The sequence below is a fragment of the Neopsephotus bourkii genome, unplaced genomic scaffold (assembly GCF_033783945.1).
Source record: "Neopsephotus bourkii isolate Nb327-2 ecotype Australia unplaced genomic scaffold, CSIRO-AGI_Nbou_v1 NB_274, whole genome shotgun sequence".
Taxonomy (NCBI): domain Eukaryota; kingdom Metazoa; phylum Chordata; class Aves; order Psittaciformes; family Psittacidae; genus Neopsephotus; species Neopsephotus bourkii.
Window position 1 is genome coordinate 1,005,001 of NW_026900783.1, and position 105,000 is coordinate 1,110,000.

At 41.2% G+C, this 105,000-nt stretch overlaps 2 long non-coding RNA genes across 2 annotated transcripts; both read left to right on the forward strand.

The window, feature by feature from the left end:
- Nucleotides 1-6,579: 6,579 nt before the first annotated feature.
- Nucleotides 6,580-63,923, forward strand: LOC133208685 (uncharacterized). The gene is made up of 3 exons (XR_009724476.1): nt 6,580-6,734; nt 50,329-50,425; nt 63,532-63,923. It is a non-coding gene; the product is annotated as an uncharacterized LOC133208685 (long non-coding RNA).
- A 51-nt stretch (nt 63,924-63,974) lies between these two features.
- LOC133208684 (uncharacterized) lies at nt 63,975-69,973 on the forward strand. The gene is made up of 2 exons (XR_009724475.1): nt 63,975-65,373; nt 67,338-69,973. It is a non-coding gene; the product is annotated as an uncharacterized LOC133208684 (long non-coding RNA).
- Nucleotides 69,974-105,000: the final 35,027 nt, after the last annotated feature.

Consider the following 105,000-nt stretch of genomic DNA (forward strand, 5'->3'; position numbering starts at 1 on the left):
TTACCAGCTTGTTCTCATGTAAATAAATCACTTTTTCTCTTCTCAATATCCTTCTCCTTCCAGCGGGCTCATTACACTCCTTTTATATGGGAAATCTGTTGATCCTTTGACTACTTTGGATAGATTCAAAAGTTTTTTGCAGTCGATACGTTGGACAGTGTGCCCCTACTATTGTAGGGTAGGGAAAGAGCCTTCGGCTCCCATAGTTCCCACCCCCAGCGGGGTACCCCTACCTTGCAGGGCTCATAAGAGTTTTTCCCCCTCTTTATTAAAGATCAGCCTGAATTAATTTGTCTTCATTACCATTTGTAAGTGGTGGTCTTTAAAAAAAAAAAGTTGCCTTTTATTCTATTTTTCCCCTTGAATTAAATGCTCTCTGGATGATTTAATGTTATTATGACTATTTTCAAGGGTCAGCTACATCTATTTCCAGAACTAACTCAAGTGTGTTTTCCTAGAGCAAGGACCACATACTAATTTTAATGAGCTCACCTCACACGCAAAGGTGTCTCCTCGTGTTGCTCTGGACCTGTGCATGGCCCAAAGCCAATCCCTACCAGAAAGAAAGGAAAAATCCCTGTATTTCTCCACGGTTCTGCATATGCAAAAGACACCGTGCCTCAAACGTGCATGTAAAGGTTGTGGTCCAAGATCCTGCTTTTCAACTGCTTTGTCTAAAACCGAGTTTTACTGCATGTTGCCTGATCCGCTAACCTGCGCCTGATGCTGCCAGAGAACAAGCAAGTCACAGGCACTCAAGCTGAAGGGAAAATAATTCAAAAGTTTAAGGATTATTCTTTATTCATACTGTGATCTCTCAGCAAAAATGTCTCAGGGATGTGTGTTTATCTTGGTCTGGGCCCACTTTAGCAGTTTTTACCCTTTGGCTTCACCTCAAGCAAAACAATATCAAGTGAGCCAAAAGTGATGATAAACACACACACACAGAGCTCTGAAGTTTCTCCTTCCCAAGCAGGGAAAAGGCTCCACCAGCAACGTGCTGGAGTTGCTCTCGTTCCCAGCACTGCCGAGTGACAGCTTTATTGTTAAATAAAACAAATTAATTGCTCCAACTGTCTTAACTAGTTGCTAAAAATGAAATTCTTCACTTGCTTAGCTGCCAAAAATAATGACAGAAATACAAACATGTTACAAAAAAAGAGGGTTTCTCAGGAAAGCTAAATATAATGGGCCTAATTTTGCCCTGGGCAGATTCACTGGGGCACTTCCCAGTGAATTCTGAGGGACTTTCATGCGTGTTTTTAAAGGAAAGTGTATCCCCTACGCTTGACATATAAAGTGCACATCCCTCTCTAGTCTTTGCTTTTACTCTTTCTGTACCTTTGTGCATTTCTCATTGCACAAATACTGTTCGTAACCATTTTGCACTGTACTTGTGTGCTCTTTACAATGATTTTCCCTCCGTGAAAGGATTTCCTGTACACCTTAGAAGGAGAAAAATTGTTTTAAGTATGACTGGTAGAGGTGAATGTTTAGAAAAGCTTGGCTGAATTCCTATCATTCAGAAGAATCGGATGGCCCTGCCCTCAGACAGGGTAATGCACACGTTTCCTGGTAAGTGGACAGAATTTGGGAGCCTCTGGAGTTACACAAAAAGGTGCAGGAACATCCTGATGAAGTAAAAGGAGGAGTAATTTAATTGTCTAACTCGTGTGCTTGAGAATATCAGACAGATGGGGAGGATAAAACAAGGAGCTCAATAATTAATTTTCATGTTCCTCACTAGTGGGACCTCTTTAATCCCTGTTCCTGTGATTATAGAGAAAGGTTGGATTCTGAAGTTTCACTCATTAGCTACGTGTTGTATGAAAATACCTGTATTTTCAAAAGGAATAGTGACAAGAATGAAATATTTCCGCTATTAAAAATATCTTGGTGTCAGGGACTTCTGTGAAAGAACAAAAACTCTCAGATTCCCTCAGATAAATAATGAAACAGATGGTTGTTGGGAGGTTAAAGGTCAAACCTTCCCCGTTGACTAAAACACAAGGTTGACTTAAAAGATTTTCCCAAGTTATTCAAGATGCAGTGCACCAGCCTGTGCCTCCCGCCTCTTAATGAAATGTAGTGGACTTCCTTAAAAACACTGGTGGGGGCATGTATGTTCAGAAGGCTGACACCCATTCTAACACTAAACTGTGCTTCTTCAAACTGCATCTATAATAGAGGATACCAGTGAATAATTAAGTGAACTTGTCCAGGGGTATGAGTTATCCGAAATGCTAAATATTAAGATTTAATCCACTTCCTAAATTGACTGCTCACTTCCTACCTGAAACAGTAGTTGATAAAGTCATCATGGAAATTGGGGGTTGAACAACATGACCTTAAGGTCATCTCCAATGCAAACCACTCTATGATTCTAAATCTGTGAAGTCCTGAGAAAATTATCAATAATGCAATTTGGACAAAATGGAAGGAAAACAAGCAAACAATGTCTGCAGGGTTAAGCTCCTGCATTCATTAGCAGACTCCTATTAAAGGAGAAGAGGGCATTTTTAGAACAGCGCACAGACTAACTAAAGAGGCAGATGCTCTAACTCATATGATCCAACATCATTTTAGCGCAAATTGTGCAATCACTCAAACACACAAACATTTCAAGGTAATTTTCGTAAATCCCTATTGTGATCTAATTTCTTATTAAGGAGACTAAAGCAGGCTGCTGTTGTAATTCATCAACCCTTTGCATTGCAGAGCAACTGCTGGAGTTCATTTCATGGTTTTTGCTGAAAAAAATAGACTTAAATTTCTGGAATTACAAACAACAACCTTCAAATAAAAATCTATTTTTCTCTCTTCTTTTGTTTTTCAAATAGAATTTAAAGTTAGGCAAAAAAATCATGGCTGAAGTCTGAGAAGGTCATTGAGATCAGAAGTGATCTAAGGACCAAATCCACAAGCACTACAGAGTGGCTGTCAAGATACAACACTGAGCAAAGGACATGTCTGGGCTTTTGCAGAGGGCACCATTGTGGTGCAGAGCATCAGGCTGCCACAGTAAGTGCACCCAGCATTTATTATTTTTGCCTTCTTAAATACATTCAAATATCCCTTCCTTGTCTGGAGTTAGACCTGGCTCCCACAACATTCTCCAGACCACCTTTGCACCTAAATAAGTGCCCAATGGTCTCTCCCCACAAGAGGAAGGTGTGAGTATTTGGAGTGCAGGATCTTGCAGGGTAGTCCAAGAGTCCGGAGAAGAGAGCTTGGAATAAACTCTTTAAATCCTGTGGAAAGTATTATTTCAACAGAAATTTTTTGCCATGTGAAAGTCAGCCTTCGCAAAATGGAAGGAAAAATCAATCTGATTTCCTGGAAAAATCAGTCTGATGGCCAAGAGGTGCTTCAGGGTCAAGCCCATCCTTGAAGGTGGACCCATGCAATTCCCCACCTCCTCCAAGCAGTCCCTGTACAGCAAAACTCCTATTTCCAGTCTGCACATGGAAAGGAAAGACGAAGTTAAGATCAGGGTGGAAAATTCCTTGTGGGAATGTATCCACGTGTGCCCATGAACACGCATGCATGTTTCCATGTGCTTGCACACCCACCACACGGTACTGCCCTCCGCTGCATCCCCACCCAGTGTTCCCATCCTGTTAGAGCCACACACAATGCTATAAATGCTCGTGCTTGCCACAGCAGTCACATGAATGCAATAAGTAAGACAAATAAAAACCTCCTGCTTGGTGATTTACAAATAAAAGTTCAGTTTCCTTTAAAGGAGGAGCACAGCCTTGTGTGTGTGTGTGTGCAAAGAGGGAATTCCGTGACTTCGCCACCAAAGAGGCAAGGGATGTCGCACCATAATTTGACCTAATTTTTTTCCAAATACAAAATGACCTGTTACGGCATCCCAGGGAGAATATGAATTAGCCCAGGTCAATAGGAGGTCAAATAGATAGGGTGCTAAAATCCCTTTACTACTTTGTAGTATCTTATGCTAATTCAGTTCCCTTCTCTGTGATAAACAAAGCCAGTTGAAAGTAGATAGCATCACACAGTGATGGGTCCCAAAGCTACAATTTAATACAAATCTAGTAATTCCATTATACAACATATCCAGTTCATTTAGAGGCAACGAATACTTAAGAAGGTCCAGGACTGAAATACCTTAGCTGATAACTTAAAAATATAAATAATCCAGAAAAATTTCATTTGTCACATAAATCTAATAGATGTGCATGATGGAAATTCTGGCTGTCCTTTAAAATGTTGTTCAAATGAAAATCACAGGTCCTAGGTCCTTCTTACGTCAATACTGCAGGATTTTTAGGCACATAATCGGTAGACACATACATAAAAAAATAAGCCTCATTGTTCTCTCTTTGCAAAAAGTGATATTATATGAGCCTAATGAGAATTACTGATTTAATAAAGCCGAACCTTTCAGAATGTTTTACAAGCAATGCTTTTCACCTTGGAAGGATGCTGCAGCAGTCTGCAGCTGAACCCCACCAAAGGACAGTGACAACTCATAGTGCCTCTGGGGTAGAGGAGAGGAAAGCCGTGTCGGCTGGGATTGTCAGGGCAAAGTGATGCTCTTGGGAAGTGCCTCTGTGTCTTTAATTTTAACAGGGATGCAGATAGTCTGAGCCTGAGGAAGAGCGTACTGACTCACTGCTTTGCAGGTAAATGTGAGCAGCCTAAGAGAAACTGCCCCAGAGTCTCAGGGTCATTAGGAGATACATAAAGTTAGGTGTGAGTGTCATACACTTCTAAAGAGAAAATTAGAAAGACCTAGAAAAAAGATGTTATGATCAGCTGAAGACTCAATGCTACTGGCCTGTGTGCTCTCCAAGAGAGCAGGTTAGGGCAGGAAACCCCCAGACAACATTTATGAATGATTAAAAATTGCTGAATTTCTGTCTGGTGAACAGGGGTGTGATGCTGGTTATTAGGCAGAAAGGGAGAGAAATTGCAGAGTAGCACAGGAAAAGACACATAAGAAAAAGGAAAGAGGAATGGAGGGAAAGGAAGCAAGTAGCAGAGCTTAGATCGTGCCAGCACTGTGATGGGTTATATCACTTACATTCACATAGACCTGTGTGACGTGGAGAAAAGAGGACCAGCCCACACAAATGACTAATGGAATGCAATGGGCCATGTGCCAGCAGAAGAGGAGCAGACCCTCAACCTGACCATTAATAACCAGAGAGATGTACCCATACACTTTGGGGTCAGTAAAGTTGATACTAGCAGTGAGAAGCTGTAGAAAGTCTGTGGGTATAACTGCTTTCCATTACAAATATGCCCAGGATAGCATAGGTGATATTTTGCTCCAGGCAACTGGAATACACAGGAGCGACCAGAGCCTTCAGCTAGATATAACACAGGAAAAAAAATGTAAATTCTTTGTAATGAAATAACATGCTCATAAAGATGGTCAACGAATCACGGAGGGATCGAGGTCATACCCATCCCAGGAGAAACATGGGTACAAATGCTCCATAAAATAGAAACCTCTAACTGCCCAAATCTTAATCTGCATTACTGCCACTCAGGATTTTTGCAGATGTGAATACAATCTCAGTAAACAGCTTGTGATATCTAATGGATGAGGACAGCCACAGTAGCTTCCAACGAGCTAGACACTGCCAATAGCCTGACTGTCACAGCCTAGATAATGTAATAAAACTACTGGAAACTTTTTATTTAGAGCCTACTCTGTTATAAGCTTGTATCCAGTGCTGGATTTTGTTAATATCCACTGTTAGTCACTGGCATTGCAAGGAAGGGAGGAAATTATCCCTTTAAAACTGTGAAAGAGACAGTTGAAACCAGCAGTTATGAAGTGCCAAGACTCAGGAAGGACACTGCTCATTGAGACTGGGCTATGGAAAGCATGTATTTGTCAGGCCCCTTGTCTTTGAGAATTTAGTGAGGTTGCCTCACAAATTAACAAGGATTAACAATGCAAATTGAGGTGGTTATTCAACTTCAGGCATCTAACCCAGGTGCCTAAAGCAGAGGCATGAGCTTCCTATTGTCTGTCAAGGATATTCCCGTGAAGAGAGTCTGTTCTTATCCATTTTCCTGTACTATTGATGCTTTTGTAAGATATAACCTTCCTGGTTGTGGCGTCTATTAATTTTAGCAACTTCTATCCATGGCTAGGTATAAAAGTTCATGTCTCCTAGAGTTCCACTTTAAATTGCAGGTTTCAGTCTGAAGCTCCAGGCAGATATCTTCCAGCTAAAATCGTGACTTTAGGTCTAACTTAAAAATGGCAGGTCTGAGCTTCATTAACAGCGATATGATGGAAACGGAGATTAGAGAGCTGCTAAAATTAACCTGCTTAGGGAACAAGCCACAAGAGAAGCCATCAATTGACTGAAGAGCAACAGAAGTAATATTCTAGCCATCAGAGTAGTGAAACGCAGAGCTTGCTCTAACTCCCTGCTGCAGGAGGCATTATGCACAGCTGGGAGAAGACAACAGCATGAATCCTTCCCTGCTCATTTCTAGGTTTGGGTGACAAACCTGTGGCTCGTTAAGAGGTAGGAGCTAATTGAAAAGCTAATTGAAAAGGAGCTGAGAGTGAAGGCTGAGTTTCTCTTGGCCAGGCTATGAGAAGTTGCAATGTGCTAGTTCCTGTCTAGTTCAAAGCAGGGTGACACCAAGGTTGGGTTAGTGCTGGTGTGGTTTGCTTTAAGTCTAGGGAGGGTGTTTAGCTCTGGGAGCAGGAAGTATTCTGGCTTTCCTTGGGAGAGGTAAATAAAGGCTGGGCATGAATGACACTGCACTGGGAGGATGGGAATCCTGGGAAGAGTTTTGCAGCCAGAAGAAAATGTGTTTCTTCTGAATGGACTTTTTTGCTCTCAACTTGACATCTCCTTTCCAGGTGAGTGCCAGTGACCTTTTCACACGTCCTCTATGAACTGCACGTTCTGTTCACCAGACCTGCTTTGTGAAGCACTGCAGGCTGGAAGAGATGCAGGGAGTCAATAGATCAGTCGTGTCAGAGGCCAGCTTGTCTTTTATTTAATTACAACATCATTTGGGTAAAAGTGTATTTTTTGGAGGGATAATAACACTTTTTTTAATGATTTCAAATCTCTGATATGATTAGTTATTAACTTTTAGAAAGTCTTGCTAAAGCCATGTCAATGAATTTGTTTTTCTTTCATGTTGACTATGAAAACAGATGTAGACTAATGAAGTTCAGTGTGTGTCACTGAAGCTATAAGAAAAATATTCAATCTGTCAGAAGATATATGCTATTCTAGGTGGTAGTGCACACTATGCTTAGAGCACATATCTTGACAATAGAACTGAGTTGTGTTATAAGCTATGTTTCTGATCTTAAGTAAAAAAGTGTGTTGGCTTCAAAAAAAAGCTAATTTGAATTTAGAGATTTCTGAATTGGAGAAGAAAAAACCCTTTCTAATAGACCACAGAGCCTCATTGTTTCTTAATAGTGCTTTGTATGTATAATTCTGCCTTTTCTCTGTAGCCTTATAAATAAATACAGTCCAGTTCCTACAAAAGCTCTGAATGCATGAAAGTGTTAAAGGAAAGTTAAGAAAATTTCTGCATGCATGTTTCCCACTCTTGCTAATTCCTTCATCCAGCCCATGAGAAGGTTATTTTATGGTTTGTCTGCAGTTTTATGGGCTCTTATGAATTACCAGAGGAAACCCATAATGGAAAGATACTCTTATTTCATGGGGTGTGCACTGAGGTATGTAGCTGGTCTGATCCCTTCCAGAAGCAAGAACTGTAATTATGAGACTTCAAACATTTTCTGGTTGTTTTACCCCAAACTGACACAACTGTGAGTAACTTGCATCAGGGCATGCAGTATGCCACAGGTCTTAGCTGTAATATCTGCTGTTTGGCCAGGGAAGGATGTTTATATTCTCTACATTGCTGACTGTGGGTTTCTGTATTGGAGCATTATAAAGATTAATACCTACCACTGAAACCACTGTGGAAGGGTGAATAATACAGCAGCGTTCCCTGGCAATGGCAGTCCTGGGTGACTGTCGATGTACTGGGTGATATTGATAATGGCAGATGGTGTCCTTGGACAGAACATGCACCTACTATTCTTTTAGCTGTGAGATTGTGTCCTCTCCCTTTTGAACAATATTACAGGTACTCAGGATTTGCTGTTACTACATACTTTAAGTTCTTGTAGCTTCACCAGAAGAATCACAGGAGATTCTGGCTGGAATGACGCAGAGGACAAAATGCTTCCCAAGTGAAATAGATATCACTTGAAATCTTGTTTTCTTTCACCTTGCATTTAAAGGTGGTTAAGGCTGTGATGCAGGAACAATCGAATTGTTACAGCTGTATTCAGTGAACAGCTCAACTGGTCTGGACTTTAACTCAATTTTTGTGCTGAGTACAAACTTCAGAGTTCAGTGTTAGAAGTAATACCACCTGAAAGAAATGATGTGAAAATTAGTATTTTTGTAGTCCACTGCTCTTTTGCTGTGCATTGCAGCATGGAAATCTAACATAAGCCTCTATTTTCCTGAGCAACTTCAAATTCTGCTGAACTTGGGCATCTAAATAATGGAAAAAACATGATTTTTCATTTTTTTAATGTTTTTTTTTCTCCAGATTACAACTATAACACATTCTCTATATTCTATTCCTGCATGTCTATGCAAGCATTGCTTATTTCTACAGACTTTTAAAATGCGTGCCTTTTAATGAGACCAAACGAGGTTCTACACCACTCTTACCATTGAAAGCTATGGGAAGAAGAAACCACCTCTTTTCCCTATATGAGTACGACCTTCCATAGCAAGCTGCCTCTTGGAATATAAACCAGCTGGCTAAAACTTCAGTGTCTTGTTCCACCAAGCACTACTTGCAATCTCTAAACTAAACATGTGCTCACACTGAAAAGACAGCAGCCTGTATAGGAAAATAATACAGAGCACATGCTGCTGTAAGACTGCTTTCAGAATTTGCTAGAGCCTTTCCTTAGGCTTAACTTTTCCAGGAGTAATATAACAGCATCTGTGAGTAGGTCAGATGCAGCCTAATATCTGTCCTAATACCATTGAATTCAAGAAGTGCTATAGTGTTATTTCAGCATTTCAAGTGTCTGCATAAGATTTGTTCCTATCCAAAAGTGTCTTTTTCTTACATTTTTTTCTTTCTCTCCTGACAATCTTACTTAGAAAAAAAGCAAGAGGAAAAAATGTAAGAGTTTGCGCAAAGCATTTATTTAAGCTTGAAATGCTGTCTTGGTCTGGAAAAACAAGCCTTTTCTGATTTCCTAGCTTTGTGCATAAGACTTTAACGAGTCACATCTGGTGGTTCTTCATGTCATGTTACATTATGAATCTTTATGGGCAATTAACTGGTTGGGTATGAAAACACCCGCACTAGTAATGGGTCAATGGGCGCATCCAGTCTCAGAATTCAGCTCAAATTGTTAAGTCTGTCTCCAAAGGCAAAGCACACTATTTTCATTCTGACGAATTTGATGAGACAGTGGTAGGACATTGTGTAAACAGAAAACTTTCTCTGATGCATGAATATTGGCTGGTGGAAATGACTGGTGTTCTTCCCTCCTCATCTTGTACTTTAAACAAATGGCAATAGCCAAATAACTTCTATGTAATTACACTTCCTATGGCCATGAAAATAATTATTTGAGATTACATGATAAGTTACTTGAACCATTCTTGGTTTAAAAGTATTATTTAGTGGTTTGAAAAAACTCCCCCAAAAACATATTTCCAGCTCTAGTAGGAGTTGTGCTGCCGAAAAATCTCCTCTGACCTTGAGAAGTATGGCTGGGTGAGAGACATTGCTCAAGGTTGTTTTGATGCATTCTCTTTTGTTTTCCATCTCTTTTCTTTCCTCTCCCAGAGATTTAAGAGAGAATGTGTGTTCCCAATATTTTGCACACTGATTTCTTAACAATGCCGCAGTCTGCTCTGATGCTGAGATGTGCCGGTACCTTCAGCAGTCCTGGAAAGAGCAAGGGAAACCAAGTGTAGTGCTTTCATGGAATCTTAGACTCGTTTGTGTTGAAAGGGACCTTAAAGCTCATCCAGTTCCAGCCCCTTCATTGACACCTTCCACTAGAGCAGCTTCCTCCAAGCCCCTGTGTCCAACTTGGCCTTGAACGCTGCCAGGGATGGGGCAGCCACAGCTGCTCTGGGTAACCAGTTTCCACTGTGAATTCACTTAACTGTGATTAAAGTGGGTACAGTTTCAGCACATGGCCCACAGACATGGTGCTGTTTGTAGCACTGTGATGCTCTGGGGCATCAACCCCAACCTCATGCGACACAAATTGCAACAAGCAGCGGGTTCCTTGACTGTGTTCATGTGATACAGGAATTCCTTCTCCAAAGCTTTTCGTGGTGATGGAGAGGAGGGATTTGCCATGAACTTTGGTGTTGCAGAGTAGAACTTGTTTGTAGCTCATATCAGTATGTTAATAAAATGTAGTTAATTTAAATCCTGATGAATTTGAGGCCTTAATTTAATCAACAAAATAATGTTGCACTGATAAAGTACTGTTAGCAAAGTAATGGGCAGCCCCAGTCAACCATGGTTCAGCTCATCACCTCCTCACCTCCTCCTGCACAGGAACCAGGCAGTGAGAAGTGTTAAACCTGGTATTGTGAAACCAGATCAGGTCGGAACTGTCTGCTTAAAAAGTAACATCTCTAGTTTTTACATGAATTTTTAATTTTAGATGACACTTTGGACTGTAAGTGACAGTGAAGCAGATCATTTGTGTAATTACAGCAACAGTCGCTGAGGAAGGAAAGAATATCTCCAAAGCATATAAAACATGAAATGGATTGGATAGTGTATGAACTCTGTAACTGGAGCTGCAGGAACCTTCTGGCTTTGTGAAGCTATAAACCTGGTAATGTCTTAGCTGAGGCACTAAAAAGTCATGAGAGCAGTCTTTCTCTGTACTTCAGGTGAAGAAAAGTAATTAATCAAGGGGAAAAAGTGAACTTTTAATGAGTCTAAGAAGGTTTAGCCCCTCTGCCAACAGCAGGAATGCTAATGTGGCACTGAACAGAAGCAGATGGGACTAGCTGCAGAAGGGGTGTTTAGCATGTAAAAACAATTCCATGCAGTAGGCTTGAACTGAAATTTGCTATGCATGTGCTAAATTCCATGCAGGAAGATTGCATGCATGATGCACTGAGCACTGCCTCAGTCTTCCTCACTGCCTTGCTTCCAAGTTGCTCCTTTTCCAGAAGTGTCTTCAATATGCCACCACATTTGTTTCATGGAGAAAGCTGTCCTTAAGCTAAGAAACATTATTATACTCATTCTAGTAAGATGCTTTATTCTAGAAAACTTATATACACACTCACACACATATCGGGGTTTTTTTACAACCAAATACAAAGCAATCAACAGAAAAAACATGAAGACAGCAGTAGGTATCTACAAGCCAGGACTGAAACAATATGTTGCTGAGAGGGAAACTCCCTGCAATGGTTACATAAGTTTTTAGGGCATGTTACAAGCAACAAACTCTTCCTAAGTACCCTGTGTGAGGAAAATAATCTTGAGCACAGTTATTTGTACACACTTGAGAACCCGGTAATGATCCTGAAAGTCCTTTTTTGGCTAAATGCGAAATCCTTTTCTGCTATTTAAAAATGTAAAATCAAATGCAGTTTTTTGTTGCCTATATGAAGATCACAGCTAATTAGCCTTAGTTAAGTAAAGCATATCCTTTGAAAATTGGAGACAAGTTCCTTTGCCCTCTGAAGAATTGTCTGTTATTTACACTGTTAATATTAATATCCTGCAGTCTCTAAACTCTCAGTCAGTGTCATTGGAGATGGCCTTGTAACAAACAACTTGCATCTCCAGTAAAAGAAGGACTGTTAGATGTTTTTCTTTTGATTTTCAACAAGTTGAAATAACTACTGATGAGTGGAGCCTAATGCTCTTCAGGTAAAATTCAGATTCAAGCCACGAGCCTCTGGAATCTTAACCTGACCTTCCAATACAGCATATCTTGTATGACTTGAGTATAAGGTACCAGACCAAGTGAAGCTGATTCACTAGTTCTGGTAGTAACTGCAGCAGCTGTAATTTGGGTAAGCAGCTGTGAGTGAGGGCTTTTAAAGGGGTGATGTGCTCACTGGGTGATGCCCCTGGTTTCTCAAGCTAGAAGGGGTGCCTGGGCACAGAGAGCAATGTTGAAGGCAAATGCAGGAGCATGATATTCCCCTACTTGTGTTGGGAGTTGATGGTGAGACCTGCTGTGGTGATGCTCACCTCTGTCATCTCCCTTCTAATCCTACTTCGTCACTCCTCTGCACAAAGTGAGAGGAAAAGCAGAAAAAAATGATTGGAAAAGCTTCATAAAAATATGGCAGAAAGCTCCAGAACAACCAAGTTCTGGAAGCACAGACTTGTACTGAGGATACTGTTGTATCTGATGGAGGGTTGTTTTCTGTTTTGAAGGAATAACCAGCTTCTTAAATCTTTCCCAGCATGAATGATGTGGCAGAGTGGGAACTGTGGGTGTAGGATTTGCTGTGCTCAGGAAGTGAGTTGTATGTCTTGTCCTCTGCCACCTCCAGTTTCTCTGGCTTCATCAGGGATCAAAGCAAATGCTTTGCAGCAAGCTGGTCTTAAGCTCGTGAAGGATGGATGAGTAATAATGAAAAGTCAGCACAGATCAACTGCAAAACTATGGAAAATATTATTGGGGGTGATGCAGAAATGAGTGGAATTCATTACCATAGAGATGAATACTGAAAGAAGGGGGTTAGGATGATGAACCAGCCAACAGTCCTTTGTTAATGTTGCAGAAATGCGGGGCCTGGCATTAAAACTCTTTGTGTTTTGCTTGCACTTGGTGATCCCAGCAAAAAACAAGTGCTTTTTAAAACTAGTGCTGTGTGTGCACACAGGACATGAAAAGTGCCTCTAGGAGCTGAGTGTCTGGTGCTGGAGTCAACACCAAGGAGGGGAGAGAGGCTTCTGGCAGTACTTAACATGCACTTTTGTGTTACCACCCCAGAAACATGGCTGGCGGCTGTGAAATCAAATTCTGTTTTTACATACACTGTAAAAATGGAGGATATTCACCAAAGCTGAGGCTTTCCAGATGTGTCCTGATGGAGGTCAGAGCTGCTAACAGCCTTAAAAAGGGGGGCAAAAGAAATCCCTCACTGGTTGCTTTATTGAATTATCTGAACTGAAAATAAATATTACAAATAAAGAATGAAATACTTTACAAAAATGCATTATCACAAATTGAAGGCCATATACTTCTTATCGGTTATGTACAGTTTTAATAGCTAGCATTCAGGTTACAGTTTCCAAACTGTTTAGGAGGTTTGGAAGCCACTGTCCCATTAGTTGCAATGGGAACTGAACACCCATATCCCTAAGGTGACTTTGAAAACCTCTGCCTAAACATATCTTTCTGCTCAGTGTTCACAAAGTTGGATGGAAGCAAAGCTTCTGAGCAATGATAATTTCATACTAGAATAAATCTTGTACAAGTTAAAATCCCTGGAAACTTCAAGATAGTAGGAGTTGTGTACTTGGGAATCTTTGACAATTTCACTGAAGAGATTACTGGTTCAATAAATGACGTTTTGTTTCTTGGCTCCTTTGAAACAAGGAAGACACCAGGGGACTAGAGAGAAGCAGATGCCTCCAAACTCACCCCATTTCGGCGGTGAGGTGGAGGAAGGAGTAGGAAAGCCAGCCAGGATATAATAGACCAGTGCATGTGACCTTGGTGCTAGGCAAAACTCTAGAAACATTAAAAAAGGATGAGATCACAAAACATCTGGAGAAATAAGCTAGTCAGCATGGTTTCATAAAGGGTAAATCCTGTCTGACAAATCAGTGGAATTCTTTCTGGGAAATAATGTGGAAAGCAGGCATGGGTGACACTGTTGGCCTTAATTCTGTCCTTTCTGGGATCATGGCACTGATTTGAAAGGATTCCTTAGGCAGCTGGGGTGTTGGTTGGAGTTATGCTGGTGTAAGAGGGAGGAATGTGAAGTGTAATAGGAGGCAGTACCAGTCTACAAGTAATGCTGAGGGTTAAACTGTAGCTCTGTGCACGTGTTCTGGAAAAACTTGAGTAAAGGTAGTATCCAGTGAGGTGAATAAAGTGGAGATGATGGATTAAATCTACAGAGAACATCTGTACAAGATTGGGAAAGTGTGGAAGAGAGTGGTCCATCGCTTCCTTTTGAGACAAAGAGGCAATTTTTATATTTGTAGCTCTGAATTTTGAGATGTGCCTAAGAAATATGTTTCACAGAACTCTGAGCAAGGAAGAGTTGTAGTACTAATGTAAAGCAGAAGCTGAAAGCTACATGGAAGCATGAACTGTGAAGGTACAAGAGGTTTTAATCTGGCATATTGTAAAGTACTTACCTAAACCTCTGTAGGTTGTCCTGCCTAAGGTAGGACACTGCGGCCTCAAATGGACATCCTGGGGATTCGAAAGGGCAGAGGACAGCAGGGATGACAGTAGTTGTGAAGTTGCTATGTGCAGAAAGCTTAAGAAACCTGGAAATGTACTCACTTGGGGGGAAAATATGCTGCTTAAAAGCTGATCTGATTTGAAGATTTTAAGATGCTGAGGAAGACTTTGAGAGTAGCTGAACTATGTAGAAACTCTTTAAATTTACTCAGAATCCTGGAATGTATATTTATAAAAATAGGTCTAAAGAAAAAAAAGTAGCTCCATTAATACAGATATGCTTGATTCAAGCAGAGTGACCTGCTGACCCAGGATGAAACAACGAGGAAGCTTTCATTGCCATCTAAGTGTGCTGAAAAATAGGGAGATGCTAATGGAGCTGGCGGTGGGAGGCAGAAATCAGCTCCAACCTCTTCTAACGTAATCAGTGTCTTGACTGGTTGTATAGTTATAGGCCAAATAATTAATCTCAAGACATGCAAGGCAAGGGTGAGTGTGCAGGCAGCACTGGTGGGTCAGATGGTAGGTGCTTGCTTGTCTGGATGAGCTGTCCAAATGATGAGGGAAGGCCAGAGTTGTACCTGAAGCTATCTTGGTTTATGAACTGCATCCTCTGCATATCTGCATCATTCCCAGTGGCTGTTTTCACTTTGTTTCCTGACTGGGATGGGGAAATAAAATCCCACAAATTCATAGTGTCAGGTGGAAAGCAGAATAAAATTGAAAGGGAAACGAAAGCAAACCCCTCCCAGAACCAAAACCACCAAATACCCTTTAATATTTACAAGGGGATTTTCACAATAAAGATTCCCAATACTGAAGAATTCAGTTAGAGATAACAGTAGCATGAAGTCAAACTGCTGCAAGGCAAACACATGCAAGGGTCTGGGTTTACCAGGCTCCTGTAAACAGATGAGGATGAAAAGTGCATCAGTCCTGAAATGCCATTGAGCAAAGGGAATGCATGCCTGCATGATGTGACCTACAAGGAATTATCTAGCAGAGATCTTGCTAATTTCATTGTTGATCCACAAAGACTTGCTGTGTGTGTAACCTGTAAATTAGTCCCCTTGTAAAACTGCATATTAATTTATGAAGAAACAGTACAAGAGAAATGAAGGCAGTACACAATTTTTGTCAGTAATGGGAGCTGTATGCGTGCTCTCGTATCCAATGTGTACTGAACTTTATGTACAAAAATAGCAATACTGCTGTTGCCTCATGCTCAGTGACACTTGATGTGATGTGAGCCAGAACAGGCGAGCACAACAGCCTCCTCTCTGCTCCAAAAAATCACTTTTTCCATCAAATCATACGAGCACAGCATAAAGCTGTTCACATTTTTCTTCGAATTATTCAAATGCATTTACTAAACAGTATTTGTTCAGGGTGGATTTTTTTCCTTATTGCAAACAGTTGGCATATTAATGGGGCTAAAATAAGACTTGGATGGAACCTGTAAACAAAATTCTTACCTAATGGGAAGGAAGCAAATGCTTCTCAAGGCTTAAAACTGTTCGCATCCATTTGTTGGTTTCATTTGTGTATATTTCTGCTCTTCATGGGTTTGATTAGTGATGACCCTAAAATACTATGGGGAAGCCCTCTGGCGAGTTGTTACCTGACCACAAACAGGAAACATTAAGATCTTGTGCAAAACACTGCTCTAATACACCATGTTAACCCTATTTCTGGGGCCAGGATCAAGGGGCAGCATAAGTTGAAGTGTTCCAACTGCTCAGGTGTCTTTCCTTTCTAAACTGCCTGCTTTGATAGTTCTGTCACCTCTTTTTTTTCCCTTTTTGTGAACTTGGACAATATTGTCTAACAGAACTAAATGAAAACTGTTACTTCAGCTACAAGTTAGGTAACTTAAGTTACTTAACGTAACTTAAAATTGAGTAGATATAAGTTGGAATGACTCCAGCATCTTCCCAGAGTGTGAAGCTGTTGTGTCAAGTAATCAGTATTTCTTCTTTAACCTGCTTCTCATTTTTTCTGCATCCTTCCCTGTTGCACTCAGGAATGAGTCATTAATAGCTGCTATTCAGGAAAAAAGTGAGAACTCTTTCAGTCCATAACTCACCCTCACAATTCATGTTGTGAGTCAGTTTTGAACCTTTTTATACTGCATCATTGCACAACCACCAAAACAGATGGAGTACTCTGTTTATAAAGATAACACCGAATTCACTGCAAGGCTGCTCAGATCTCCCTTCAGGTCAATAGGGTTTCATAGCAGACTTCTAAACTGATGGCAGGTGCTTGGAGTTGCTCTACCTGCCTCCTCTACGTGTATTTTTCCCATTTATGAGCTGTGTGTGTGACTGATGCTGTGTGTCTGTGACTCATTCTGCTGCATGGGGTGTTGTGATCCGCCTAATCAAGTGCCATGCGACTCTAACCTGCCAAACGTGATGGAAATCAGTGCGCAATTTAAATCTGCCAGGCCTTTTTATTTTGCTACAGATAAAAGTATGTTGATTTGCTAACCCCAACTGTGAAATGTTCCTGCTGCCTGAACTGTTTTCTGCACAACACTTGTTTTTCTTTGTAAAAGCCTTTTTCTATTGATCTGAATTGACTCGTGCAGAAAAGCCCTGTGAGTTCAATGCAAATTGTTACTGTGCGCTTACTGTGAGCAGCAGAGCAATACAAAAAGATGCTTTTGTGTAGATGTGCAACGTGTGTATTTCAAGCCATGTCTCCCTGTATTGATATTTGGTCTGATCTTGCTTTCAGAGTATAAGCAAGCAGTCAATTAATTCATTTTGAAATGTTTTGAGGAGAAGCTAAATCTAAAATCCGAGGAGAGCACATGTTTGGGTAGAGGAATGCTGAATCTGCGTATTTCCCTGGATTGAACTGAAATTGATCTCAATCTTTCAGCTGAGACAACATCAACTTCTAGACTTTTATCCTAGCTGTATGTTGGAGGGTGGGGGGAGCACCAAAATGCAACCAGAAAGGGGTTTTATTTACCCTGCTTAAATAGCTCTTTTCATGAAGTCTTTGAGCCTGTTGCCAGCTCAGTTACTTTACTGAAGAACTGTGAATAGGTTTGAGGTAGGAAGAAGTCTCAATCCTTGAGTGATTTATCCACAAATAGTTTTGAGATGTGGGTCACTGCTGTGGACACGGGGCTCAATTGCCAAGTTGCTCATGTGCTATAGTGAGGGGGGCAAATTTTGTTTGCTTGAATATCAATACAGCAAGGAACTGATGCTTCATCTGTGTACTTGTGGGTGCAGGTTCAAAAAGGGAGGCTGAAAACTGCAAAAGGAAGTCTTATTGTAGGTAAACTTTTGCCTTCTTGGTAGGGTTAAGCACCCACACAAGATAATCACAGCATTTATGGTGAACCAGTTCCAGAATAAGAGATTTGATGTCAAAAAACCAGACTGCTACACTTTTTGCTCAGAAAATCTCCGCAAGCAAGCAGGTAGAGGAGCAGACACAGCAAACTCTTGCTGCTGTTTACCCAAGCTCTGTCCCATCAACCCTCAGCCAGTGTTTGAGCTTTTCCCAAGCACAAGCTGCAAAACTCAGGTCAGAGCTGTCAGCTACACCACAAATTATGAGATTTATACTTGAGTTAAAATATCTCTGAGGCTGGCCCGCATGGTTTCTTGATGGGTCGATAAACTGCCTGTGGAGCCCAGCTGTAAGCTGTATTTGTGCAGAACCCAAAAGTGTGAATAACTCGCGAGTGTTGCACCAGGCAACCAGAGTTATGTTTCTTTCTCATGTGTGGAGCAGGGACATGCCTCCCTTCCCCTTGTGCTGTGGAGTGGAAGTGCTTGCATCATAAATAACCAGAAGACAAATGAGAACAAAAGTCTTGCTTAGTTCAGCTAATACCTTGCGTGATCCCTTTGTATATGAAGTGAAGAGCAGTGATGGCCAGAATGACCATCATTCATGTGGAACATGCTTTCCATGCTGTGATTTACCTCTGCCAGAGGAAACAAGCACAAAATAGCTTTTAGTGCCTGCATGCAGAAATAATGGCATTACCGGTGGTGCCACCTAGCAAAGGATGGCATCTGGCTTGATGACGGGTGAATGACTGCCACTACTCTACGTTAGAAACAAGAGATTCTCATTAGAGAGAGGGGAAACATGAGCTGCTCATCTTTCTGCTGTTGTTTTGGCTTTGGACATCTGATGTAAGACTTGTGTTGTTATTTAGCTTGAGGTCAAACCCTATCTGTTCATCTGTCCAGGAAAATTGAACACCAATGGGATTTTTTGTGTGCACACAGATTTCGGGGTTTTAGAACAATTGGTTTGCATAGAGGGTCATGAATCCTCTGCTCCTTCCTCTTATGCTCCCATGTGCCAAGGTTGAGCCAACAAACGGATTTGCAAGAGAGAAACTTTCTTAGATGCCTGGCATGGGCTCTCAGTGCCTGCTCAGGAGTTGGAGAGGCCAGTGCCTGCAGGTTATAGGCTGGTAGGAAGTCAAGCCTTAAAGATGCTTTGCAACGACTCAAAAAGCAGAGCCAGATTTCTTTTCCTGGCAATACATATTGCAGCCCAAATCCGTCAAGGCTCCTGCATCCAACTTTAAGTGCAGGAGTGGGCCCCTGAAGGACGATGTGGGGCTGTGGCAAGCCTGTACTTACACAGGCTGTGTTGATTCAGGATTAAGGTGAATAGAGCTGGCTCCTCCAGGGACGTATATATTAGACTTTTTGGAAAAACTTTTGACCTCAATCATGCTCGTTTTGAGTTTTAAGTAATCGTGATGGCTCCCACGATGTCACGCCTCCTGAAGCTCGCGGTTGGCTGCTGGCGTGGTTAAAGAGTGAAGGCTTTGAGATCAGACAAAATGATTCAAGGTAATAAATCACAGTGAATGGAGTGTGACCCGAGCACCTCGTTCCCCCACGGCCTTTGGATCATCCCAAATTATAAGTCTTGTGCAAGAATACGAAAATCCTGGTGACTTTGGATACTTCCATTTGAAGGGGAATATGGAATTTGGAGTGTGATCAAAACTCTGAACTCTTAAATAAGGGAGATTCAGATTAGAAGTAAGGCAGAAGCTGTTCCCTGTGAGGGTGTTGAGCCGCTGGCACAGGGTGCCCAGAGAAGCTGTGGCTGCCCCATCCCTGGCAGTGCTCAAGGCCAGGTTGGACACAGGGGCTTGGAGCAAGCTGCTCCAGTGGAAGGGGTCCCTGCCTGTGGCAGGGGTTGGAGCTGGAGGAGCTTTAAGGTTCCTTCCACCCCAAACCATGCTAGAGTTCTATTATTCTTCTTAACAATGTCACAGGCCCAGCACACAGAAATTGGTTCTTCAGAGGGAAAGTTATTTCTGAAATCCTTGGAATTGTAGTGATTTCAGAAGCAAACTATTCCACTGAAGTATTGTGGCTGAAAAACAAGGGCAAAGGAACATAAAGAGAATACAGAAGTTATAATTTCTTCTGTAATAACTTTTGAATATCTTCAGAATTGCACTGGGCTGAGGAGTGGCAAGAAAATGAAGCAGTTTACACACAAAGTAAAAAACCCTTCTGAGAGAAATTGTGGGGTTTATTTCATTTTTATTAATTAAAATTTAATTTTGAAATTATAAATTTAATTTTTATTTAATTTATTCATGCTGAACCTGATTTTTCTTAAGTTAGAAATAGTGGGCTGAAGTAGGAGCATGATGTGTCAATTGTGGGGCTTATTTCATTTTTATTAATTAAAATTTAATTTTGAAATTATAACTTTAATTTTTACTTAATTTATTCATGTTGAACCTGATTTTTCTTAAGTTAGAAATAGTGGGCTGAAGTAGGAGCATGATGTGTCTGTGCTGACCCTAGTCCCAGCATCGTGTCTGTGAAGGACTGGATTGGGGATGGGTACTGAAAGTATTTATCATAACTCAAGTCCTAAAGAGTTACCATTTTGTGTTTAAAAAAAACCAAAACAAACCAACACCCAAAAAACAACAAAATGAACAATACAGGGAAATGGTGAAAAAAGAAAAAAAGAGCCTTGTCATGTTTTGGAGAAGTGATATTTAGTCAATATGTTTGAAAGCAAGTCAAGCAGTTAGAATCATAGAATTGTTTGGGTTCAAAAAGACCTTTAGGACCATAGAGCCCAACATTTTTCCCAGCACTGCCAATTCTACCACTACACCTTGTCCTGAAGTGTTGCATTTACACCTCTTTTAAATGCTTCCAGAAATGGTGACTCCACCAGTGTCACTAACTGATGATGGTTTCTGTCAATTGGGTGGTTTTTAGTTAAAAATCTCTTTGAATGCTAAATAACAGGTAATGAGGGTTTAGAATGATTTAATTGCTTAACTGACAATTTCAGCTAAGTGTAGGGCTTTTTGAAAGTGTGTGTGTCTGCTGCAAAAGAACAACTCGGCACTCTAGGAGTATAATAATCTAATGAAGAGTTATTATATAGCACTTTTTAGATGGCTCATAACTTCCTAAAACAGAGAAATTTTGGCTTCTAGTCAAACACCAGCTTCCACCTTAACTTCAGAGAACTCTAACTGTGAGGTATGTTACTGGTGTTAAAATTATGCACTATGGGTTGCAAATGCCATAAAATCTGCAAGCAATAGTTTGATGCAGCCAGATTCCTCCTTCTGTGCCCAGATAGAGAACTTTGTGTGTCTCCATGCTCCTCTTCTTGGGAAGCTCACCCTGCTCCTGCCCTTTGCTTTTCCCAGTGTGGAAAAAGCATGTTAGCATCACAATGCATGAGGATGGTGGTGGCTTTGTCATAGGTGGCAAAACACAACAGATGACCTGTGTGGATGTGCGTGATGTGGAATCAAACAGGATAAACAGACTTTGACTGAGAGATCCTCAACAAGAAAGAGAAATCGCAGCCGCACTTCTCTTGCGTTATGGGAGCAGCTACTGAAATACCAATTAAAAGCTATAATGGGAGCTTGGGTTGGATCTGTACAATAAGACACTTCTAGGTCAAGCAGGAGGGTTGCAATAATAATAATACCAAGTGCATTTCCTTATTTAACTTTGTTTTTTATTGTGTTCAGCCTGCAGCTGATTTTTTTTTCTCTACCTTGTAGCATAGTCCCTAATTGAGACACATGAAGCTCATAAGAGGCTTTAGACAAGATTCAGCTAGCCACAAAAGTCATTATCTCATTTTCATTTATTAACATGATATTTCCAATGGATTAACGAGGGTTTCCCTTTTGTTGCCTCTGCTATGGCACTAGCCCTAAAGGGGCTGTTGCGTGTCTCCATCTCAAGTGACTTCTTACTCACATTAGATTACAGTAATGTACGTGTTACAGGGATGACATTTATTATACTTCTTGAATTAAAATTCCCTATTTGAAGTAGCTCTAATTGCTGGGAATAGAATAAAGTGGACTTGAATGTTGGTTTTAACAATGAGCTACTATCAAAATAACTGCTGTTAGAACTGGGCATGCAAAAATGCTTTCCCCTGACTTCAAATATCTAATCAAATATCTACGAATCTGGTATTTCTGGAATCTGCATTATGCTGCAGAACTGGCAATTCCAACTTCCTGAAGAAGCCAGAGGCCTTCTTAAGAAACTACTCCCTGTATTTTACACAGGACCCATAGTTATTTTTCAGGTGTCATGGTCCTACTGTACTATTAGTCTGCAAAGAGCAATGAGTGCAAATTTAGGTTAATGGGGAGGGAAGTGCTGATCAGACACCCCACCATGTGCATCGCAGCAGGCTGCAGTGCTGAACCCTAACACAGGGAGACCTGTTTTCCTAACGTGTTTTCAGCTCTGCTCGCTGCTCCTCAGTTCCTCCTCCTCTTCTCCCAGAAGGCTGCCCGAGCAGCATTACAGCAAGGACCTGCAGAGAGCCTGTCTGCTCCAGGCACTGTCTGATCTTGTCTGACATAATTTAAACCCATGCTTCCTGCTTTAGTTTTACATTTTGCAGGGCCTGAAAGGTTCAGTAAGAAACAAAATTCACCCAAGAAAAATATAGAATAGGCAATTTATATCAGTGCAGTCTATTTCTGCTTCATCCCGTCTGATACAAAGATGCTGAAGGATGCCGGCTATTAGGCTCGATATAAAAATGAAGAGCCTAATTGTTTGTGAGAGTCAGATTTCTGTGGACCAGTCCCTTGAGAGGTCTCTGCCCTAAAGAGGGTGAGTTTAACCCTGGCGAAATTGTGTCTCCCCACTGCAGCTGGATTTAGTGCTATTCCCCACCTGTGTTTTGTCCAGAACTGATGTTGCCTGCCCAGAGGTACACAAGGAAAAGCGTACAGCGTGCTCCTTCCGGATCAGCATTGAATAAGCCTAAGGATATGAAAATCTGGAAAGTAAGCTGTGGAGGTTGGAAGAAGAATTCTTCCTGCCTTGTCTTCTGGGGAAAGAAAGTAGCAGGCATATTTAATCCAGGAAGCTCCATCATACGTCAAGTTTAAAATTGCAACCTACAGTGCTTTATGAAAACTATTATGAGCAGAGTCACTAACAGGTTTCAATATAAATTTGTGAACCAAAGCAGCCTTTGTTGATGTGTTTTGGATTTTCTTCTGCACTCTCAATTCTAGGGGGTGCTTTCTGCTTTATTTATGAAATCGCATGTAGAGGCTGATGTCTTGGGGAATGGGGCTGCTCAGACCTGTGTAGGGAGGCTGGCAGCAACTGCTGCAATCTCGGTGTTGTCAGTGAGCTGTTGAGCTTCCTGAGTGGGACCTTTTCCCTATTTTGGTCTCATAATTGTAGCTATTGCAAAGGAAAACTTCAGACAACCTTTTTAAAGAATGGGAATAAGGTTTTGGAGGGGCAAGGGCAGGGAGGATGCTTTTTAAATAGTATAAAGGGTGCATTTTTCATTCTCCATGAATTTTCTAACATTCTCCTTAATATAATAATGAAACCCATGCAGGGCAAATGGCCTTCACCTGATGGGGGGGGGGTAGGTGTTTGGAAAGACCTGTTAAGAAGCACTCCCCCCTTGAGTGATCCCAAACCACCCTGCCTGGGATTCAAGTGTTGTCACTGAGTGTTCAGCTCTGCCTCTGTCAGCCTCTTCCTGCAGTTAGGATTTCAAGTCAGGGTTCAGAGAGGTGGTCTGTGTTTGCCTGACCAGAAAGGGTGTTCAGAGAGTGCTCTTCTTTAACTTTGTTTTGCTCTTCTTTAACTTACCCCCCCCCCCCCCCCCATAACAAATAGTATGAGGAGTTGGAATAAAACCTGAGTTTTGGGTAAATTCCAGTAATGTGTTTTTCATTGCATGAGATGTGATGCCTGTCAACACTTACTAGTCAGACTTGCCTCCTTTTTACATCTCTTAAACAGCCTCCTCCTCTTTTCTTGTAGCAGAGAGGAGTGTCCTGCATATCATGCTTCCATCTCCATACTGTAATTATTAATACAGGGTAGAGAGAGGTCACCTACGTTTTTTGGCAACAGTTACATTCCCATGTATAAATCATGATAAAGTGCTATTCCTCTGTAAGGTACACTGATGTTTTCAATTTACCCTGTGTAGGATACCATTTCTTTCTTTTTCTCCCTCAGAAAAAAAGAGAAAAAAAGTCTTTTGTTCCTACAATATAGATAAAGTTATAGATTTCACAACCAATAAAAATAATATTAATAAAAATGAGGCATTGTTACAAAGTAGGTCCTAACTATACAGCCTAATGTTTCAGTAAGTCTGTGGTGCGCATCCTTTTATAGCCAATTAAGAGGATGTTTTATTTCTCTCATTAAAAGAGCAGCCCACAGTCACCATGTTGAATCAAATAAGTATGAGTTTGCACATCTTGTGCGCAACCTTTCCTTGAGGCATGGTAACATTTGTCATCTTTATAATAAAGCTTTCCAATTTTTCTGATTAATATTTAAAAGAAATAACATGACCTGAGGAATATATATATAACATTCTTGTTGGAAGGCATTCCGTACTACGCTGTGCTCTTGTTTAAGGCTTATGTGCCATTAGATAGCTTTGTATTCTGCCTCCTTTTAAGACCTATTTCCCCGTGTTTATGTGTAGCAGCAGTCTCTTTGTGCTCTTGTCTTTCTCCCAGGCGACACAGAGCTCTCACCAGTGCACATTTGCATTTTGGTGGTTGCTGTGATGCTCCTTGTCTTCGGTCTTGCCCTGTCACAGGGAGGGTAGGGAATAGTCCTCTAGAGATAGTCTTCTGATCATTTACTGGGTTGTTACGGGTCCATGTGCAAGTGGTTTCTGAATCAAACTCCTTGCAGCTTTCTAGCACAGCAGCTGGGGTAGAGTGCTGTTGAAAGGTGAGGTCCTGCTCCTTCATTCAGGTACTGAAACCTGGACAGTGGTTTGTGACAACAGGCTCATTGGGTCTCACTCTTCTGGTTCATGCGGCAATTTGCTAATGTAACTGTTGTTCATGTCTTTGGTAGAGCTGACCTAGAAAAGTGTGGCTTCATCTTGTAAAGGCAGACCTTTCACTCCACCTGTGTCTCCTGAGGGTCTCCATCTGGTCGAGCTTTGCTGAACTCAAAAAGCTTCATTGTAGTGATAGACCAGAAAAGCAGATACCTGTGTTAGGACCTGAGGCTTCTGCTGGTTGCAGTAAAACTATTTCCTTATATTTCTTATTATTACATTGCAGCACCATCGTCAGATGGTTAAAAAGACAAAACCACACCACAGCGAGCTCTAGTTGACAGTATTACACAGCAAGGAAGGTATTAAACAAGGGGAATGAATGAGCAGGCAGAGATTTGAAAGCAAAGGTGTTAGCAACTCTTTATTCTTATGCAGTCTTTTCAGTACACTAATTTCCTGGTCTCTTCCCTTGTCTCTTCCTCTTTTCCTTTAACTTCTTTTTTGCCCAACAATAATTAGAGTTAAAAAGATGAAAATGAGGGCTGAGGTCAGTTTAAGTATTTTACATTGGCACCCATCGCTAAAGCCCCTTAGGTTCTTCAACCCATTGTAACTAATCGCAGCTAGAATAACAAAATGTAAGCCTTTAAACTTGAAGGCTCAATTATCCAGGGTGCTCTGTAAATTACAGACAAAGCTAGGAAATTTCATATATTAGTCATGGTAAAAAATATTGAATTCCATGATATGTCAAAAATTAATAGGGGGAAAAAAGATTAAAACAGCAACTTGTGTAAGTCCTTTAAACAAATGGTTGTCAGAGATTCTGCATGTTTGGTGAAGAATTAAACAAGTGAATATCAGCAGCTGAAGCTCTTGCAGAGGAGCCAAACCATTTTGGAAAAGCTGAGACTTCTTTTTGAATATGAAAGTGACGTTTCGGTCAATCCTATAAGTGAAAGACACAAAGACACACAAAGAAGAAGAATTTACCATGTAGTGTTGCTTTTGTCTTAATCCACCCTCACTAGTAAGGAACTTGCTGCAGAGGGAAACAAAAGGAACTCTCCTGTGGAGTGAAACATGGAAGATGCAGGGAATAGAAAGATTAATATTGAAGGCTGGAGTGCTTGTTGGAGCAGCTGATAACGCTGTGCACCACCAGCAGTCCTTTCCATTAAGCAGTACCAAGAAATAATTGCAAAGTGTTCTTTACAGTGTTGGGATTTGGGCAAACTGTTCTATGATTATTCTAACTGTTCTAGGATCAAAGGCAATATCTATGATTAAAGGCAAACCACCACTAGAGACAAATGGTCCTTTCACCTGCTCAGGGATGGGGTGAGGACCTGTATTTCATCTGCATGTGAGGCACCGTGCAACCCCTGCTTACAGAATGGAGCCATCCCCATTGCTCTAATTCCTGCCTAAAGAACATTCTCCCAGTTCACCCCTGTTAAGGCAGATAATAGTAATGCACAAAGCATACTCCATGATGGACGTTGCAAGAACAAGATGTAAGTGTGCTCAGCCTGTTTCTGAAAGTTGTTTGTGTGTTTTGTATTATTTCTTAGTGTTTTTTTTTTTCCTGTCTGATGGGGAGACGAGGTAAGTCTGCCTTCCTCCTGATCTCCTGGAGTTAACAGTGTGATACCGAGAACAGAAACTCGCCCTGCCTACCATTTCAGCCAGGTTCAGTATGCTTTTGATATTTTTTTTGACTCTTCACTCCTTTAACCCTTGTTGTTTTGTGAGGGGAAGCAGAAAAGAAATCAAAGCTGTGGTTGATAGACAGGGAGCCAAGTACTTGTGTTCTGAATTTCCCAACTCCTAATTTACCTTTTCTTTCACTCTCTGTTATGGTTCTTCCAATTTAGAGCTGGAGACAGCTCTCTGAGAACACCAGTGTAGTGCCACAAATAGGTTACTACTGCAATTCCCTCTCTTTAAACCTGCCACTTTCTCGTTGGCTCTTTAACACCTGTGGCACAGTGTGCTGCTATGGATGGCTAGAACTGGCTTTTGCAGCCCAGGCCAAACTGAATTTGATGCAGAGATGTCTTCGCCCATTTTCTTAAGCTGGCATTGAGGAATGGGTTCTGCCTTTGTGTGCTGTTGCCCAACCTTGGAACCGCAACAGCTCTGGGAACACTTGCTTTGAAATGAACTCAGGCAGAGCGATCACTCAGGGGTAGCTTGCTCCATCAACATGGTTTTTGGTGTTTTCAGTAAATCTCCATTTCACTCAACATGATTTTTGTAAAGTTCATAGGGAGTGAAACAGCAGTCAGGGAATGGAGAGACATCCAGGCTTCATGCTTTACCTCTTTTAATGTAAAGATTCATAGTTTTCATCATAACTCTCAGGGAAGCTTATCTTGTGTGTGTGTTTGTTCAGCCTAAAATCTGCTGGTGGGCTCGGCATCCTCTCCCTTGTCCATGTCTCTGGGATGACGACACTCCAGAGGCTGTGTCCACCAGCAAAGTTAATTGAACCAGCATTTGGGATCTGCTGTTCCCACAGCATCTTCATCCTGGCTGGAGCCAGGAAGCTCCAGTCATCTCCCATGGGAACTCCTTCCCATGGAAATTTCCCAGCACAGCTTCAGTGAAGGAGGATGAGTCTCTTCTGATATATCTTGGATAAGCATCTGCTTGTGATACTCATCCAAAAACTGGAAATATTAGGCTTTCTCCACGTTGATTCATTTCAGCAGCTGACCCAGCAGCAGTTTATACCAGTACCAATGATTAACTTTGCCTGACTTGAGGTTGTCTTTGACCTAGATTTAGACTCAGGCTTAGATCTTTAGTGGAAGACCCCAGGGTTCACGCTTGACATTACCAAATTGTCATGCAAACAGATCCACAGAAAAACAGATACTGTTAATTTGGCTGCCTGTTTCACAGACATCATCTGCACAAGCTGCAGGATATTCATCTGCCTGGTTCTTAGCCCAGCTTGAGGGCGGATACAGGGACAAACCCTCTTGCCACCCTTTGTGTAGCTATAGAGGTGTTTGCTTTAAACTTCAGGGGTAGCAGGAGGGTCTGGGACCTGAGGGCATGGGAGCTTTTCACAGTGTTTATAGGACCTGGTGCTAATGCAGTTTTGTATCCTGTTTTCCCTCTCCTTCCCATAGGCATCTTTATGCTTTCCTCTTCCTATTTCCCATGCGTGTTGGGTCATTCCTGGGTCCATTCATTTGCTAAGTTTCATTCCTATTTAACACACATTGGGAAGGGAAGAAAAACATGCACTGAGAGATAAACCACTGTCCTTCATCTGAGCATCCCTGTCTGGCTCCATTGTACCCAACTCCTCCCTGCCCTCATTCTCCCCAAACCTGCTGGGTGGCTTCAAACAGTCTCCTTGTATCCATCCCATGTTTAAAGCCTTCTCTGAAAAGAGGTGAACTCCTCTAGCTAGTAACCTGCTGGAGGAGCCTGTCAAGGGCTGGCTGCACGCACTTCAGTCTTCGCAAGAATCAAAGTGAAACGAGGAGAGACTCACAGAAAAGGGTTACAGAGAGTTTCACGTATTTTGCAGCTTTTTCATGGCTTAAATTACGCTTCCCCTTGTTCTAGTTTTAAAAGGCAGAGCAGAAAACTTAATTTTAACACTGAAAAAATGAAGGCTCTTCAATTATTTATAACATTAAAATGTACAAATGTTTGATCAATGAACTTGAAAAAAACATGCAACTACAAAACCCATTTCACAGTGTTCTAAAGTTCATGTGGCAGAGATAGAGAAGTGAAATGATTATTAACAGATGAAGAGCAGCATTTTAATAACATTCGAGCTGTAGTAATGAGGCTGACAAAAGCAAGGGAATTCAAAGCCAAAGCTGATCTGATGCTCCCTCCTTAACACGTAGACTGTGCCTAATTTTGCAGGATGTGAGGTACTGTAAGTAAATTGCTCTCGTGCCGGAGACCCCCTCAGTGTGGTGCCCAGTGGGGTGGCAGCAGGATGAGGCACCTTTTGTTTCAGAACTTTGTTATTTTACAGTGGAGTGTTTTCAGTAAATACACAGCTGTCTCTTCGTCTTTTTTTTTTCTTTCCACAAGCTTTACCATTAACAGTAGTGGAAATACCTTTTTTCCCCTCTTAAAAACACTGAAATATCACATTCCTCATAAAGCAACACCAAGTGAGCCCAGCATGCCAAGTAAGGCTCTATAGAGATGTTATCAATGGTGGCAGCTTCTGGAGCTGCCAAGCTCCTCTGACACCAAACAAGCAGAATGCAACCTATTGGTCAAGTATTAGGATGAGCCTTGCGACACACAAAAGCTAGAGAGCCCCCAGGTCACTGCTGTGCTCCTGCAAAGCATGGTGTAGGAGTAAAGAGAGGTTATAGTGAGCATGAGGCTTGTCCGCAGCTACCCATGTCCCCTTGCAGCTGGCGAATAAATGGGCTCAAAGCTGCTCCATCAGCTCCCAGTGTCTTCAGCCTGGGGTCTGGTCTCCAAGGGCCTGACAGCTGGGAAGGGCTCGTGGTGTCCTTCCTTCATGTTAAAAGCATATTTTTATTGGATAGGTACATGCATTTTCTTACAAAAAGAAGTTTATTTTCCAAATACCAACCCTTTCTAGAAAAACAAACATGATTCAATCAGCCAGCTACAAAATTGCAATAAATCCTGTTTGTTCAGTGCTTTGTGGAGATAAATGGTTATTCTTGTCTAAGAGCTTTGGATGTTAAGATGCCTCTTATGCAACAGCAAGCTGAAAACTAGCTGGGTTTACTGTACTGTAGCAAAACTGCTTTTTTCGGAGTCAGAAAGGGCACTTGGACACTAGATAAAGTGCAAGGCAGGACATAGAGTTTATTATACACAATTTTTATGTCCTTGTGAGGGTGAGAAAATGATATATCAGCAAAGATGGAAAGCATTGTCTTTGCTTTGCAGCACTTAGATGTTAAGTGAGAGCTGCCTTGGCTCTGCCAAGTGTGGAAGGGACCTCTGTGCCTCTTCCTTTCCCCAGCCCTGCTTGGGAGGGAGAGAATGGATATGGGAGAAGTAAGAGGGAACTTCTCTGCTTTAGGGGATGTTTCCCTCACCTTAACAAAGATGACTTAGAGATTGTTGCTCATTGATCCCTTTTCACCCTATTGGCAACCAGGCAGCCAAGTCAAGGCACAGGGCACCCCTTGGTCATCCTTGTGGGGTGGGTAATGGCCCTATCCGTGCAGTGACCACCGAGGGACCAGCTACCATTCCCTGAGCTGCTGCCTGAAAAACAAGAGCCCAACCTTCATGTCTTGGTCCTGCAGCTTCTAATTATGCCCTGTGCAAGGCCTTAGATGTGAAGTCTGCTGCAGAAGCAGGACGGTGACGACGATGAAAGGGAACAACATCAAAAGTGTCAGGAAGAGGAGAAGGCAACGCCATATCAGTGTTGAAGCTACATGCATATTCCAATTTGCTATGTGACTGTGTTACTAATTTGGAAGTGGAAAAAAGTCAGATTATACGCAGAATGGCTTCCCATAAGGTGCCTCAGGAATATGCAACTAAAGAAGAGTTTCTTAACAGGGGAGTTGTTTTCTATTCAATCTAGCCTTAACACACAAATAAAGTATAATTAGGGCTCATTCAGAGGGGAGGTAGGGCTGTGCTGGATCTCAGGTCTGTCTGCAGCTACCCTGGTAGGTGTGAACAGGGACGAAATAAGGCTACAGTACTTACACGCTGGTGGGGAATGAGGAGGAATAAGTGAGCACCATCCTTATCCAATCTGGGAGGATGGATTATATATTTTTTCAGTCTGGTGTTGCAATGTTTTTAAAATTACATAATTGATCTGGGGGGGTGGATACAAAAATTTTATTAATAAAATTTAGTAGATTAATAAGTCTTAGCATTACATATAAAAATTTGGCATTAAATATTTAAAAATTCTATTAATAAAATACTAGATTACTAAAGCTTAATATTAAATATAAAAAATTAATTGGGTGCAGTTCATCGACTTTGTGGCTTGAAAACCGCAGCAATAGGCCTGCCTACCCTTACTTCCATGAAAGCTCATGACTCTGTCCATGAGATGAAGGATGCAAGGGGAGGATGTCCAGAGTGGAGATGAGTGCTAGGGACTGAGCAGAAGTGTGGCCTCATCCAGTATCCCTGAATCATGGTCAGATTTGACCATTGGTCTCTTCAAACCAGGTAAAATAAGCTGTGATGTGATGCATGTGGGGAGCCTGTAGGGTAGCATAATGTGAGCATTTCCTAATTTGTGAGTTTGGGGGTCTACAGGAATCTGTGTATCTTGATAATTTTGAGCTGGGCTTCCACATCTGCAGTGTTAATATGAATACATTTTACCCCTTACTAGCATGGTTAAGCCTGATGTAGCAAGGGGGAGGACCCTTGGTATATCAGCCATCTGGGCACATCACTTCTTGTACTGACAGTGGTGGGATGCAGCACGCTGTAGGATCATGCTTAGGCTGAAATAAGATATGCAATTTATGTGTGAAAAGCATTTAAATACCTAAAGTCCATTTTGCAGAAGACAGGAGGAAGAGGTGTCAAGAAAAACTGCTTTATTGAAAAAGACAAAAATCTTTTCAAGAATGCTTTTTATGCATATAGCATTTCTTCATTGGAGGTGTCAATGCTTTCCTCTTCCAGGAGAATGTAAACTCCCATCACTGATGATATTTACAGAGATTTTTTGCCCAGAGTTACAAAAACCCAGCACTTTTTACTTCCTCTCAGTGTTTACAGCAAATGGTAAAACTGTGTTTAAATTTGGATAAAATATTAAAATTAATATTCATTGACTTTTATGTTTCATTATCATTAGAAATTAAGTTTATTCTTTGGTAAAGAGTTTATAGCAGGTTATAAATGTTTTCTATTGACCTATTAACTGGCTCAATATATTATGAAGTTATTGACAGTTACCATAAAATTTACAAACAGCCATTAAACCTTTTAACATACGAGATACGTCTAAGTCTGTAACATGGAGAAATGATTTTCTTAAGATAATCTTCTACTGATATTAAATTCCTCCAAGATTTTAATATATTGTCAAAGTTTATGGGTCATAAAATAAACCTAGAGCTTACAAAAATTTACACAAGGATATTATTTAAGAAAAAGGACACGTAAGTTTTACAGCAGTAAGAGTGATGATGTAAGCCACCGAAACATATAAAAGTACATACCAAATACTATGTTAAAATAACATTAAATGTCTTGTATAAATCCGCAAGTCAAGGTTTAAGGTTTTTTTACAGCACCTGAATCTCTTATTATTGTGTCTAGATAATGACACCCTCACAGTGCAGCACTTTGAAAAGCTCACTTTTGTTAGATGTAAAGGCATGAAATAATGATAGTTGAAGAAATCTTAATTTTGAATTCCCTGATAATGTAAGGTTAGGGCACATGCTTCTTGGGCCTGATTCAACAAGGTATTACTCCATCCTGAGCCTGATGTAAATCATTTAAAATCAATAAAAGTGGGTCAGCTGGCTGGTGTAAATTGGCCTGCCTTCATTACAGCCCATGGATGGGTGCCAGTTTACACCAGCTGAGAAATTGGCCGGGTGCAGTTATATCTGTGTAAAGCTGTCAGAACTCAGTGATTCATCAGGAACTGCACATTTACGATAGCTTTTCTCTGTTTCCTATATATACACATAGACGCACATATTTAAAAGTTGGGTGGTTCAACACTGCCCTTGAAATAAGAGTGATGTCTCACAACCTAATCTGTGTCCAGTAGAGGCATCACATTTCTCTTATTAGCAGCCATTAGGCACTTGCTGACCAAGTGTGGTGAGCATCTATGGTGCTATGAGAAAGGGAAACAGCAGTGCTAGAGCTGAAGCACCCTCAAGGTTCAGCTGGAGGGATGGCATCCAAAGTAGAGCTGCACCATGAGGATGCCCTTTCCAGAAGCAACAAACAGATAAGATGGCATCCTGATAACCAGAGGAGCAGGACAAACACCTTGGGAAGCAGAATATTAGCTATATTCTTGCAGCGAGGATGCTTTATACTAGGTGTACCTAACAAGGTTAAGCTGGGGAGAGTCTACATCACCCTTGCTGATGGTGCCTGGTTTATGGGGAGGGACCCAGCCCCTGCCATGCAGCCCTGCTGCACACCATGGCTCTTCTGTCTAGTGGTTTCTCCTCCTGATTTTCTGAAGCTGATGAAGTTCTTTGTCATTGCAGGCCCACAACTGAAGAACTCCTGAGGATAGGAAAAAGGGGGGGGTGGGGGCGGGGGCGGGGATTATTTTGTCTCCTACTTGCTTCTTTCAGACCAAATATCCTAAGAAATGAGGCAATACTGGAGAAGTGCAGCAGTCATAGGTACAATCAAGAGCATGGCCATATTTGAAATAGCTCAGACGAGTTGCTATACTATGCTTCCCCTTTGATGTCAGTTTACCTGTGTATTTTCGGTGTCCAGCCTTGAACAAAGGTACCCCAAATCCTACAGCAGACACAGCACATGCTTCACTTTACCTGAGGTCCTTTAGGACCACCACCTAACACTAAGAGTAACAAAACCCACAGGATTTGTTTGGGGTTTATGCATTGTTTGTAGGCTGGGGCTGTGCCTGGTAGGCTTTCCACCCCAAAGCTATGCTCCTCATGTGTCCTGTTCCAGAGGGCTGGAGCCACCCGGGTCCCAGGCGCTTGGTGGGGCTGGAAGCAGAGCTGGCTCGCCTTGTGCTAGCATGCAATATAGCTGACGTGACTTTGTGGTTTCCTATCTCGGCTTTGAAATATAGTAAACTCACAAAAGCTACTGTAGAGTTCAGAACAAACACAGGGGGTATGTTTAGTTATTTGTTTTTGTAGTAAAATAAAATATTTATTATACACAGACACCTACTGTGAACAGAGGGTAAGGCCACTGTGTTTTATCTCTAGGGTGTCATGTTTGACTTCCATTAGGGATGTATTATAGACCTGTGGGTTTTCATGAATTCAGAAAGTCCACTTTGAACACTGATTTCAAAGCCTACAGGGGGTGTGAGGAATGTAAGAACACTGCTTCGTAGGAAGGAACCTGTTGCATCTAACAAACACCTTGTGTTTGATAAGTCAGAGTTGAGGTATGCTAGAAAGGTGTTCTTATCTTTCTTTTTTTTTTTTGCTTAGCATGATTTTAAAGGAAGATTTCCCATTGTTTGCTTTGCAACTTTAGCCCATCTGAAAGCTCAAGGTGAAGACAATGAATGGGATCCTGAAAAATGCACCATTACATCAGCGTACTTTTTATGTTTTACCCTAATTCCCTCCCAATGAATCATATGGGAGGAGAAAATGACTTCAATGATCAGGTGGATACCGATATATCTCCATAAGTGCCTCTCAGATTAATGATGCTGTCCAAAACTCTAAGTAACACTTGAGGGGGATGCATGGAGGGACCATTAGCTGCATGTGGTGCTGCAGGCACAGTGGCTGCCTGACTCCCTAATTCTCCCCACATCACCCCCATGGTGGGCAGGGAAGAGTTGGTCATGAGAATTGGCCCATGGAGCTCAGCACCATGCAGACCACGAACTGCTTTTGGGATAAGCAGGTCCATGTTTGCAGGAGGTGGGAGCAGACCTATGTTCTGCTCAGAGCACAGCCAGTGATGTAGGGACATCATCTTAGCCCAATGAGTAGTTGGAGATAACAGTGGGAAGGTGGAAAGGATGCCAGAGGAATCTGCCATGAAAGCATGAAACCTTCAGATGAGGTTTTCCTTCACCAGGACATTTTTCCCTTCTGTCCACATTCTTTCATGTGGCTGGACTGAGGAGGGAAGCATTTTCTTCTCTTCAGATGCATGCATTTTATCTTGAACCATGCAATGCAGGTGACAGCATATGAAACATGAACACTTCAAGTAGACAAATCAGTACCCCCCTTTGCAGTTGGATGCCACCTGAGGTATTTGTTTTTCTTCATTGCCACCACCAACTTCAGAAAATATAACACCCAGAAGACCTGATTTTGTGAAGCTAATGCAGGAACAGTGCCGCATCACATTTCAGCCATTTTGTTTTATGTCCTCCAGACAATAAGTAAGGGTGTATTTTGAATGTTCTTTCACTTCACCTATGTTCTTCATTCTGTTTATTGCTGGCTGGGGAGTGAATTGTTTCCCTAATGATTTCATGGAGAGTTCAAAACCCACTGTCCAGATAAGTGCAAGATCAGTGGGCTTCTTACATGCATGGAAGAACACTTGGTTCTGCTGACTTTTTGTCTTATGTTGCAAGATGTTAATAATGTCTTAGGCTGAATATAACTAAAGCCTGGTAATAGAAAGTGAGTCTAGAAATAGTCACGTATGTTGCTACTAACAAGTTGACTGCTACTAGCTGTACCTCTAGTTAATGAGCCTGTCTTTTCAGTTCTACTTTACTGGTATTATTTTCATATTGGGTAACATGTTCAAAAGAACTTGATTCTAATTTTTCAGCAGATGAGAGTGTTTTCGTGATAAATCCTGTCCAGCACAGTTTGCAAAATACTCCTAAAGCCAGCCTGTCAGTGCAGACTCTTTCATAACAGTTGTTTGGTGCATTAAGCAGTGGACAAAAGGATTTACCTGTATCCAAATAGAATTTCAGTGGGAATGAGAGGGCAGTTGTACTAGACAGCCTGTAAACATTCACTCTTTTGTTTTGTTCTCTTTTGCTTTTTTCCTGGGGATTCTACATCAAGGATGAAAGCTGCCTTTATTACAGTCAGTAGTAAAAATTCCTGTTGGCTCTGTGGAAACCAAAGGTTCTCCTCATTCCTGCAAACTGCATCACATAGAGTTCTCGGTATGGTAACCTCATCTTTGGAAGCCAATTTGGGTCCTACTACTCATTAATGGAATTCTCACCCGATAGCCTAGGTTGTTCTGAGAATGCAGGGCTCTTCCCAGGTCCTACATGCACTAATAATACCCTGTGAGAGAGGTTAGCAGCAATAGTCATGGACAGTAAGTCCTGACTTGGTTATGTGCTTCCCGTTCCACTTGAATTCAACCATTAAATCTGAACTTCCAGTTCAAATTAAATATGTCATGACCAATGTCAGATATATGGACAACTTCAGAGTGGAATAACCCAAAGCAATCTGCTCTGATCGTATCATGCCTTAAGTCTCAGACTAAATCCAGGGGGAATTTAATAAAATAGCTCAGTCAAGCATTGATCTTTTCCTGATGTGTTTTTTTTTTTCTTTCCAATGGTCGTCTTACACACATTGCCCCCACTCCCCTCTTGCAAAACAACACTGTATCATACACAAATACCCCAGAATATTTCAGTACAGCAGCTATTGTACCTTTTCTATTGACCTTCTCCAGTCCAATCTTGCATCTGATGATAGTGTTCTAGTTTGACAGTATTAAATCATTTTGTTTCTTTCTCTCTCTGCAAGATGCTGCTCTCCTGTTATATTTGTTACCTAAAGTGTGTAAAGGATTGTAAAATAGGGTGACACTGATACAGGAAAACCAGCATGGTGTTGCATTGTGATCCAGAGCATTTGTAGCAGAACCTGGAGATCCTGTTAGAGGATCTGTTTTACAGCTCCATTTGCCCATCCCTTTGCTGTGGTCCAAGCCAAACCCGGCGCAGGCCCATCAGAAAATTCAATGAGTGTTACTTGAGGTGGTGTTGAGGTGTCCCACTGGAGCTGAGGGACTGGGAGTGCATCGCTTGCCAGCTTTTGGGGTTAGCAAACAGGGGTGAGGGAATATCCTTGGGATGAAAGTTCTGTGGGTGCTCAAGGACTTGGCAGCCCTGTCTAAGAATAACAGGATTTAGAACACCTTTAGGGTATAATCATAGAACGTTTTGGGTGGGAAGGGACCTTAAAGATCATCTAGATCCAATGCCCCTCTCATGTGCAGGGACATCTTCCACTAGACCAGGTTGCTCAATAGCAAATACTAATACCTAGTAGGTTATTTTAGGATATAGTATATTGTCCAGTAGAATATAACATATACCAGACTTTATACCCATTGATTTAATTTTACTCATCAAGCTGTAACATTTAATATAGAATCCAATAGTGTAATCAACATTGATAGGGCAAAAATCACAGTCAATTGCATCATCAAAATATCAGGGGAGTATTATCATTGCTGCTTCCTTCCCCATTATTATGTCTTGGAAAAAGTAGTTTCTGTGTGATGCTAAGGAAGCACATCAAAGTGTTGCTACTTCCGGATTAAGCAGGCATTCCCAGTGAGAACAGTGTAGTTGTGAAGCAGGAGAACAGACCTGGTTTTAGGGCTGTGGGATAGTTGGCTGACAGTGAAGGTCTTTACTGGAAACCCACTGTGGAGACAGTGGCAAAAACATGCACTACTGAATTGATGGTTGGCAAGCTTAACATTTACATAAAGTCCAGAAAAGAGAACATTGCATTATACAACTTTGCTTTAAAAAATGAGTCCTTGGGTAAGATCCCTCTGATTTGAAACCCATCCAGGATTTGGAAGAGTTTCAAATAAAATTAAAAGAAAAACAAAGCTCAGACTCCTGAGATTGCTGAGCTCCATACTGAAGAGTGAGTGTCAGGGTATGTTTTGTCTCTAAAGAAAATAGCACAGCCTGTAGCAGTCAAGATAGTTTATAAGCATGAACATAACTTTGAATAGCCCTAGCTCCAGTTTACCATGACCTCTGCAACTCAGCTCTGAATAAAAGCTAAAAAAATATTCCCTTAATACCAGTTATGCACTGGAAAAGATACTTAAACTCAGCAGATTTGAAAATCACAGGCATGTCTTGTTTCTCATGATGATGCTGATTGACCTTTTCATTTTATTTTATTAATTATGAAATAGAAGTCTTTACAAGAATCTAAGAAAATAATTCTCCTTTCCCAAAAGATGCAATGCATGCACACATCAGGAAACACAGGCAGATAGAATATAAGGAACCTTTTATTCAATACCTGAAAGCTTTCCTTTGTTTCTTTTCTCTTGAAGTTTTAACTCTAGCATGTTTCTTCCCTTGCTGTGAAGTGGTTAATGCACAATCTGATTTCTTATTTCCACAAAGGCAAAATGTGACTGCTCTTTCTCTACACACTGGCCCTTTCACACAGCTCTCCTCACCATCTAAAAACAGGTCTTACTGATCAGCCAGCACAAGCTTCCCTTTGTCCTGCCATACTATCAGGTATGGGCAGCACTGTTAGGAAGTGCTACCAACGGAAGGGAATGATCACTTAGGAGTATGTATGGATTGTGCACCACTGGCCATGCCCTGGCTGCCTGCCTGGTCCTGTTCCACCTCTGCTGTCATCACACTTCAGCCATGTGTTTTCTTTTCCCTACACTCATCCCATTGAGTGGGCTTTGTACTCTAAACAGCCCAGCATTGATGCCTTTTTTTTTGCCTGTGCTGAGCCATTTGGTTGTTGCTTTGCTATACTTGCAGCACAGTAGATTAATTTAAAATTTCAAAACCTGAAGATTAATTGTAGTTGAGCATTTCAGTGTGTTCCTCTGCTCTCCTCTCCAAGTACTGACCTGACATCCTCAGGTCCACCTCTGAAATATGCGGGATGACCTGCCAGATGAACCTGTCAACCAACACATGCTGTGGACCAGGACTGTCCTTGGTCCATAAGCTCCTGGAAGGGGTGCCATGAGTCCCCATGCCAATAAAGTTACTCCCAAGGCTGGCCTACTGCAGTGACACTGCTGTGACCCAAGAGAGTATCATTCCAAAGCCTCTCAGCCATCAGCCATGTGCATTAAGCTGGTACTACTGTGAACCATCAGCAAGGTCAGGAAAGTCTCCATGAGGCGAGAGTTCTGTGCATGCAGGAGCTAAGTGTCCAGTGTTCCCTTTGATTCTTTGTGGGATTTTAATGCTTCTGCAAAACAGGGTTCTTCAAATCTCCTTGGAAGCTGTGGGCAGAAACTTAACCCACCTGGCAGAAGGCTCCATGTTGTGGTTATTTCTGTTCTAGCAATAGATAAGGAGATGTTAGGTAAGCCAAGGCCAATTGTACCATGGAGAAATGGAGACACCCACACTCTCTTTACTAGCTCTGTACTATTATATGAAAATGGGGATATTTCTGCAGTGGTACAATGTGTACTCTTATGTACAAGTCTGTATGAGAGTGAAATGTTTTACCATTATTGTGTGTGTTTAAAATGCTGGGGAGATGTAGAAGTCCTCCAGAATTATCTGTTCTACCGAATGATTTTTTCTGGCTGTTGGATGTCTTTCTGTGCTTACTCATGTCCTGCATTAATAATAGCAGCAATCTTCAGAAGCACTGAGAATTAACTAGAGGGAAGATGGAAGGAACTCAATGTTTTCTGTGTTTAAAAACACTGAAGACTCTCAAAACCCATTCCATTAGCTGAGAATGTCGCTCATCAGCGGGTGAACCAGGAAGAGGAAAGGACAGATATTGCCTAACACATTGAGAAAAGGGTCGGTTTACTGAGGACCCCAGTAAAAGTAGCTAAAGCACCTGAGTGTCAAGGAGATTCTGTTCTTTTTGAGTGCCTGAACTTAATGGACTTTTCTGACTGAGCTGTGTAGTACAGAAACCAGCACGGCACTTCCCGTGTTTGCTCCTGCGCTTGTCTGGGACTGTTCATGCCATAAATCATTCACAACTTTACCAAGGTGATTCTTACACAGTCAGTCTATATCTTTAACACAAAGTCAAGGAGGGAGAGAAAATAAAAGTACATATATCCCATTTTCCTGAACCAGCTTTTCTATCTCAATAAGCAAATTGTGATATACAAGCCCATGTCAGAACCAGTTAGAAATACCAGAAGTATATTCAGTTCACATACCAGAAAGTCCAAAGTTTCTTGTTCTTTCCCCAGCATACTATTTTGTTGATTTTTTTGTTTGTTTTGTCCACCAGCTTCCTTCCTCCTTCCCTCTGGTCTCTGTTTTACCAGGTTGGATGGGGTTTTGAGCATCCTGGTCTACTGGAAGGTGCCCTTGCCCATGGCATTGGATTGGAACTGGATGAGCTTTAAGGTCTTTTCCAACCAAAATCATTCTGCGATTCTATAGTTTTATGAACTTCTGTGCTGCTGCTGGTTGGTGGCTCCAGTCTGCCACCCCCAGTATCCTCCCATGGGCACTGCCAAACCCTCACAATGGGTAAACTGATCTTTAGAGCAGCAATTGCCATGTCAGTTATTCTTACTGTTCATACTCTACTGTAACCTGGCAAAAATGTGCAGAATGCCATGTTTGCTATGAGTCTTCCTCAAAATTATCTGCTCAGTTGTGCTGAGTGTACTGTGAACAGTGTTTCTGTTCCCAGATGTGCAATATCTCTATCTATCCATCCATCCATCAGTGGTTTTCTGCTTTCCAAAGATGCTTCTGGGTATTTTTTCACATATATTTATCTGTACGTACACACACACACACACACATTGTTTAAAATTCTCTCTTCTTTCCAAATAAGGTTTTTCTAATGAGTTAAAAAATGCAGTAAATTTAGGACCTCTTCTCTTTTTCAAAAGACTTTGTTCCACTTTACGTGTGCTGTCAACTGATTACAGTTGAAAAGAGTCCTAACATTAACTTCCATAGTCTTTGGATCAAGTGAAATAGCAGTGCACTTTCTGATTAGATATAACACTGGATGATGTGGTGTCCAGTTTGCAAACTGAATTTCAAACAGGATTGAAACATATTAAAATGTATGATGTTCAGTCTGAAGTATAAAAGTACATGATGTACCAACAGCAGTGAATTATTTAAGAAACTAGATTAAGGGTGGCAAGTGGGACATGTGTCACCAAGAAATGAAGGAGAATGGGATATTCTTGGAAAATCATCCAAAAAGAAAACCTAGTAAGAGCTTCCCAAATTTAGTATTTGAAGACAAGCATGTCTTGAGCTGAGTTCACAAAAAGGTCTTAGTTGGAAATGTTTTCAACATTGTTGCATGAAACTGAAATTCAGCCAAACCAGATTCCTCAGATTTGGAAAAAAAAAAAAAAAAAGGTTTCCTTCCAAGCTTGGGAGAAACAGGCCAAGTTTTAACCTGACAGGAATGTTTTTGCCAAAGTTATGAAATCTGAAGTGAAAGTAATGGTGCTGTATCTGGCATTTATAAAGCAGCTTTTTTCCAAAAGTTCCTAAAGCACATTACATAGAGCAGGCTGGATTTCCCAGTCCTTAGTCATACACATTCCCATTATAGCATACAGAATTTGAGAGCTTAAGCTTGAAGGTTCCATACAGGAGCACACAGGTTGGATACCTTTCCATGTCTCTTGTGTAGGAGCTCAATAGCAGTAGACTGGGACCTTGTCTTTGCTGGAAATTCAGCCTATAAGGAGTGCAAATGCCAACCATCAAAATCCAGCTGGAGAGGAGTGCTCCCCATCAGTGAACCAGCTTTGGTCCAGAACTGGGCTGTGTGGTTTGATAGCAAAAGCTCTTCCACTGGGTCATGGATGCCAAAAGAAGGGTTTGCCACCAGCTCCGTAGTTTTTAGTGCTGGCTAATGCCCTGCTAGCACAAGTGAGTAACTCCATCTCTTGTTGACAGAGCTTTTGCTTAGTCCTAAGTTGCCAAGATATTTGTATTACATATTTGTCTTCTGCGTTTTTACCTGAACTCAATGCTTAAAGCTTTCACTATTACATTACTTTTTCCAAGACTTCTCTTAGCTTTAAAATAATTTGGTTTTCTGCATGACTGCCTCCTCTAATTCTATGCATATATATATTTCCCATAGATGGCACTGGAATTTCATGTTTTCTTTGTCATGTTTTTGCCTAGGTTTTCGCTCTTGTGGGGATGGAGGTGGTTTCCCCAACATTTAATTAATAGGTTTTGACTTTTAGTTGGTTTTTGTTTTCAGTTCTCCCCCTCCCCCCCCCCAAGAATCTTGCAGAGATCTCAATGCAAGAAAGATTAAAAAAATAAAGAAAAAAGTGTGTTTTCCTCCTAGTCTCTCACAGATTTACTTATAGCTAACATACTTGGTCCAAGAAATTGCTTTTGCCATTGTATATAAAGAAATGAGTAGACGAGAGGAACATTTTAAAGGTGACTGTCTATCCATGACCACTGTGAAATGCAGAGGGGAGATGTGCACAGTATGCATGGTGCCTGATCTCATCCTCTCTTGCTTTTTTAGGTTCATTCCTTACTATTGACTAAGGGTAGAGCAGGGCAAGGCGATTCCCTGTATCCCCATTAAACTGAGAATATCCACTTAAGTAATAAGATTTTAATTACCCAAGTCAGAATTTCATATTAAACTCTAATCTGATACATTATCGGCCTAAATTAATGTCAAAAGGTGTCTGTATAGAGACTTTCATTCATTTAATGATGGTTAGTTTGGGGCCTAAACAAATTATTTGCAAAAATCTCCAGATCACTGTAGAAATGGTATTTCCAATGTTAATAGACTTTTGATTTCCAATTAGTCCTCTTCTCACTGCAAAGGGTAGAGTTGCTTTGATCAGTCACTGATTTACTGCAAGCTTTTAAACAAAAGGGTGTTGGAATGATGTATCCTTGGAGCATCTTTGTAGTATGTCAACATGAATGTTGACATAGAAAGTAGTTTATTAGCACTGTGGTTAGGGTGGGATACGTAAGACATATGCTTGGCTTTATGCCTTTGTTATGTCCTAAAGAAAACTCCTGAAGAAGCATAAAATGATGTTTTTGTCATACCCATAATGTGCAGCTGCTCTTCTCTCTTCCTGAAACTGTTTTCTTCAGAAATCCACTTTATGTATTCTTATGATTAAAAACACTTATTCATATTTTTTATCTTTATTAATTGTTTTTTCTTTGGTTTTGGTTAGACTCCTCAGTCATGCTAGAGAAACCAAATCAAACACTTTAAATATTATTTTATTAACTAAAATGAACCTTTCAATAGTATAAAACCCCTGAAGTCTCTTAGCACCTTGTAACCACAGGTCAGTACAGAATTAACTACAAAGTCCTGAGAAAGGGTTAATGCTTGCTGGCAGTTTGGCCATATTAGAACAATTACAGTGATTCATTGTCTATGTCTAATGGCATAATCTGATTGTAAAGACAGCAGAGTGGGCGTTGGAAAATATACAGCAGCCCACTATAGTCAGAGTGAGGCATAACAGGAAATGATTGTGGGTGTTAACCATGTCACAAATGGTTGGATTAAATGCTGACTCTACAGCTGAAAAGCCAAATAAAGATATGGGAAAACAGCCGTATATGTTTCAATAGCAATTAGGAGACTATCTAATATTGTTTTTAGCAACAGAAAAGAAAGTTGCAGTGGAAAACCTACCACAGGTGATTCTACTTAAAACTGCATTTACTATCTTTCTAATGTGTTAAAAAATAAGTAAAACTGTTTTGAATAATTTGCTTTGATTGGTTCAGAAAGTAAGGTATTTTATATTGAAATAAATAGGAAATATAACTCCTGATTATGATATTGTCATTAAGGTACTTATTTTCAATTAAGAATTTTTATTAGCTCTCATCAAGTTGAGTAATGAAAGTGCCGTAAAATATACTTCCTTTTCCACCCTGCCTGCTCCCTCCTGGCCCTTCTGTGAAGGCCTCACCTTTCTGCAATGGCAACAGAAGGAAGGGAAGGGAAGAAAAGGAAAGAAGGGAAAAGGAAATAAAAGGAAAGAAGGAAAAAGAAAAGGGTCAATATAAGAAGGTAAATAAAGGCAGAAGAAAAGAAAGTAAATAGAAGAAGAAAAGAAGGTAGAAGGGAAAAGAAAAGGGAGAAGAAGGGAAGAGAGGAAATTAAAAAGAAAAAAAGGGAAAAGAAGGGAGAAAAAAATAATGGGAAGAAGAAAAAGAAAGGAAAAGAAAGGGGAAGAAAAGAGGTGGGGAAGGGGGGGTAGGGGGAAAGATATTTGGTTTTCCAGTGTCTTGAGGTTGTTTTCCTTCTGCTCCATCCATCGGTTGGGTTTCAGCCATGAGGTTTCAGCCTGCTGTGCCAGGTCCTGGGTGAGTGCCTGCCAGGTTCTTTCTTGCTTCTCTTCCCCTTTCCCAAAGGGAAGGGCTGGCCACAGCATTCACATTTTGCTGAGGTCCCCATGCTCAGGCTATGGACCTTCATGGATGGTGCATTGGGGCTGGGGCTGTCTTTCAAACACCCCTGCAGGGGCAGATATCTCACTCCCCGAGGAGCAGAGGGTCTGGGTTTAGACTGGAAATTCCAATAATTTAGGAAAAATGGGCACATTCACTAACTTTTTTAACAGTTTTGGCCTCTTGGAGGAGCTAATGCAAAGCAAACACTTTTTTTTTCTTTTTTCTTTTTTAGGCAAAGGCTTTAAAATCACAGTAAACCCATTTTGATTGTAAATATATTTTCAGCTACGTTTTATCAAATAATCTTACCCCAAAAATCTGGTTTATGAAGTTATGATGATTTAAATTGTTCTTTCTTCCTCTCTCTATCGCTCCCTCTCCTTTTTCACACATATTCTCTGGAGGATGTAAATATAAGCCTCTAGCTATACAAGTCAGTGCTCCAGGTTTATCCCAGAGACTAAGCAGTATTTCACAAAATACCTTTATTATTTTCTGGGGTTCCTCTGCATTGTGTGAAACCTCCAAGGTTATTTGAGATCAGGCGTGTGAGGAAAGTGGACACGTTTGAGGCCAGGTCTGGGAGGAGGAATTTTCAGGAGCTGTTGCTGTATACATTAAAAATGTGAATTTGCATTTTTCTGGGACTTGGGTTTCATTTTCAGTGACTTTTGCATCTCACTAATCTGATAGGTATCACCAATGAAGTGATGAATGTGAAGGCAGCCAGAGCTGCATGGAATTCTGTGTCTTGTCACTTTGCAAACAGCTTTAGTCTCAAAAAACATGAGGTGTTTATATTTCCTATGTAAGGGTTTGATTCTATACTATGGCCTTATTGAAAGGGAGATCAGTGAGTTCAGCTGGAGGAGAGTAACACTCTCAAAAAGAATGTTGATTTAATCTTTTTTTTTGTGAGATAACATAATACCATTGTTAGATATTTATTCCCCCCCCCCCCCCCATGAAATCTGAATATTCACTCCTTAGGGTAAGGTTTAGCTAACGTAACGTAAATGGCTTGTAGTGATGAGATAAAGAAAGGAAGATCAAAAGGCAAGCAGGAAAGGCTGATGGATGCCCCAACATCCCTTGCAGAGCCCTGCATCCTTAAAACGATATTTCACCACTGTCCAAACACAGCTTCCTATGGAGGTCAGCTGCCAGTCTATTAAAAACCAAAGAGAACCCGGCCACGCCAGCTAAAACGTAACTGGATTATCTTTATTGCTTGCAAACATGAATAGTATGTATTTCCTGTGCATCTATCTATGTCAGGACTGAATATCCCAGTGCAAAATAGAGCATGGCTGAGGATATGGATACAAGACACAGCCTGGTGATAACCAGCACAAAGCAGGAGCCTGATGAAGCCACCTCTGTAGTTTTGCAGAATTACTTCTGGCCATGGGACGGTGCTTGTCCCCGGGACGTGACACAGCCCCACACACACTTCCTTGAAGAACTAACACACTTTTATTGCAGGAAGAATAAAACAGGATTTCACAGTCACTTGTCTTTGCAGTAACCAGCTTCTCACTTCCCCCAGCACTCCCCGGGGGTTCATGGCTACTTCAGGTGCACTCCTCTGTTTATGGCCCTGCAGCAGTATCAGTTTTCCCCGAGTCCCCTAATTCAAGCTGCTGGGGTGGGTTTGCTCAGTGGATGGTGACTGAAGATGGCTTTGTGATTAGGCTAATTAGATCATTTGTGTTTTGCCCCACTCCATGCTGCATGTTGGATCAGATTGGGCATGTAGGGCTCAGTAAAGTGTACCCATGGCATGAACCCTGCACTGGGACACAGACATGAGTGTCCTTCACTGCCGAAAGGGGCTTCTTCCTTACTCTGCTTCCCATTGCCACACAAATAAGTGACAAAACAGACAGGGTTTACTGCCTTTTTGTGGTTTGGTTCCTAAAATTCTTTTCTGTATAGAGGTGAGGCCATCAATCAGCAAAATCATTTCTCCCTTCTTAATACAGCAGTAAAAAGACAAAAGGTGCATCACAGCAAGTGACCAAACCCAAAGGGCAGTGTGGTGTTTGACTCTTGTGCACCTTTTCAGGAAAGATCCCCCTGGGATAGGAGTTTGTCATCAAAACTAGCAAGACTGATGCTTTTCCCTTACCTAATACGTAAAATTAAATAGGACCTAATTTAACCTAGATGCTCCAGTTCAGGTTTGCAGCACCCTTGCACAAAAGGTGTATGGAGTTTGATGTTTTATTTAGCCCAAGTGCAACATGGAGGTGGCTGCACAGCAAAGTTTGCTGTGTTCAGAGGATTAACCATTTATAACTGCTTTAAAGTTCCCAGTGGATGTAGGACTATTTTTCAGGTGGAAAGGGCTGACTAGCACAGGTCTAGCTGAGAAAGCCTGAGTGCTTTCTAGAGCTTTTGTGTGGGTTTCTTGCTAGCACTGAGTCTGTGGCTGTGGTCTAACGTAGCTCTGCCATCAGCAATAATGGATCTCTCCCAGAGGTGGGAATCACCTGAGCAGAAAATTGGCAGAAATTGATTTCAGAACTCCACAAAAATATTTTATCATTGAAACCAGTTGTGCAAATTATGCCCAAAGTTTGGGTTTCCTCCGTGGCTCTGTTTATAACAATGTGGGATATTTTTATTGTCTTAAATTGTCCAAATGCCAGCAAACGGCATTAAAAATGGGGCGCGTGCGAGGTGCACCCCTTAATAGTTGCTCATACAATGGAATGAGTCTGTGTTTTGTAAATGAGCGTGCATACCCCTTGTGTGATTTACTATATACCTACAGTAAATTTTCTTGCGGGGGATTTTACAGTGCCTTGCTGAATCGTGAATGTTAACTCAAACCTTCCTACAGCCGAGGCAAATAGAAGCCAGATCTGCAGAGAGAAAATAACAAGGAGTTTTTGTTAATGTGTATTCCTGCTCGTAGTAAGAGAACTTACGTTCTGCCCTAATGAAAATTAAATTTACTACCTTTTGTTTGTAGTTGTACCTTTAAAAAGCCCAAACCCGCACACCCTTGTTAATCACCATGAACAGCTCTCCTCAACCATCAGAATGACAAAAGAGCACTAAAATGCTCTGGCCAGATTCCAGGTGAGGTTTTGTTGGGTTGTTTTTTGAGGACTTTCTGAAGAAAATTCACATAACATGCTTTTTTTTCTATGGGAAGCATGTTTTTCCATGATTCATAAACCCGCTTTTATCCAGTCCATGAAAGGACCTCTCTCCATTATGTAGACCAGAGCTGACACATTTATGTGCAAAATTGCTGGAGCATTTACACCACTATTCATCAAGGCAGTGTCTGTGCTCCAGGAATATTACAATCACCTGGCACAATCAGTTTAACACACATGCACAAATTCTTGGAAGACTGTGTTATTATAACACATAACAAAGCATAACAACCACTGCACTACTGGGCCGCATACATAAAAAGTTGTTGTTTTTTCTTAATCATACACACAAATAAGAATTAACAAATGCCATTATACTATTGATGGAATGTTGAATAATGAGAGATCTGTGTAAAACTGAGACTATCTGCTAGTTCAGGAAATTGCTAATGGGAAATACTTTTTTCATCCCCAAACCAACCAGCTGGAAGTTGCGCCTACCTGACTGCTTGTACGTAGCCCATGCAAGATGAATACTCATTTTTCTCTTTTTGGTTATGAAATATTTAATCACTATCCCCTATTATTACCCTCTCCTGGTCACAGGCGATGCTTTCTGGATAGGCTTCCCAGTCAGTCTGCTCTTCGGCGCCTGGGTTTATGGATGCAGCGTATGTTCCCACCTCATCCTGCAATTCACAGGCAGATTCAAGGCACTGCTCTAACCATGAGAGTGGGAAAAGTGTTGGAGAGCAGAGTCTCCCATCCTTTGCTGCTGTCACACCCCGTCGTGACCTCTGGAAACAGCACACGTGGTCTTCTACTGAGGACAGAAGGTTATTTATTACTCAAGGGGAGCTGAAAGAGCTTGCCAAGACACTGCTGGCCCTCTTCCTAACTCAGAGACAGCGCCTAAACACTTAAAATGTGAGCTGTAGCACATACTAAAGCTCCTTTAGAGGACTGGACTCTCAGTGCAGCTCCCACTGCCTCAATCCCAACTCTGTTTCAGACCCAGATAACTCAGATGTTAGCTCTCATTCAAACCAGTATTTCCTCTGCCCTGAGAGCTGGGATCACCCTATCCCATCACTAGGATGTGGTATACCCAGGCAAGCCAAGAACCACAGGGGTGCTCTCTGGGCTTGCCCAGGTCTGTCCCAGGACATCATGCATCCATCATCCACCCCAGCAGGTGGGGGCAAGGAGATGCATGTCCACACACAGGTTCTCCAGGTGATTGTAAACCAATAAGGATTTATTCAGCAGCCTTGGGACGGCAAACACCCCACTGACAGGTGATGTTACACCCCACAGAATACAGCTTTGGCATCCCCAGGCAGAATGGAGTTGGGTTCTGTAAAGGCAGGGGAAGGAGGTATTTAGTTTTCAACACTGCTGTCAGGTGAGAAAAACATTTGTTTTCATGAGGATTTTCGCTGACTGTACTAGGGAAGAATTTAAAAAATTGCCTAAATAAGTATTTACATGATACTGTAACCCAGAATGGTTTCAAAGGAGCCTTTATGATCTGTCAGGTCAATAATCTGCATTTTTAAAAGTCCCTGAATACATATTTGCATGATCTGTATTTCAAAAGCTCTAGTAAATATGTATTTGCACAATAGACCATAACAATCTCTTTTAAGCCATCGTGGTCTATATATAGTGTTAATCCTCATGTATTCTGAAGGAGTTTTATTTTCCAAAATAGCTTTTATTAATAAGATGTTCAGATGCTGCAGTTCTGAGGGTGATAGGAGGATGTAATCAAAAGGGATGAGGGTGGCTTTTCATGCAATTAAAACCTGATTTAAAAGATGGGCCAACAGTGTAAGCAAGCAATTGGTTTTACCCTCCCTTTTACCCATGGAGTTTTTACATAAACCTTTGCAGATCATATTCCACCTTCTGCCCCATTGCAGGTAGGCCACATCCTCCTGAATAACTCCCTCTGCCAGGCAGTTTTCAATCTTTCCCATGGGAATCTTTCTGTTGTGGTGGGAGAAATGGGGCAGGTAAAAGCTTAGAGCCAGGGATCTAAAGGATGCATCAGAACAATAGGTCTGTGGACCCAAGTGTCTACACCAGGGTCTGGTTGGATCAAGTTCAGGTTGCTGTTTCTGTGTTAGACTGGAAAGAAAGACCCTTTGCCTAAGGTATGGTTAAGTGTGAGATGCTTGTATCTGATGCTTGTATCTGATGGCTGTATTGCTTCAAGATGTCCTCTGCTATGTGCTGGGTCTGACCCTGGGTGGTCTGGTACTTGTGTCCTTGGTTCATGGCCAAATACAATGAGCACATCAGAAAATGAACACATTCTAAAGCATTCAAAGCAGAGGGGAGATTTATATTAGATATAAGGGGAATTTCTCCCCTGTGAGGGTGCTGAGCCTCTGGCACAGGGTGCCCAGAGAAGCTGTGGCTGCCCCATCCCTGGCAGTGCTCAAGGCCAGGTTGGACACAGGGGCTTGGAGCAAGCTGCTCTAGTGGAAGGGGTCCCTGCCTGTGGCCAGGGTTGGAGCTGGATGAGCTTTAAGGTCCCTTCTAACACAAACCAGGCTGGGATTCTATGATTCTGTGTTTATTAGTTGTCCTCAGAAGTTCCAAACACATTTCTTCATCTCCACCATAGCTAGCTTTGCAAGAAGCTATGTGGCATGATGTAGTGCAGTTTTACTCCACTTCTTTTGGCCAGGCATAAATAGCAAGATCACAGTTTTTAGTCACAGCTGGAAATGGGCATCAGAGGTGGAGATGGGACTTGAGATTTTCTGGGAGGAAACTACATAGGTTAAAGTTAGGCATTCTTCACTCCCGTTAACTGCTATTGATGCATAAGAGCATTTTAAACATGGAGCCTTGTTTTGGTTTTGTTTTAAAATTGAATGTTATTAAAATTTAGTATCTTGGCTCGATATAACTACAGAGCGAGTTTTCTATCACTGTGTCAAGGAATCAATTTTCACTTTCAAAACACTGTACATGCTAATTTATGTACAATTATGTTATCAGGCACAGAGCAGAGGCGAACGTTGCTTTATCACTGTAAGAATACTGTTGTGAGATTACCAGTATCCTGACTGTAGCTGTATTTCTTTAAATACCTGATGCTGAATTTAACCTGCCTTCTGATACAATTAGAAATTATTTGATGTATAAAATTACAGCGTGTTTGATGACTTTAGTTCTCTGCTGTGAGCAGGTATTCCATTTCACAAGTACTTGTATTATTTGTGCATCTTTTATACATCTCGCATACAATCAACTTATCTTAGTGGAATAGCTTCAATCTGAGTGCTCCCGTCCCAGCAGTCTGCAGACCACAACTTTTGGTTCAGACGTGGGAGGGCAAAACCTGAATAAATAAACCTAAATAAATCCTCTGTCCTCAGATCTTGGCCACCCTGCCTTTTCCTCAGACATGTACCCCATGCAGTCAAGAGGTTTCACTGCTGCTTCTCCTCCTTCTCTCTTGGGCATATGGTACAGGTAAGAGAAGGAGCCTGCACATATTGTTTCTGTTTGTGGAGGAAGTACACCCTGCACTTTCCTTGGACATAAATTCCAAAATGGTATGTCATTAATCAGGTGCAGAATCTGGAAAAATCATACAGAGACTTTGTGTCTCCTATTAAAAGCAGCAACTTACGGCTGGTTAGTTTGTTTATTGAAAGTGTTTTATTAACACCGCACCTTGCAGCATGTGAAGAGTAGGACAAAATGAGATTATTTCTCCATCCACTTCCAGCTCAGGTTTTCTGCATAAGCAATTTGTATCATGAACTGTAAAAATACATGTGTCGGTGCCACAGCCTACGTGGAGCATAAGTCTCTCAGATCATGGGGAATGGTAAAAGAGAGTATCAGGTATTTCCAGACTTAAAAGGGTTCCTCACATAAATCCGAGTCAAAGATTAAACTCAAGCTTCACAAAGCTCACCTGCCTTTCTCTGTAGTGCTATGAAACAGCACCTTGGCTTCAAAGTATTTGGCTTTGGATCATGTGTGGGTGGTTTGCATCAGAGATGCTGGAGAAAGTCTCACCCAGTCCAGCATCATCCCAGTGCTTCAGAACAAGGCAGCAGCCCCCCAGACACACACACATGCATGTAGGAGCCCTCATTTTTCCTACACTGATAATTGCCTCTTAACATAATGCTAACTGAAACCCCTTTCCTAATGCTAGAGCCCCGGTGCACAAAGATTTTCTTGCTCCATTAAAAAGACAATTTTGCTCAAGCAGTAATGGAAAACGTCAAACTCAAATAGGAAAGTGGGTGCCTCTAAGTATTTCATATTTTACAGGAATATGTTTTAAATGAAATACTGCCTGACAGATAAATTACATTGGCTTTGCGTATGTACCCGGCTGATTTAGTGCTACCAGCAGTGCAGATGGTTGGCGACAACTTTGTAGGTGCTTAAACATCTTAGTACATGAATGCAATTTTTGCACTAATGCAAAACACTTGTGGAATGACCCCTACGATGTAATGTTTTCCATTGAGAGAACTGATCTGGACTTACAGAGAAAAAAAAGTAATATACAAATTACTTCAGGTAACCTGTAGCCTTTAAAAAGAAAAGAAATGCAATTATATCTGCTCTCTGCAACCACAGTTTAATGAAAACAGAAGTCTGAAATGGTCTTTCTAAGTTTCAGAACTTACAACAGGTCCCTACTTATTAACAGAGCAGTTGTACTAGCAATTTGTTTTTGTAATTATGTTCTTTGTGGTCTACACAGTTTTCAAACAGTGATGCAAAAAGGACAGCTGGAAATACTGCTCGTTGCTTACCTAATCCCCAGTGAGAATAAAAATAGATAACAGTAAATGAGACTGTATGTAGGAAGCGAAATTAACAGTCAAAGCTGAGATTTTTTTAAAAGACACAGTATACTTCAATGTATGCATTAAAAGATGGAGATGAAATGTATTAAATATCAGTAGGAATACTCGGCCCTTTGATTACATGAATGAGGAGCAGAGCTCATTCCTTGGCTTAAAACACCCTGGTCTCATAGAAAGCAAATAATGAGCTTGACCACAAAATGCTGATCTTTCCCATGAAAAAGTGAACACGGAGGCAAAATGGTTGCTCCATGGAGTTAACACTGGTTGTCCTTTCTCAGTTTATGTTTATTCTCAAAAGAAACTGCAGAGATTCATGTTTAAATGGTGATTTAAATAGACTTCAAAGCTGGTCACTTGCCTAGTAGCAGCGATTTACCTGGCAGAGAGGAGCTGTGCACACATCCTGGCTTGAGATAGGGAGGCTGAGTCTCACGGGAGGCCTGGAAATATTCAGTGTTGAAGAAACCCAGCCAACTTTAGAAGGTCTGGAAATATATAAGTTCCAGCTTGAGGCTTGCACAGCCGCACGATCAGTATGCACTTGAATATCCTTCCTTTGGTTTTCCGAGCACAATTTCCTTCATTTCATTTTAATTTGTAAGAACTGTGTTGGCGCTTGCCATCAGTATCTAAATCTCTTCAAAGCTTCGGTGTTGAAGGAGAGAGGTCGCCTGTAGCTGCACGCTGTGGCTGCACCTTCCCTCCATGAATCAAGGGCCACCAAGGCTTTGAGATTTTAGATTAACAAGGATTTTACCTGCATTTGCGTAACTAACAAGCCAGCCGGGCTACTGGCGGGTATCAATCAGCATTTCATTATGCCATTTTGCATTAGCTGAGGATGTGACCTGTGCTATTCCCTCCTGCAAAGCAACATCTCGTAGCTGTCATTTTACTGCAGCTATAAAGGTAAATGCATGATGGAGCTGGGAGCAGACATTTGCTCAGGGAAGCTCGCAGGAGCAGCGGGCAGCTCCCAACCCTGTGCCCGCAGCTTCCCTTCTTGCTATGGAGGAAAGGAAACCCTCAGAGAGTGTGAACCTCATTCCCTAACATCCATTTTCTTCCTGAATGTTCCTCCCAGGCCTGGGAGTGAAGAGCTGGGCTGCAGAGAATCCAAATGCATAAAGCACAACCAACAGGAAATTCACACTTTAGCGTGAGCAGGAGCCAAGTGAGATCATTGGGCCACCAGCTCATGCTCTGGCTGCGGCGTGGGTGCAGCGGGGTTGTGCGAGGCAAATCTAGGGTCAAACCAGTCCAAGCGCTGTGTTTAAGATCCTGATCAGGAACAAACTGAAACCAAAGGAAAAGCTCACCTTGCTTTAAAGGAAGACCCCAAAACAGTGCTTTTAAGTGTATTATTTTCTGAATGTGTCCAAAAGACCAGTGCGAGCATCCACGTTAGGAGATGATTCCTTGCACCTCTGCAGTGGTTTTCTCTGTTTTCGCGTACTTTGAGAAGAACGTACAGAACTAACCTGTTAGCTGCAGTTTTATACCCCCAGCTTTCTCTAACCAAATGCATCCATTCCTCTTTATGCTAATAGTTAATGAACAGTCTGCTAAAATAAATAAACCCCCTCAACTTCCCTAGAGGTGGGGAAGAGACTGCTTGCTCCTAGTCTGTAAAATTTGGCTGTGTGGAAAAAGGGTCTTTTGTGGATGGGGTTTTCTTAGTATTGAGGGAGGCAATATAAAGTGCGTTGCATTTTCCTTGAGGACTCAGTTTGCTGTATCTGAGGCCAGGTAAGAAAAGAACAAGAGGAAAGCCACTTGATTTTATGCCTGGAGCAAAGCAAAGTGGTTCAAGGCCAGAGTAAACATGAAGCAAATGAAAATAAAGAGCGGGAGAGAAGAGAGGTGCTGTGATTTAGCAATGAGCAGAGCTTGGAAGAGCCAGAGGCTCAGTTGCCTCCCCCTGGGGATGCCTGGGCTGCTGTACCTGCTGGCGCTGCCCGTCTTCCCAGCTCCAGGCAGAGCTGTATCCTGAGCCAATTTTCATCTATTCCAGGGATGCTCCATCACAGGTCGTTTCCAGCTCTGTCCTGCTGCACCGTGCTGGTAGTAGCTGGGTGTTTCTGATCACCTCCACAGACTTGGTGCTGTTCCACCTCTCGGTCTGGTTCCAGATGGCAGGATGAGGTTTCCTTGGTTTGATCTGTACTGCAGCAGACTTTTAAACAGTGTTTTGTTGTGACTGTTTCCAGCCCTGAGCTGAGCTCTGCTCTCAGAAAGATCACTGCTCAGAAAAGCAACCAACCGCCCCACACCCTGCCCCCAAGCTGTTGAGAATTTAATGTAAATGGCTTAGTGGGGGGGGGGGGGGGTATATTTGGGGTTTGGTTTTATGTCTGCATCTTATGGAGATATGTCTGATACTGAGATACCTGAATCAAATATGCTGGAGATACTCATACTTTCCCTGGATAAGACAAGCTGATCTAGTTAGATCTGTTGAGAGCAGGAGGTGGGACTATACAGCCTCTAGACATCCCCTCCAATAAGATCAGCAAAACCTAAAAATCCAGTTTTGATAGTCTTAAAGTTGACTTGTGAGATATGAACTTTAAGATGCACCTTATCCCATCAGGTATATGCAAAGTTATAGATTTTTCACAGCAACATAAAATCCCCTAAGGGCAAGCTTATTTTGGATATTTAGTCCACCAACCTGAACTACTAGGGACACTTGGGGTAAAAAAAGCCAAAACAACAAATAGCATACCTTTATTTCCTCTGAACTCACATGGCCAGAAAAGAAACAGTCAATAGTCATAGAGGATCATAGCTCCAGAAGAAGGGCAATCTGGATATTCAAAGTGAAAGGGATTTTCAGGATTATTTCTCATTTCCTCTTTTCTTGCAGATCCCCCCAAGAAGGGGAATGGGAAGCAAAGGTGGCTTCTCCCTCACTCTGGAAAAGGAATTGGACAAACTGCAATCACTGCTGAAGTTTCAGCCTACAAAATCTGTGCACAACCCAAATACTGCAGTTGGGCACCAGCATAATTTTCAGGGAAACCCTTTGCTGGCAGGGTTAACCGTATTTCTTGCTTCCCTATTGAGGCCTTTGGACCATGATGCTGCAAGTTTGCTAAACATAATCTGACATCAGAGTCCCATAATGCCGATAGAGCTTGTACTAAAGAGATGGGGACATTCTCAACATTATCAACACTATTGTCGGAACAAAAAGGGATATTATTCTTGGTTTAATAGCACTACTTGGGTGTAAGGAGCCTTGTGGAAATTTAATGGCACACCCACCACGCTGCTCATTCACAGCCAGCTCTCTCTGGTCCTGCTCTGAGCAGGAGGTGGGACTCCATTTGCTTCCCAACCCAAGTCACCCCAGGTTTCCATTCCTCCTGCTGTCTGCCCCCAGCATTTCAGTTGTTTTGGCTTTCATCTTTACATCAGAGGTCCCCAAGGCTGCAGGGCAGGAGTGGTGCAGCGGTTGTGGTGCAGGGCATATGCTCTGCAGACATTTCTAAGCAGAGCTCAGCTGTCTGCCTCCCTGAGACTTTCTTCTCCTTGTGCTTTCCTGCTGTTTCTTCTGTCCATCTTCTCAGCAGTCAGGATATATAGTTTTGACCCTCTGTCACCCCATGTGGGCAGGGAAAAAGCAGGAGAAGTCAGAATGGGAAACACCTCCCCACATTACTCTAAGCCCAAGCTTTGTAGGGAAAGCCAGACTCAAACCCAAGTGTGATCCTCACCCACACGAGGTCATAGTCATAAGCATCTTTAAGGAAACGTTGAGCAGGAATAGTCTGTGCGGCCAAGCTACAGAGGGAGCCCCGTTACACTCTATGGGGGGCTCAGCATTCTCCACCCTTTGCCTGGCTCAGACCCCAGTGTGCTGGTGAGCAGGGAGCAGTGGGTTGTGTTGTGCTCAGCATCTCTCATAATGAATCCCTGCGGTCCTGGCACGACCAGAGCCCTGTGCCTGTGGCAGGCACTGCTACCCCAGCAAAATTAAGGAGATCAGATTTACAAGGAGGATAATAAAGCCGAAGCATCCCCTGAGGCAGCATGCCTGCTGCCACCTTGGAAAGGGCTTGGGGACCACGATGAGCTCTGCAGCTATTCTGTGGGGATGCTGCTAGTGCCCACGGAGGTCTCCCCCCCATTTCCCTATGGAGGAGCAGTGTGCCATCTTCTCCAAAACAGAGCCGAACTGGCAAGTGCGATGAAAGCCACTGTGTGCCAACTCTGCAGGGCTGTGTGTGCCGCTTGTGATCCATCTGCAGAAGGCAGCACGTGCCAATGGCTGTGCACAGCATGGGCTGTGCCCAGGAGTCCAGAGCATGATTGAAAAAATCCCCCAAAACCATCCAATACCCCCATGTTCTTTCTTGCTGCCCTGCTTTTTCCCGCTTCAGGTTAAAATTCCTTATTGGCTTTAATCAAACCCAGGGGAGATTCATGAATTTGGTCAATTTAGGGATTTTTCTGGGGGGGAAAAAGTAAAGCAGGCATTTATCTATTTATTTATTTATTTATTTTAACTAAAATGGGAGGAAAAAAAAAAAGGGGGGGAGGATTTTGCCAAGCAGGTTTTCCCAGATTCTCATAGCGCTCCATTATGTGCCACTGTGTCTGGAGCAGGCTCCAAACCTGACTTCCAAACGACCTGGAAGGGGTCCTAAACCAATGTGGCCTGAGGCAAGTGGGAGCTCAGCTCTGTGGATGGCTGAAGCACTGGAGGAGACAGTCAGGAATCCCGAACTGCAAAAGCTGCTTCACCTCCAAAAGGCAGAAAAACTCATGGACTCTAGGCTGGTCATTTTAAAGGTGCTTAGCACATTGTTTTCCTGGGGATGTCTAAGTAAGACTCAGATTAAAGCCCCTGCTCAAAAGAAAAGAATAAGAGAAGTTATTCTATCATCTTGTTATCTCTCTGAAAGAAAAAAATGAAACAGTGGCAAATACACCACAATTGCTTTTTACCTTCCCATTACTCCAAATATTGAATCTAGCCATGGTTGAGTCCCAGATGGTGAAGCATTTAACTTCATTTTCTAACCTCTTTTGGGGCTCAGTTTAATTTATTAACAGGTTACTCTCAGGACAGATCACGCGACACGTAAGTGTAAATTGAACCAGGTATATCTGTGATTTACTAACTGGGTGACTTGCAAGCTCAGGAATAGTGGTCTTCTTGTACATGCTGCAGCTGGACAGGAGTTGTGTGTGTTGGATGCCTGTGGAGAAGGCAGGGATTGAGTCTGAAATCTTAAGGCTTTCCTTGCCTGCAGTGGTAGTACATCTTACAGCTCTTGTTACCTCTCTTCTGAGCTGTACAAGCAGCAAGCTCAGGTTTCATCTCCATTCACAGCCTTAGCCTTGGCCTGGAAGTGAATTTCTTCAGTAGTCACTGTGATAAACTCCAAGTTCAGAGCAAGCTGTACCTCCACTTCTCCTGTTGCAGTAACGCAGCATGCTGCCTGGTCTTACTGATGCTGCTTGAGCTGAGCGTACGCCAGAACTGGAAAGCCATCCTTATTTTCCCAGTCTTTTAATGCTTCTTTGTTGCAGCATTATTGCCATGTCAGGTTCTCTCTCAACACAGCTTAGTATCAGGATGGGGCACTACATCATTCCCTGCATGCTTCCCCACCACAGGCTCCTCTGCCTGGCTGAGGGTCCTTGAACATCTTTAATCACTGCTTCTCAGGGTCATGATACCAACAGCCACACTTGTGGTCGCCCTCCTAGTCCCAAAAGCCAGAATTTGTCACCTTATCGGGCCCATGCACAACATTCAGTAGGTGCCCATCATGAAATGAGCAGTAAACCCAAGGCAGAGCTGGTATGAAAGCACTGTCTCTCATTCCTGGGTGCAGCGCTTGTGCCTAGAACTCTGAAGTAAAGCCTTTCAAGAGGAGATGGGGAACCTCCTAGCTGTTTTCCCTGACGAAGAAGGAGTGACCAATGACTTCATTGCAAATGAAAGAAGAGGAACACGTGCCAGGGAGAGATGGTGGATGTGATAGAGCTGTTTTCTGCTCAGCTGCTATTTTATTGTAGCTTTTGGAGCTCACCAGCCTTGTGGTTATTAATTTATTATTATGTGAGTTCCAGCTGGTTTACCCATGAGCAGACAAACAGCCACTTGCTGAGGCTGGGAGTCAATGAATTTCACACTTCCTCATGGGAAGACCATCCACCCAAGCTGATGGGCACGGGCTCATGGCACACAGCAGGACTTGATGGTCTTAAGGGTCTTTTCCAACCTGGTTCATCCTATGATTCTATGATGCCTATGGCACGGGGAAAGGCAACTTGCAGTTTGGCAGGGGACCGGCCTGGATTGCCACAGCTGGGGGGAGCTGAAGAGCTGCTGAAAAGGGCTTTGGTTTCAATAAACCTCTTCCTCTAAGGCAGGGGTAGGGTTTTGTGTCAGGGAAGGGGGAGTGCAAAGAAACGGCCACATGGTTTAGGCCAGTCACTATAAATTATACCCACTCTTGCCTCGGTGCTGTGTCAAAGATGAAGTGAGCACGTTTTATTAGTAACAGAGAAAAACTCAGGCTCTCTGCTCCATGGGATGGGGAAGGAGTAGATGGCTAGCGAGGTTTTCCCAGCATCTCCCACAGATAAGCCCAATTCTTCCACCCTCGAGCAGCACCTTGATCTGGTATTTTGCAAGGCAGCAGACCCTGCCCCTTTCGTTTTCCCTGTCCAGCATTCATACTTGATGTTTAAATCAATTACGCAGACATTTAAGTCTCTTTCACATGCCAGCACATGGCCCTTGTAAGCCTTCAGGGTTGGGGGCGAAAAGGGGGGGGGGTGTTGGCTTTTGCGAGCAGTATGTACATTAATTCCAATGTAAAGAGCTGCAGTAAATCACTTAATGCCTGAATCAAGTTAGTTGTTGTTGTTTTGGTGAATTGGGATCATATTCGGGACTATAATAACCTAATAATGGACAGTGCAGGCATAGACCACACTGTAATGTATATTGTAGGGGAATATGGTAATAGTCTGAAATGGCAATTCTCCTAAATAAATAGCACATCAACTTACTTAAACCTAATCATAAATGGGACAAATTGGACCCATGTGCAAACAGAAACCTGAGCAGAACTCAGGAGTTAAAGAAGCCATTGTTTCCCAGCCTGACCCTGGGCAGAGAAAGCCTGTGTCAGGTTACATCTGTTAAAATGATTCTAATGCCAGCCCAGTATTTTAATTATAAATGTATAAAACATTTAATAAGAAGACATTCTGGGCTTACTAAGCCTTTAAAAACTGGATGTGGGTGGAGTGGGTAGAATGGTATTCCATGTGCCCCAGACTGAGTGCCAGCGTATAATGATTGAATGTTTTCCTGTAATAAATTGAAAAAATCTGGTTTGTAAGAATGGATCCAAATCACTTGGCATTAGAAAGGTAATTTGTTACCTAGCTTCCTCTTGGAAACGGGCTGCTTCCAAGTTTGCTGGAACTTAGTTTCTAGGGACTGCGGTGCCCAAAAAGAGAAAGAAAGAGCAACCAGGATGCTCAGGGCTCTGATGTTAAAACACACACACACATGCACGCATGCACACACACTGTTTTCTCTGCCTCTCTGGGTTTCTTTTTCCCTCCCCAGTTTTTCAGTCCTCCCTCTCATGGCTCCAAACCCAGGATTCAGCAGCCAAAAAAAGAGGGGAAAAAAAAAAATAGGTTACTCAGGACAAAAGCCAGATCTATAGCCACCTTCTTTGTACCTTTCCAAATCTCAAGCCTGCTTAATTATGATTAATTGCCACATGGATAATCAGATACAGTTTCAAAAGGTTGGAGATGACAGTCCAAGGACACCAGGGAAGAAGGAAGGTTCGCCTTTGTTACAAGCAAAAAGAAAAAAACCCCGCACAGGTCCCTTCCTCAGCCCATAACCTTTTCTTATTTTAACAATTCCAAACGGAATTAATACCATCAGTATATTGTTCCCGCTCCTGGGAATTGAACTTCAACTGTACAATTTCTGCAGCTGTCAGTTTTTTCAGCCCTCCTGTCAATAACGCAATGTTGGGGTGCCCTTCCTCTTGAATGAAAGCAGTTTCAAGTTTCTGCTTTATGTCTGTGCTTTCTGGGTGGTGTGACATGATGAGAAAGTATAAGAAATAATAACAGCAGTTAAAAAGCTTCCACTCTTGACTTAACTGGATCAAATGTAATAGACTACAGTCTTTTCTCCTGATTTCCTTTGCTTGTTTTAGAAAACACTGTGAAAAGTGCAGGAGATTTTGTCTTGCCAGCTCTTTCCTCCATTTAAAATCCCTTTGGCTAAGTCAAGGATCACAGTATGTCATTTCCAGCCTAACAGAAGTGCTGGGCCTTGTTCAGCTCCTATTACTAGGAGGCAAATCCCTAGGTTGCAGGCGCCAGTGTTTCTGCGTTTGGCTCCTTTCCCAGTATTGTTTCCTTCATTACATTCCAGAGTGCCTCTCAGCCAGTTAATGTTTGCACTGGGAGGTCCAAATATCCAGCAATCAGCACTGAACTTTCCTCTTTTTGTTGAGAATTGCAGGTTTCAAACGCAATCACTGGCTTTAAAGAAAAACTTACAGGTGAACACAACAGCGCTAATTTCCATTTTATTCACAAACAGTTATATTTTCTGCAGTTTCTCCATATGCACTCGTAAAAAGCTTCCAAGGAGATGCCTGGTTTTTCCAAGGCTTGTAGGGGCTGGAGCTGTTTTACGGATCGGGGGGTCAGCGCTGCCCTCTCCCACACACCCCACAGCCCATTAACACAACAACTCCCATGCTCAGGCATTATCCGGCTCCTAATAACACAACTGCATTCTCATTTTCTATTAAAAACATAGGGAGCTGAAAATGGATGCACTCATTTGGATCGGAGAAGGGTCGGAGCGTTCGCCCAGGCTCACGCCTCACTCCCGTGAGTGCAGGGTGGGAGGTTCGGTTTCTAAATGACTTCTGCTGTCGTTTAATTTCTAAGAGTACAGACAAGTTGCAGCCTTTTGTGCTGTTTGCATCTATGGCATGGAGGGGATTCATGCGCTGGGTTTTCTGTGAAGTGATTTTCCCATATGTCTGACTGGGGGTGGCTTTGGGTTGCTCCAGGGGCTCCAGTGAGACACACATAGGATGGATGGGCACCCCTGAGAGCAGCACCCTTGTTCTCTCTCCTGCCACCAGAAACTCCTGTAAAGAGCAAGAAAAGTTTCTGTACATGGACAGAGAATAAAACATTTTATTTTTATTTCTTCTATTTTATAATTGTTACTATTTTATTTTATTTTTAGTTTAATTTTAGCTATCTCATCTTGTTATTTCATTTATTATTTATTTATTTACATTCCCTACATTCTACTATCATATCATTATATTATTAAAATATATTTATTTCTATTTACTTTTATTAATGTTTTTTTGTTTATATAAGAGCCTGTATGGTCAGGACAAGTGGAACTGCTTGAACCTGCCCGAGGGGAGACTGAGATGAGCTCTTAGGCAGAAGCTTTTCCCTGTGAGGGTGCTGAGGCGCTGGCACAGGGTGCCCAGAGAAGCTGTGGCTGCCCCATCCCTGGCAGTGCTCAAGGCCAGGTTGGACACAGGGGCTTGGAGCAAGCTGCTCCAGTGGAAGGTGTCGTAACTTATGACAGGGTTTGGAGCTGGGTGAGCCTTAAGGTCCCTCAACCCAAACTAGGCTGGGATCCTATGGTTTTCAGAAGCTGTGTCAGGCTGTACCTTAGGCAGTTTTAGTTGTAATACAGGAAGACTTTTGATAAGGCAGCCCTGTATAGTTTACTTTCCATGGGTTTACTATTAAGTTTCAAGAACTAGTTGTGGGTCATAAGCTCGATTAAGCAATTAAAAAAAGTCCAGAATATTTCCTTGTGGGGAAAGGAAAACGAAAGGTACAGGTTAGGAAATCCTCAGTGTTTTCCATAAAGCCTCTGGCTATGTTTCCACCCATGATCATATGTCATATGGATGGTGTCATTGCCTCCTAAGGGTGCTAGCTCACAGCGATGATATCGAATTCATGGAAGTGTATATGCTCAGAGAGAATACTAATGTTAACTCAGTCTAAATAACAACACTGCCAAAGGAGGAAAGCAAAAGATGAAATACAGTGGATTTCAGGAGGCAACAAGCTCTCATTTATTAAGATCACAGGCATTTTACAGGTTACAAATCATAAAGCAGAAATAACTTCATAATATACAGGTCAGGAATGTGCCTGGGATATTGAGGAACTATTTCCTTGGCAATAATCTGCCACAGATAGTCAGAAGCGTGCATTTTCTGGCACAACAAATCATTGCTGATTAATTTTGTCTGCCTTTGTCTCAGGGAAGCAACGAGACACTTCGCTGTGTATTTTGCACTTACTCTACTTCCGTGCTATTCTTTCTCAATGCATAATTTTTTTTTTGCAAGATAGGCCAAACACAATACTCTTTGTTTTACCTCTTTGACATCATTTTTTGCCTGAGCACAGCCTGTCTGCATTCAGGGATGTTACATGTGCAAAGCTGAGGTACATCATCTGTGGTAGCCCAACCTGCAGGGTGATACCGGAGGATGTATTCAGTCCCCAGGAGCAGGAGAGAGGAGCATCCCTCCTCTGCCACCGCTGGTATTGTTCCCATCTGTGCCACTGCTGAGGAGGTGTAGAAGGGTGCCTTCGTAATAGACACAATAACAGCAGCAACAAACTGGGATATTTTCTTCTGTGCTGGCACTCAGCAGCAAGTCCCAGGGTGGGTTGTGTAAATCAAAGTAAGAAGAGAAACTGGAGTTCTTGCTTGAGGAGCAGCAAAGCAGGGCTGGATGCAGCTGTGAAGTCGAGGGAAGGGCTGCACGGCACTGTGGCATCTTTCCCCACGCTTTATTTATTGCATCCTAGAGGCAGCAGGGCTGGATGGTGGTCTGCCTCATCGGCCTCATGTAGGAACTTCACAGCATCCCCAGAAGGACAATAGATATGATAAATGCCAAAGGCAATGTCAAACCCCATAACTTTCCTAATATTAACTTAATATTCACAGCTATTAAACATCAACAGATCAGAAATGGAGTATCTCCAAAGCAGGTGTAAACTTCCCTGGGCTCCCTGTGCTGTTGGTGTGAGACAGCAGTGTGTGTTGCTATCCCTGAATATGCTCTTCACTTTCTCAGAGTATTTGTACTTCTGATAGAGATTCTCCATTCCAAATTGGTTATGATGAGTCAGTCTGAAATGGAGAGACTTGTGAGATAGGTGTGGTTTGTCAGGGCTCAGAAGAACACACGCAGGAAAGATTCATTGCTTTGATGGACAAACAAGGAGCAGAAATGTCCAGAGGAGGGAGATTCGGGAGATACAATCATCAGGGGAAGGCATTCCCATGGGAACAGGTGGGGGCAATAGTGCCCTTTCAAAACTGTAATTGTAAGGTAACCAAAAAGCTTTATGTAATGGTTTGTGAGCACTACAAGATTTGGAGAGAAAGATGAATTCTGCTGCTTAAATGCCTTAAACACCCTTCATAGTGCACAGGCTCCTTAGTTCACAGCAAGGGTAAGTCAGAATCAGATTTTGGGGACAAAATATGAGCCCTCCTGCAGAACAAGATCTGGTGATATAAACCACCCACCACCTGCATGATGGATCAGCCCTTTGAGTCCTTTGGTCAATACATTGGTCAATACCTGACCAGAAAGGCTCGTGGGCTTGACTTATCCTCCTTAGCTGAAGCTGGGTTGGTTTTTCTTGTTTCAGGTATGGCAGCATCTCCAGAAGTCTTCCCCCGCCTCCATATCTCCCAAATGAGATAAAACTAATGAACCCCGACCATGGGCGCTGCTGCCTGAGAAGCGCGGATGGGGAAGCCTCTGCTGCTGTCACGGGTGGCTGCAGCAATTCCCAGTGCTCCTTCGTGCTTTGGGAAAGTAGAGGAGATTTTCATGGAAGAGCTTCCTAACTGGGGCTGATAGAAACCTGGAGAGGTGGCTCGTTTCTCTCTTTACCCAGATTATCTTCCATGCGATTGAAGTCATCACAGAAAATAGCTTTGTTGTTACAGCTTCTGTCGTCAATACTCGCCTCCTATTTGCATTCCCAGAGCTCCCACCTTCATCCTCATCACTTCCTCTCTTCAGAATTATAACAAAACCAAAACCAATGTGTTCATTACATTTCCTCCAATTCCAAAAAAAAAAAAAACCTGAAAGAAAACAAACAGCGAGCAGATGCTGATTTCCTCACTTAACTGCACATATTTTATAGTAATTCTCTCTGATTTTCTCCCAAGACACCCACCTGACCTTCGTTTCTCTCCAGTCTCTCCTAGTAGTGGCCAAATGTTGCTAATCGTGTAAGATTCAGCTCATGGAAATAGGTTGCAACTAAGAGAAATTTACCCTTTGACCTTAATGCCTTTGCATGCACAATAGAGACCAAGACAAGTCTTTGCTAAAAGGAATGCATTTTTCTTGGCAAAACCTGATTCTTAGACCAAACCAAATTAATGCTGTGAAGAGAATTCATTTTTGCTGTTTCACAAAAGCAACACAAAAACAATAATTCAGTGATTTGAGAATGAAGAATGGCAAAACACATTTTCCAAGAATTTTCAAGGAACTAAAAATGGATCATAAATATCATCATAAGTATTTTTGCTTCTCTCTACATAACCGAGAGTGATTTCCAAGCATGAATTAATTTAGAATTAATGCACTGTGATGAAGCAGGGATTAGTTAGCCCAGAATTTTTCGGAGTTGTCCGTAGACAATTTAGTTGGGAGAGCATCTCCACAGCGCATCCTTTTCCATTTCTGGTGGGAGCTGAAAAATCTCTATGGTAACTAAAACAATAATCTACAGAGGAAAAAAGAGAAAGTTTGGAAAACTGTTGAAATGAATTTCAGCTGCCTTTGTGATCTGAAAATAAAGAGGAGGCTCCACATCATCCAAGCAGTCAGTTTTTCGTGCATCACCAAGTCCTTTGCAGGGCATCACTCAGCCATGACCGGTTCAGGCACATTTTTAGCTGGACGGGCTGAGATGCAGTGAGCTGAAGTGAAGTGTCTTGCTCACACACCAAATCTGTTGCAAGACCTGGGAACAGAACTTCCTTGCTTTTCCCATCCACAAAGAGCAAAGCTTATATTTTTCAGTCTAGATTACTATTTTCTTTTTTGGATTAAGGAAAACAAATGTGAGAGAGAAAGAAAACTGGTGACTCATTGCAGTTTCTTTGCTGAAACACAGCTGCCCTTGTCACAGGAACATGATTCTTAGAGCCTGCATCCAAAATTTATTGCAAAATAAAACTGGAACTTTTAAAAACAACCAGGCTAAATGATGTTTCTAATTCTCTTTTAATACGTATTTGTGAGTGCAGGTCCAGGCTCCAGCCAGGATCAAGGGTAGGGCTGGAAACTCAAGAGGAACTAAGTTCTTGTGAAATGTTCAGGCAGATTTTGCAAACCCACACAGACTGCATTGGCTGGACAAGCTGCAGAATTAAATATGTGTTTTTTAAAGCTGTGATGCTTCTGGACCTTCTGGGATTCCTTCAGTGACAGGTCAATATAATAGCACCCACACCACCACCCAAAGGTAGTATTGAATCTGTTCTCGGGTATTGTTTTGGTGGTGTGCAGTAGGTCCTGAATCCAATGAACCCAAATCAGGAAACAAAAAGACCACGTACACGTGTAAAACTACTCCTAACTTCAGTGGTGCAATCTCTCCATTCTAGGAAAAACATTTCTTGCTTTGTTAAAGCCTTTCTGCTTTCAGAACACTAAGATCTTATGTCTGACTTGCTTAACGTTGAATTGCCACCTCTCTGATGTTAATAATTAACTCATTAGCTAAGTGCCATACTTACATATATTAGGGGTAAACCTGCCTCATTCAGGAAACCTGCTCAGAAGCAACAATCACTGGTTGGAGGAGTATCTCATAAGCCTAAAGCCTGAGCTTACACTTAAATAAGAGTTACACAGTTTCCCCTGCACAGTGCCTTACAGAGAAGGGAAAAAAAGTATTAAAGGGAATCAAGAAGAGGAATGCTTCTGAAACACCTTTTACTCATCCTGAGTAAAATAGAAGGAAAAATTTGCCATGTGAGTAAGCCAGGTGTGATCAATATTTGCAACCTCCCATTCATTTAATAGGCAAGCTCAGTAAGAAAAATGTGCAGAAGGTATACAGAGAGAGAGTGCAGAGGAATGTGGAAGATGGGAGGGAGAGAAAGATGACCTGGTTTTGCTTCCAAGCTAATTTTACATCACATTAACTATATTTAGTTGCATTTCTCTTTAATAGGGTTGCAACTGTTGGACTGAGATTTTTATTGTTGTTTTCTGAGTAATTTAAATTTCCAAGAGTTGGTGGTTGTTGTTTTTTTTTTTTTTGTTTGTTTGTTTTTTCCCTAAGACTTCATGACCTTCTTCCATGAGTTTATTTTAGATATAGTGGAATGTCCCAGAGAAAATTCCAAATGGTCCTTAATATATGAAATGTTTCCAGAAAGGAGAAATTCTCAGTGGACTATGAAACTATTTTTCAATCATGGTGTATGGCACACAAACCACATCTGAGTTTTTTTTTCAGTAGGAAACTATTGCCCAGTGGGTTAAAAGAAAATAAAGGATAATGGGATTTTTCCGTGAGGCTGGAGCTGTTCACAGGGGTTTCCTCCCCACTAGATGTCACTGGAACTGTTTGAAATGTTTGGAACAAACAACCCCAAATTCCCCAGGTTTTGAGCTTTCTTACAAACACAAGACTTGGACCAGGTTGCTTTCAAGCTCTGCTTTGGCTCATGAGCTTTGTAAGGGAAGCCAGACTGATAGATGTTAATCATGAGAAGTTCATGGTTTGGCATGTATTTGGGGAAAATGCATGTGAAACTCCTGAAATTTGGCATTGTGCGTGGAAGTTTTGCCCTTCATTGGGAAAACCAAATGGAATCCAAGAAAACACCTGGACACGGTTACAGTTTGGTTGGAAGGATTCAAGCAAAAAGCATGGTCCTGCAGAAAACATGTTGCACCTTCTTCAGGGACAACCATATCATGAAGTGCCACTGGGGTTTGAGCCATCATCAAATCCACCATAAAGAAATAACAGATAAATAAAGTCTGACATCTTTTGCCATTCAATTTTCCATGCTGTCCTCCTCAGCAGCGCCAGTGTTCACCCCATGCCGCTAAGGAAAGCTGCACCTTCTCAGATTATTTGGGCTACTATTTAAATTCTCCTTGTAGTTCCAATTGACTACAGGAATCTTCTTCCATTCTTATTCAAAATTCAGTTTAGTGTGATTATGTGGCCATGCATCAAATATGGCAGTATAATATGTCCTTTCATCTACTTGCCATAATACATCCCTTTTAGTGCCACATAAATCCCTGAAAATATTGCTGTCTTCTGCTCTTGAGATTCTTCATGTGCCTCTTTGCCTTACTGCTTTCCTCTTCTATTGTTTCTCCAAGCTGAATTAATTCGCTCTTGGGGGGGGGGCCCCCCCCCCCCCCCCCCGCTGCTGTGCTCTTGCTACTGCTTCTGAGCAGACACCGATGAAACAGCAGCCTTTCCAGAGCCAGAAAGGAGCCAAGAACAGCCCAGCTGTTGGCACGGCAGCATTCCCAGGAGCGCCAGCGCCTTGGCTCTCGGCTCACGGATGTGGCTGCTCCAAATCGCTCCATCTCCTCCTGCACAGGCAGCAGGGAGCAGCTCCTGGCTGGCAGTGCCTGCTGTCAGCAGACGTCCTCGCAGAGCTGAGGAAGCTGTGATTGAGGAATTACAGCAGTCAGCGTGGTGCTCCTGATCCTCCCAGACCAAAGCAGCGCCCCAGAAAGGGTTTCTGCTTTGCTGCAGGACTCGCTGGTGTGCTGCTGCTGGGAGACCCACCGGTACCATGGAGGTTCTGAGCACTGCCCTGGGGTGCTAAAGAGCTGCTGTTACTTCCAGTGGCAATTTAACCCATGCGTATGAGTTACATTACAACAGGATGGATTTATTTTATGTAGGCAGCTACAAGCAGGCACCAAATACCACGAAGCTCCTTCCATCCGCAAAAGTGTAAGCTTTGCATCAAAACACTGACGTCTGCTTCTTCTTCGTTGAAACTCTTCTTTCTCTAAGATTAATACATCTTCATCATGTTGGCTCCTCACCTTGCTTCAGACAGGCAATGGAGGGCACCAGCCTGGCCATGCCTCGTGTTCCCATGTACCTGCCTGGCTACCCTCCTGTGTTTCACAGAGCACACACCAGCTTTGCCTTGTTAATTGATTAGTAACCTAATTGTACCAATTCGGCATAATCCCCGGTAAGCATAATTGACTTATGTGGAGCAAACGCAACAAAAAAAGGGTGTATTTCCATATACTTCTTCTGTATTATGTCGCTGTTACATTAAGCCAGCAAACTTTCAACCTCCTCAATATTCAGTAAATTTAAGAAAATGAATTGAAGATACTTGCTTATTTTAATATGTACTCCTGAAGACATTTTCCAATTCTTTTTATGGTTTAATTAAAGCCTTATGGCAATGGTATGCTTCTTTCTACCTACTATGCCAGTGGTTAAAAATTACAAGGCTTCAAGTACCCTGCATGCCTTTAATTGCTCTGCTGAAGATAAAAGAACAGCAATATTTTTATCACAACCATTACAGCAGGCAAAATTAAAAATGCCCCTTACTCATGTGAGCAGAGCAAGTCCATATCTCCCACACTGCCCCTGCCCCATGCCTGCATCCCACCGCCCCACTGGTGTCCGCACTTTAACTCCATTTCACAGCCTGTTTAGGGGAGCATTTTGTTCTGCTGCATGCCCCAATGAGCAGAAGAACTTCCCCACCCCATTTCTTAACATTAAAGCAGAATAAAGTGTAGAAATCTCTAAATTAAGAAAGTACTTGAAGAGTACATTCAGCACAGGACAATGCAGAGGAAGGTTACAAGTATATTAGGATGAGGGCACCACAATTATATGAAGAAGTCTGGAGAGAAAAGATTACATTGTTCTGACAACAACATTTTTCAAACATTTAGACCTTTAATATCATTAATTTAAAGTACAAGATTAAATATTTTATGCAAATATTAGACAACAGCAAAGAGCTCCGCATATTAGGATTTAAAACAAATTGAAAGCATGCAAGACATATTCATTTCTTAAGCAGTTTAGTTAAAAAATCGGTATTGTCTCTATTAGGATTAACTGACAGTAACTCTTTGTGTTCAAATGGATTTAACTTCACTGTGGTTTGTTTTCCAGATATCATTGTCCTCCAATAATCGTGGATAAAGGGAAATGTAAAAGGACAGATCAAGTAAAAAATATATCTTCACATCATAAACACAGAATTATGTTTAAATTTCATTACTAAATGGGATTTCAGCTTCATATACCATGCCTAATCCCACACTATAAAAGATGTATAAAACCTCCTGACAAATTCTAACAGACTTTGTGGAAGTTGCATATATTGATTAAAACATCAAGCAGTTACATACAAACCAATAATGAATTACTTCTTGTTGGAAGATAAAACTTTGTGATATTTAAAATTACAGACTTGAAAGTAAGTAAAATTACCCCTAATTATGCAGAAGGGAGCAACACCTTAGCAGTAAACAAGATAAGCACCTCAAACAGCACTAATAATTTTAATTAACATTTCCTAGTTTCCTTTCACCTCCTCTCAAGGTCATCTGCTACCTTTTCCTTGTGCAACATTACAGCACGGTGTTAAAAACTTACATTCCATTACTAATCACTTTGATAAGCCAAAGAAAAAAATACTTTCCAGGAAAGATTTTTATTTTAAATCACTTAATTGTGTGCGAAAACAAATATTGCATTGGGTAAAGCTGTCGAGAAAGCTTTTGCAGTGAATTGCTATCAGACATCAGATTCCAACAGCTGGGATTCGGTCGCTCATTTGGGGCCTGATTCTGCACACCAGAGGCAAAATTCCTCTGGGAGCTCTGCAGAAACCCATTCATATTTCAGGTATAAATTTAAACATTTGGATTATACCCAAACTGTTGAATATTCAGATCGTAATCAAAGTTCAAAAGACTCCTAAAGTGTGAACACTGAAAGGGAAAATTTGGCAAAATGTGATAATCTACACAGTATTTCTGTTATTTTTTTTCCTTGAGCACCAATTAATAAATGTACATTCAAGATTTATGATTTTGCTGAAATGTTTCTTTTCTAGAAAGTCCAAAAGTTGGTAGGAAAAGGGCTTTGTTATATCAGTGGGTTTGTTCCATGCCACAAATTTAATGTACGAGGTCACTTGGAATATAATGTGTAGTGAAAGAATCTCATTAGGCTAAAATGAATGTAAAATGTGTCAATTTGATCCAAATGAGAACTGTAGTAAAACCATGTTTGATGTTCATGTGCAATAAATCTTTAACATTTGTCTGTAAAGTATTAGAGAACCCATAGGGAAATCTCTATTTGTGATAGCTGCACATTTCCAATGATTTTTCCTATAATCCTTTGTTGACATTTAGCATATGGTAACAGAAAAGAAGATCCTAAAATGAGAATTGTTACTTATTATTCTAAGGTAAACAAGATGGACACCTTGCATGTAGGTTTCTGAGAATGATGAGATTTATGAAAGCATCCCTCCATCAGGAGCTCATCTTTCAGTCCCTCCTCAGTGAGGAAGTATGACATCAAAGGTGCCCTACCTGGCCGTTAGTCAAGTCAATGTTAAACTGTCTGATGGCCTCATCCTGCCAGTTGGGCTTTATTTTGATATATTCATATTGTTAATTACTGTTGTATTTCAATTTTCTCTCTAGTATTTTTGTTCATTCATAATAGCTTTACGGTTCAGTGGACCGAAATGACTAAAATGAAAGATTTCCAAGATTTCTTCTGGGAGTAATTTACAAAAGACCACAATTTTTTAATTGCTCCTGATGTTTAGTTCTGGATATCTGGAAAAGGAGAAATCAGCCCAACTCTTTTAGTTGCCACACCAGCCGTATCTGATATGTATTTTTCTGATCACTCTCAATTGCTTTGTCCCTTATTTTTAAAGCTGTGTTATAGCAGTGTCATGGTGTTTATATTTCTGCAGCTCACACTTGCTTTTGCAAGAGAATTACGAGCTATTTATGTCCTTTGAGGAGGCTCAGGGAATAATGGGTGAAATGTCAGAAACAATTAAGAAAAATGGAGGCATTTCATTTAACCAGTAGAAGAAATACATAACTTTTGCTGAATGGCTGGACTTGAAGTGCCACCAGATTGTTACAATATGAGTTCTGGCTACCGATTATCACAAAGTTTTATATAAAAAAAAACCCAACCTTACAACACTTGCATGCCAAAGGTTGCAACACAAGCTTTGGCAGGAAACACGAAAATGCTCCAGCATGGGAAAAGTCTTAGAGCAAACTTGCATCTGTGCTGATTTACGTTTTTACGCCGAAGCAACAGCAGCTTTCTGAAGCCAAGGCATGACTTTATGGCTGTAGTAACAATACTCGCTGGGAAGCTGTGCAGCATCAGCCCAGCCATGCCCTGACAAACCCTCTTCCCCATGTTCCCCCCCAACCACACCAGCCGTTTTTTTATAGCATTTGTCCATCTCGTTATTGCTGTGCAGGCCCTTTATCAATAAATGTGGTGTTCTCGGTCGAGTTTTCTTTGGCTTGCAGTCTGCTTTACAAAACCACTGCATACTTGACAGTTTGCCCTAGTTAAGAATTCTTTGGTCAGAGAAAGCCTGGAGAATGAAACAGTATCTGGTGTTGTAAAATCTTGACCAGATTCTGAAATATTGCCTAAGCCCCTGTCAACTCGAAGGTGATTTCTCCAGGTCATGGTTTAGAGGGGAATTGATGGTACAGTCTGCTGCCTGCTCGGTCTGCACTATATCTTTTTCAGGAGTGCACACAGTCACCTTTAGCATTCACTGCTTTCCAATCCTCTCTATTTTTGACAGTACATTTACTTCCATACATAGATTACAAGCCACACATAGGGAAACCAATCCAGACAAAATGCCTATCTGTTTACTGCTTTTTCATTCCTCTATATGCAGGATTATCAATTACCTAATAACCCTGGGAAAAAAATCCACCTGAGGCTGAAGTAGGCATAGTAATAATACCCAGAGCTACACCAAACCACCAAACTGATCACCCCAGCTCCCACAGTGCTATTCTGATGGTGTCAGGTCCATTATCCAGCTTTTACAACTGAAGAAACTGAGGCACAGGCAAATGAAAGGTCTGGCAAAAGTAAATTTGATATACAATACAAATCCCGTTGCAGTGCCTTTCCTGTCCAAACACCGTCAGGGGGACCAAACTCATGACATGTCTAGCAGCTGTGAAATGAAAACCCATGACTAGTGATAGAAAGCCTCTAGTAATATATATATATATATATATATATATATATATCTCCTTTTCTGTTATAATGTCTAACTGAGCTTGCAAATTAAAAGGCTGTTGGTAAACTTTTAATATTCTGACTATTAGCTCAGAGTAATTATAGTGTTTCCATCAACAAGTGCTTAATATAGTTTAAAGCATCTGGTAAAAATTGTTCTGAAACAAAACACAGACTAGATCGTCCAGCTGTATAAATTATAAATCATTACATTAAAATAAGTTCCCTATATTTATGACACAAGCTCTGACTGTTCTAGTTTTGTAAGGTATTTTCCTGAAGGCAAATTACAGCAGACTTACCCACTCCTTCCCTTGGAGAAATTGGGTTGGCCCCAGTAAAGCCAATAAACCTTCCAGTTTGGTGACAACTCCTATGGTCTTAATTAGAAAGAAAAAGACCTAGTTCTGCATTTTCCTTATTAACCCCAGGCTTTTTTTGTACTGCATTGCTACTCGTCTTAAATCTTCAGAGCTTCATCCATTTCTGGACAAGCTAGGAATGCCTGAAGGACAAACTGTGCAGACCTTTGGAGTAAGATATCACTGTGGGACTGGTTGGCATGTGCTGACTCACTGATAGTTTGGTTGGGTTGCGTTGTGTCAAGTTTGGTTGACTTGGTTCAATTTTGGCTGTTCAGGTTGGATTAAAAACATTCATGATGCTTGAACTTCTAGATTGATATTCAAGGACTTTTGTCTTTTCTTTGGGTATTGACTCAACAAAGCCACTGCATTGGTGTGGCCATAGGAGCGGGGGCAGCCCAGGTTGTCCCACACATCCCTCCTGACCCCATCTCCTGGGGGGGCCAGCCATGGGAAATTAAAACTGCATCCACTGCATGAACTCCTCAATGGTGGTGGGATGCTGCTGTCAGGACATGATGTTCCTGGGAGCAGAGACTTTCCTCATTTGGCTTTCCAGGCATTGGCACCAGCGGATCAGGCACGTTTCCTTTAATATTCTTATTATTTCTTTTTCCTTGGCCTCCTTTTATTCCCCTCATTTTGAAACTCTTCACAGCCTTTCATCAAATGCTTCTGACAAACTCAAAGAGTATCTAAAATGTGCACTAATAATTTAGTACTGTAATTTTATGGGTATTTTAAAGTTCCCGAGTATTACTATTATTTTATGGAATGATTTTTCCTCCTTTTCCTTGGTTTTTCTTCCTATGTTCTTTGGTGGAATTATAGGTGAAATGTATTTCTTGGCTGCTGTTTCCTCTTTTGTTCATACAGTTAAATATTGCACTAGCTAAAGATTGCACGAGGCCCCCACATTAAAATTTTATTGTATTTTTGTATTTATTTTTGGCCCGGATCTGGGGGCCTCTCAGGTCCAGGTCTTGTGTAATTTTATTGGCTTGTGGGTGGAGGAAAGAACAAAAATGAGGTTTGTGGCCAGAATGTTATCTTTGGCTATGTACATCTGTTGGGGGCCTGATTCTGCTCTGAGTCATAAGCATGTAATTCTCAAGCAGCTCCACTGAAAATGAAAAAGGTAAAGTGATGTAAATTAGAGGAGAATTACCTCCGTGGTGCATGTGATGTAAGCATTTTGCTATGTATGATTTAGTTGGGAGCTGTTGACTAGACTCTCTAAAGATAAGAGCCACCTATAACTCAGTTGCAGGCATCTTTTTCCCTTTTCAACTAATGTCTGTGAGCTAAACCAGAGATTAAAACCAATTTTTTTATGGGCTGTACTAGCTACAAGTACCAAAGCTAAGACTACAAAACTCATCAACCTCAGAACAGCAGCTGAATTTTGGCAACCTCTCCCTTGAGTGAAAAACACCTTATTCTACCCTACTTCCATGTCAAAAAAACTGTTGAATTCAAGTACTAAAATCCAAGGATTTCAGCCTTAATCACTTCTTTTTACAAAATAGTCTTCACGTGACCATTACTTAGTGAGTGGCTGCCCATCCTCTGGAGTCTTCCCTGTGTGTTCAACGGCTCACCAGCATGAGTCATGGCCATTGCAACCTACACTCCTTCCTGCCTGGTTCACTTCCATCACCACAGCCTCTTTCCTCCCCAAAACCTGTCTCTCCCTCTCTTCTTTGCATATTTCTTTATGTCAGGTCTTTGGCTTGGAAATGACTTCTCCTGTGAGCCAAACCTTCTTATTCTACACTTTAAAATCCTTATGAAATTTGGCTTGCTTTCCAAAGCTAAGCCTCAGCTCCCTTGTTACTCTTCTAAATATAAAACATTTTTATTGCATTAAGCCATGTTGAAAAGAAAAGAGAAAAAAAAAAAAAAAAGGAAAAGAGAAGAAAGAAAATCCCTGCATCCAATGTGAAGGCAGCAGCCTACATTACATAGCAGAGTATCACATGCCTTTTTGTTTTGCCTTGGTATCATCTTGCTTGCACAAGCTTTGAGCTTACTATCGGTATTCCTCCTTGAGTATCTCCCACACTGAAAAACCACTTTACAGTCATCACTTAAGGAGTTCTTTCCAGGCTGAACTGGAGAGATTTGGAAATGAGAAATCCCGTTCCACTATTGATCATGCTGCATCTCATTCTAAAGAGAAAAGTTTTCTAGGGAATTCATTTGGTTCCTTTCGATTACATTAAACTTTGTTTCCTTATACAACTTACTCAGCCTTTGAAATTAGTTATTTATATTTTGTGTGCGATTAATTCATTATTTCAAATGTAATTTTAATAATTCCAACAAAGAAGTTTCTTAATATTCCCAATAATGGCTCTTGTCACTTTAAATATTAAAATTCACATTAGGAATTCCCCTGACTATATGTGCATTATTTGCATTATATATTGTGTGCATGTCTTAGTCTATATATGTAACTATACATATATATATATGTACACATTTATACCCATACATATATTTTTAGGACAATGAAGACTGTTTGAAATGATCCTTTCTGATTTGAAAACACATAGCAAACACCAAAGCAATTAGTGATAAACCAGGTCTTAACACTCCAAAATTAAAAGGTCCTAATTTTCAACTTTAAATAAATCCTCATTGTATAGCAGAAATAATTCCTCATAAAGTGTTTCCAACATTCAGAGAATGCTTTTAGGACATACAGAATTAACATAATTTTTTCGACTGGGGTTCTCACAGGACATCTGATGAAGTCTCTACCCTTAATTTTAATTGCATAGGCTGCATTCTTAATTAAAAACTGTACAAATGGATTTTATGCCATGCCAAAAGAAATCTGAGTTCATTAGTTATAAAACCTTTTAAAAATTGATGTAAATATGTGAATTCTTTAAAAGTTTGAACTCGGCGTCCTCATTTATGTTGAGTAGCCTTTTATCTAGAGAATAATGAAGCCAATATGAGTTAAGATAGTCTAAGTTTTACTTTTTCCTTTTCCTTGTCTTTTTTCTCTTTTTCTTTTTGGGTTAACATGGGTGGTGGAAGTCAAAGAGTGTGGGAGTTATGTCTTTATGTTATGAGGCTTTTCCTTGAAGAATCAGATTCATTTAAGTCTAAACTGTGAAGAAAATTAGAGTGGGAAATACTCTGACCCTTTTGCACTGGGTTATATAAATATAAGTTCATATATCTTTTATTAATTCTTCATATTAAAACACAATCACATCATCTCAGGCCAATAAACTTAATGGAAATCTGTCAGACTGTAACTTTGGAGGCAAACTCTGGACATCGCTTAAAGAAATATGTGCACTTTATTGATTCCTGTTTTAAAATCCGTGAGTTGTTAATTAAAATGCTTTTCCATAACTTGACAAGACTTCAAATAATGAATGGGAAACTCTGAGAGGTTTGTTTAACCTGACAAATTGCTAGCTTTTCATTTCGCTGGCCGTTAATCTGGCTGCATGGGACCTTTTCTCTCCCATGGTTGGCAGCCGGCAGGTATCTCTTCACCTTTTCCAGTCAATAGCATCAACCTGATGCCATCTGTGGTTACTCCAAATGCTACACATGGTCTTAAAGACCATGGGGGTGAAAGGCTGGATCTCAAGTTAACTTTCCTTGGGCTGTGAATTAACCTCTAAGATTACTCTTTTCTCCAGCTTATGTGACTACCTTTGGACAGAGGCAGCCAGGCTGTGCCCCACAAGCAGCCATGTCCAGGGGCTTTTGTGCCTGAGCTTCTGGCAAAGAAAAGGTAGAAAAAGTGAAATTGAAACAATGGTGTTGCCACTTAGCATTCAAACCCAAGCTAGGTACTTGTATTCTACCAAAAAATGCAAATTAAGCAATAAATAAAACAACCTGTGCAAGGGCAACTAAGATGATTAAGGGAGTGGAGCATCTCCCTTATGAGGAAAGACTGAGGGAGCTGGGTCTCTATAGTTTGGAGAAGAGGAGATTAAGGGGTGACCTTATTAGTGTATATAAATATATAAAGGGGGAGTGTCACGAGGATGGAGCCAGGCTCTTCTCAGTGGCAAACAATGAAAGGACAAGGGGTAATGGGTACAAATTGGAGCACAAGAGGTTCCACTTAAACCTGAGAAGAAACTTCTTCTCAGTGAGGGTGACGGAACACTGGAACAGGCTGCCCAGGGAGGTTGTGGAATCTCCTTCTTTGGAGACATTCAAAACCCGCCTGGACACGTTCCTGTGTAACCTTATCTAGGTGTTCCTGCTCCGGCAGGGGGATTGGACTAGATGATCTTTTGAGGTCCCTTCCAATCTCTAACATACTGTGATACTGTGATACTGTGAAGCCCTCTGTTTCCTTCCATCCTCTTTAGTGTTTTGTGCTTTTGTGCATCCCTCTGCTGCTGAGTCCTGGCCGAGTGTGGCAGCAGGGGTGTTGAAATACCACATGAAAACCTGTGTAAGTGCTTGTGACATTTACAACACAAGCTAAGGCAGAAAGCACCAGAAGTCTTACAGGAGAGAAGTTCTCAGGAGTTTCCAACTCAATCTGGCACAGTGAAGAAGTCAGATGGACTTTTGACAAGCCTCTGATTTCCTCTTTTTTTTTTTTTTTTTTTGTAAGGAGCATAGTTCAGGAAACAAAACCACTCTTCCTTTTGAGATTTGCCCATGACTACATCCTACAGATCATGAATCCAGTATTCCAATGTAATTGAATATTCTGTGTTAGAAAAACACCAGATTGGAAAGAACACTGGCTATCCATCAGCTTTAACCTCCACCTTACCGCCCAAATTCAGCTACCTAGTAATCAATTTGGTGCAAGAGTAAGCTTTAGGGAACAGGGTGATTCATCAGCAAACTCAAACAGATTTCTCCACACACACAAACTTCTTTTATTAGTCTGTTTTACTATTTGGGATTTCTGTACGCATTCATAAAAAATGAGAAATGAGCCAGAAGGAATCAGTGAATTTAATGCTTTAAGGAAGCAGGCAATTGTAAATTTGCTTTAACAAGGTCCAGCAGTGCTGCTGGTGTTCGAGTGAAATGTGGCATTAAGAGCATCACCATGATGCACTCTGGAACTTGTGCTTTATTTTTGTTTGTCCTAGCAGGAAGGAGAGTTTGAGGCCAAGCAAATTCAGAGATGTTGCATTGGCACAAAAGGCCAAGCAAACCATGGACCTGCAGCAAGCACAAAGCCCTGAAAACAGCATCCTTTGATATCCCACTTTCTGGAAAATTTAACTAGATTGCTCAGAAAGTAGAGATGAAGGAGACATGTAGACTGTGCCACATCACAGTGATTTTGAATGATTTAAACTAAAGTTAATGGCACTTTGACACTCACCTGCTCCTCTCACACAGCCCCAGAAATGTCACTTGCCATCCAGTAAGCAGCTTCCCATAGCCAGCCTTGGAAAATACTGAAGGAGGAAAATGAGATATCCTTTGCACATCTTCTGACTCACACTTTATTGTATATTTTGGTGATTGTACAGAATGTTGGACAATCTGCTAAAGGTTTAAATTTTGGTATTTTATCAAGTTTTTTTAGTCTAAACAGAGTAATGTAAGACAAAAATCACATCCGTTTCAAAGAGTGGTAAGGCGCTTCATCCAGAGCACACTTCACCCTGCATTTATCTTATCTAGCTTTAAGATTTCTCATTTAAGTACCATAAAAGCAGAGATGCTGCATGGCCCAAGAAGAAGAAAATCCACTTCCCTAAAACTTTCAATATTTCTTTCAAAGAACAGTGAGAAGATTCATCTGCAAAACAGCAGATGGATCCATAAACTTTTGATCCATGCACCTATTTCACAGCAGCTAACTCCATTTCTCCTGTGATAACTGCTCTGTGAATGAAACCACAATATGTTTGCAGATCTTTAGCCTTTTGTTTATAGTAGCATACCAGGTTTTATGCCATCTCCATGGTCTACCCAGAAGTAAAGGAAAACATTTGTTCAACAGAAAAATTCACAGGAATGGACACAAACAATCCTGTATAATTGATAGTTTTATGAGATTGAACTCTGTAAATTTTTAAGTCTTATCCCTCTAGGTCCAGTTTATGTGCACATTTGAACAATGACTTCATATCCTTTCCAAACAGAGATTCTGGGATTCAGTCTCGTCATTTGGCCAACACAAATCCCCAAGTGCCAAGAATTTCTACTTTTGTTTTGCTTTATGTTTGTCTTTGACTTCTTCTTTTACAGGATTCCTAGTCAAACCAGTCAGTTGGTGCAATGATTCCAGTTTGCAGCAGAGGAAGATGTGTAAATACCTGAAACATTTTGAAAAACTGAGTGTTTTTGTTATCTCTCACGGTGCAGTTTCCAACTCCAAGTCTTTAAACTTTATGTACTGTAAAGGGATGAGTATGCAGAAAAGTTCAGTGACTGAACTGTTGGCTTTGTGAGCCATCTTCACCACTAAACTAGGAGGAAGGCTGCTTGAATTTTCAGATACCTTTCCATTTGTTAAGTATAAATGAATGCCTTGGTCTATCTGAACCCAATGGCTTCCACAGCCATGCAGGGAGTATACAATAGTTATCACATTTGCTAGCCAAACATTTTTTCACAAGATAATTCTTTTTGTTTGTGTCATAAAATGCAGCCAAAAAAAAAAAAATCTTAATCTTTTTTCTAGGGGCTACTTTTTCAGTTGAACCAGACCCCTGAAGACGTGTGCTGACTCTGAATAGATTATGTTGTATTATGTGAGTATATTGGTATCGTATTATGTGAGTATATTGATTATGTGAGATCTGGTCCGCTAAAACCAAAATCTCCTCTAATCCAATTCTTTTTTTCCCCTTGGCAACGCAGACATAGGATCTCAATGCCTCATTATGAACCTTATGGGTGCGCTTATAGAGTATTTTGGCCACTAGCTGGAAAACATCCTTGCAACAGTCCCCTTTCTTCCAGCACAGCGTTAAGTCAGGAAGATGAATGGCTTAAAATGATGCAGAACATTTTGCAGTCAGACAGGAGGCCAGGTCTCTACTAGGGGTTAAGGAACCTTTAGAAACTCATGGTATTTTGATGACACTTTTGTGATTAAGTCCTACATATTCCTCTGCCTGTGAAGAATACCACTCTCCAAAGGAAAGGTGATGGGGATGCACAATCTGGGCACAATATGGCTATATTAGCAGGGCATTAAATCTGAGCTAATTAGGATGGGTGATATGAATAATAGAACACATCTTGGAGGTGAATATAGCTTAGAATGCAGTCAGTTTGGTCCATTTGAGCATGCTGGCCACTTATCCTGGTGTCTAACAAAGTTCAAAAACTTCACTTTTTCTTACCAAAACCATTCCAGGACCAACAGGGACCAACATTTTTCTTCTTAAACTACTGGGTAGTGTGGTAGCTGCTACACATCTTTCTTCCTCATGTTATTTTTTCTCCTCCACATATGCAGTTGAAAGAAAGATGGAGGAACCAAACCAGATATTACGATGACACCATCAGGTGAGCAGGCCGGACCAAGGCTTTTGCTCAGATGGACTCATGTTGCCTGAACAGGGATGGGAGAAAACAGGGAGGTTTGTAGGAATGGGAATGAGGTGGTTGCCAGTGAAACCAATGTGGTTGCCAGTGGCTGTGGGGCCGTTTTTTTGGACACCAGCCACAGCCCAGCAGCCCATTTCGAGCCGACCACTGCAGATCCATTAGGTGGTAACAGCTTCTGGTGAACATGACTAATCCCAGCAATATTTGAACCAATAACCCCGAGGTGAACAACTTCGCAGCCTCTTAACATTTTCTCAGACTGCCTGGTTTGATATTTTAGTTCCCAGACCCCTACCCCCTCCTGGTTATAAATAGATATCTGTTTTTCAGATTTTGTTTATTTTGCATAATGCATCTTGTCTGGAATATATTTTATATTTTATCATAAGGAGAAACCATCCTATTAAACCAGCATGTATTTTTCCTCAGGTAATTAACATACATGCCAATTTTGACAAGAGATATGCGGTGCAGGACATATCTTAATATAATTAACTGTATTGGGTTCCTGAAATCATAAATATAGAATTACAGTACTTCTACATCTGTAAACTGCATAACTTTCTATAAAGGACTTGTTACTCATTTTCTGCTGCTATTACTGAATCCAAAAATGTCAATAAAAGCAAAATTACTTGTTAAGATAGGTTGAAATTGCAGGTTTGGCTGTGGATGTTTACAAATATTAATTGCCTGATGAAGCCACATATTGCTTAGTTTAAAAGCAATGCTGCAACCATGTAAGAAAACCCTAATTACAGGTGGAACGAGGAGCTATCTCAGAATGAGCAGAATTCCTGTTTCTCTTATTTAGCCTCTTTATTTCATGGTTCAAATTGGCACAAGAGCCAGGCGGCTCAAGAGAGTTTGGAGAGCTTGGCCACGGGAGGATTTTAATTTATTGACGGCTCTTGCCCTACTGTACAGTCACCGCTGCTATTTGAGTGTAATGGATGAAACAGATGTTTGACACCGCAGCACCTCTTCATAACTTCACTCTTCAAAAACAGTTTTACAAGTGCTCGCTCGCGTTGGTTCCCATTCAGCACAGGAAACTGAGGTCATGGTGAAACATGAGGCCCGGGCAGGAGCTTGAACTCATGTGCACTGCAGCTGGGCCCGCGTCTTCTGAGCACGTTAGCAATTCATGGAGCAGCCATAATTTTAAACTTACAGACAAAGAAATGAAAGTGTTGACACCCTTATTGTAACATCTGCGAAGGGAAAAATATGGGCCCGTTGCTAAACGGACGGAGGATGGAGGTTTCCTTACAGCTAATTTTCTTCATTATCAAACGTGATTATTTTTAATGTGAACAATTTCATCAGGTTGCAGTATCAACACTGAAAAGTTGCTTTCTGGACCTGTTTTCCTAGTATTGCTTAGAAGCAACGATTTAAAAAGCAAGTGACTTCTTTTATATTCTGAGCTGTGTTTTTTCTTTCTAGATGATTATTTTAACACATGCTCATCATTGAACATGTCAAAAAAATCTTCGCAGGCATGCAATACAATATAGGCAACTTTGTGGCTTGTTTTAATAAAACTAACATAAGGTTTGTGCAGTTATATGTACTGATTACTTTCTGCTAGCTTCCCTGGGAAAACAGTTAAAGCATTTAGGTACTGATTTTTGGTACCTGATTTGGAAGATGCTAGCAGGGCACCAGCCTGAGGAGGCTGATGTGTGAGTGGTTCATAATCCCATATCAGAAGTTTTTCTCCTACTGTAACTTTAGCTCCTTTCCAGTACAAGTGCCCCAAAAGCGTCAGGGATTTCTTCAGCACTTTCATGAAAACTAATACCTGCCTGCAGCAAGCCACTGCTCATCCCCCAGCATCATCACGTGTTCAATGCACTTACTGCATCTTTGCTCTCTGCCTTCCATGTAACTTCATATCTAACCGTATTTATGACCTTGTTTTTGACTAAATTCAGTCCTTTAGTGACTTAGTGGCACGTTCTGAAAGGAAATGGGATTGTGTAATATTAGTTACACAGCACAAAACTATTGTTTAAGATGTTAATACAGTGTCAGCAGTGCTAAAAAATGAAGGTTTCTACATCAGGTGATACTAAAAACTCCAAAACACAGTTTGGTCAGAGATATTCTTATGAAGCTGGACTAAGCAACCACCTTCCACCCACCCCTCAAGCCTTTCTAATGGAAGAAGTTGGTGGATTTGTCCAGGTAAAATCATATATTCCTTATGCTGTTTTTCAGAAGCACCTATAGGAAGGTCCATGGAAAAAGAATCCTTATTTTCCTACCCCAGCTGCTCATGTGGGCTGTACGAAATAAAGGCTACTCATTCCTTCGGGCAGCTGTAAAAGCTTCTTGCAGTTATAACAGAAAATGGCCCGTCACGTGAAAATCCCTTAAACTCCTAGAAATGCACTTTTTTGTCTTTATTTTTCTATTTCCACAGTGATAACATGCGCTATTAGGAAGAAAATATATTTTATAGTAAGATAACCTAGATATTTGCAGAAAAATGCCTGGCACTCACAGCAGGAACCTGGGGAGGGTGATTGCTACTGCATTTCTTCCCAATGCACCCAGAGCCATCAGCACAGGAGGCTGGAGATGAGAAAGCACCCATGCCAGACCAGGCTCCACTTCGAAGCACTGAGGCCTGTGTGAGACTAACCATGAAGAATGGACAACCAGCCACATGGGGCAGTCCCATGACATTCGGTTCTGACCATGCGCTGAGGCTGTTTGCATTAGTCTTCACATGAACCATAGAATCATAGAATCCCAGCCTGGTTTGGGTTGAAGGGACCTTAAAGCTCACCCATTTCCAACCCCTACCACGAGCAGGGACACCTTCCACTAGAGCAGCTTGCTCCAAGCCCCTGTGTCCAACCTGGCCTTGAGCACTGCCAGGGATGGGGCAGCCACAGCTTCTCTGGGCACCCTGTGCCAGCGCCTCAGCACCCTCACAGGGAAGAGCTTCTGCCTAAGAGCTCAGCTCAGTCTCCCCTCGGGCAGGTTCAAGCAGTTCCCCTTGGCCTGTCCCTACAGGCCCTTGTCCCAAGCCCCTCTCCAGCTTTCCTGCAGCCCCTTTAGGCACTGGAGCTGCTCTAAGGTCTCCCCTTCAGGAGCCTTCTCTTCTCTAGGCTGACCCAGCCCAGCTGTCTCAGGTGAAACAGAGTAAAAAGTCACCTCTGACAGCTCAACCTGATCAGAGGATGGAGATGTCCTTTCTCACTGCAGTAGGGTGGGACTAGATGGCCTTAAAAGGTTCCTTCCAACCCTAATCGTTCTATGACGAGTCTATGATCAGCTGGCACATCTTCTGTTTAACACAGTGCCCACAGTGGTCCTGCTTTGCAAGCAGCCTGACAAGTCTTTGCTATGCTTTTCAGTGCTGGTACAAGCTCTCTTCATACCATGCCCCAGCACACAGTCATGCTGGCAATATAGCTCGTTTTGTCTTAAAACATTGTCATGTGCCCAAAACAACCCTTAGATTCATCCAGTCTATGCAAGAGGGGGAAAAGTCGCGGGTGTGGTTCATGGCTTTGTTTTCTCAACCCTTAGTAGTTGTTTGGTTGTTCTGTGTCTAACCACAGTCCCCAGCTCTCAGATGAGCTGTGTGATGAAGGAAAACCAGAGGATTTTTCCTCTTTCTGTCCCTTGTCTCTTTGCATTGATAAACCATCCTGCAGCTGGCATGGAGACAACAGCAAGTGAAGTCAATGGAAAGTTTCCTTCATATTTAAGGGTTTTCCATAGGGCTCATGACAATTTACAGCAACAGTGGCAATTAGTTAGCTTAAAACATCTATGAAGAGCTTAAGGACATTCAAAGGACAAAGCCTGCAAACTCTCACATTTCAGATTAGGTGGTCTTGCTTCTCTGGAGCTGGAAATGCATATGATAGGAAAAGTTTCACAATTAATGACAAGCCTGCATAGTTTGGTTTGTTGATTGTCTTGCAAAAGCAAACAAAGTAACTCCTTCTCAAGGTTTGCTAGAAGCCCATAGTTTTTTTCCTATGGGAAAATAAGGCTGTTCCATAAAACTGTGGGGAAAATTTGAGCTGACAGCCCAGGATTAAATTCATTTTTCTAATTCTGAGATGGCGACAAGTTTAACTATTCTGGCTTGGCTCAGCCGACTTGGGTTGTGGGCTGTGTCTGCAGAAGACGTGAGCGTGCCTAGTGTGACGCCTGGGCCTGGATTTCAGGGGTGACCACAGGGTCCCTCTTTCCCAGGCATAGGCAGAGAAAACATCGTTGCAAGCAGTAATCCCCAAAAAAGGCAGCATTTTATCACGTTCCTGGTAAAGCCATGGAGTGGCTGATAAGCCCATTTGGAACGGCGCTCAGCTAAGCCTGTACCTGGGAGAATGACCATCATCGGCAAAAGATGGCTTTTCCCAATTTTTTAAAAGAACATTTAGAAATACACACTCATTGACAAACATTTTAAAAGAAAATGGAGGTGACACCTTTCTAACCTCAAATTTTCTATTGGAGGAATGAAGGGCCCATGAAAACTGTTGCTGTAGAGGTTGTAGATACTAGAGCTAGAGTCCTGGAGACATTTGACTGTCAATGTCCATACCTCTCTCTTCACCAGATTGGCCTGAACTACAGGTAATTACATGCTTTTTAACCATTTTTGCTTAGATATTGAAATTCTTAGATTTAGTCATGCCTGTGGACCTTGGACTCTCACTGCTTACAGCCACTTGTGATATTATGTCTTGGTTTAAGTCTTAACACAGACGTAAAATAAGACTTTTGTGCTCTTTGGAAAAGTTATTAGGTCTACAATTAGTAAACTGAACAATGTCAGGCTCTGTGTAAAGTCTACAAGTGTGAAATCAATCTCTGCCAGTAAATTGCTACCTTTTCTTTAGAATTGCAAGCCATACTCTCAAGTTTATTTGAACACATAAAATATGCTAAGAGTTCAGCAGCACCACCGCGTAAAGAAGAGTTGGAGGAAGTATATATTTTTAAATACAGCAAGTAATAAAATGCTGAGTAAATTCCCAAGAATATAATTTGGGGGCAAGTACAATAGAATGCTTAATGGAATATATTCCCAGGTCTGCTGTTTTTATTCCTTTCTTTCTTCTGTTTTAATCTCCTTGCCCAGCCAATGGTTGCTGTTATGGGAGCTGCAAGGAAGAGGGTTCATCTATAGACACTCCCAATATCACAGCAACAAGAGAAGTACAAGGTGCTTGCAACTTTCTGGTACTTCTCATGTCCAGTGGTGCAGCTGCCCTGCGCATCCAACAGTGGACGATAGTGATTTAGTGGTCCTGGGGTAATGGTTGGACTTGATGATCTCAAAGGTCTTTTCCAACCTGGTTGATCCTATGATTCTGTAGCTCAGAGCTGCTTGGTATGGAGCTGGATGGTTGTTTGCAGAAGGACCACAGAAGACAAAGCAAATTATAAAACAAATTGTAAAAAAAGAAAAGAAAAAGAGCAAAAAAATTCCTTCTAAAAATAATGTTTTACAAATTTATTTCCTTTTCATTTGATTTGTCCCCTTGGATTTCATAAAAAAAATAATAATTTTAAGTTCTAAATGGAGTTCTAAGAAGCTAACTCTGATATGCAGAACTGTGTGAGAAACCTAAAATCTTGTTGAGAGAGTTCAGACATTATTCAGAGCCACTACTGAAGGTTGATGAGAAAAGCTGTAGTCAGTATTGTTTCTTTCCAGGCCAGTATTTTTGATCTGAGTCAGGTGGTGGTGCCTGAAGCTCTGTCTTGTATAAAACAGTTGGGTTTATTTATGGTTAGACCACCTAAATTTAGGATCATGTCCTTCACTGAGTAGCTTCATATTTCAAAAAGTTTTTTTTTCACCTTACTTAAAATCAGGTTTTGCCCCTTTGCAGCACAATTATGCCCCAGATAGCACTGAGTTCTCATACACCCATCGGTTGGTTGGTTTTATACTGCTGGTTTCCAGATAACTATTTGTAAGTTATTTCAACATTAAAAACTGTCCACTGTACAGTACCTCTGAAACGATGTTCCCAAACTGCTCTCAGTTCCTGCTGCCTTTAAGGACTATCCATTCTGGAAATGGGAATCTATATTCCATGGACTCCCAGTAGGATAAACATGCAGTTACTAATCCTAGGAGACATATTAAGGAAAAAAACCTGCAAACAGATTCTGACACTAAAGTTCTCATATTCTATTTCTACCTGTTCTTTCTAGAATGATTGTTTTTAGTTTATAAATTTTTAGCAATTGTAACACAGGGAAACCTGTTACTTTGGTTTTGAAGCATCAACAAAATGTCATTATAAAAATTGGCCAACAAATCCAGTCTAGTTATCTTAATTTGAATATATATATATATATGAAATATGTATCAGTGGATACTATAGAGTAGTATATCTTCTATACTGTGTTTGACTAACCAGTTAATAATTCATATAGTGCAGTAATAATAATCATAGAATCATAGAATAGTTAGGGTTGGAAAGGACCTTAAGATCATCAAGTTCCAACCCCCCCTAAGAGGTGTTCAAACTGCAGCTGTTTGGCATTAAGCAGGAAGACTTTGGAGGACTAAGAACAACCGCCAGTGCAGTTTGCTGGATTTGCCCTACAGTACTATTTTTGGAGGACGTTACCTGCATATACAACCTCATCTCCCATTAATTTCCACAGATTGGAGGACTGCCCTTCTTGAGAGAAATCTCAGCTTCTTTAATGGGGCCCTAATAACCATACCACACGCCATTTCCGGATTATATTTGACAGAAATCTTTCTTTTTTGGGGATATGTATTGATGGAGTTTTTTCTCCATGTACTGGCAATATGCAAAGGTTGCAGTTTTCATTCATACATTTCCCATTTAGGAGTGCAAACAATTTTGGCTTATCTACCATGTACCCATGCCTGTGAGCAAAAAAAGCCAAGGTAGTATTGCCTTTCTGCCTCCCCCAGCCACCTTCTATATTACCTCAGATATCGAAGAGTCATCAAATCATCATTCAAAGCATAAAGAGAGGGGAAAAAGTAAGTTCCCTGTGCTGGTCTAGCTTGCAGATTAAAGGTAATCTGGTAATAAGGACCTACCTTATGATAATTAATAAGTGTAGTTTTCTATATCTGATTTACCTGTCATGTAAGAAGAAATATCCCAGGACAGGAAAGTCTGTTATACATTAATTGAAATGTTGCCCTTTTTAAGAGTAATCAGTTCAACTTGATGGAATCTCAAGGCTTTTGTGTGAGCACTGCAAATGCCAAAGATGGGCTTTCACCTCTTCTCCACAGGAGCTTTACAATTATCCTAAGGAAACCAAGCCAAGGTGCTTAACAACCTGCTAAAGTCACACCAAGGAAGAAGGTGGGACCAGACCACAAAGAACACTGAAAATCTGTGTTCTCTGTGATTCAGTAATAGATTGTTGGGGTTTTTTTAAAGAAAAGAAAAAGTAAGAGGAAATCCCATCTTGAAGGAACTGGAACTCTTCAAGGCCAGGTTGGATACAGGGTCTTGGAGCAAGCTGCTCTAGTGGAAGGTGTCCCTGCCCATGGCAGGGGTTGAAACTGGATGAGCTTTAAGGTCCCTTCCAACACAAACCAGGCTGGGATTCTATGAAGAAGTTAAAAACAGGTAAATGATGCTTAATCATTAATGAGGGGAGGCCTCTGAGGAGGTAGGGAAAGCTACAGACAGGGGGGCAAGACCCCTTGGCCAGAGCTCCTGTGCACACCAGCCAGCAGATTGCCTTGGTGAGCATCAGATCTGGTTCTTGAAGGACTTCCCAAGTCACTCTCCTGTGTGTGAACAATGACAGGGCATCAGCAGTGCTAGGAAAAAATATACAGACAAATAGGTAGATTAGATAGTTATAGATAGATAGATATATAGATAGATAGATAGCTAGATAGGATAAATCACAAGAGGAAATTTATGCGGGTTCATAGGTGTATAGGGATTTATTATGTGCTTGAAAAAAGCCAAAGGGAAGCTGAAAATATCAACAGGTATATTTGTTTTTGTATGTTGACTCTAAGTCTTCCATTAGCTTAAGACAATTCTTATCTCTGACCATGAACAAAACCCAGAACAAATAAAGGACAAATGTGCCCTTTCCTCAAGAAAGGGAAACAAGTCAGAATTATACACTTCTGTATACCAAGAAAAGCTTTTGGTTTAACATTTTGTGCACAGGACTATGTATTTTTCTGTATGTGTTCAACAGGATCCCCACAAATCGAAGATAAGTTGGGAAGAATCTCTTTTCAGTTACTAAACACACTGAAATTAAATTATACATCTTCTGAGACTATTGAGTTCACTATGAAAAGGATTTCTATAAATACAAAGAAATAAAATCATTAAAATGTTAATATAACCTATACAATCAAACAGAAGACCTACTGGAGACTGGGTCACAACCAAATTTTATAAAAGACATTTTCTTTAAACAAACTCTAGAGATTTTCCTTTTAAAATGTCAGTACAATCTTTTGGTTGGTTTTGTTCAGTCAATCCAGGGCAATTCTACATAATGAAAGGAAAGAATGAATATAAACATGTTTCAGTATGACTTCAGGATTCCAAATTCCCATCTCTTTAGGGAGACTGTTTTACCTTATGACACTGTTAAAAACCTCACTATGAAATAATGAGAAGTTGAGGAGAGAAGGGGAACAAGCATGGTTACCATGGAAAATTTTCTTAAAGAGACACAGGTTGGACACAGGGGCTCGGAGCAACCTGCTCTAGTGGAAGGTGCCCCTGCCCATGGCAGGCGGTTGGTCCTGTATGAACTTTATGATCCCTTCCAACCCAAACCCTTATAGGATCCTATGTTCTATGAAAATGATGTGTCCATCTACTTAAAGTCACTAGCTGTGTAGACAAATGATTAACCAGGTAAAAAAGAGGAAAAGAAAAATAAGGGAGACACTGCCATATGTAGAGAACTGAGAGTGCCCTTTTACCCCACTGATTTTTAATGAGAACTGGTACTTTTGAAGAGTCTCTGCTGCCAATGGCGCTGGGAGCTCCTGCACTCATCAAACGCTCTGCTGCACCATGGTGGTGTGTAGTTTTAACACCTACTTGTATAACATAATGAATTTAGTGATTAATTTATGTTAAATACATGTAGGCAGCTTCTAATCATTGGTGTTTACCATGTCACAAAACCCAGTCTGGCAGATATGCATTAACCATTAATTAACTCCCTGTGATGGGAGCCCCTTTTCTTGCAAGGTTTCCTGTCCATGGAAAGGACCATAAGACATGCTTTCCACCCTGCATGAGGGCTGGGATAGCATCTGCAGCCTGGTGGTCCACAAAGAGGTGGGTTAGGGTTAGGGTTAGGGTTCCAGAGAGTGACTCTGAACTCTGAAGAGTGACTCTGGGTGGACAATGGCTTTGACAGCATTTGAAGGTGGCTCAGCTAAAACCAGGCTTCTGTGGAGCTTCAGCTGGAGGGACTGAGTTCATGGCTGAAATGCAAGCTTCATGTTTTCTCTTCATGGCTTTATTCCATGCTAAGCTACGTTGTGATGTGGCATGTTTTACGTGTATTTGTAAAAACTCAGGTTCTCTCCTTACCCTGTATTTTGTTTGGATATGACCCATTCTCCCATTTTATGATAAAATGAGAACATAATTCACATATTAGCATTTCAAAACCTGTACAGCTGCAGCATGAGTAAACAGTGGAGTGAGTAATCATTACTAATCTGCACTGGAGAAAGAGAGAGGGGGAGAAAGCGCATGATTTTGTGGTGTGCTAAACCAAAAAATATGCTTTGCACTTCTTAAAACATCGCAAATTCTTCTTTTTTTTAATCTTTGTTTTAGAGATGACAGAGAAAAATCTATCTTTTAGCTGAACTAATCCCAAATAAATTAATATCCTCTTTCATATGAATTTGTTTGGGGAAAGTTGAAATTGTAGCATAACCTATTGATTACATTATTTGAATTAAGTTTTAGAAATCCTACAGCTGCTTGCTGTCAAATTTTAAACCTACTGTCTATTTTCAGCTCTGCACTTAATACGCATTTCACCTGGTGACTCAATAATGTTTTAATATAAAAGTACATGATCACGGAACATATGTTCAGTGTTCATACAAGACTTAATAGCGACAGAAGGGGTAACAATTAACAGTTCTGTTTTTCTGGGTATACAGGGTCCAAGTTTAAAGTTTTTCCTGGGCTGCTTCCAAAAAATCTTTGTTCCTAGTGCCTTGACCTTTGAGGAGTTGGAATCAATGAGCCACGTTGCCTTCCATAACGGTGTCAAGTGCAGAATAAAAAACTGCGTCACATCATTTTTCACCGCGGCCAGATGAGGTCTGAGTGAAGGAACAAGGAACAGGAAAGCAAGAACATCTGAAAAATTGACTCTGCAAGCTGGAATGTGATTCTGCAATAAGGGGCAACTCTCGTTTTCTCCTTTTTTTATCCCCTTTCTCTTCTTTTTTTTTTGCCAGAGTAGGCAGGTTGTAGACAGATCTGGGTCTCAGCCTCCCACCCCTGGGGCCCCCTTGTCAAGGAACAGTGATAGAGCGCCGTTCATTTATGCAACATCTGTAACGCATATAGCGATGTATTAATAGCTCAATATGCCAATCTGCCACTGTGCATTTTGACCTAGCAAGGACCAGAAGCATGGAAGGTCTGTAAGGCAGATGTGGGAATGGCAGAGACGGTGGAAATTAAAGGCAGACACTAAGAGTTTTGCACAGCATTGCAGAGCAGTAGTTCTTCTGGAAGAGACTAATGCTTCCAGCTCAGTTAGGAGGTTAATAGAGCTAATCTTCTGTATCACTATTATTTATAACATGTTGTTGGACTTAATGTTTATGAAGCTCAAGCTGTATAGTGCACATCCAATTATGTTTTCTTACAGACATGGAGGGTTTTATGAAAAGGAATATTGAGTGAATGCTTTATTGCTGAAAAATATTGTATTGGTTAGAAGGGAAGTTAATCCAATAGGAGGTAAAAACAGTAACAAAGGCTACAACAAACACGAGATGCTTTAAATTCATTGCATGACATTCTCACTCTAATTATTAGCCCACTCTGGGAATAAAAACAGCACCCTCATCTTCAAGTTATTATTATTTTTTTTCCTTTCCTCATTTTTATTGCACATTTACATAAGACTTGTATGCCTTGTACTTCTTCCAGGCAGGCTTATAAGGTTTCTTTTAACCCTTTACTTCTCTTTCCACAGCCGTTCAGGAAGTCTAATTTACACCCATGGAGGCAGGTGAAGGCAGGTGGCAATGATGCAGGCAGCTGGGACAGAGGTGGCCAAGCCACGATGGACGCAGAGTTGGCTGCAGCTTGAATGATGATTCAGATGGTTATCCAGCCTCAGCTCCCAGAGCCCCCTGGGTCTGGAAAGCTGGAATGGAAAATGTTTGAGGAAAAGCTTTATTTTTTAGTAAGATTTCCGGTATTTCCTGCTTCTAATTGGACGGGAAATATTTCAAGAGCAAATCTTTCTCATGGTACAGAGGACCAGCCCCACACCTGGCAGCAGAAACGTCCAGTGGATGGTTGAGTAAGGAAAAGAATAGCCCCTCTTTGAAAAATGCCCTGGCTCTCATGAAAGGCTATTGTTTTTGCAGTTAGGGAGAGGAGAAAGAATGAAGTGGGGTTTTGTGGTTTGTGCTTTATGTTTAATATAAAGAGAGTTAAAGAAAGTATGACTGAAGGAAAAAGAGGGAAGGAAGGAAGATTAGTCAGTTAATAAAGGAGATTTATGTTAGTGACGGTAGGTAGGCAAATTGCACTGCTAAATGGGGTATGGACTTCTTTTATGTGGACAAGAGAATTTATCAATTTTATTTAACTGAAACTGCACCATAATCATGTCCTCGGGGTCTTGGCTGGAGGAGACACCTATCTCATGCAGAAACATGTCTGGAGGCACTAGTCCTGCCTGCAGGTCTCTGGGGTAAAAATTTGGGCGCACATTAGGGATGGTTCATATGCAAATTCTGCATATTTTTCCAACAAACACTATTGCTGAGCAAGGGAGATTAATAGATGGCATTTTATGCTGCAGTTTTGATCAATACTTGGGATTTATTAAAACTGTATTACCAGTCAGAGGTGCATGCAGGCTGCTGTGGCAATTCCACTTTTTTAATGAGCAGCTTAGGAGGACATTGAGGGCTGAGCAAGGCCAGCTGAGATAGGTACTCAGAAGCTTGAGATCTTGGTTGATGATAAAAGTAGCCATTTCTATCATCATTGCCTAACAGACTGTCCGAAAAGAAGCAATCACAAGAAGCATGGGAAAATAATTGGTGTCTGACCCGTGTCCAACACTCTTGCATGAGCATTTCTTCCCAGCATCTGTGTGAAGGCATTTGTGTAGTCAGTGGCTGAACAATTTCCTTGGAAGCACTCATGATCTGAGCTTCTGTTATGTGTGTTCCCGGTTACACGTGGGTTTCTGAAAACACATGGCTTGCTCTGAAGCTCTGTAGGCCATTATTAAGTTCAGTGTTTCCAGCAGGAATTTAGCTCCCTCTGTTACAGACGATGAGACCTGATGAACTGCTATGAATGTGCTATCTGCATGAAGCTGAGAGGACTCCTACTCCAGAGCAGGATTTCCTGGAGCATGTCCAATCTAGGACAGGAGCTACAAGAAGAAACTCTTCTCCACTGGCCACATCACTGTGGCTTCATATCTAAGAGCTGTCACAGGTTTAGCTACAGGATCAGGGGCTCAAACAAGAGTCAGAGTAGACCAAAATATGGACATTCCTCTACAGACAAAAATAAATAATACTCTGTGGCTGGTGTTTCATTTGTCATTTATGCACTTGAACCCATATTCACTTAAATCCTATACATATGTCCTTAAATGCCTGCAGAAATCTCAGATTTCTCCTCTTCAGTTACAGGTATACCATACAAAGCCTGCTTTCTATTAAAATAAATAAAAAATAACTATTCAGGAAAAATGCCTTCTTTCTCAATCCCTAAGCCAAAGTGCTTCAGAAAATCATTAGAGAAGTGAACTTTGCAAAGCCCAAAATACCTCGCTCTCAAAAACCCACCCTCTCACCCAGTGTTTTCTAGGAAAGCATCATACAGATACAATGGCAACAGCAGACAGTGACCAAAGGCCAGTAGAGGCTCAAATATCTGCAAAGGGTGAGAATGAGACCAGAAGATTCAGGAGAAAGGAATCCTGTGTATTTGGGACGGCCATAAATCCAACACCCCATTTTCTTATTGAATCCTATAAATGTGGAGAAGTTGGCTAAGGACTATCACCAACAAATAACAATTCCTTTCTTGTGCTCAATTTTGGGAGAAGTTTCAGTGTCTTTTATTTAGATAAGGCTGGATTGAGGGCTCAAAAAGGTAAATTGGCTGACTTGGTTTGTTGCTGGACTTCAAGGCATTTAGTTGACCTTGCTGCTAGATCTTTACCCTTGTAATAGTAAGAGATGTGTATTTATATTTTGTTAATGCGATATTATTTAAATTTGAAATGACCAAAGCTAAGATTTAAATTATGGGTAAGGTTTGGAAAAAAAGGTGAAATTAATAATTTATCTTCTTGGACCTAGAAAGCTTGGCGTGATAATCAGCTGAAGTGGAATAATTATTTGTGGGAGATAAGACTTGATTTGTCTCAGATTGAGTGTAATATTAAAGCTGGGATTAAGCTTTGAGGCAGAGCTCATATTATTACTGTATATGTCTGTAATAGAAAACTGAATTTTAAAATGCTACTGAAATGAGTTTGAAAAGTTTATTTAATTTGGTGATAATTATGGGATGTCTGAAGGAAAGGATTAGGTAAAGTGATTGGGGGAAATAAAAAGGCTAGGAGACATATTTCTATTGTTATACTCATCCAGGTTGAATCAAAGAAAAACAATACTGTTTGGATCATAAAACTCTTGCTTTGGGCATTTTACCTGACCTTGACAGAGTTTGGGTCTGATGATATGAATATTACACTTTGGAAAAAGAAAAAATAAAGATCTACTTGTATCCCTGGGTATTCTCAGGCACTGAAAGATAAATCAGGTATTCTACTGGGAAGACTGGACAAGGAATAGCTTTAAAATACTTGTTTAGTTGAAGGACAAATATATTTGAAATTACTTAAAGCGTGGATTAGGACTATTTAGAGTGGCCTCCTATTCCTCCCTATCACTTACATCGTTCAGAAAAATGAGAACTCAAACATCACACTGATTTTGAGCTACCTCTGTTTTGAGATGTTCAGTGAAACTAACACTGCAGGGAAATGCTGTTACACTTTAGGATTATTCAAAGGTCAAACATTCAGGATAATCTAATAGCCAAAAATAGTGGCTAATTTAATGGGTAGCATTTAATGGGAGAGGAAAACTATTCAAAACTGGAAGACTCTACCATAAAAAAGATTAATTAAAACATCAAGGAGAATGCCAGAACCTCAGTCTGTACTCTTTTATAACATTATATGAGGGCAGCACACTGGGCAAAAGATACCAGGCATTCAGGATCCAGTGGGCTCCCTTCAATCTGATAAACTCTCCTCTTTTGGTTTCTGGAATAGGTCTCCTCTTGTCCATGTTGAGCACAACAAGTAGTACTTTAATTCTGACTCCTCCTAAATCAGACTCACTTGTGCAAGTTTTGGTTCTTTCACAGATCCTCTGTGTGGACCCTCTTTGTCTGAAATTTGGTAGGGCAGCAAAACAAAACAGGATTCAGAATGATTTTTTGCTCTGTCGGTAGATCCATCACATTCCAGACACCTCCACCTCACGGCAGCCAGGCCATGGGGAACACGATCCATTAATGGTCAGCAATGCCCGTTATGTTGGCTATGAAGCAATATGATCTTGTATTCAGGCTTCCAAGTGCAGAATAAAACACTCAGGTGTTCCAGCATAAAATGATGAATCTGAACTGGTAAATGTTGAGTTTCAAGCTATGAGACATGTCAGTTTGGAAAGTCAATGTCAGCTGGAGATCCTCCTCTCAGTGTAAATGAATTCTCTTCAAAAATAGTATAAAATGTTTGTGAAATGCAACTGTCTGAATAGTTCTAACTGAAAGCATTCAGGTTTACTGAAGTTTTATCAGTCTGCCATCTATTTTACATCAGGAAATGATGAAAGAACATGAGTGTGTAATGCAGGGTCACATCTGCCTTCCTACTGTTGAACCATATCGATATCTATACCTGTGACAACCATATTACTAAGCATACAAAATCCTTAAAGAAGATTTCTCGATTTTCACTACTTTTCATGAGCATTATAAGCTGAGCTATAAAATATCTCCATTTCCTCCATTGCATACTGTTGGCTTGCTGACTACAAACACATTGTGAAGAGGAAGCAGATTTCTCCAGCCAGCATCCATCCTCGCATCCCAGAATCCCTCTCTGCAGCAGGCAGGAGTTGGAAGTCAGCAGGCAGTGTTTGGGCAGGTCCTCAGGGGAGCCAGCGGGCAGAAGGGTCCGACCACTCCGGCCTCCTGCCACATTCCTCTGCCTTACCGGAGGTGGCCGGGCAGGGGGTCCATGCTGGGGTTATGCAGGGCCACTCTCCCCACTGCAAACAGGAACCTCCAGCAATGCTAAACAAATCGGGCTGCCAAAGGGTTTTGGTTTTTTTTTTCTTTTCTTTTCTTTCTTTTTTTTTTTTTTTTTTTTTTGTTCCTAACTTTCCCATAAAAAGATTCAGGTAAATGTAGCATGACGAGCCAATTTAAGCCAATTTCAAAGTTATTTGAGTAATTGGTTATTAAGATAACACTCTCAAATTTCAATTCAGCAATTATCCTCTTAAAGATACAGAATGTAAGTATAGGAGGGAAAGCATATGCATTAAAGCTACAGAGGCCCTTTTTTAAAAACGAAACTGTGTAGGCATTGGAAGAAAACATGTAGCTTCTAATCTCACTGAACTGAGACATCTAACGTGCAACCCTTCTATGTTGAAAGCAAGTGTTTCTAAATTTTGGAAATGGAGTTGACTATTATTAGTGCTCATAAAGATTAAGAGACTAAGTGAAGACCCTCCTTTTAATATATGTAAGCTCCTTACCCATAACTTAAGAACCACAAGGGGACAGAACATTGTCTTCCTACAAGGCTGCACTGCAGACTGATGCTGAGTGTGATGATGGAAATAATGGCTTTGGCAGAAGTACTTGGTTGGGAGCCAATTTCTCCATCCTAATGAATGGTGGAATTACCACAGAAAAGCTCTACAGTTAAAAAAAAAAAAAAAAAAAAGAGGAAATAAAGAGAAAAAAAAAGAAGTAAAAAAGAAAGAAAAAATGTGCAGCTTATTCCCAGTTAATCAACCCCGTAGGATGGATGGCCATGACTAATTATTATTCCCAGATACTACTAGTTAATCAAAAAGCACACAGTTAAAAGGGCTTGTATTAGCTACTTGGCTGCTGAACGCAATCGTGTAGAATTTGCAAATGTTCACCAGAAGATTAAGGTTATGCAAATGCCCATAAAGTTTCCTACACTGGCAAAGTTGCCTTTCAGGAAGGTGAAGTGGTTTGTTTCATTCTCAGAATGGCACTAGATGCAGTTTAAGGAAATGTTATTGACAGCAGGGTGCTGCACATGTTCACATCTGCTCCAGATCCTGCTCGCTTTATGATGTCCTCAGCTACTGCTCAAGGCAAATATTCTCTTGGAGGAGTGGTAATATCAGCCGAGTACATAAACTGAGCATACCCTTCGGCTGCAGCCAACAGCCTTCGGCTATCTTGCCTTGCATTACAATTGTGTCTGTAAACCAAAGGAAGCAATGATGCAAAACGAGGGTCTAGGGCTTTTTCTGCCTTCTCACTGGAGACCTGAGTAACAGGAGACATCAGAGAAATATTTAAGACAGCGAATCCTGACAGAGCAGGGCTCAGGGTTTTATTCAGGCTCACACAATTTGGCATGGACCAGCAAAATGTAAAGGACCAAAGGAGATAGGGCAGGAAAGAATACAAAGCTCGGTCTGGTTTACTCCTGATGAAAGTGAGCATACTTCCACTGGCAATTTCTGTGGAGCTAAGCCAGCTCTCTGCAGCGGAATCTGTCCCTTTTGTGTTCAATCAGTTATAATAATTAAAGATATATTAAGACAGCAGAGAGTGCAGTGTAATCAGGACTGGGGAAAATCCTTCAGAGTTATTTTAGCTTCAGTCTTTATGTTTATTTTTTTGCAACTGAGATTGTTTAAATAATATGTCTCCAGGGAACAGAGCAAAAATATAGATTCTAATTTGAATATAGATAAACACTGGATTATATATCACAAAATATGCTGGTGTAGCATATGCAGTACATACTACATGTTAGCACCAAGTATTACGTAACCACAGCACCAAGCCAACTTTTATCGTGCTAATGTATTTCTTACCTCCAAACATTAATATTTTTATATCTATATATATGTACTGCTATAATGCCATATTCTCAGGTTTTACAGTTTCACAGCATTTTTTCTGGCATAGGTTACAATGGGGGAAAGACGCCAACTGGAACATGTCGAAAAACAAGATCATAAGGTTTCACTCAAGTTGCTTAAATTATTATGTAGGAGGTATATTATCGAGCTTTTAATAAAAACCTTTACAGTCTCCATGGAAACATTTTTACATTGACATATAAAAACATAAATGGAAAAAAAAAAGTTGTAAAAAAAAAGGAATCTGATCTCCCTTTCATAAATTAGAGACTGCCTTTACTGTGCGGTGTCTTCTCTTCCTCCCTTATGCAAATGTAACTGCTCAATGTTGATTCATTAGCTGAGCATCTTATTGTGACCTGCAAGCTGAGGTATTCAAGTGGTTTAATCCTAAAATAGCACTCAGTTTTTCTGTGATGCAGCTTCCTACCCACTGTCAAACCAGGGGAGCACACCAGCATATTTAGACTCATGTTAAATGTGCACTATATAGAACAACATTCAGAAGTTCTGACTCATAAAAGTCAAAGTTCACAAGAAAGTGCCCTCCTGGTTTTCTTTTTACTTCAAATAAGAGACCCTCATCCTGACGGAACTGAATTTCTGGGATTTAGCAGTCTTTACTGGAAAATCCTAGGGTAACCTCAGCCTAATGTGCTGGAGCACAAGCAAGTTTGGGAAAGGGTGAGGAATCTCACAGCACATCATTTGAGATAAGGATCAGTCTCTCTTGATTTGAATTCCAGAGCTCTCAGCTGTGGTCTGCTGACGAGATGTCAGCACCCATGACATTTACCAGCAATATACCGTTTATATCATTCTCAACTCCAGATGACAAGATGAAAAGACATTAGAATTCCGATTATAATACAAGAAAAGAAATTTGTGGGGTTAAAAGAGAAGTGCAATAAAAAAGAGCACAAACATTGTTTTCTGAGATGCACGAACAGTTTAAATTTAAGCACAGTACTAAATGTGATTTTATTTACAGATAATTCTCTTGCACGTTTCTCTTTTACTCTAATCTCCATTCCCTCCTTAATCAACGCAGAATTGTGCCAGACATTTGCATGAGCCCTCTTTACATGAGTACACATGAAGTGTTTTTTTTTAGAGGAGCCTGAAGAAATAAAATTGCCAATGTTTATTGAAATTAAAAAAAAAGCAGTTACAAAAGAGGGTCTGGTCAAATATCAGCAAACGATGCAGGTACCTGCCTCATACAATCAAAGAGCACAAAAAGACTCAAAGTGAATCATGCAGCTTCCCACCACTTTGCAAGCTAGTAAAAACCAAAAGGGTGTTTAGCACATGGATTTTAAAAAGTCATATGAAGACTCTTTATAGGCAGGTAAATGTTGTTTTCTGAATGCAGTGGATAACACAGATGTATCACAGATTTAAGTTCCTTACAAAGCCCAGTAAAATTCTTGACTGACTTTGCACACTCTTCAGCAGCATACAGTTGATGTTATTATCAGTGAATTCTGTTGCTGAATCAAACTTGAAGGGGACACCCTAGATTTTCATAACTGGACAGTTTTTGTAGTGCCTTGAGCTCTGTGCTAATAACTAACCTTGCAAAGGAAACTGATTTTCACGAAGAGCTCAGCAACAGTTCTTTAAATGCAGAATGTCCTGAAAGGGTCTCAAATTCATCTTGGCCAGCTTCACAAGAAGAAATAGGTAAAGGGAGCAAGGTATACTAAAGTGATTCCTGAAATGAATGCAGAAGTGTTCAAAATGTGGAGAGTGCATTGTCCAGTATTGCTTAGGGGAAAATTACTGTTACTTATGCTTGGAGATACCAGAGGAATATACATACATATATATGCACAGTTATATACTTATGTATACCCCTACACAATTTATATATATATATGTGTGTATCTAAATAGGGGAAAAGTTTATATGCTTGCATACACAAAGGGAGCACCACAGAGCTGCTTTCCAGTGTGTCACGGGGGGGGGGGAACCCATTGCCTGCCTTCAGGCTCCAACCTCCAGCTGACACTGCAGAGCAGCACTTGAGAGACAGCTCTGTTAAAATCTGTTAGATAAAATATTGAATAATTTCTTCAATCCTATTTGTAGTTACTGTGAGTTAGAAAGGTGTTATTGTGTGCTTGGGAAAGGCATAGGCATAAGCTGTGTATAGTTTCCATAGTCTTTAATAAATACTCCTGAAACTCATAAGGACATTCGTGCACATTTAAGTAGAGCCTTTTATTCACTCAAAGAACCAAACTATCATATAATGAGACCCCCATCTGGTAAAATACATCGAATTCTAGGAAGTCTGGTTTAAAAGGAAAGTAAGTGTGTTCTGTCTGTTTTAATTAGCTGCACTTACCAGTTGTCCACTTGTCTAAATTTTAGCTTTTTATATGTGTGTTGTTTGTTGAATACTAACAAAATACGGTTGAGCGTTTCATCTGGGAGATGACTAAAGACCAGTCGTGCTGTTCCCACTAGCAGGGGATGACATCCTTGTTCTTCTCCCTGCAGAGTTTGATGTCTTGGGTAATGCTGGGTGACCACCCAGCGTGGCAGGTCCTGCTGCGCTTTATGGCTATCATATTTCTCCCAGTTGCATTTCACCTTTTCCTTTGCTCTCCTGTGCCTGGAAGCAAAGTGGAAAATATTCTCCCTGCAAAACTGGCCAAGAAGTCAGAGGCCACACCAGAGGGGCTAAGCTGGCACCATGAAACAAGAGCATAGAATGAAAGGATAGTATTTTTGTTCTCCAGGGTTTCATGGCTACTCAAGCTAACAGTCCCCCCAGTAGCTCTTGCAGGAGTCACACCTCACCTCCCTTGTTCTTCAGTCCCGTTTCTCCCAACACAGACCATGGATTGTGTCCACAAATTGGCCCCTAGCTATGATCTTAATATGTGGTTGTAGGGCCAACAAAAACGTGCCAAGATTTTTGGCAAACCTTCCTGCAGTGTTTGTGCAGATCTCTGCAGGTCATTAACCTTACATTGCCGGCTGGGCATTGCAAATGTATTTGCATGGTCTCCAAGTCTCAGCCCTTGTCAATCCAAGCATCCAGTGCCAGGACAGAAGCAGTTAAATGAAGAATTGCTTTGCCCATCCTCCTGAATGAAGTGTAAACATTGCACTGTGCTTGCAACAAAGGAAAAAGGAAAAAATAAAAGGTAAATTGCCAAGGAAAATCACTGTGAACTTCCAGCCCCAGCAGCACATTAGAAAAGAGTGGCCACTGAGGCTTCAGAGCTTCATGAGATTCCCATACATCTCATACCCTCCTCCTGCCTTACCAGGAGCTCATCATCTTCTCCTTTCCCAGACACAACAGTGCTGTCACTGCACTTCCTACTGTGCCAGTCTTATCTGGAGGTGGCTCCAGAGCTGGGGAGGAACATCCCAAAGCAGGTCCAAGATCTTATATTTTCTTATAACAGCCTGCACTTTTCCCCTCACATTGTGCCTTCGGACACAAGGATTCACCCATTACAGTGGCTACACTTATATCATAAAATAATAGAATCCCAGACTGGTTTGTATTGGAGCGGACCTTAAAGCTTATCCAGCTCCAACCCCCTGCCATGGGCAGGGACACCTTCCACTAGAGCAGCTTGCTCCAAGCCCCTGTGTCCAACCTGGCCTTAATGTATTAATTTCTCCCATAAACTCAACATCCATCCAGCAAAGTTTTGTTCTTCGTATTGATATCTCTAAGAAACATAACACAGCTCAGGGGATGAGTCCTTTGGTACCTTTCTATATTTTAAATAGATGGAATAATTCTTGAAAAAGAAATCTAGAATTCGTACGTGCATGTATAGTATTAAAAAAACCCCAAATTGTTCAGTTAAGTTTATGATATGGCCACAGGGCCAAGAGACACAAAACCCCCATCCACCTGATCTATAACTGTAGCAGGATTCAAAATGCCCAAAATGGGAAATTTTGGATGTGCTTCTGGAATGCCACCATGCCAATGGAACTACCTTCTCCTTTCCCTATATAACCCCAGATGGGAAGGTGATTGTACAGAAGGGCTGATTGATAGAAACAGCTCATAAACGTGGATGCTACTGGGTGCTGTTGGGAATAACTATAGCTATAGTGAAAATTAATAAGGGATTCTGCTTCCTAATATCTGGCTTTGGGGGATTTTCAGTTTACTGGCCAAGTCCCATTTAGGGTTTTGGCCCTAAGCTCCAGTTAGGAGGTAGCTCAGCAGCCTGGTTGACTCTCAGTTAGTTGGCCAAGAACCAACAGGATATCAACTGGTGGATTGTAGTTTGAGTTTTGGAGACAGAGGAAAAAACTCTGGAGCCTTTGAATTAGATATTTTCACTTTCTATGAATTCCTTTTTTAAATAGTCCTAGAGATTTTTTGGTGTCCCTGATAACAAATCCATGTAAGCTTCCATGCATTTTGAGACATTCTGTAAATGGTGGTGGTTGTAAAGTCACATCTCCTTCACTGTGTGTCTGAACTGAATATAAAACAAGGAAAGTGAGAGTAAGTAAAATAGCAGGAGCAGTAAGTTCACATCAGTGTACAAGAGTTGACCTGATCACCACTAGCATCTCAGTCTTTTCTGGACACTGATGCAAGAAATGTTAATTTGTTAGACTGTTGTAGGAAACTGGTAGGCACATGCAAGTCTGTTAATATGATCTCAGCGTGCAACTGCCTGTTTAACTGTCTACTTACAAGTCAGCTCAAACTTCATTTTACACCTTCTTCTAACACTGAATCTGAGAGCATAAACTCTATAGGCACTGTTAAACATACCTAAGCTAGTTCCAGAAGTATTCAGTATATCAAGTTGCACCAGATCTGAACTTGCCTGTGAAGAAACAATATGTTTTTATTCCACTTTATCCCAGCTTGGAAGCAGTTCTTACCCTGAGCAACAAGCCCGATGTTCACCAGTCCTAAAGTCACAGGACTGCATATTTCTCTGCATGTGTATGTGTTTGCATCTGTGATTTCCCAATATTCCTGGCTACTGCAGTCAGAGCCATTGAACTGCTCAGCGCTGCATGTAATAAAACGCTGAAGGCATCTGGGTTTTTTTGGACACATGTCTTGGCATGAAGCTGTGCTTGAAGTGTTGGATTCTCTTTGCACAGTTTGGAGACCAGCACGTTTCCAGTGGAGCTGGAAACCTGTAACCACTCATATCCTCTGCTGGGTATTTTGTTATAGTTTAGCACTGTTTGGGTTTGTTTTCAAGTTGAAAAAAAGAAATTTAAGAGGGAAACCTAAGAAAGAACAGATGCTAATACTGGAATATTAGAGCTAAGTTATTACCACAGTTCAGGGAGCTATCTAACAAGCCTTTTTAAACAAAATCTGGTCTGAAAGTGGCATGAAAGCAAGTGTATTAAGTATTGTAAAAACACTTCCCCTTTCTCCCCTCCTCTGACTTGTGGAATCATGTTTCTTTGATATCTCAGATGGCTCCCATTCAGGCTCCCTATCTACTGCTCCCAACACACTGCTTTCCAGGGCTTTCCACTTGGCCACCTGTCCATTAAGGTGAGATTTTACATGTCTATGTTTTAAGCATCTCCATTTATTTTGTGTTTTCCAGGGAAGCAGGAAAATCCAGGAGACATTATTGCTGTATAAACATAAAATACAGATATAGAATCATAGAATAGTTTGGGTTGCAAAAGACCTTCAAATCTCACCTAGTTCAACCCCTCTGCAATGAGCATGGGCATCTTCAACTAGATCTGGATATAGATAACCATAACAGAGTTTAATTTTATTTTATATTCAGAGCAGGTAAGAACCTTGCAACATTTTTCAGGTCCTGCTAGTCCCAGAATGCTTTGGAGTGGGTTTGGGAGTTATTCCCATGGAGGTGAGATGTATCCTTACCCCTTGGCTCTCTGGGAAATACTGCTTAAGGTGTGGAGGCTGTCGGGACAGCTCCTCAACACTTAGAGTCCCAGCTAAACCTACTGTACAGCACTTGTGGGTTTCCAGAGCTGGAGCAAGTGGGCAAGGAAAAGACACCCAAAGTGGCCCTTGAGTATATCAGCATCTGACTGCAATTTCTGATGGCACTTTCTTCCTTTTTTACACAATTTTCCATCTGTCAGGGTAAGCAAAGCCATGCAGAGGACTAGAAGGAAACGCCAGTTCCTTTTACTTTTGTTGAAATGACTTTCACCCTTCTGCTATCGTATTCTCTGTTATATTTAATTTGTTTTGGTTTAGCACATTTTAGTTGAGCAAACAATTTGTATGTTATGACTTGAGCCCATTTTAGAATTGTTAAGGAATTATGGGGTTGTTTTTTTTCTTTTCACAGTTTTTTTTCTAACCTGTCTGTATTCAGCTCACATGCTGGGTTGTATTTAAACAGAAGATCAACTGATAATTGCAGCACCATTGCTGGCATCGCTCTAGTGATGAGGCTGCCAGCATTTCCAGGTTGAATTTTGGCATCTGACGTTGTAGCTTGGAAGCCAATTCTATTAAAATGAGTAGAGGGAAAAATCTGTTTGGCCTCTTTTTCTTGATAAGAATATAAAAAGGTAAAATTTTAAAAGAATGAATTAATGTTGGAAACACAGTCCCTGACCTGCAGATATTTGTGTGATGCTTGCCACTGAGCTAAGGTGCACAGGCCAATATTTGTACTTGGGATCACCCTCCACCAGAGCCATGTTGTCCCAGATGAGGACATTGATGATTCATTAATTCCAAGCTGGGGTATCAGAGATGTGCCTGACAAGTGTCTGGAGCTGGGTGCCCACTGTTTCAGCTGAGCCTAAGCACTTCCAGGCAGTCCCACCATGAGGCCAGCACAGCTAAACACTGATCCCCAGTTCACCCCAGAAAAACCCTATTTCTCAGTAAAAACACAACCATCTCCACTTGTTATTGTTTGAGGGTTTGTATCCTAAAAACTTCTTCTCTAAAATGTAAAACCACACACCAACAGATTACGGATGCTCTCATATAGTTTTATATTTAAGCCTATGGGACAGTGATAATTACAGTTTTAGAATGGGGTCAAAAAGCACAGATCTATGGAGACTCTTTGAACTTAATATCTATTTATTATAATTACATAACATTTTCCATTGGACCAGAAAACATTATTCATGCATTATAAAATTAAACTTCACAAAAGGAAGGCAAGCTTCTCCTGCTACTATTTATACCCATGTTACGGATTCGCAACCTGAGAAACAAAGTGTTTACAGCACCTGGACATGGCTGGTCTCTAGTGGGTGCAGTGGTTCACAGGCTTTCAAATAATAACATATTTAGTTCGTTAGATTCACCAGATTCTGCTGATGTTCCCTGTATTCTCACACTTGGAACTTTCCTGGTTGAAGATGCCTAAGGCAGAATATTTTGGGGTCTAATGAAGTTCCTTAGTTAACAAACTAACTTTATATTTAATATTGTCTTTATCCAACAAATGCAACACAGTTGTAGAATCATGGAAT